Raw genomic sequence first — 109035 nt, 5'->3', positions numbered from 1 at the left:
GGCATATTAATAGATAATGGGTTGGTAGAGTTACTTGGGACCCAAGATGGCGTTTTTGTACAATTGACGTCATATTTGCATGACGTCATATGAAATTCCTGGCTTCACAGTTGTCGCAACTTTATCTATACACGGCTTTGATATAGCTTTACTTAACAAAACGTTTTATTTTTTTCTTGGTATAACGTTTTACGGGTCCTAAACAAATTGCAAAAGAAACCAATGCAGTTTGGTTCAATGATAAATATGTCAGACAAAATCATACTCAAAATCAGCCAATGCAAAGTGACACGATTAATAGAATTAAATTTGGCGTTCTTCAGGAATTATCGGAGAGCGATAACTTGTACTGAGTGTCTTTCAATGGTGGAAGGATAAATTATTCTTTTTAAATTCTTCAAACACAGAGTAGTTATGCAAGCGATGCAATATACTTGGTGGTGAAAATTCTCGGTACATTGAAATGTTGGCAATAAAGATTCAATTATAGTTTTTAGTTATACTTTAGTTATACCACCCATATATGTTTTAATGACAATAAATCATATACTTTATTCAGCTCGGCGCAAGGCTTAACATGAATAGATGCAGTTCGTTTAACTTGAATGTAGATATTATATATCTATGTTGCATATATAGGACCTTTCGGTTGAATCATATCATAATAGTATCTTATTTCATAGACTAAACAAAACATTTTGTAGGAATGTAGGCTTTTATAGATTGAACAAAAAGCTGATAAATGTTGAGATATATGGAACATGGTCGAGGCGATTTGTGACAAACCTCAGACACGATATATATTTGATACTAACTGAGCATCAGAACAACATGATTATTTCATTGGAAATGGGGCGCAAATACCCAAAGGAGTCGGACAAACTCTAAACCAACTGTCTCCGTCACTGGGCCCATTCAATGCCTGTCAACCTGTGGAATAACATGTACATAATTTGTATCTGTTAAATTTGTGCGGTTTATATATTAGATTAATATTATTATTTACACAAATTTCAAAAGAAACCAAAAAGTTTCGGAGAGCTCTATCTCGTATCACATGTCACTTATGAAACATATGTCTGAAACACATGTCACGCTGTTAGACACCTTTTCTTTAAATTACACTGATTTTACACTGGTTTTAAGCTACACTGATTTTAAATGTTTTATCCATTAGACAATTTAAAGAAATTTCTATTTTCGAAAAATTGATGATACAATTAATGATCGATGACCGAAAACTGACACACAATCCGGAATGGCTCCAGACCAAAAAATTATGGAATTTCAGGCATTTATTTTGTCGGCTAGAAGGTAAAAAGTTTTTATCTCCCAAATTACTATTTAAATTTTCATTTTTCACTTTACCGGTCTGCACAAAAAATCAGGCCTCAAGTTCACAAAGCATTCTCAGACTGAAGTTAAGAATTTACTCAAAATTGTTGGCCTTATTTTAACTACAATTATAACCCTTTATAAAACTTTTGTTGTTTTAATGTATCAAATACATCAATAAGACACAATGTGCAAAGTTTTGTGTTTCTGGATCAATAAAATTTCCCATAAACGGTGGTTGAAAGTTGAGTAAATTCTGAACGTAAATCTGAGAATTCTTTGTGAACTCGGGGCCTGATTTTTAAAAGCGTATGCAAGTTAAATATATTTAATAGCGCTTTTATCTGGTGTATCTTTCATTTCATTTTATTATGAATTAGACTATATTATTATAACAATAATGTGCGCTTTTTGTTGTATAATAATAATAATAATAATAGTTTGTTCAGCTATACTTTTCGTTGATAAAATGTATGTTTTATCTCTTTTTCGCGGAATTCTATGAAGTAGTCATCTACACCCCTATCGGGGGCAGCCAACTTCGACACAACAGTATGATAGGACATAAAATAGATAGTGAGTAACAAATACTTGGGACCCAAGATGGCGTCTTTGTACACTTGACGTCATATTTTCATGACGTCACATGAAATTTCTGGCTTCACAGTTGTCGCAACTTTATCTATATATAGTCGGGGAAGGATATTTTTTTACCCCCAACAAATTGCAAAAGAAACCAATGCAAATGGGTTCGATCATACATATATCAGACAACATCATACCCAAATTCGGCCAAAATCGGCCCCGGCGAAATATCGAAATTTTCGCAGAGCGATATCCCGCAACTAGTGCGTTTTAGACCCCGTAAATGTATTAAACGCCTATTATGAAACTGACGTATAAGTTTGTATATGACGTTATTTTGACGCCATATTGCAATTATGACGTCAGTTCATTGCTTTTCCACCATGTTTTCCGCCACGTAAAGATGAACACTTATCCTATTTGTAACGAATCTCTTGGGAATGGTATAAAAGCTGTTACATTGCAGGCTGTTGGTGCACACACTGTGAACGACGCCAGTCTGAATCGCGGGCTAAACATCAATGTGACATCTGGGACAGTAGTGCATGAACCATGTAGACGTGATTTTACGAACAAGAAGGAGATAGAAAGAACTAAACGGAAAAGAGAATCAGAAGGTGAATGTGCTGCAGCAGACAGTCCCGTCAAAAGACGATCCCAGTGCTCGTCATTCAGGTTTGATTGCAATTGTTTCTTCTGTGGGCTGGTAATATCAGATAGGTCAGTTTTTCCTGTTCGGACTTTTGACTTTCAAGCAACTATCCTCACAAGTTGTGACGAGCGCAAGGACCGTTGGGCGGCGGTCGTTCTGGGAAGAATCGCTGCTGCAGGTAATGATTTAAATGCGGCTGATGCTGTTTACCATCAAGTATGTAACGTCAATTTCCGCACAGGTAAACAGCCACCAGCCAAATTCGACGTCAAGCAGATCAAACCCGAGATCAGGGTCGGCAGGCCTAAGGATGTTGAGACAGAAAGCGCTTTCTTAGCTGTCGTTAATAACTTTATTAATGAGGAAGAGGAACAAAAAACCATCACAGATTTATGCAAAGAGATGGAGGAGTTGTTTCAAACACCGTACAGTACCGTGTACATGAAAAAACGTCTGCTCGAATTGCTGGGCGATAGAGTAACTATATCAAACGTTCAGGGAAAGGCAAATGTGGTAACTTTCAATGAAACGGCAGCCTCAATTTTACAGACCTATCACGAAAACTCGAAGACTTCGTGTGACCTAGAGGGAGAAAGGGATCGAATAATACGGACAGCAGTCGCACTCATCAAAAGTGAAATGATTGATAAGTACAAATCGTTTTCCAAAGAGTTTTATCCGGATCCAAATGACCTGAAGTCTGTGGACGTTATGTTGGATTTCCTGCCAGATTCTCTGAAGCTTTTCTTAGACGAGCTGCTTGTTGGGAAGTCAAAAGGATTGAAAATGGCTACGATAGGGCAATGTTTAGTGCAGGTTGCAAGACCAAGGGCTCTAGTGGCTCCTTTGCAGTTGGGGTTAGCGGTTCAGCTACACCACAAATTCGGTTCAAAATTCCTCATCAATACGGATTGTGTTCGTCGTATGCTGAAGTACTGAACTTCGAATCATGCGCAGCGGCGCAAACACCGATAACAGCTGATATTGACACTGACAGTGACTCCCCGGTACAAGTGATGTTAGGCAATGGTCATTTTCGGCAATACGTGTGTGATAATGCCGACAGGAATCCATGGACCTTAGATGGTAAAACCTCTCTATATGCTATGGGCATGATAGAGGCGATTACTCCTTCAATTCGTTCCAAAGTGGTGATTCGTAGAGATGGACCAAAGGCTGTCAGATCTGCAGTCGATATATTGCACTACGACATTCCAAGCAAAAATAAGCCCATACTGTACTGCGAACTGGCGCCTATCAACGTGGAGAACCCAGTAACAAAACTCGATTTGCTGTGGAAGATAGCAAGATCCTTGAGGCCGAATGCACCGGGATGGTCAGGTGTAATGCAAGCCGTCAGTGATGGAACTCATGCGGAAAAAGCAACTGTAAGGTTTCTACCAATGATAGACTTGAACCCCACGAATATGACCTGCATATACTCGACCCTATCCTTCATCACTCGCGAGTGCAAACGTCACAACTGCACACCTGTTATAACATTTGACCAACCTTTGTGGCTGAAAGCGAGGACAATAGTGTGTAATGAACCGGACAGCAGCGAAATAAAACAAGTCATTTTGGACTTAGGTGGCTTTCATACCTTGATGAGCTACTTGGGTTGCATCGGACATTTCATGAAAAATACCGGTCTTCGCGAAGTCCTTGAAGTGATATATGGTGAAAATGCCGTTACCTATATTCTGAATGGAAAATCATATGCTCGTGCTTCTCGAGGACACTTTCTGGTAGAGTCAGTTCTTACTCGTCTACTCATTCATGAAACTTACGATTCACTCCCGTCAATCGACGACGAACAAACTCCTCTCGACCCTGATCTACAAGTGGCGTTGAAATTGTTTGATGAAATGGTGGACAAGGATATTTCGTCCTGTGAAGTACTTGACAATCCGGTCCTGTCTAGAATAGCAGAGGGACTCGAGAAAACCAAGAGCGTGTTGGCCACCTTCGCCACTCCAGAACTTTGGCTACAGTATATGACAATGGTTGACATACTACGCGATTTTATTCGTTCACAGAGGACAGGGTCCTGGTTGCTGCACAAATATTGTCTTCGAGAAATGCTGCCTTATTTCGCTGCCGCTGGTCACAATCACTACGCGAAGAGTGTCCAGATATATCTGCATGACCTTGACGAACTCGAAGCTACGAATCCCCGAATCTACGAAATGTTCAGTGCTGGACTTTTCGTAATTCGCAGGAGTGACCGGTATTGGGCTGGTTTATCGAAAGATCTTGTAATTGAACAGACGCTCATGAGAGCAATGAAAGTCACTGGCGGACTGGTTCATGGTCGAGGGGTAATGAGCGAAAAACAACGAACCAAATGGCTGTTGTCGTTGCCAGTGTGCGCGACATACAATGAATCGATGCAAGAACTGTGCAACCGCAGTTTCTCTACCACTGACCAACATAAGGAGTTCGCTTCCGCGAGAGTGAAACGTGATAACAAAGACACAATGAACATTTTCAAGTTTTTGTGTGAGAACAATCCCTTTGAGCGAACAAAGGACCTGCGTAGCATTACTAGTGGTCTCACAGCAGATCACACCGTTAACGTGCACAGAGCGAAGCAGGTGGGAAAGAATATTTTAGAGAAGATGTACGGTAAAGATGCGTTCCAGTTTTCGTTTTCCAGAAAGGATACTGTTGTGCAACTCGGCCAAGATAAACAGGTCCGCATTGGCGGTGAAGAAGTTAGCATCGACCCGCAGCTATTATTCCAACGACTTCTTGCTGTCGGGAATGCTCACACAGATGAACACGATATAGATCACCTTCTGCAATATGAATTATCACCTCACCCGACGGCATTATTCAACGACTGCGGAATGATGAGGGAAGCAATAAAATCACAGCTGGCGGATACCATTGGACAAATGTGCTCAAGCTTTGAAGAAACAAACAAAGAAGTGACATTTACCGTCTTTGATGGTGGGTCCCTTCTCCATCGAATCCAATGGAAAAAGGAGGCGTCGTTCGATACTATATGTAAGCGATATGTCGACTTGGTGAAACAAAGTGTCGGTCCAGTTGTTGTCTTCGATGGATACGGGAATGGACCCTCGACCAAAGACAGTGCTCATCGAAGGAGAGCTAGGGGTATAGTTGGATACAAAATCAGTGGTTTCTTGGGAACCAAAGTACTGACGACGACGAAGGAGAGGTTCCTTAGCAATGAGACGAACAAAAACAATTTCATAATATTACTGAGAAAACATTTCGAATCACAAGGAATAAGAACAAGGGGGGCGAGTGGAGATGCAGATTGTCTGATTTCGCAGACAGGTGTTGATTTCAGCGCTACCGGTCCTACTGTTGTCATTGGAGAAGACACGGATTTGCTTGTTATACTGTGTTATCGCGCAAATCGCTTAGGCACACCAACGGGACGCTTGTTCTTGCGAACAGAAAAGAGAAACGCGAAACATAAACTGTGGGACATTGGTCATGTATGCCAGACCCTTGGTGAAAAGATTTGTTCAAGGCTACCCTTCCTCCACGCAGTTGCTGGATGTGATACCACATCTCGTTTGTTCGGCATCGGGAAGGGGTCACCACTGAAAAAGATGGATAGTGCAATGTTTAGGGAACAAGCGAGTGTTTTTTGTGCTGAAACATGTTCAAGCCAGAGTCAAATTGTTGAAGCCGGCGAAAAAGCTTTGGTCTGCCTCTACGGCGGCAAACCCAATGAGAGCCTGAACACATTGAGACTGCGAAAGTTCAAGGAGAAAGCGGTTACAGGCACTTCCGTTGTTGAAGTGAGGGCCTTACCCCCGACGTCTGACTCCGCGAAATATCATTCTTTACGCGTATTTTTGCAAGTACGGTGCTAGATGGGGGACGTTAATAGATTGAATCCAGCGGACTGGGGTTGGGAATTACGCGGTGAAACTCTATTGCCACGCCGCATGGACATACCGTTAGCACCGCCGCATCTACTAAAAGTAGTTCGCTGTACATGTAAGGGAGAGTGCGCTACAAAGAAATGTTCCTGTCGTCGATATGGACTAGAATGTACGAATGTGTGTACAAGTTGCAACGGAGAGACATGTGCGAATTCTACAAGCCCCGTCGTACTGGATGAAGATGAACTGGAAGAGACTGTTGGGTGTCGATTGACTGTAATAAACTAATTTCTGAAATTTATCGTAGATAAATTCTCTTTAATTTCGCCTCTTTTATTGTCGACATGAGCAAGCTGATGACGTCACAGTGGCATTGTCGTGTCAAGATAAGACCGTATTGAATTATGTTAATTACGGCATTTCGCCTCAGCCGATTTCGGCCGAATTTGGGTATGATGCTGTCTGATATATGTATGATCGAACCCAACTTCATTAGTTTCTTTTGCAATTTGTTTTGGGTCACTCCACATTTAGGTTTTATTTGCCCCGACTAATACGGCTTTGATCATGGCTATTCACTGTGTCAGAGTCACTTCTCTGCAGGTAGGGTGAGTCTGTCGTTCAGATTGTGTGTACACTGGACTAGAAAATGTCTTCTAAAGTAATTTGATATATCACAGATTAACGAACATGAACATCTTAACTCTTGTCCTTTTTTTCAAAAAAATAAAAATAAACCTTGCCCGGGCTTAAATTCTAACCTGTTGAATTTTAAATTTTATTCTGTGGCGTATACCACTATTTCTTAGAAGAGTAACCAGTGGTTGCCAGACAAGATACGCCCTATTTTGCAAGAGATGGATAGAGAACAAGCTAAAACAATAGCGATTTTTCGTACAATCAGGGGTCATAATCCAGAAAGTTTTGATCTGAAATGCATCATTATCGAAAGGGACTAAGATCTTTGGGATATAAAGATATATTTTAAGTTTCATCAGAATCGGATAAAAATTGTGACCTCTAGAGGGTCCACAACCTTCGTATTACATACTTTACACAATTTGCGTACAAAGAGCGGGAATTTTGTCGGGCAGTTTCCTTTTGATTTTCTTGAAATTCGAAACCAACTGACATTATGGTGTAACTTATAAAATAAACATACTACACTGTATGTAAATTGAATAATTGAGGTAAAATGTAAAATTTGCCGTTTTCGCCGTTTTAGAATATTAATTTGTGAACTCAATTCCCCTGAAAACCCTTAAAAAGACATACTGCATTCGTAAGTTGTATGAAAATAGCGAAAAAAAAAAGGGATTTTTACCAATATTTTTGGCGGCCATTTTCAAAATGACCGCTGCTCCAACCCAACAAAATTCACGAAATTTGGATTGATTCGCCTCATAAAACTCAACGCGTTTGGATGATGTCATTGTGTTAATAAAGTAAGTTTCGCCCCAACCCTATTGCAATGAACAAAGAAAAACACACCCTCCTGAACAATGCGGAAGTAATTATAAATTGCTGATTCACAAACGACGAACTAATAATAATTAACGTGTAGAATGGACTGGCGTTCAATTTGGACTGTTCGCGTATTTCACCGAACATAATTGACTAGAAATTACAACAAATTTTTGAAACATTGAATATAAATCACTTTACATACTTTCATATTGCATTAATATGTGGTTTTAGACCCATTATCGTCTAATGCAAGGTTCCAAGATTAGGACCATACGCCCTTTAATCCTTCATGTTCGGGTTCTGCCTTGCCTCGCAACAATTACCGGAAACCATGTTCAGCCATCTCGATAGATTAATGAGGATCGCGCCCTCATCTAATACCTTTGGCAAGAACAGAAACATCTATTTTACATAAATGAACAAATCTGACGAGTGGCTTAAAACTCGTTCTAATATACGTAATTTGGACATAATGGATGCTCAAACTATAACGAAAATCAAACTTTCTAAATTTAGACAAAGTCGTGAAGAGATTGAGAGAAAACAGTTAGGGATTCTGAAATAAATTAACAGAAAGGAGGCAACTTGAGATTAGGAACAAAGAGCACCTAAAATCAGAAACAGTCGAGATGGGACTTTGTCACTCATCACTCGGGGGAATCAAAAGAGGCATTGGAAGCACAGCCTGGATTTTGCAGATACGTTATGAATCACTTTTTGATAAATCATTATGAATAACTTTCTGATAAATCATTATGAATAACTTTCTGATAAATCATTTTTTTTTAATTTTTCTTCGGCGGATAAGAAACGTTCTGTTCCAAGTCACCAAGATAAAGTTTTAATATGGTTGGCCGTATAATTTACAATTGCGGCGCTATGGAAAATGATATTAAACCGGTTACCATGAAATGACAGCGGTAATTTTGAAATCCCGAAGGAATTTGAATATAACTTGAAAATAACTTGTTCGAACCAATCGGACACACCCCGATTCGTTTATCGAAAATGATGTGGCGGTTTTTAAACGTTTGGGCTGAATACGTTTTAAAATACAATTCTTCATTTTTTTTTACTTCCAGAACGTTTTTATCCGCTAAACTAGTTAGTAAATGCAGACCGAAAAAGAACTGATTGTTATTTAGCGCAAATATTGTGTAAATAAAGAGTTAAAAACTTTTCGGTGCTGGCTCTGTCTGACATGATATTTTTAATTTTGAAATTAACAGATTTACTAAAGGGTCAAGCAATTTCGCCGAAATCGGCCAGAATTTCGGTTATTGTCGTTAATTTATTTTGCGCAGATTTATCATCCATTTCACGAAGATCAAGAATAAGTGGCGTATGTGTCGTGTCAGTGGTTGTTGTGCCGAATTTAGAACCAAATTTTAAACTGTATTTTTCGCTGACGTTAAAGGAGCTAAATCACTATTCTTTGGCACCTAGAAATGGACACAAATTGGCCGCAACGCATATAATAATGTAATATGAATGTAATATAAACTGATTTACATTCAATCGTTTCTGTTTGTACTGTAATTTCTAATCAGTTATGTTCGGCGAAATACGCGAAGAGTGCAAATAGACCGGGGGCTCAGTGTCGGCGGGAGGGGGGGGGGTGTCCGTCAAATGGACACAAAACCAGATCTAACTTTTCTATAGTAAATTTGGCGTAGAATACGGTTTCCGAGTGGTAATCAGTCTGCCGTTTGGGCATTTTCGAGAATTCGGGGTCAAAGGTCAAATGTGGTCATTTACATTGAAAGTGAATGGGTAGCCATTCTTGTATCATGAAAACATGCTGAAATGGGCACAAAACCAGACCCAACTTTTCTATAGTAAAATTTGGCGTAGAATACGTTGCCGTGCCGTAATCAGTCCGCCACTGGGGCGTTTTCGAGATATTCGGGGTCAAAGGTCAAATGTGGTCAATTACACTGTAAGTGAATGCGCAGCCATTCTTGCATCACGAAAACATGCTGAAAATGATCGAAAGTAACCACTCTTTCAATAAAAATGTAATCTTGCTAAATTCACCTTTGTTCTATGAAGGAAATTTTGCCCGGGCAGCGGCACTATGGCCGACTCTAATATCGAATTCCAACTGCAAAGGGATCTTTTACGTGCATGCCAATGTTTACACGGGATCTCGGTTTTTCGTCTCATCCGAATAAATAGACAGCTGTCCTTGTCAGACCCTCCGTCCTGAACCACTGACAACGGGAAACCACGTCGGATAATCCCGATGAACTTTCGGCAAATGCAGGAATCGAACACCCGACCTCCAGGCTAGCGAGCCACCTAGCCACCGTGGATCTCCCGTTTCGTTTTTGCACTGTAAAAATATAATGTAAAGTAGGGGATATTGAAATGCAAATACCTATGCAGGTTGTGATATGATAAATAGTCATGGACATTTGACATGCTTTGAGAGTATGTTCACAGATGAAGAACTTATCGCCCCAACAGAACCACTGAGCTGCGCACGCGACACCCAATAGCGCCATACACGTGGGAAGGGTTGGTTCATTGTCAAATCTGACACTTCATGGAAGGGTTGATGAAAACTGCCGCGTGCTGGTTTATCTATCCATGTTTGCTTTCCTATCGGTTCTTGCATAAGATTTACTGTTTAGCGTATCTTTGATTTAGTGTGTTACGTTTAATTTGACCGGGAGACGCGTTCGTCGACGTCAACGTCAACTGACAACACTGCAAGAATTGGCCGTGGCACTGCAAGTGCAAGAGGAGTGAGTCAGATTGCCCCAAATCGTGATTGGACGGTTGATTAGGAGCATACCACGACGAATTGCTGAATATCTGAGGATTGGTGGAGCAATTACTCATTATTAAGACAAAAATCAAAAACGTCAATTTTCACTTTTGACGGTGTATCTCTTTGCGAGTGAAATGGGGCCGTCAGATAAGCCGCCCATATGAACTGTTTATGTTCATGTGTAGGTAATTGGCCTGTTATTAACATACACTGGCTACCGCTAATAAAAACAGTAGCGCATTACCGCAGTTTTGCATTGTTTCTGAATATCCCCTACTTTTTTTGAAGAGTATATAAAAACTAAAGCGAAACGTAGGACGATTTAAAGCAATAAATGTCAATTACATGTAAAATATAAAAACTAAAGCGAAACCTGTTCTAATTAATAATAGGAACATTTAAACTTTATCTTTTGGTGGTCTTAGCACCGTACGTTTGCTTTGGAACGTCGAAAAAGATCTTGCATAATAGGACCAAAATACGTAAAAACTCTAAAGCCGGTCATTGTAAGTTCTTCTCTAGAAATAAGAGATAATATAAGCAGTGCCGGACTGGGCCCAACTGTCCACCTGTCCGTGACAGGTGGGCCTAAGCTCATTAAAAAGTGGGCCTAAGCCTATAAAGAAAAAAGAGAAAGAAAGGAGAGGGGAAGGAAAGAAAAGAGAGAAGGAAGGAGAGGACAGGAGAAAAAAGATAGGAAAAAAATGACTGACAAACAACACAGAAAAAGAAGTGTATTACAAGGAAATAACTTCATGAGTTTGACCTCGTTATACCGAGAACCGTGTAATTCATCTTTTAACCTCTACTTAGTTCTTCATAAGTCATTATCGCCGAAATGATCGCCAAAAACATTCCAGTTTTGAGTTTTTCGCGAAATAGTAATCACTTCCGGGTTTGGATTTCACTTTCAGTTTCACTTTCGATTTCTGCCTGGAGACCAGGCAAAAAAGTGTCATGGTGGACGTTTTATGAATTTTTTACTTTTTGGGTAAGAAAAACTGGTTTATTTGGTCTAACGCTGATCAAAAATGCGTCAAAACATTATGATGAAATGAAGAATTCCATTGATGTTAGTTTTCAGTTTAGAGCAGTTGCGGAATTTGGCGGGATATGCCTAAAATCGATCAGGAAATAAAAAAATTGCCTTCTTCTGCTTTGGTTTGAAATGCTTGGAAAATGGGTTTGCGGTTGTCAATTTTCAAAATTTTCATGGGTGGAGAACGCCCCCGGGCCCCCAGACCCCTCGGACAAAGGCGCGCGAGTGACGCGCCTTCGACACGCACGTACTTGTGTGGGCCTTGGTAGTAGTAGTAGTAGTAGTTCTTGGTGTTTAACGTCTGCTTCCACATAAGTGATATCGCAGACAAGACATAGGAGAGCCGAAGCTGATTCCTGTTTTTAGAATATGATTTTGCAATCTTTCCATTTGGCATTAGGCCATGGATTTGGTTTAGTGGGAAGTTCTTCCCTTTATTTAATATAAAACATATCGTTTGGTAGATGATTTCGCCTGCTTCTGGATTGGTAGATGTCATCGTTTGGGGTTAGTGTTTAGGTGCCAGGCCCGTCTTGTCGTGGCCTCCCCTTACTCCACTATCCCACTCTTTGGGCTTGGTATCAGTTTTATTTGCAGAATAGTGTTTAGGTGCCGAGTTCGTCTGATCGTAACTCCCCCTTACTCCACTATCCTGCTAGTTTGGTAGATGTCATCTTTGAGGGGTTTGTGTTTAGGTGCCAGGCCCGTCTTATCGTGGGCCTTGGTCAATGACCTGACAGTAATATAAGAAACTAGCAGGATACCCGGCTTCGCTCGGGGGTCATAACTCCGAAACCGGAAGTGGAAGACTAACGCCACCTGGCCTATGTTACTCCCACTGATCTATATAATAACTGGATAGCTCATGACGCAATCAACAAATGACGTAGCTTGAAGCCACCGTCCGCCATCTTGCTACACCCAGAAGCACTTATAGTCTCTTATTTCCACTATCAGTATGCGCTTTGTTTGCAAGCAAATTCGACGAAAACATTAACAACAGAACATTATATTGTGTCTAAAACATTGTTGGCGTTTTTATATAAAATAAATTCACAAGGCTACAACATTGATTTTATTCTTAAAATAGTTAAAAGTGCACATTCTCATTATAATATATCGGCTTAAGGCCATAAAATGTTTTGAGGCGAACCATACAGTTTGCCGTAAATCAGATTATAACGTTGAATTTATCAATTTCTATATACAATTGAAAATAATAAATACTAAATTATAGAGTAAGGCATGGGCTTTTGTACCATTACCATTACTATTAATAATTCATACTAAATCAGTCATTGTTTGGAAAATATAAAATCATCTGACGAAAAAGAAAATGTAACTGCAAGATGCCACCCCTTGTTTTTTTAATTATAGTTTTGATTTTGGATTTTAAAAATGTTTGGAAATCAGCCAGTTGTATTCGTCCAGAATTTTCTACTATATTTCAAATATTTAAGAATACCAAAATTGCATAGGGTCAATGATAAAATAATAAAAGTATAAGCAGTATTTACACTACCAATTTGTCTTTGCAATGGCATATTACAATATTCAAATTTAAATACTGTTCAGCTAATTTTTTTGTGTGCTCTTCTTTATCCTAATATGTAATTTTATAGCTTTTTTTTTTATACATACATACATACATTTAAACCTATATTCTACTTTCTTGTTTACATTACATGATCTTTATATAAATAACCCATTTTCTTTTCTTACTATTCAGTATTTTACAGAAAAAAAGGGTCAAGATATATAGAAAAGTTCATTTTATGTGGTATTATATAATATTATTATCTTCATAGTCTGTAATTCTAGAGTCTATGTATATATAAAAAGATTTACATTAAATGCCCAAGTTGTATTTTTTTCTAGTAATTTTAGAAAAGTTTAAAGATATAGAAGTTAATTTTTTCAGGGGGGGGGGGGGTCGTATATTTTCTTCATAGTCTACTGTAATTATGGAAACTGTATATTGTTTAATAAAAACATTTCACTGCATGGTCCTTTATCATATTTTCCTCTTTAAAAAACCCTACTAATGTTATAGCCCTACACTGTTAAAATTATATGTATATTTACAGTTATAAGTATAGTAAAAATACAGTACATGATTTGTCAAATCACATGGTTTGTTAACTTACATTTAAAACAATGTCGATGCATATGAATACAAGGCTTATGTAAGATTACATCAAATTTAATGTAATAATACAACCATATGTCAGTTTACATCACGTGGGCTGTATATTAACAGTAATGCCGCTGGAAATATTATTTTTACAGAAAATTGTAAATTTACCTTCAAAAAGTGGTCACATAGGTTATCCCCCGTTTGATCACATATCGAATATTATACAAAATATTTACTGTTCTGTCAGTCAGTTTAGTCCATTTTAGAGAAATAGGTTATTCAAAATCTGAATGCATGTGCCATACATTGAGTTGGGTGCGGCATTTTGCTTGGACTGTTCATGCCACCTACTCTTTCCATTATAAGGAGCAGAACAGTAGCACATTAAACCCCATTTCACTTATTTTCTTTACATTATCGAATGTTGTTTTACATGCTCGGCTGGAAGTTCCGCAAAACTTTCTGTGTTCGCCAGGATCTAACCTAGGACTAATTAGCCAAGCGGAGACAAACACATTCCTTTGAATAATGTTATCTTGGCAAATTACATAATATGTAATTCTACATCATTTATGAGATATTATTACATAAACTCTATCAAAATACCCATTATTTTTTTGTTTTAAATGTTATTGTACAAATTTATGTAAATTAACATCATGGTAATTTTACATATACTCCATTTACAGATATGTAATTTTACCTTGGATGTATAATCGCTAGAGGTAAATTTACATTACAGACTGTGAAATAACATGCAATGTTAAAATACAGTTATAACGATGGCAATATTTCTGCCAGTTAAAACGAGGTAAAAATACATAAAAATTTTAACAGTGTATATCATATTATTTAAAAACACTACTTACATTATCTCCTTTACAATTGACAATTCTGTGTTTTCAGTGTTAATTTCAAAGAAAATAGCACAAATTCATCTTTTTTTAAAAATATACATAACTATATTTTACAAGCCTGTATCCCATATTCTTCTTTACAATTTAAAATTCTGTATTTCAATGTTAATTAAATACAAAACAGCCCAAATTTATTCTTTAGGAATATATAGGCCTTACACCATTTTCTTCTTTTACTTTTCTTTTACTTTCACAGTTAATTTTAGAGGAAAAAAAACTCTTGATGTATTGTCCAGTTAGTTTTTTTTCTTTCGTCTTGTGGTCAGTATAATCTGTAATTTTAGAGTTTCTATTTATTTATTTTTTAAAAAATGCTATTCACATATAGGCCTATATTTGCGTCCGATTTCTAGTAATTTTTAGAAAAGTTCAAAGATATATAGGCTTATATATATAAGTTATTTGTATTGTGGGGTCTTTATATTAATAAACACCTGTCATTGCATAGGCCTATAACCATTTTTATTTTAAAAAAATTACTTATATTATAGGCCTATATCATATTTTTTTTTTTTTTTTAAAAAATACTTATAGTATTGGCCTATATCCTATTTTTTAAAACAAATAACTACTTATATTATAGGCCTATATCACATTTTCTTCTTTACTATTTACAATGCTGTTTTTCAATGGTAATTTCAGGGAGAATAAAAGCACAAATTGATTTGTAATAAAATATAGGATTACATTATATAACTATATTTTATGAGCCTATATCCCATAAAAATTGTCAAAATTTATTTTTTCACAAATATATAGGCCTACATTATATACCATTTTCGTCTTTACTTTTTTGTAATTTCACAGTCAATTTTAGAGGGGGAAAAACTAAGATTTGATGTCCAGTTAGTTATTTCTTTGGTATTTTGGACAGAATAATCTGTAATTAAAAAGTCTTTATTTAAAAAAATATAGGCTATTCACATAATAAAAGAATTATAGGTCTATATGATATGTGTCTAGCTTCTTTTATTACTTCTTTTTCACTGATGTTTAAACAAACAAAAGGGAAATAAATTAAAATGAACGAAATATAATCAACATATACATGTACATGCATGTAACAAGAAAGATTATTTTTCTTTTTGTTTTTTTTTATATTTTTGCTGCTATTTTGTATTCTCTTATATTTTTTGAAAAGTTTAAAGACACATTAGGTAATTGTATGATAAAAAAAAAACCTTCCATAGCTTAGGCCTATATCCTATTTTCTTCTTAAAAGACCCTTACTCATTGCATAGTCCTGCTTATATCCCATTTTCTTCTCATACTTTACAATTATGTATATTCACTCTTTATTCACTGTCCAAATTTATTCTTTAAAAATACATACAAGACTATATTATTATAGGCTAAGCCTTAACTCATTGTCTTCTTTACTATTCTGTAATTTTACAGTTAATTCTAGAGGAAAAAAGACCAGGATGTAGTGATTATTTTTTTAAAAAGGCTATTATATAGGCCTAAATATGTGTCCAATTTCTTTTTTCTTTAAATCAAAGTCAATAGCAAATAAATAAATATATATATAAAAAAAAAGAAAAGAAAACTTGAAGAACTATATTAAAATACATAAATAGGACTGTTGTAGTTAGCCTCATGGTAGGCCTATAAATAGCTGCATGTTTGGCCTTAATGCTTAATCTATAAAGTCGATCTGTTTTTATTTGCTTTTCTTTTCACCCATGAATTCATTTCTCCTTCCTTCCTCTATGATGTGAAAAGTTTCATTAAAATAATAGGACTGATTTACGTCTATTTACCATCCATGCGATCATATTTATGATTATGATTATGAATGAAAAGAAAGACCAAGGCATGCCCACGTAAACGGTGATTTTCACGTTTTAGTTTATTTTATTTTCATAAACTGTCGCACATTTCATTCAGGATAACTTGTAATTAATTTTGAAAAATTATGATTATTTTAAGAACAACTAACGGTATTAATTATCGAATTTTACCTTGAGGTAAATACAACTACGTCAGCGGTTGAAACCAATGTTTTGAGAGTGGTAACGTGGCGGAATTGGTACTTCCGGTGACTTCACACATCTCAGCCAATGAGCTATCCAGTTATTATATAGATCAGTGGTTACTCCCCGGTCCGAGCTACCCCTATAGCCCAAATTTCAGACTCGGGGCAGACCTAGTGTAGCCGCCAACCCCGAAAAGACAGACAGACAGACAGACGACAGTCACAAATATATATATAGATGAAAGACAGTCGGGCGGAACGAACTTAACTGAAATAAAGTGAAATGGGGTTTAACCTTGTGATTTTTGTGTAGTTTGGCTAGTGCTCAAATCATAGGAGTAGTTGTCTAATCCTATGCTAGATAGCAAATCATAGGGGTAGTTGTCTAATCCTATGCTAGATAGCAAATCATAGGGGTAGTTGTCTAATCCTATGCTAGGTAGCAAATCATAGGGGTAGTTGTCTAATCCTATGCTAGATAGCAAATCATAGGGGTAGTTGTCTAATCCTATGCTGGATAGCAAATCATAGGGGTAGTTGTCTAATCCTATGCTAGATAGCAAATCATAGGGGTAGTTGTCTAATCCTATGCTAGATAGCAAATCATAGGGGTAGTTGTCTAATCCTATGCTGGATAGCAAATCATAGGTGGACGCAATTTTGCTCCGTATTTAGGGCTAGCAAAAGTATATTTCCTAAACTCACCAGATTGTTGTAATGAGATTATCTTGCCGCACTCATGAATTTGAAGGGTAGAAAATGAACGAAACTATTAGAGCTAGCTCAAAAATTAAATAAAAGAGTACAATCAAAATTTACCAATATATGTTTGTATAATATCTCGCGAAAAGCTATTATTTGCTGCGACCTACGAATAGACGTGTGAGGAATTAAACTTTACTCACTCGAAATGTTGTCATTTGAGCAGGGCCCTCACATAGGGGGGCGGGTGGGTGGGAAAGAGAGAGAGAGAAATGGGATTTAACGTCCATTCGACACAAACTAGGTCATTTCGGGACTAATGTATGGTTTTAATTTTATTTCAATAATTGGTAATCCTCGGTGTCGACACTACATGGGGGCGGCAAATTATCTAAGTGCGTACCAGAAATATTCAAAGGCTGACATAGCAAGTCACCAGCATTCACTTCCCCTAAACCTGTGTAAACCAGTTCATATTTTAGCAAATAGAGAGGGTAGAATTATAATTTTTCCAAGATATATTGTAGGGTTATTGGATCAAATGGAGGGTTGAAGGGCAAATAAACATAAAAATATAACAGTTATTTAGTTTAAAAGTTAAAAATATAAAGAATTATATTTTAAAATTCTTTAATCCTAAAAAGTCAACCGGGCGCGGGCACTGAACAAAGCAGTCCCAGTATGCAGGGGTGGGGTGGGGTGGGGGCGTCACATACGCTTGCGAGGGCCCTTATTATGAGATGCAACAGGCAGAGACAAGTAGGTGCAAGTGCTAAAACAACCCATTACAGATTGATCAGTAACTTGAACATCCGAGTCAGTCCAAAGTGTCCTGTGTGTAACTCTATCTTGTCTGTGGTTTTATAAATTTTACCCAATACAAGTTGGCCATTGTAAGCTGTAGTTCTTCTCTGTTGGTTGGTATTACGCCACTTGTCAATATTTCAATTATACCTAAGAGATAAGAAATGAAAGACAGCCGAGCAGACTGAACTGAACTGAACTGAAATATAATCGGGGTTAACCATTCACATTATAATAAAGACGGGGCTTAACGACCTAGAAAATATGCTTACTCATTTAAGCTTGGTAACTACAGATATAGGATTACCCTGGATGAACTTTCTCGGCCAATCTCGGTTCGATCCCTGCATTGGCCGAGGAAGTTCATCCAGATTTTCCGGCGTGGTTCTCCCTTGTACACATTGGCATGCACGTAAAATATCCCTTTGCAGTTGGCATTCGATATAAGAGTCGGCCATAGTGCCGCTGCCCGGGCAAAATTTCCCTCATAGCACACTGTATGGCGTATGCCCGTCTTCATTAGCCCAGGTTAGGAGCAGAACCGTAGGACGTTAAACCCCATTTTATTTCATTTTCATTTACTTTTCACGTTTTTATAAATACAGGATGTTATTCTTAATTTACTTTATGACTCAGTTGTACAAAAATTTGCACATTTACATTGTGATGGAAAAAGGTAGAGCCAAGATAAGATATAGAAGGAAATTTATAAATAATACTGACACCCTTTATGTTTATATTTATAAATGATCAGCCGAACGAAGTGATGTGAAAATAATTTTTAAAGTACATGTAGTAATTTCATGTTAGTCATCAAAGCAGTGTCGGATTTACCTATAGGCTTGGCAGACTGAAACCCAGGACCTTAAGATCTAGGGACATCTGGCCTAGATGTATAAATGACACTGTCATAAGCTTTTCTTACACACACAATTGTCTTGAAAATCTGTCATTGCTCAATTTTGTCGAAAACTCACTTTAATTTGTTTCTATTCGTGAGGGAGATGCATGTCCCAGTTTGCAAAACTGGGCAGGAAATTGACCAAAGGCGCGCAGGGTGGTAGAACGAAGTGTGTGCGTGTGGTTGAGAGGGGGGGGGGGTTCTTCTTGATTCTCCCAAAACTCACGATGGATTGCAGCTAAGCTCAGTACCTATTGACTTCTCTACAATGTTTATGGTCTCCCAATCTAGCTGTCTCTATTATCATGTTTTCTTTGTACATAGTTCATTGTTACCCAACCCTTATGGCTCCCACCCCCTTTGATGGTTTCTAAATGTCCATCTCTGATTGTATATTAATGTTTGTATTTGCTCCATATTTTATCTTCATTGTACTATGGTTGTCATTCTTTGCTTGATAAAGACGGGAGAACCCTCGTCGAAACGTCGCTGAAATAAATCCTTCAAGTAACATGTATTCCATATAATTGTGCAGTATGTTATTCTCATACAGTTACTAAATCCCGCTTAAATCATTTAGTATAATAAAGCTGTGGTTGCTTAGCGTCTAGGCAGTCTAACAAGGGTCCATAGATTTATCTCAAACAATCCAAAACACCTTTAATTACACAAAACACCCTGTATTTTGAATAAAACAATACATTTTTATTGTTTTTTTCTTTCTTTTTATATGTATAGATGACTAATATTCCTTAAACTTTCCAACTTCGATAATAGTTCTGAAAAAAAGCAAATAAATGAAAGATCAAATTAAGGAAGACACCCAACCCCTATTGTTATCGTCATAGAAATATTTCTATGGTTATTGTATCGGTTTGAGATTTTCATTATTTATTTCTGATGAAATGTAAATGTAATTATTCGATTTCTAAAAGAAATTTTATCATTATATGAAACAACCTCGTATGAAACGGTTGATAATTTTGGTCTCCAGAGCATTGACAAGATTTTTCAAAGTGATCAAAGGCCATAACTCTGGTAGTAATTATTGGATATCGTTGCAATAATGTAAACGCCAGCAGAGCCCGAGACAGGTCCCAGGGACAAGCAACTCGACAAGGTGTTTGGTGGTGTTGTTGTGGGGGGGGGGGGGGGGTATCCGTCCGCCTGGACTCGAACATTTCTGAATGACACATGGTCTCTAGTGTCTATTTGACTTGTATCTGGGGTAAGTGGAGGTAACTTGGCTTAAACACAGAAACTGAGATTTAACATATATGACATACGAAATACATGTTCTGCGCTTTAGTTTTACTGATGTAATATACTCTTAAAAAAGTAAGGGATATTGAAATGCAAATACCTATGCAGGTTGCGATATGATAAATAATCATGGACATTTGACATGCTTTGAGAGTATGTTCACAGATGAAGAACTTATCGCCCCAACAGAACCACTGAGCTGCACATGCGACACGCAATAGCGTCATACACGTGGGAAGGGTTCATTGTCAAATTTGACACTTCAAGGAAGGGTTGGTGAAAACTATCGCGTGCTGGTTTATATATCCATTTTTGCTTGCCTATCGGTTCTTACATAAGATTTACTGTTTAGCGTATCTTTGCTTTAGTGTTTTACGTGTAATTTGATCGGGAGACGCGTTCGTCCACGTCAACTGACAACACTGCAAGAATCGGCCGTGGCACTGCAAGAGTCAGATTGCCCCAACTCGTGATTGGACGGTTGATTAGGAGCATGCCACGGCGAATTGCTGAATGTCTGAGGATTAGTGGAGCAATTATAAAGGCATTATTAAGGCAAAAATCAAAAACGTCCAATTTCACTTTTGACGATGTATCTCTTTGCAAGTGAAATGGGGCCGTCAGATAAGCCGCCCGTATGAACTGTTTATGTTCATGTGTAGGCAACTGGTTCACCTGATTAGATTTTATTACATACTTCGAGAAGGTATTTGTTGAGTAATAAAACCTTCTAGTAGTTTATCGAGGGATGGCCGTCCTTACCGCACGGTACAAATATTATCACCACTAGAAGCAACAAATTCCAGAACAAGCCAGAACTCATACCAAAATGGCCGCTTTATACAAATGAGTATTTAGGGGAATACTAACTCCGGAAACACCCGAACCTCGATAAACTACTAGAAGGTTTTATTTGTACCGTGCGGTAAGGACGGCCAGCCCTCGATAAACTACTAGAAGGTTTTATTACTCAACAAATACCTTCTCGAAGTATGTAATAAAATCTAATCGGGTGACTGGTTACCTCTAATAACAACAGCAGTGCATTTCCGCAGTTTTGTATTGTTTCTGAATACCCCCTATTTTTTTTTTTTGAGGAGTATACTAATCAGATGTGCACGATCTTGACAGGGCATTTTAATCAAGCAAATAAATTGAAAAACCAAAACCCTGACCATCAGACGCCTAAAGATCAAAAAGAAAATGTTTTCATCACATAAACTATCGGTTGTTTTTTTCAATAACCAAAACCATGTTGCTGGATTCAAACTGACGGGGCGGGGGTGGATACACTGGCGACGTCGAGAGTCTCAAGTGGAACGAGGGCGGGTCGGGCCCCACTGCACGAAGGCCCGGGCGGGTGGTTTATAGTTGTTAATTCACCAGTTTTACGAAAAGTGGACTGACAGAATCCGATTCTAATCCAACCCATGCCACTTGGTACCCACATTCAGAAAAGTCACTTGTTTTCTTATACTTTACAATCTTCAACAATGCATTTTTTTTGTTTTAATTTATACCATCAAATCTTTCAAAAAAACATTCCTCGGCATCGGGCCCCTCTAGGCTCCGGGCCCTGGACAAGTGTCCCAGTAAGCCCCCCCCCCACCACCTCACGGGCCCCGAACGCCAGTCACATTTAATTATAAACTAAAAGCCTATTATATATAATGGAAGTTTTGAGAGCAAATCTACCTAGATTAATATCAAGGTGACCCATTTAACACCCCTGTAAAAAACAAACAAAAGTTGTGTTGATCTCCTAAACTTTGCACCACCATTTTCCTTTTCTTTTTTTTTTTGAATATTAAATATGTAAGTGGAATATAATAACAACTTGTATTATAAATAAACGGGATCCCCCTTTCTTCATATTACATTGTGATATTTTACCATTGATAACAATCTTTTGTTATAATGCATATAAATTCAAGGTGACATTGCTATACATTTCATGCAGGGATTGGCTGACTGAGCCGAACCTTCAGGATGTTTTCACACCGGAGAAAACCCAATGACTAAAATAATTGTGACATAGCGGCTGAACATTTATAATACACTAAAATCTGAAATACAACCATAAAAACATTACCAACAGAATACATCAACACAAAATTTCTATTGTATGGCTCTACGGATATATCACTTGAACAAAATAAATTAACATTTTCTGAGGTGGAAAACTTTTTAGAAATGAGTAATAGATACTGAAATTGTCATTTATCATTACCATCACTAGATTATGTTAACATATTTGTACACTTTCAGACCTTAAACCAAAATTAGTCATTATGTATTTGAAATAACCTTTTTATTTGAAAAAATATTATTGTATACTTTCAGAATTTTATTAATTAATAACACAATATGAATAGTTTCGACTATATACATGTATTTAAGTAAACTAATTGTAATTATATCGTTTTGTTGAAGGGAGAGGGGTGATATAGGCCTAGCCTGTTCCCCAATCCTATTCTTATTGAATAAAATATAGTTTATATTAAAAAAAAAAAAAAAAAAACCCCACCCAAACTAAAATCTGATTACGAGTAACAACCCCATTTGGCTTCTATTTCTGCCAAAAATTGCCATAATCATTGGAAATCGTTCAAAATTGATAGGCTTCACAGAAGGACCAAGGGCCATAACGCTAGCAGTAATTATCAGAAATCTTTAAAAACCAATAGGCTCTTTCGTCTCATGATTATAGCCCCTGATTCTACGAAAAATCGCTTTTGTTTTTAGTTTGTTCTCTATCCATCTCTTGCAAAAAGTGGGCGTATCTTGCCTGGCAACCGCTGGTTTAGAGTGATCAAGGGCCATAACACTATAAATCAGTAATTATCGGAAATCGTTGAAAAATCAATAGCCACAGGCTTCTACGTCTGATGACCATAAACATTGTGTATAAATTTAAAGTCAATCGAATATTAACCAACTTATTTACTGTCAGTGGAGTTATATAAAGAAAATCATAATATTGGATAATGATAAAAACATAAAAAAAACATGAGATGTGATAAAAACATTATAAAATTATCATAAAATGGGATAAAACATCATAAAAATCATAAAATTACTCTAGAAGCTTTCATAAAACTATAAATTTTTGACAAAAATCTGTGTACGGTCCCTGGGAGCAGTAATTTTGATTTCCACAGCTATTCATTTAAAAAAAATGGAAATAATTCTGTTTATATTTATGCAAGATACTGACCCGTTTATATGCATGTAGTTTTAATGACCCGGAATACTGTTTCTCTTAAATAATGTGGTTATATACCAAAATCAGGGGGAACTGTAAGATTTCATTTTTGTCTCCGGTGATTATTATGCGAACATACATGAAATAAATAATGGATTAAGATGGGATGAAATGGCGTTTAACATTCTACTTTTCTCACCAACTGGGTTAACGACGACGGGCTAGCGCCTTAGTGTGCTACCAGGGAAATTGTGTCCGGACAGCGGCACTATGGTAATGGATTAATCATGCATATAATTAATGATGGAATAATATTTAGTCTATCGTGATTTCTAAGACATGGATACGGTTTCAAGGCTTCTATTAATTTAGCCGATCATGAAGTTATGTGTTTATGACTGAACCAATCAGTTAATTAATTAGTACTCACACCCTTCCTGTGAAGAACAGCATGTATTTCTCGGGGTTCGAATTCAGCTTTTTAATTCATTGTTTTGATTAGTTGAAACCACATTCAAAATGATTATGAGTCAATTGTTATTTTATCAAATAATGGAACAGCTCAGTTGAAATTTTTATTAAATAAAAACTAAACATGTGTGAACTATATATTGTTTTGCAATTACTAATATTTTGGCAGTTTTGGATCAAAGTGATTTTTTGCCGTTTTGGTGTGTGTCCCTTTACATAATTTTTATGGAACCCGATTTTAGAAAAAGAAAATAATAATGTGACGGTACACATTACTTGTGTTAATTGTATGATAAAAACCCCAACAAACTTTTATAAATCTCCACAAGATATGTTGTGTTAATGCACAGCAACACAAGCTTGAGCAGAATAGTTTTAACACAAGTCCTAGTACTTGCGACAAGTCCTAATTAATCTAAATGCGTATTTTTTAACAACAAATTATATAATATTATGTTAATGAAGACCGGGCGCTTATGCATGTTTAAGAGTTTTATTGAGAATCGATCGTTCGTTCGCGGAGTTTTATGTCCAAGTAATATCGTAGACAAGTTATTGTGAATCAAATTGCCAAGTATAAGTTCAATAATAATAAAAGAAAAACAGAATGAAACATTTCAGACAAAGACCGAATAGTAATAAAAATAAAAAAAGTCAAACATATACATGTTATACAGATTTGAAATGAGCGAAACATACTACAGATTTTGATAATACAATTAAATATAAATAAATTATAAATATATACATTACTTACATAAATCATTCAATATCTGGACATGAATATGATTATCTACAGCTACAATCAAGGCCAGGGCAGATAATTTGAAATTGTTGAAACCGTTTGGATTAACCCAGGGTATAGTGCAGTAGAACGGAATATGCACACTGGGGATACCGAGGATGAAGAGATATATACTTTTTACGTACACGTCTTTAGATATACCCTATAGGACTACATTTTACGCAGTTCTACGCCAGCAACCCTTTATTTTATAAACCAACGTAGAATCAAATAAATAAATTCGCACTAAAACTGGGCGATGAAAATTAATTGGAATTAAATAATATATTTGTCTAAATTGCTTATCCATGTTTAAACAACTGACTTATTTAGGAGGAAAATTCGTTATTTTTCTTCTATCAAAGTTCATTTTCGTGGGTGTCTCAACGTTTTAGATAAAGCACTCGTCTTCGGTTATGCTGTGTCAGAAAGACCCCAGAAAGAAACCCTCCGGTTTTTTTTTCATCGAGTCTTTTTTCCCCCAGTATAACCCCATACTCATGCTTTATCCATACAGTACTTACTGTCTTTCTATTTTTAATTTGTGAACATTGCTGATGAAGATAATTGTATGGTGATATATACGGGGAGTAACCATACTTACTGTGTTTTTTTGGTGATTTTCGGTTGTGCTAAAATTATATTATCAAAATCATGCAACAAAGCAAACAGAGGGTTGTATATTGGTATTGTTTGCCCTATAACAGGTTTCTCTTAAGCAAGTCACTTTTTGATATTCTTATATAACATATACTTTGACCATTTTACAGATGCTGCTAGAAGACGGGATTTCTAACAATTACTTATGCTCAATCCAATGTTGTATTGTAGATCAAAACTCCATAAATGTCACCGTGAATAACCTAGTATTGCTTATAGTGTTTCTATACAACATGAATTACAAATTGCTTTTTGCTAGTATGGTATTAAATCTTACGATCTGTATGTGTAATGTGTTTAAATTGTATTGAGTTTCACTTCATATAAAACGTTCGTTTTTGATGTCTATTTTAAGGTATAATATTACTGTAAGTCCTTCAATTGTGAGTATAGTATAAGATAAAAAAGATGTACGATGTAATTATTTGAACGTGTTGCCCGTTTGTATTTATTTATCATACTTATTATTATTACAAAGTTTATATTGCCCCCCCCCCCCCAACCCCATTAACATACATGTTCAGGGGGACTTTTCAATGTTACAATTCAAAATACAAATAAAATAGAAATATATACATAATAAGATGGGATAACTCTTAAAAATAAATCAATTTTCAAATGTTTCTTAAACCTATAAACAGATTTACAAGATCTTAAAATAATACTGTAGGTAGTTTATTCCACAAAAGAGGTGCTCGAACAGTAAACGAGCGTTGACCAAAAGTTAAAAGTTTTGTAGAGCTTGGTTTTAAAGGGACAATAACACTCTTGCTGGCTTGACAGCTCCAGAAAATAAAAAAAATAGCCTTATTCTAAGTACTAGATGTGTTAGTGTCCTACCTGTTGTGTAAATTTTCCATTAAATCCTATTTTACTGGTCCAGAGGGTTCAAAAATATTTTTAAATCCAAGTCACATTTGAAAACCTTTACGTCAGGCTTTTCAAATCATTTATTTGAATTTTTCCAATTTTTTTAAATTAGGTGTGTTAAGATGAAATTTGTATCATCAATTAATTGGAATATTGTAAAATAGTGTAATTTGTTGACCAGAATAAAGATTGGGACATATTATTCAGTTACAACAAGAGTGGTATTGACCCTTTAAAAGAAATTTATCATCAGAATATCTTAAACTTCTTCTTGGTATATAAATTTCTCAAAGTATGTTGGCGCGAGATTGTATATACATTTAAAAGTTAAACATACATTATGCAAGAGCTAAATCTGCCAATTGCAGACCTTTCTTTAGGCCTGGAATGTTATCTAAATTATTAATTGGACATTAATTAACTTATCCAGACCATAATCAACTCTCGATGGCATCGCTAGCCTGCGCTGGATTAGAACCCGGTCTGCTGCTTCTGATTTAAACAGTGGATAATCGAGACTTTTTTTTAATCGTACCGACTTTAGTAATGATGATCGAGGCAAGGCCCAAAATTGCATCGCTAAATACTCGCTTCACAGTGGATCAATTTGACTGAAATTTTCAGCATATTCCCTTTACATTATCTAGTTTTTAGAGAACCACCAACTCTTTATCTAATCTCCCATAACGTATCTTTAACAAAATTTTTTAAAAATTAATTCTAAAAGAAAATTGTAACCAATGTAATGTAAAGGGTGTGATATGATCATATTTTCTGATGTGATTTATAAAACGTGCTGCGGTGTTTTGTACTTTCTGCAATTTATCAATCAGTTTTAAAGTTAAGCCGGCTAAACGAGAGGTGATCAAGGCATTAACAAGTATCTTCTTAGTTGCATTTTATCTTATAAATTTTCTAATTTTTATCGAAGATGGCGCCAATATTACGAGCAGATGATGTTGAAACAAAATCACTATTACCATGAGTGAAAGGTGGATCACGGTTTGATTTTGACAAATGCTTGTTTGACCTAATTAGAATATATTCAGTTTTATCGTCAACAAGTTTTAGGAAATGTTTCGACATACATTAACAAATTTCAGAAATACATTGCTCCATTTTAAATTTAGAATTAACAAAGGAATCAGGATTTTTAGATGAAAATGAAATATACAGCCATACGTCATATAAATGAAAACAAAGTGTACTGTAAGACTTGATGTATATACAAGGTAAATAAGTTTACTAAATGTCATTGTGCTTGATAACGATAAGAGGATACTTGTCGAAACGTTGTGCTTTTAGAATAAACCTGTGATTGTTTCCCATAAAAACTGTGTTCTGTTAAACCAAAGAAACTTTTTTATTTTGATTTTAAATGAATGGTATGAAGTGTCTTTTTAATGGCTGCCTAATATACTTGGTTAAACTTATAAAATTGTGTGAGTAGATGTCAAGTTGACATAAACTATATCTTTATAACCAAATCACAAAAAAAACCACCAACTGCAATATTTGTATAATACTGTATGAGTAATCCGATATGAATAGTTTTTTTAATTATACTGAACAGACATTATATGATGATTTATAAATAGATTTTAATCTAAAGGACAATAGAAGATCTCGTGACTTTTATTATAGGCGTAGATCACATCCAATTTTTCCCTTTACTAAAATTTAATTTACATGCACACAAAGACGTATATAAATATGCCAATTGAACCGTGCCTTGACTCATTGCTAAATCATATCACTATGGTAAAATATAGAACAGTAACAAAACCTCGTTTGACGTCAATTTTTATTATGAATTAATACAATGACATTGTGATTCAATTTCATGAATGCAAAGCATTAATTGTGATATCACATAATGTCTATATCATTATCTCGTGCTTTGAGTGCCCATCCTGTCCCAAATCTGACGATAAAGGATAAAGCACACGGCCGAGAAACCTTTCTCATAAAAAGTGTTGATTTACAAAAAAAAATATGTAGCTGAGCAGGGGGGGGGGGGGGGTCGATTAATGCGTGTCTGATTAAGTCCATAGAATAAATTTTATTTCATTGCAATAAATCAGGACGTACATATCTGATTTTTAACGAAGCCTTCATCTCGAACCAAAAGATTTTGGCATTTGACTGATTTGACAATTGAGCAAAATAAACCCAACATTTTCAATGTCCAAGTCAGAGATTAAATGGGTTAGACAGCATTGACACGCGTTTGCTGGGTGTCGAATCCATTGTCCGTTGGTTTATTTGTTTTCGGTAGAATAAGTAATACATTGACCTCCATATTCCTGAAGCAATGGCCCGAGAAATCCCTCTCTGACCATTGCTGGATTAGCTTCTGATACTTGCGCTTTTGGGGGAGTGTGTCTATTCTTCTCGTTCAATCAAATCTATCTAAAAGCACAGCAACATGAGAGCCCTTCGTTTAATCAGGTGTCTTCCCTAAAACTTTGGACAGTGATTTAAGGTATTAAAACGGTGAAAGTGTTGTTCGTCTCAAAACAGTATATCCACAGAGTAAAAATCGTGTTGACAGTTGATAGGCTAGTTTGGCACACAATTAGTTTTTTTTTTTTGCAATATTCTGCTATGCACTGGTTAATTGAGGATAATAAAATCGTGAGTCATGACGTAACATTATGTAAACATATTTGATCCAATTTGGAGCTCTCTGTTTGGTATTGTTACGCAGTAAGCTATTGGTTGTTAATCGGACTATTAACCAGTCATAATTTAGAACAAGAATTTGCAGTGAGTAGTGGTATTAGCTCTAATCAAACGAAACACTGCGAGGAGTATGGTTGACCTCCTGACCTGCAGGGAGAATGGTTCTGTTGTTCAAACTGGGAACGAACCCGGGATATTCTGCTCAATTGCTAATTTCATAGATATATATATTCGTAACATACAGCACGTCTAGACAGAGGAATCTCAACGTTTTCAAGCTGATAATTTATCTCTATGCCCAGTTACTAAATGCCAATAAACGATTATTTACACATTCCTCATAGTGTGATCAGCCTGTTTACATGTCATCAAGTAATTAACATTCATATATGGTTAACTATTGCACCCCTCTATTGGCCTTCTTACTTCTGTGTACTGCCATTTGCTCATTCACGGTATTTAAGCTAAATTTATTGGTTATTTGGGTTATTTAGTCTGCATATAGCCTATCAAATTGGAGATAAAGAAAGCTATCGATACTGGCAAATCCGTGTCCGCAATGGAACTGTTACTAAATATACAATGATGAATTTAATTTACCAATTATTAATTACCATGTCATATTATGCAGTAATATTCGTCAAATTCCGGCTTATTGGCTAATGCATTTCTTAGTTGATCGTAGAAATGGTTCCACTACTGATGTCTTCCGCCTTACTCCAGCCACAGTAGTGGCTTGTCCTACAGAGTTCCTTTGCGCAAGTTTTTTAGTGAAATCACTACAAAAAGGTTACTGGCCTATAGCTCCCTTAATTTACACATAAACTGACCCAAAACAGTACTGCACCTAGCTTAACATATAATAAATCAATTCCTATTGAAATAAAGGTGAAGCCTTACCGCATAGGCCTAATTATATGATTTGATGAAACCCAACTGCTACGCGAAATTTCAACTGGCTGGTGTCATGGCGGCTTGTGTGTAATACGTCATTACAAGACACATCGCTATGCAAATGTAGAACGCATAACCACAAAGAAAAACTGTTCGGTAACTATTTTAGTGGTCCAGTCTTCACTATTTGTCATAGAATTACTTATTCCAATACAAACTGTAATGATATGTGTTGACAATTGTGCGTTTGAACCTATTTGAACTTGCGTAAGGATTCTTAGACTGTATCAATTGTAACGTTAAACACACAGTTTAACGTTACAAGTATAGTAATTAAGTTGATCCTAATACCCCATCCTCTAAACTATTGACACAAGGGCATGTACCATGCAGTTGGGCGTATATAGTCGGTACGTCCATCGGTCCCCCCATCCTCCAACAGTTGACTTGTGAACGCGGTAGAGGTTATGGTTTTTTTAACACTATCTTTTTCAAATTTGGTGTGGTGCATTGTTGTTAATGGAGGAACATCGCCATCACTACTCAGCGTTCCGCACCAGAATGATACCCCATTTCCCTTGCGATCTCGATAGAGGCAATATTGTTTAACGGATTCTTTTTACATTTGGTGGGAAGCATTGGGTTCATGAGGGACGTTCTGCGACTTTCTGTTCCAGTGTTACCATATGTTGTGAACGGGATAGACACTACTTAATTTTTATAGGTCACTAATTGTTTTATCAAAGATGTAGTACCATTGACAACACCAGCGGCTGCCAGGCAGGATACGCCCACATTTTCGAGAGATGGATAGAGAACAAGCTAAAAAGAAAGTGATTTTTCGTACAATCAGGGGCCATAATTCAGGAAGTTAAGTTACGGTCCGATACGCGCGAATATCGAAAGGAACCGGGGCTTTGGGTTATAAACTTACATTTCAAGTTTCATAAAAATAGGATTAAAATTGTGAAGTCTATAGGGTCCACAACTTTGATATACCATATTTTTAAGCTATTTGAGAACGAAGGGCGGCCATTTTGTCTGTCAGTTTTGGGCCGATTTCACGAGATTCGAACTCAGCCGTCCTTAGGGTGTAACGGTGATATAATAATACGTTTTTTTAAATCGGATAAAAATTGTGACCTCTACAGTGTTCACAAGCTAAAAACGTGATTTTTCGTACAATCAGGGGCCATAATCCATGAAGTTACAGTCCGATACATGCCAATATCGAAAGGAACTGAGATCTTAGGGTGATAAACCTATATTTCAAGTTTCATTGAAATCGGATAAAAATTGTGACCTGTAGACTGTTCACAAACAATTGTGGACGGACGGACAGGGGCGACGACAATATACGTCCACATGAAAATGTGGGCGTATAAAAATCCGACACACGCTTGAGGTCAGATTTTACAGAATATCTTTATATTTATGATACATAGGTTATTAATTGCACTTTTATGAATACTCTACCTGGGATTTTACTAAACATCCAACGCCGGTTGTCCGTTCCGAGAAAGGTTTCGATGTGACAATCATTCAGCACACAGAAATCCTCTACTCCATACTTCGAGAATATATCTCTGCCCTAAACGGCTGCCATATCCAAAAAAAAAAAGTATACTGTTTTGTAATGCTGTTCTACCCAGTTTCACATCTGTCATACACACAAAGACTAAATAAACTTTTTTCACTTTTATTAAATGGAAACAGAATAACTACTTTAACAAAATTTTCGAAGTATACTTATATTTTTCGACTAAAATCGTCGATTTAGGACTTAAAATGTCGGTCAACTAGCTTAGTGTCTGTTCCCAAGCGGAGCTAACTGTAGACAGACAGCCTAAGTTTAGTAGGTTTCACAATATCACTGTTTAGATTATGAGAACCCTTCAAAATATTAAATCAAAGGATTCTTCCCCTTACTGTGGTAGGGTTAGTGCACTCATCCCATTCAAATTTCAAAAAGATGTGGCCACAAGACTTTCAACACAGGTCGTGTGATATCATATATTGTTGAAACCTATTTCGGCGACAAATATAGAGAGGTAATATAGGCCTATACTGTTCCTCGGTTCTTTCCTGTGAATAAAGTATTGTTTGTAAAACCAAATTTAAATGTAGGCTAATACAAAATATTTATATAGCTAATAACAGCTAAATGATTATAGAGGTTATTAAACATGTATCAATCCGTCCTTGTATTTAATGTATATCATGAAATAATTTCAGTACTATCTGATATACATTAAATACAAGGACGGAGATTATCCGACACCTTATACTGTTTTGTGGGTTAATTAATTAGCCCAATAGATGAGAGTCCATGGTCATCGTTGCCAGCAATGTGCATACACATATATGACTTGTAGCCAATACTGGCTTTCGTATCTTTTCCGATTACAAAAACACACCCTCCACTGTTGCCATCCTTTACACTTGCATCATGTTTTAAAAATACCACCTTCTTGAGTGGTGCAATACCTTTGGGCGGACTTATGCCTTCACATGGTATTAAACAATCCTGGTGATCAGGATCAGGAAGTGGTTTACCAAAGCGTATTTCCTTGTCTTCTGCATAGGCAATCACAACTACCTGTTGCTCACCATTTGTTTCCCAAGGAAGTCCTTTGAAAAAATAGTCTTTTGCTTTAGTCGGAAGAATTGTTTGATCAAAGAAAAGCCAACTACAATAATTACAACATTTTTCAATTCCGGTGCAACGTGTTTCCTGTGTATTGTTGAAAACAATGCAACATTCAGTGCCCTCTGCAATCGGTTTCGCAGAACGAATGATAAATGTTGGATCACGGGATGCTGTTTTATGAACCTCGAGTAGACCTTTTATAGTGTTTGTCTGGTTTCCATTTATTTGAATGTCTACCACTAGCCAGCGTAAATCCTTCATATCGTTTTCTTGGATGAATTTTGGAACTTCATCCAAAGAAAAAATCGCCTTTTCACTGGACTCACACATCGCAACCAATTTTATTTTCTCTCTGTCGATATGACCTTCTTCGCCAAATCTGTCTTTGTACTCAACACCAACGTTTTTGACAACATAAGCTTCATAATCACAATGTTGACATGGCGTACCTTGTGGCACCTTATTTTGGTTATGTTCAGGGCAGAATGCAATGATCACATGTACACATGTTTGCAAATAAAATTTATTATTAGCCTTAAAGATAATGCCACTTCCATTCACTGACGGACCTTTAACTTGAACGACTCTGTCTGCCATTTTGTTTATAATACTTTCAACTTTTTCTGTACGGTAATCTGGTAATAGATCAGCGTTATTAAACATTTTCCTGCAATATAGTAATATACACAACTTGTTATGGAACTAATTAAAGATGTAAACAATTTTATCGATTGTTAGATTGTTCGTTAAAAATTGGTGGATGTGAATTTTGATACTATCATCTTTATCGTACAGTGAAACACGAAGAATGATGGCCTGGTAACGTCTCCTCAAAGGGATTGTCGGGTAAATAATCTCTTTTTGTTAAATGTGGGTTTCAACGGAATAACTCTACTTATAAAGTCCACAAATAATATGCTATTTGTATAGAAAATATCGGCGGGAACTTGGAAACGAATTCAATGTGGTGGGAAATTACAGACAAGAAGGCTGCCTAGTGGTTTGCACTGTGTCTTGTCTGCTGAAAACTAGTGATTTTTTAAAATTGTGATTATTTTATTGGACTTTTACTTGGCATATTACTTCTTAAATAGTGTATCTTTTAGTTTACAAAATATGATTTTAGAAAGTCTGTGTAGTTTTTGTGATATTGACAATATTAGTTTTTGAATTTGGTGAACTGGGTACTAATGAGCTGAACATTGCTCATGATCACTTATACAAACACCAACTTTTAGCCGTGAATTATACTACAAACTGTGAAAACAATAGAGTGTCTACTGAGTTATGTTACTTTCCTGAGTTGATCTCTGACTTTAAACTTGTGTATTTTAACACCTTTTAACCTACAATAAAAGTTTCAAACGAGCCAAGAAAGATCAAAACAGGTAGAGGAGTAAATGTGGCAAATTTGATTTATGTATCCAAGTTATCCTCCAATTCCTGGCCTATGGATTCCAATTTCAATTTCTGTCTTTTAAACTGGTAGTCCATTAGAAACAAAGCCAATGAAAGTCAAGAATGTATTTTGGATAATGACCTTGATATTCTTGTCTCAATCGAGACCTGGCTGAAAGATGATTGCAGCATTACTCTAAACCAATGTCTTCCAACTAACTACTCTGCATTGGCGACCAATCATACTAGTAAGAGGGGAGGGGGTATAGCAGTCTTTTTCAAGTCCACCATTAAAGCATATAAGATTAAAATAGGTCATTTTGTTAGCTGCCAAATACAACACACCGCCATCAAAAACCATAACGAATTATTTCATCTCTTCTCATTGTATCGGCCTCCTAATTCTGCCTCCGTTGAGACTTTTTCAACGACTTATTGGATATACTTCACGAAATTACGTCATGTGCTGGAAATCTTTTGATATGTGGTGATATAAATCTCCACCTGGATGTTGATTCCAAAACTACTACACATTTCTACGATAGTATAGAATCTTTTGGCCTTGTTCAACATGTAACTAAACCTACTCACAATAAAGGCCACCTACTAGATGTCGTTATTACCCGCAGATCCGACTCTTCAGTGTTCAACTTATCTGTAGACAACCATCTCATTTCTGATCATTTTTCAATCATGGCTAACCGCTCACTTCCAAAACCCAAATCATTACAGAAGACTGTATCATATCGTAAACTGAGAGCTATCAATTTAACCAATTTGAAATCTGATATCTTAAATGACAGTGACCTTAATAAAATTAGCAATTTCTATGATATTTCTGATAAACTTCAAATCTATAATACAGAGCTTCAAAATATATCAATAGCCATACACCTATTGTCAGTAAAACACTCACCATCAGACCAAATCGAAAATAGTACAACGATTCTGTACGTGAAAGCAACCAGACACGCCAGAAGGCAGAAAAAGTCTGGCGTAAGAGTAAGCTTGAAATTGACAGACAAATATATGCATAGGCTCGTAAACATCCTCATCAATCAGACCAAACAGAACTTTGTTTTAAATCGTATACAAGACAATAATAAAAAAACATAAAGAACTGAGCCAAATATTGAACAATATGATGACAACTAGCGACAGTACCGTTTTACCAGAACATTATGATCCCAAACTACTCGCTGAATCTATTAGTCAGTTCTTCAAAAATAAAATTGTAACCATACGTAGGGCATTTGATAATGGTTCTTTATCGGTATCTGATAACGACATTGAAGTTAACTTCACTGGTTCACAACCATCAATGTTTCCAATAGCTGCTGATGATGAAATCAAATCAATCATTTCTACATCCTCTTCTTGTGAGCTAGATGTATTCCCAACCCATCTTGTTTAAAAGTTGTTCTACAGAACGTTTTCCTATTCTTTGTAGCATAGTGAATACATCTCTATCTACTGGAAAACTTCCCGATCAGTTGAAAGAAGCTTCGGTCTTTCCACTACTCAACAGCCTTAACTCGCGTGAATAATGATATCCTTACCAGTCTTGTCAATAAAAATGTGGTATTACTGGTTAGTCTTCATCTGTAGACCTTAATTCGGCGTGCCCCAGGGGTCGGTGCTCGGACCATTGCTCTTTACCGCTTATACCACCTCTAGGGCGTATTGTGAAGTCATTCAATCTGAATTATCATATCTATGCTGATGATACTCAACTCTATATTTCAACTAAACCTTAAAATGAAACTCTTCGAGTGTCTAAATTTGAATCGTGCATTGATGTTATTAAGTGCTGGATGAAAAAGGACTCCTTAAAGCAACATGCGGAAAAAATAGAGTTCGTGCAAATCGGTTCTAATCATCTTTTTTCCAAAATATTTGTTAGTAATATTTCAATCGGTAATTGTGTTGTTAACCAGGTTAATAGTGTTTGTTCGAAATCTTGGTGGAATTTTGGATAAGAATATGAACATGAATGCTCACATCTCTTCAATCTGTTGGACGCTTCCGCAATTTCCTTAACGTTGAATCTAACAAAACTGTTAATTAACCCTTTGGTGACCTCACGCCTCGACTACTGCAACTCATTACTCTACAACTTACCAGCATATCAAATTAATAGACTACAGAAGTTAAAAAACAAAGCTGGAAGAATTGTTACAAGAACTAAATTGTACACCAATATTTCCCCCGTTTTGAAAGAACTCCACTGGCTACCGATTAAGCCCAGAATCGATTTTAAACTTCTCATGCTGACCTTTTGTGCTTTGTCATGTGATGACTCTCCTCTATAATTAATTCAACCCTACCACCCTACTAGAAAACTTCGCTCCGAAACTTAGTACCTTATCAAATCAGTAACTGCAAACTCTTCTTTCGGTAGACGCGCCTTTGCTTTTGCGGCAGCAGAACTGGAATTCTAATGATTTTCCTATAGAACTCAAGCATCAACTGACAGTTTTAAATGGAATCTTAAAACCCATCTTTTTAGAAATGTTTTCTTTTAATTGTTAATCGCGTACTCCTTCTATCTAGTTTTTTTCTTTTAATTGGCCAGAATGTTACCAAAGAGCAGCTTCGGTTGGATTTTAGGTCATTATTATTATTGAAATGGTTCCCCGCACAGGCGCCAAGTCGTGTTTTGATATTTAGTTTATTTATATATATATATATATATATATATATATATATATCCGAAAATATTAGCACTACCGCCAATTTCCACTACTTTGCTACACAGTAAACGATAAAAAGATAAAAGATCTGTCCACAAAACTAATTTCAACACTAGTTTAATAACATTTTACTATATATTTTTCATAATCTGAATACGTCCATTTTTGCAGGGCGGTGAAGCACATAATTTGGGTATCGATTCATTACTTAGCGAATGGGCTTGCTATAATAGTCCGAAATATATACTGAAAAATGGTAATATTAAAAATGTCAGCCAATTTACTTGATTCTGAGCGAAGTAATATGCATCTTCAGGCGATATGACTCGATAGTCTGGCAGTTTATAGTCAGTCTTCGTCAATAACATCACCCATTAACGGTCAAATTTGGATTGGCCAGTCATACAAGTGTTTAACTCAGATATACGGCATAGTCTAGTCCACTGAATATGCAAACTATTCGATAGTCTAGATGGGCTTGCCATGTGAATAAATGGCTAACCATGGTACGATATTTTCCGATCGAGACGCTCTGTTTCTCTCTTTGTCCAAGTAACCCTAAACTATGGAAGAATAACGTTGCCAGTATTATTTCATTGTTCATGGTGCAAACTGCACATGTCAGCAGTTCAAAATACGTATTTTAGTTTTACAATTTCCATTGCTCCACAATACCAATGTCACGGTGTTAAAATGCAGAATACACTTTTCAATAATACAAAATACAGTATAATAGTTATTTTGCACATAACACTTCTCCATTCTGCATTATAGACAAATGCATAATAAAACGTTGCATATCAGAACATATACCTACGGCTTGCCATGTGAATAAATGGCTAACCATGGTACGAGATTTTCCGATCGAGACGCTCTGTTTCTCTCTTTGTCCAAGTAACCCTAAACTATGGAAGAATAACGTTGCCAGTATTATTTCATTGTTCACGGTGCAAACTGCATATGTCAGCAGTTCAAAATACGTATTTTAGTTTTACAATTTCCATTGCTCCACAATACCAATGTCACGGTGTTAAAATGCAGAATACACTTTTCAATAATACAAAATACAGTATAATAGTTATTTTTCACATAACACTTCTCCATTCTGCATTCTAGACAAATGCATAATAAAACGTTGCATATCAGAACATATACCTACGACGTTCCTCATTTGCATACGGAAAAAAGTCCGGACTAGAACGGAAATTAATGAATTACGCGATCAATATACAACGTCAAAGTCAGTAGAAGGGGGCTGTACTTATATTTACAGACCTTGAAAAACAATCAATGAAATGAGGTTTAACGTCCTATAGTTCTACTCCGACTGGGCTAATGAAGACGAACATACGCCATACAGTGTGCTATGAGGGAAAATTTGCCCGGACAGGGTCTACTCTTTTATCGAATTCCAACTGCCAAAGGATCAATTACGTGCACGCCAATGTGTACACTGGGCCTAGTTTTTCGTCCCACTCGAACGACTATACAGCTGTCCTTGTCAGGCTTTCTGTCCTGCATCACTGACAAGGGGAAAGAAAAACGATTAGTCAGGTGTCACGAAACTCTATTAAATAACGGGGTAGGGGTATTTAAAGTAAAAATACCTTCCTTAATACGAAATTCCAGATATCATTTTACGTATCACTTAAACGTGTGTTCATAAAACGTATGTAAATAATTTTCTGGCACATTTACATATTTATACCTTGAAAAAACTATTTTAGTTGAAGTGAATTGAAGGGGGGGGGGGTATGAAATAAAATTGTGGGGATTATCGAAGGCTCGGATTAGCCATACCAAGCACATGGTTTCACATAAGTCATGATCATTCAGCGATTTCCTTATTGCATGCTACCTTGAATCGCCCTTATACAGTCGAAGTACGGTATGCCAGCCTGAATTAAGTCCCTTCTACCATAGATAATACCGTATGATTGCCGACTCGTCTTTAGCACTTTACGTGATGTTGCGTTCTGGTTTGTGCGCATATTTTTTTGCGCAGGGGGGTTGTTTACTTCCGGTCTAGCTTTCGACAGTACGTACGTACAGTGACATGCGAAATTTACGTTTTTGAAATTTACGTTTATGAAATTAATAAAATAAACACGTATATAAAAACTATATGAAAAAAAAGAACAAGATATCTCCTTCCAAAATATTTTTAGATTATTGCAAAAGATTAAATAGCTACTGTGTGACGTTAAGTTGAAAAAAGGTTACAAATGGGCAAAAAATGCCTTTCTTCATTCATGTATCGTACCAATTTACACTAAAATTAGGAAATATTTTTGATATAGATAATACTTCAAACACCTTTATTTTTATTTTTATAATACTTCAAAAAAATGTTCTACAATTTAATTTGCAGAAGGAAAAGGGTTATAATTTGTGAGCTAACTAACCCGCACCAGCTCTGTGCCACACACAGGCCTACGGCATAGGCCTATCAATAGTATGATTAATAAAATTAGATGTTGCATTTTATTATCAATTGCATGGTATATTAGAACAGTTTCAAAAATCTTGTTTATATTCAAATGTGCATTTTTAAATAAATTCAGCTTTGTTTGTATACTTTAGTTGATAAAGATGTAAATATCCCTACAAAATTCTTTTCCAATCTAGGCCTAATTAATAATTTTAGAAAATGGCCATTTATTTATTTTAAGCCCCTCTGTCATTTAATTTAGTTAATTTTATAAATGCAGCCCCCCCCCCCCACAAAAAAAAAAAAAAATACACACATTTTCAGCTTGCACAACTGGAAAAAGGTTTACTTATATGAATCCACCCCAATGTAAGCAATTATTTCATAGTCTTTTTGATCTAGACTTTGTTGAGAAATTAATTTAGCTTCAGTAAACACTATTAGCATTAAATAAAAAAGGAATTATTGCTTTAGTTATCAATGAAAAGGAATTTTTGTTCTGAAATAGATTCTTCCAGGAATCATGTACATTAAAAGATTTACAAGAGTTGATAAAGGCAACTTCATCCTTGATATCTGATATTTCAATGTTGGCCACACCAATTTTATTTCCTGTTCTTCAGGCTTCAATAAAAAAATAAATAGCTAATTAAATCATGTGAAAGATGTTTTGTTTAAAAATTTGGAACTATAAGCTTTTGAACAGAACAGCCAAGTACTTTTGGTGTTTAAATAGATGTATGTATTTTTCCAGAAGAACCAAATAAATAAATATAATGAACGACCATTTCTTTAGCGCCAAAACTCTTCAAAAATTGTGTTCATAGCGCTTGACAAAACATATCTACACAAAGTCTTTAGCTCTAAGTTATAACTTGTTTGAAACAGATGAGTTTTTAAAAATTGTAAGGGACTACATTAATCTCGTCATGTTGTTTATATGAATATATGATTACGGTATCCAATATCATTCATGTCATTAACAATTACCTTGCCTGCATACTTGACAAATTAGCCTATAGATCTGGACTCAGACTAGCAATTATTTGCCCATTGACTTCAATGTTAAATGACTGTAACATCACAGGCTGTAGCTTTTTGCTCAACATTCCGTTGGTTCCAATCTTTATAGGCACAATGGGGACAACATTTGGCAATCTCCTCATCATAATTTTGTAGGGGGTTGACCATTTAGATTTTTTGCTACACGGATTTGAAGTTGACAGGGGTGAAAATCTCACTTCCGACACAATGATTGCTCTGCAGAAAGACACTTTACACCCCCTATCCCTCCGCTGTAATATCATCAGTATTACCCAAAACTGCTATGAAATTGCAAATTTGATCCCTTTTCTCCAATTCTAGACCAAAAAGTCAACCCAAAAATGCAGGAAGAATTGTCTATTTATAACTCGCACTACATTCGTCCATCATGAAATAAGGGGAAATAATTACTAGTCTTAGTCCATCTAGTCAAATTTTTTTACAGAGTTACTTCGTGTATCCCGGGTAAAATATTTACATGCAGTAATTAACAAGACTGTTTTGTTAGGTTTTTTTTAAAAAAAAAATTAAAACACGTCATCCAGGCGAGAACCAAAATATATTTCTTTATGTCCTAAATTAAAATAATACAATAACAATAGACATAAATTTGAAGGGGAATTATGTAAGATTTAGATAAGAGCTGGTCGTTCTCGCTATTAACTATAATGAGTATAACATTTCAAAAATAGATAATGCAAATTGAACATATTGAAAATTTATGACCATACCGTTCTAATCTATTTAAAATCTGAGCAATCAGATGGCATCGAGAGTTGATTATGGTCTTTTCATGTTAATAAATGTCTAATTGATAATTTATATAACATTTAAGGCCCAAAGAAAGACCTGCAATAAGCAGATTTAGCTCTTACATAATGCCTGTTTAACATTTAAAAACGCATCTTTAATTAACAATACCTTTATGATAAATTAATAAATGTATTATTAAATAAAGCGATCAGACAATGTTAATGTATATAATTGGATGAATAATTATATAATTTATAGGCACCTTATTAGATTGAAATACCAACTCTTTCTTCCTCAACTGATAAGATTAAATTATTTAAATCAAAAAATGCAATAGCCTAATATTATTGTTAAGATTAACTTATTTAATTGAAACAAAAATTGTAGGTTATATTTTTAATGATTAATCTAATTACATGGAACAGTAAACCCATATCCTTAAATATCGACCGGCAGCTATTTTTAAACATTAATTTCTCTACAGAACATTGTTATTTCCTAAAAGCCATACATCTTAGCATTGTAACAAAACCAACCTCATCAATATCGGAGCAAAATTGACTGAATTCTGTAACACCAACTGGCAGACCCCTTTTTCGCGAAAATTGGTCATTTGGTCTCAATTCTCAACCTATTTAACCATCAACATAACCATACAAACATATTACACATAGCTTGAATGGTTTATTTTCTGATGTTTGAAATACATAAAATTAAATAATTATGCTTAATTCAACTATACAAAATTAAAATCAATAATGATATAATACAATCAAACAATTTAAACAAAATTCCTTGTTGAGTATTAAAATAAAACAAATAAAATAATGAAAATAATAATATCCCCCCCCCCCCCAAAAAAAAAAAAAAATAAAAAAAAAAAAATATAAATAAATAGATACATAAAATATAATACTTTATCAATATATTAGTGTCTAGTGTCTCAATATTTATACCCCCTCCCTCCCCCCACCCACCCACCCACACAATATGAAGAGAAGTAAATAACATAAATAAAACATACAATTATTTATCAGTATCACAATAAATCAACATGAAATATATTTGCTTCACAAGCTGGCACTCCCCTGGGCCCCTAGGTAGCAAACAAAAGGCAGGAACCACAGTTCTGCTGAAAATACAAAAGATTTTTAAAAAATTGTGTAATAAAAAGCTTATAGCCAACACAGCAATGTTATTATTCATAACAAATGAAATGAAATGAAAGAAATGTTGTTTAATGGCACGTCAGCTCCATAACAAACTGTATTTTATATATTTACGATTTATTAATGATCTGCAAGTATTATTTTACAAATTAATGAATTGAAAACTCTTTTTTGCCGATTTTTAAAAGTAGCCTAGGTCAAAGCTGTCAAGCTTTGCCTGAACTGGGCAACACACGTGTCGAGATTTTCATGAAATGTAATAGGCTACTTATTTATAATACAATATATCAAAATTATAAGATATTCATTTTTATTCTTACCTCGAACATTGCTTCTATTTCTCGTTTCCATTTAGCCAGATGATGCCACATTTAAAATTACAAGAAAGCGCTAAATAAAAATATCGCTAATGGGCCTATAGTAAACAAACAGCGAGAACAGAAGACCGGAAGAGATCAACCACCTTTCTCACCGTTTCACAACATAACGTCGAGAATTCATGAGTCGGCAATCATACGGTATTATCCATAGATATCCTATTATAGGATATCTATGGTATTATCTATGCTTCTACTGACCTTGACCTAGCTGGAGTAAATTGTTAATATCCGTCCTAGTCCGGACTTATTTTCCATATGCAAATAAGGTTTGTCGTAGCTTCGATAAAAGGTATCTTATGCTAAGTTCTTATGCATTTGTCGATAATGCAAGATGCAGAATGGAGAAGTGGAATGTGCAAAATAACTATTATACTGTATTTTGTATTCTTGAAAAGTGTATTCTTTATTTTAACACTGTGCCATTGGTATTGTGGAGCAATGGAAATTGCAAATTGTAAAACTAAAATACGTATTTTGAACTGCTGACATATGCAGTTTGCACCGTGAGCATTGAAATAATATGGTAAACGGTATTCTTCCATACTAAACACGTCGGGGATATGTGGAGTATATGATCTTCAACTATGATATTTTAGCGTTATCAAAATGTAGGTATCTGTGAAATAATCCGAATAACTGAATAAAATACCTCACCTTCTTAGTAACTGTAAATCTCTCAATAACAATAATGTTAAACCTGTCTGTATATCTATATCCCCCCGTAACTGCTCTGATAATACCCGTGTGGTGTTACGTCTGTTGCTACATGGACACAGCTCACCAAATATTTCTACGCCATCACCCACGAATGCAGGCAAAAGTTATTTTTAGTCTTTCTCTCCCTTTCCCATGGCGATTTTTGTTGACTTTTTGGTGTAGAATCGAAGAAAAGGGTTTGAAAATACATGTTCTACCAGGTTTTGGTGAATATTCATGATTTTGAGGCGGAAGGATGCAAGAGTTGAGAGGCTGGTTAGGTTGAAATGTAGGGTCCAAAATGTTTTCTTGTCTCTACTTCCAGCTTGTGTATCTCAAGTTTTCCATGGTGAACCTCATACGTGCTTTTGGGCAAGAGGTTGCCACATGTTGCTCCATCTATGGTAGAAAGCGTTCTACCCAACGAAAATTTGGGAAAGAGTAGAGCCGGTCTAAGAGACGAGAATTAACATTAAAGTCAATGGGCAAATATTTAGTGATCTGTGGCCATATACACACAACGTCACATCATACGCTTTTACAAATTACACACTGGACTTCCTCCGATAAATATGTTATATGGACACAGATCACCAAATATTCCTAGGAAAAGGGTTTGAAAATACATTTTCTGCCAGGTTTTGGTGAATATTCATAATTTTGATGCGGAAGGATACAAGAGATGGGAGGTTGGTTAGGTTCATGAAGAACCTCATACGTGCTTTTGGGCAAGTGGTTGCCACATGTTGCTCCATCTGTGGTAGAAAGCGTTCTACCTAACGAAAATTTGGGAAAAAGTTAGAGCCGGTCTAAGATACGAGAATTAACATTGGAGTCAATGGGGAAATCTTTAGTGATCTGTGTCCTGTCTGTGTGTGATAAGGCTGTCACTGATATGCCTTAGTTTTGAAAATATGAAGATTAAATTCTCAGAAAATATGAATAATATAGTTTGGCTACAGAAAAACTAAAAAAAGTTAATTAAAAAAAAAAAAATCAAAGTTTTGAAGAAAAATTGTGATTTTACTGCAAATTTCTCAATTTTCAATTTTTATTGAATTTTTAACAGTAAGTAAAATATTCTAATGCCCAATGTTGGCTTATTCAGTCTCAGAAAGCACAGATAAAGTGAACAGTATTGAAATTTCACCAAATTTTGTCTAAAGATCAGGAATATTCACAAAAAATCTTGAGATTCCCCCCATTTCGATGTAGAAATTAATATTTTCATGAGTACTAACAAAATGTCTAAAAATGCCCATATTTTCTTTGCTAATATAACTTAGATGGGATCTACATGTTTGTCAGGTTTAGAAATAGCTCCAGCTTTCCTACAGAAAATTGAAAATTGGTAACACTGAGTTAATAATGTACAGCAGATGGGTTTGTACAAAATGTTCAAAACAGGGGTTGGCTCAATTTTGCCACTATTTTGCCAACTCCTAGACCACAAGAATGCACTTCTCCAACTTCACCCGATATATTCGCACGGGTTGAGAGTACAGAAAAGCGTCTTATTAAAGTAGAATATAAAGTAGATACTATGGTCACTAAAATTGATGAATTATCTGAGTCTTTTCGTAAGATCACGTTAGCTTTAAACCGGTCACGATTGCCGTCTAGGTCCCCATCACGAGAATGAGAGCCACCTATTTGTTTTCATTGTGGTAAAAGTGGTCATTATAAACGGGATTGTCCCCTTCTTGATCCAAAACATAGTACGCCTATGTCGGGTAAAAAAGTAGGTTTCGTGAGTAGTGATAACGAGTCGTTAAACTTCACAGGATCGAGCGAGTAGGCGAACGGTCGATCCAAGAGCAACCAATGGTTTCGCCAATTAAAACTGAGTCAAACGACAAATTGACTTTCCGATGGAGTGACTGATACCGTTCCCGACGGTGTCCCGGTACTAAATACCGGTATCCACGGTTCCAAAAACTCGAGAAATACGTCGTCTATAATTAATTCAACCCTACCACCCTACTAGAAAACTTCGCTCCGAAACTTAGTACCTTATCAAATCAGTAACTGCAAACTCTTCTTTCGGTAGACGCGCCTTTGCTTTTGCGGCAGCAGAACTGGAATTCTAATGATTTTCCTATAGAACTCAAGCATCAACTGACAGTTTTAAACGGAATCTTAAAACCCATCTTTTTAGAAACGTTTTCTTTTAATTGTTAATCGCGTACTCCTTCTATCTAGTTTTTTTCTTTTAATTGGCCAGAATGTTACCAAAGAGCAGCTTCGGTTGGATTTTAGGTCATTATTATTATTGAAATGGTTCCCCGCACAGGCGCCAAGTCATGTTTTGATATTTAGTTTATTTATATATATATATATATATATATATCCGAAAATATTAGCACAACCGCCAATTTCCACTACTTTGCTACACAGTAAACGATAAAAAGATAAAAGATCTGTCCACAAAACTAATTTCAACACTAGTTTAATAACATTTTACTATATATTTTTCATAATCTGAATACGTCCATTTTTGCAGGGCACATAATTTGGGTATCGATTCATTACTTAGCGAATGGGCTTGCTATAATAGTCCGAAATATATACTGAAAAATGGATATATTAAAAATGTCAGCCAATCTACTTGATTCTGAGCGAAGTAATATGCATCTTCAGGCGATATGACTCGATAGTCTGGCAGTTTATAGTCAGTCTTCGTCAATAACATCACCCATTAACGGTCAAATTTGGATTGGCCAGTCATACAAGTGTTTAACTCAGATATACGGCATAGTCTAGTCCACTGAATATGCAAACTATTCGATAGTCTAGATGGGCTTGCCATGTGAATAAATGGCTAACCATGGTACGATATTTTCCGATCGAGACGCTCTGTTTCTCTCTTTGTCCAAGTAACCCTAAACTATGGAAGAATAACGTTGCCAGTATTATTTCATTGTTCATGGTGCAAACTGCATATGTCAGCAGTTCAAAATACGTATTTTAGTTTTACAATTTCCATTGCTCCACAATACCAATGTCACGGTGTTAAAATGCAGAATACACTTTTCAATAATACAAAATACAGTATAATAGTTATTTTGCACATAACACTTCTCCATTCTGCATTATAGACAAATGCATAATAAAACGTTGCATATCAGAACATATACCTACGGCTTGCCATGTGAATAAATGGCTAATCATGGTACGAGATTTTCCGATCGAGACGCTCTGTTTCTCTCTTTGTCAAGGATAACCCTAAACTATGGAAGAATAACTTTGCCAGTATTATTTCATTGTTCACGGTGCAAACTGCATATGTCAGCAGTTCAAAATACGTATTTTAGTTTTACAATTTCCATTGCTCCACAATACCAATGTCACGGTGTTAAAATGCAGAATACACTTTTCAATAATACAAAATACAGTATAATAGTTATTTTGCACATAACACTTCTCCATTCTGCATTCTAGACAAATGCATAATAAAACGTTGCATATCAGAACATATACCTACGACGTTCCTCATTTGCATACGGAAAAAAGTCCGGACTAGCACGGAAATTAATGAATTACGCGATCAATATACAACGTCAAAGTCAGTAGAAGGGGGCTGTACTTATATTTACAGACCTTGAAAAACAATCAATGAAATGAAGTTTAACGTCCTATAGTTCTACTCCGACTGGGCTAATGAAGACGAACATACGCCATACAGTGTGCTATGAGGGAAAATTTGCCCGGACAGGGTCTACTCTTTTATCGAATTCCAACTGCCAAAGGATCAATTACGTGCACGCCAATGTGTACACTGGGCCTCGTTTTTCGTCCCACTCGAACGACTATACAGCTGTCCTTGTCAGGCCCTCTGTCCTGCATCACTGACAAGGGGAAAGAAAAACGATTAGTCAGGTGTCACGAAACTCTATTAAATAACGGGGTAGGGGTATTTAAAGTAAAAATACCTTCCTTAATACGAAACGTATGTAAATAATTTTCTGGCACATTTACATATTTATACCTTGAAAAAACTATTTTAGTTGAAGTGAATTGAAGGGGGGGGGGGTATGAAATAAAATTGTGGGGATTATTGAAGGCTCGGATTAGCCATACAGAGCACATGGTTTCACATAAGTCATGATCATTCAGCGATTTCCTTATTGCATGCTACCTTGAATCGCCCTTATACAGTCGAAGTACGGTATGCCAGCCTGAATTAAGTCATGCATTTGTCGATAATGCAAGATGCAGAATGGAGAAGTGGAATGTGCAAAATAACTATTATACTGTATTTTGTATTCTTGAAAAGTGTATTCTTTATTTTAACACTGTGCCATTGGTATTGTGGAGCAATGGAAATTGCAAATTGTAAAACTAAAATACGTATTTTGAACTGCTGACATATGCAGTTTGCACCGTGAGCATTGAAATAATATGGTAAACGGTATTCTTCCATACTAAACACGTCGGGGATATGTGGAGAAAATGATCTTCAACTATGATATTTTAGCGTTATCAAAATGTAGGTATCTGTGAAATAATCCGAATAACTGAATAAAATACCTCACCTTCTTAGTAACTGTAAATCTCTCAATAACAATAATGTTAAACCTGTCTGTATATCTATATCCCACCGTAACTGCTCTGATAATACCCGTGTGGTGTTACGTCTGTTGCTACATGGACACAGCTCACCAAATATTTCTACGCCGTCACCCCACGAATGCAGGCAAAAGTTATTTTTAGTCTTTCTCTCCCTTTCCCTTTTTCCCCCTTTTGCATGGCGATTTTTGTTGACTTTTTGGTGTAGAATCGAAGAAAAGGGTTTGAAAATACATGTTCTACCAGGTTTTGGTGAATATTCATGATTTTGAGGCGGAAGGATGCAAGAGTTGAGAGGCTGGTTAGGTTGAAATGTAGGGTCCAAAATTGCATGTTTTTTTGTCTCTACTTCCAGCTTGTGTATCTCAAGTTTTCCATGGTGAACCTCATACGTGCTTTTGGGCAAGAGGTTGCCACATGTTGCTCCATCTATGGTAGAAAGCGTTCTACCCAACGAAAATTTGGGAAAAAGTAGAGCCGGTCTAAGAGACGAGAATTAACATTAAAGTCAATGGGCAAATATTTAGTGATCTGTGGCCATATACACACAACGTCACATCATACGCTTTTACAAATTACACACTGGACTTCCTCCGATAAATATGTTATATGGACACAGATCACCAAATATTCCTAGGAAAAGGGTTTGAAAATACATTTTCTGCCAGGTTTTGGTGAATATTCATAATTTTGATGCGGAAGGATACAAGAGTTGAGAGGTTGGTTAGGTTCATGAAGAACCTCATACGTGCTTTTGGGCAAGTGGTTGCCACATGTTGCTCCATCTGTGGTAGAAAGCGTTCTACCTAACGAAAATTTGGGAAAAAGTTAGAGTCGGTCTAAGATACGAGAATTAACATTGCAGGGGCGGATCCAGGGCTCTAGCTGGAGGGGGTTCCCAAAAAATAAGGGCACCCCATTTTCAAATAAGGGCACCCCATGCGCTAGGGGGGGGGGGGGTCTGGGGAAATTTTTTAAAATTTCAGACCATTCTAAGCCACTCTGGTGGGTTTTAGAGGCATAAAACTAGATTTATAATACAGCATTGCAACAACATTCCACATATCATGAGAAAGAAATATTGTAAGGGGAATTTCAATTTTTATTTTACTTAAAATGCAAAATACTGAACCATGAATTATTGGACTGAAAACAAAACATTAAGACCTATTATCTGACCTCAAATCGATGGGATCGACATAAAAAGGCCCTCTTTAAATAAATTCGCCATAAAGTGTGCCCTCCAAATCCAAGAGTTTGATGTGAAAATGCCCTTTGAATCCTTTTGACGTAAAAAGAATTATTGGACTGAAAACAAAACATTGAGACCTATTATCTGACCTCAAATCGATGGGATCGACATAAAAAGGCCCTCTTTAAATAAATTCGCCATAAAGTGTGCCCTCCAAATCCAAGAGTTTGATGTGAAAATGCCCTTTGAATCCTTTTGACGTAAAAATTGCACCTGCAATCCATGGTTTTGACGTTAAAATGCCCTCTGTATATCGACTTGGCTTTGAAAGTGCCCTCCTCATTCAAGCGTATCACGTTAAAATGCGCTTTTTAATTGTTTTAGTACATAAAGTGCCCCTTTTGATGTAAAAATGCCCCAGTTTATATCGATTCGGTATAAAATGTGCCCCTCAGATCCATGATTTTCACGTAACAGTGCCCTATTTTAGGCCTCAATTGCCCCTGCAATCCATGGTTTTGACTTTAAAATGCCCTCTGTATATCGACTTGGCGTTGAATGTGCCCTCCTCATTCAAGGGTATCACATTAAAATGCCCTTTTTAATCATTTAGGTACAAAAAGTGCCCCTTTGATGTAAAGATGCCCCTATTTTATATCGATTCGGCAAAAAATGTGCCCCTTAGACCCATGATTTTCACGTAACAGTGCCCTATTTTAGGCCTTAATGTGCCCTCCAAATCACTAAGCTTGAAGTGTGTAAATGCTCTTTTAATTGTACATTGATGATAGTAAATATCTAGCGACTGCTGCACAGACTACTCTCTTCACCTTAAAAATCAACAAATGCAGTAAAATTTTACACTTACCGAAAGAAACAGCTGATTTTGGCACACTGAGCGGCTGCAGCAATTTTATCTTCCTCCCTTTTCCTTTTGATACGATCGTGTCGCGGCATTTTAGATGCAAATAGGAACAAAAACTACCGAAAAATTTTCATCTTGCCGTCTAGCAAGGGGGTCGCCATATTGTATGACGTTGACGTCTTCATTCACCGCGCGGCATCGCCACTTGCCGGCCCAAATATCTGCCGGTGTATGGAAGTCCGTTCGGGAAAAAAGGGCACCGAAAAATCTCGAGGGGGTTCCGGAAGCGTCAGAAACCCCCCTGGATCCTCCCCTGCATTGGAGTCAATGGGGAAATCTTTAGTGATCTGTGTCCTGTCTGTGTGTGATAAGGCTGTCACTGATATGCCTTAGTTTTGAAAATATGAAGATTAAATTCTCAGAAAATATGAATAATGTAGTTTGGCTACAGAAAAACTAAAAAAAGTTAATTAAAAAAAAAAAAATCAAAGTTTTGAAGAAAAATTGTGATTTTACTGCAAATTTCTCAATTTTCAATTTTTATTGAATTTTTAACAGTAAGTAAAATATTCTAATGCCCAATGTTGGCTTATTCAGTCTCAGAAAGCACAGATAAAGTGAACAGTATTGAAATTTCACCAAATTTTGTCTAAAGATCAGGAATATTCACAAAAAATCTTGAGATTCCCCCCATTTCGATGTAGAAATTAATATTTTCATGAGTACTAACAAAATGTCTAAAAATGCCCATATTTTCTTTGCTAATATAACTTAGATGGGATCTACATGTTTGTCAGGTTTAGAAATAGCTCCAGCTTTCCTACAGAAAATTGAAAATTGGTAACACTGAGTTAATAATGTACAGCAGATGGGTTTGTACAAAATGTTCAAAACAGGGGTTGGCTCAATTTTGCCACTATTTTGCCCACTCCTAGACCACAAGAATGCACTTCTCCAACTTCACCCGATATATTCGCACGGGTTGAGAGTACAGAAAAGCGTCTTATTAAAGTAGAATATAAAGTAGATACTATGGTCACTAAAATTGATGAATTATCTGAGTCTTTCCGTAAGATCACGTTAGCTTTAAACCGGTCACGATTGCCGTCTAGGTCCCCATCACGAGAACGAGAGCCACCTATTTGTTTTCATTGTGGTAAACGTGGTCATTATAAACGGGATTGTCCCCTTCTTGATCCAAAACATAGTACGCCTATGTCGGGTAAAAAAGTAGGTTTCGTGAGTAGTGATAACGAGTCGTTAAACTTCACAGGATCGAGCGAGTAGGCGAACGGTCGATCCAAGAGCAACCAATGGTTTCGCCAATTAAAACTGAGTCAAACGACGAATTGACTTTCCGATGGAGTGACTGATACCGTTCCCGACGGTGTCCCGGTACTAAATACCGGTATCCACGGTTCCAAAAACTCGAGAAATACGTCGTCTAATGGGAAGGGGGGTGATGTAGATTTAGTGCAGGGAGTTGAAGAAAGGGGTACGGATTTGAACATCCCGTTTATTCGACGGGTAGGCCTACACGCAGATGCTATGTATAAAATCAAGCTAAAAGTTCAAGGACAATCAACCTCTTCTGTAATTGACACAGGGTCACAGGTCACGATACTTTCCGATCACCAGTATGATAAACTAGAGAGAAAACCTCCCAAGCTCCGTAATGTAAAACTTAATGGCGCGGGTCGGGAATTAGTTTTTCCCGGATTTATTGTTGGACCCGCTAGCGGGCCCGTATCTAGACACCATTAAGCGGGGGTCCATTACCTTTCGGTAGGGGGGCGAACATTTTGAGGAAATTTTCGGAAAGGTCATTCTGACAGACTGTTGTAATCATCATGCTATGTAGTTACCTAGGCGTCTAATAAGCATTTTAAAATAAGTATTCAAAACAAAAAAAAATCGTGATTTTTTAAATTTATTTAAAACTATTTTAGATTAGTACCAAAAAAATGGTTTATAAAGTAATGAGATACCATGGGATTATGCGCATAGTCGCCTGAATTATACCTCTTCCTGCTTAGGGAAGCGTAGTTTTTTTTTTAGGTTAATATAAGGAACGGTGTATACTTTAATGATTGTTAGCAATTTCTGAGCGGGGGGGGGGGGATGCCCCCCCCCCCCCGCGCCCCCCTGTAGATACGGGCCCGCCCGCTAGTCTAGATTTTGGGTCATTCCAAGTTCAATTAGACCAATTATATGTAGCTCCGATAGAAGATGATATGTTATTACTATTAGGTTTAGATTCTATGAGAGCGAATAAGGTACATATCGATCTAAAAACTGATAAAATGTATATCGGATTCGGAGACGATAGGTTTGATTTGTTTTGTGGGAATGTATAGTCCAGGAGCTAATGACAAAATAATATGGTCATCAGTTACAAAAGGTTTGAACACCCAAATTCGTAGCAGGTGTCCGTACGAGTAAAAATCAGTTGGTCAGATCGGGCACTGCTGGGGCGTATAGCCGCAGCAGCACCTTAAAGTAGGTCCCAGGGGGCCTAAAATTAGGTCATAAGTTACATGGCTGAAACTTTGTAGGGACAATGGTATCCATAGTCGGAGTAAATATTTCACAAATCTAACCAAAATTTCCGGGGCTTTCCCCAAGTCAGACCACGCCCAATATCGCCTCACGGGGCTAATAATATGGTCATAAGTTACATGGCTGAAACTTACCAGAAACAAAGATCCACACTTGGTAAATACAATTTTCAAAATTCTAACCAAAAATTTGGGGGCTTTCCCCAAGTCAGATCGCTCTAAAGTATGTCCGACCACACCCTAAAAATGGGGCTTTTTATATGGTCATAAGTTACATAGCTGAAACCTACCAGAAACAAAGATCCACACTTGGTAAATACAATTTTCAAAAATCTAACCAAAAATTTGGGGGCTTTCCCCAAGTCAGATCGCTCTAAAGTATGTCCGACCACACCCTAAAAATGGGACTTTTTATATGGTCATCAGTTACATGGCTGAAACTTACCAGAAACAAAGATCCATTCTTGGAAAACATATTTTTCAAAAATCTAACCAAAAATGTTGGGGCTTTCCTCAAGTCAGATCGTCCTAAAGCCCACCTGGCCACGCCCTAAAAGTGGGACTTTTTATATGGTCATTAGTTACATGGCTGAAACTTACCAGAAATATTGTTCTATGCATGAAAAATTTATTTTTCGAAAATCTAACCATAAATATGGAGGCTTTCCCCAAGTCAGACAGGCCTTAAAATTGCATCCCCACCCACCCCCTCTATATAAAGCTTATAATAATGTAATATCAATAATACATTGTTGATCCGCATCAAGATTCAAAATTATAGCACAAAAATAGAACAAATGTTTATTAGCTATGTGAAATCCTAAAATGAGCAATGGTATCAAGTGTTGTAGGAAGAGAAAGCATGTCATACCTCATTCACGACACATGTCATGAATAGATAGTTAGGACTGATGCTAAATTTATGTCTTCAAACGTTCTGTATTCCATCACAGCAACCCATTCAACAATGATTCAGAATGTTATTCAATATCTTATATCAAAGTGGGAAATTCAAACAAATATTTCGAAAGTATTTATTGGATTAATAAGTTGCTTTGGTTTGAATTCGGTAGTTTTTGCCTTTCCCGATCTTCGATGATGAATAACAACCTAATGGATTTTAAAAAATGTTAGTCGGTGATGAATTTTTGAAATTATAAAATCTATTCATAGTTTTAATACATATAACTTTAGTTATCCTTCCTCTTCATTGGTAAATATTTGTTCCACATAACATTTTAATGATTTAAAATAAGTGAGTAAGCGTGGCTGGGTGACGCAAATAGTTAACCTGTCACACTTTTATCATCATACAAGAATTGTTTGATTCGTCATCGGAGTCCTTGCTTTCTTGGTCACTATCTTCATCTATGTGAATACTCTCAACTAACACGGGAGCAACATCACCATCAAACCACTTTAATTCATACACCCCATCATCATTTAAAACCCTCCTTCTATTCTCTGGATGGAAATTGGGGAGATTATTTTTGACGCATTTATCCAGATACTACAAATATAATTCACTCTCTTGATTTTCAAAGTTAATACCTGTGAGCATGGCGGCAAAGGGCTTGTTTCTATGCCTTTAATACCAGAAAGACATCCATTTTTAGGCATCCAATAGATACTACAAACAAATCCTTCAATAACTATTTACTCCAGAAAGAATGGATTCGCTTTTACTGAGAGAAAACAAGGCTTTCTGGCCATAAACAGCCTTTTCTAATAATTTTAAAGGTCGAACATCCCCTTTCCTATTAAACGATGCAGTATGATCAAAGCCAGTGAGTGCATGGATGCTTTTACGGCTTATTGGTTTATATGCAATTATTGGCGATTGGTTGAATGCCTACTGTATCAAGAAGACTGTCTTTACCAGAAAGAATTTCAACAAATCTATCGTAATTTTTAAAAACAACCCCAGTTGATAGGTGTGGTGACACCATCATGCCAATGGGTGTTTCTTGGCTGCGCTCAGTGGATGTAAATGTCAATTCTGTTTGAGTTCCTCAATGCTATTGTAACTTAATGTATGTCCCAAACGATTAAGAATCTCAATAACCTTTTTACTGCCTGTAAGGCTTTTCACTGCAAGACCCAGTTATAGGTGTTTTGATGGCTTAGTTCTACCCCTGGTTAGAGAATAAATGGCATGCTGACTAATGGAATTAATTCTCTTGACTTTGTTTTATCCACAATTAGATTATGGACCAACTAGTAGATGTGTAAAGAAAGCGGAGACCATGTCTGGTACTGCTATTTCACCATTTGTGATATGTTGTATGGTTAAATTTTCAGGCAGTTTAATTTTCTTTGTACTGAATATTTCTCATTGGAGTAAGAAAGTGACACCCTGAACTGTATGTTCAGTTTCTCTGGCGTTGTCAGATGACTTGCGAACAGCGTCATCAACATTTAAACCTTTACTGAAGACAATATTACCACATCTTTTATTTCCACTGTCAATTGAAATATTCTCACCAAAGAATTTATATAACCAACTTCTTTTGCAAATCGCTGGGCAAAATACCTAACTCTGTATAGTTTCCGCCACCAAATTCTAATAAACATGACTGATAGTATTGCAGTAAGCTATTTTTAACAGGTAGATCTCTTGTTTTTCCAGAATAATGTCAGTCACAAAACTACATAAAGCATCAAATGCTTTGGTATGTATATTCCTAGCATCATGTCATTCACTTTTATCATATGACCTGCTTACTTCTCGTTGATATTCTATTCTGCACATTACATGATAGAATGTCTTTGCCAATGAAATCTATATCTTGGATGTACTTAAGCATATTTTCATCCTGAAGAATTGTTGCATATTCTTGAATATTTTTTTCGATTGTCGTTGTGACACAGGTTATTACTTTCTGTTTCTGACCTTGATGTTTTCTGTTTGATTTTCTGCAAAACCGACAGACCTTCTCGAACGAATCGGAACTGGATGCAGAAGTCAATGTTAAACATGATCTCATCAATTTTGGATTGGAATTTGGATTGTCATTTTCTTGTACTTCATCATTTTGTTTCTTTTGAATTTTAGATAGCTCCGTATATCTTTTACATCATTCCATATGAAATTCTGTTAACTCATATACAACTTTGGGGGGCATAATTTCAGCATACTTCAAACGTGACTTTTTACGGATTTCTAAAATTTGTTGACAGTTTTGTAGAGTATCTTTCTTAAAAACAAGAATCCGACCGACATCGGCACCATTGCCATAATGAAGACAGCACCAGCCTTCGTACGATATGATGTATACCAGAATAAAGAAGTAAGAGTGGTTGATTTTTCCAACTTGACGTATTTGTATTTTTGTATGTATTTATCTACCGTAATCATGGACATATTTGTACTGGAACTACTCTAATCTATATACATGCTTATATATATTACTGCTTGACTTTATGCCTTAATTCAGAATATTTGGAAATTTCAGTTATATTACCAATTGGATTGATTTTACCATCGTCTTTTTCAATTTCCATGTTGTAATGAGTTCTTAGGCTTCAACTTGCAAAATGAATGAAATTTGTTCCGAGTGTAAAAATTGCATACGTGTTATGTGGAAGAAAACAAAATAATTGTACTCTATGAGACACTGTAACTGAAGACTAATATACAATACATGTACACCTATAGAATATTATATTGTACAAAATATTTATATTATGAGATAAAAAGGTTCATTGTTGGTGGCACAGAGATAAACTGTTCTAATGATTACCATGGGAACTGCCAGACCCAAGTTATAAACCATACTACAACACTGTTATTTCATTTTAAATGTAAATATGTTTAGATGATTTATATAGAGAGAGTGGGTGGGGCTGCAATTTTAAGGCCGTTCTGACTTGGGGAAAGCCCCCACATTAATGGTTAGATTTTCGAAAAATACATTTTCCATGCATGGGACAATATTTCTGGTAAGTTGCAGCCATTTAACTGATGACCATATAAAAAGTCCCATTTTTAGGGCGTGGCCAGGTGGGCTTTAGGACCATCTGACTTGAGGAAAGCCCCAACATTTTTGGTTAGATTTTTAAAAAATATGTTTTCCAAGTATGGATCTTTGTTTCCAGTAAGTTTCAGCCATGTAACTTATGACCATATAAAAACCCCATTTTTAGGGTGTGGTCGGACATACTTTAGAGCGATCTGACTTGGGGAAAGCCCCCAAATTTTTGGTTAGATTTTTGAAAATTGTATTTACCAAGTGTGGATCTTTGTTTCTGGTAAGTTTCAGCCATGTAACTTATGACCATATAAAAAGCCTCATTTTTAGGGTGTGGCCGGACATACTTTAGAGCGATCTGACTTGGGGAAAGCCCCTAAATTTTTGGTTAGATTTTTGAAAATTGTATTTACCAAGTGTGGATCTTTGTTTCTGGTAAATTTCAGCCATGTAACTTATGACCATATAAAAAGTCCCATTTTTAGGGTGTGGTCAGACATACTTTAGAGCGGTCTGACTTGGGGAAAGCCCCCAAATTTTTGGTTAGATTTTTGAAAATTGTATTTACCAAGAGTGGATCTTTGTTTCTGGTAAGTTTCAGCCATGTAACTGATGACCATATTATTAGCCCCACGAGGCGATATTGGGTGTGGTCTGACTTGGGGAAAGCCCCGGAAATTTTGGTTAGATTTGTGAAATATTTACTCCGACTATGGATACCATTGTCCCTACAAAGTTTCAGCCATGTAACTTATGACTTAATTTTAGGCCCCCTGGGGCCTACTTTAAGGTGCTGCTGCGGCTATACGCCCCAGCAGTGCCCGATCTGACCAACTGATTTTTACTCGTACGGACACCTGCTACGAATTTGGGGGGTCAAACCTTTTGTAACTGATGACCATATTAGTTTGTCATTAGCTCCTGGACTAGTAGATGATCAAGTAGATCACGCCAACTTATTTGTCGCCAAGCGAATAGCTGTTCCCCCGTTATCTGTAGCACGAGTACGGTGTAATATGGATAATATTACACCGAGCAACATGTGGCAACCTCTTGCCCAAAAGCACGTATACACAAGCTGGAAGTAGAGACAACAAAACATGCAATTTTGGACCCTACATTTCAACCTAACCAACCTCTCAACTCTCGTATCCATCCGCCTGAAAATCATGAATATTCATCAAAATCTGCCAGAAAATGTATTTTCAAACCCCTTTCTTCGATTCTACACCATAAAGTCCACAAAAATCTCCATGCAAAAGGGGGTAAAATGGAAAGGGAGAGAGACTAAAAATAACGTTCGCCCTTCATTCGTGGGTGACGGCGTATTTGATGACGGCGTAGGAATATTTGGTGAGCTGTGTCCAAATGGTCGTTACACATCTACCGTAGCAATGATCTCTGTGTTAAAAGTTATAGTTGGAATGTGTTTAACCAGTTCTGTCACATATGTAATAGTGGCTGACACCAATAAGAACTAATTGATGCGGGATGGTCTTTTCACAACGAATACATTGCTACGTTTGCTGTGATTGAGTTGAATACGATAGTGATATGTGTAGTGATATGAGAAATGATTACTAGACATGGCGACAGAAAATAAACCCAGTCACTTGATAGTAAGTTAAATTGATTTAATCATAAATTTTTTTCGTACAACATACACGCGAGTCTGATCAGCTTTTGTCGAGGGGAGGGGGTAGAAATGTAAGTGGCACGGCGTTGTGGGTATGGGCAGGCTTCCTCGGAAATTTTGAAAATTAGAAGGCCAAAAACGCGCGAGTAGCCTAGTGCAATGACAAAGCAGACTGTTTATAGCCTTATTTATGTGGCTTTGGAACTGAAATTCCCACCTAAATTCGAAATTTTTACGACGTCAGGGGATATGGGGGGGGGGGGGGTGCAAAAATGACATGACCGAAAAAAAAATCCTGTTTAGATTCCTGGAAATGAATGAAAATTAGACGACCGCATACGCGTTTTCCTGCTATTTCAGTCAGTGAATACAGCAACCGGAAAGTGGTCGAATATCGACTAGGCCTATGTAAACTTAAATCAATCAGTCTGACTTGCCATTATTGCTGTCATGCACGAAAAACTTGCAGTGCCTAGAGCACTAAACACTGTTTATTACGTTGATTTTAATTTTTAACATTTAAAACCTGGGTTTATACCCCATCGGATGTTCCTCCTCCTTTCAACTTCTGCTCCGCAACCATTTATTCGATTCCAGGCATTTCTTTACGTACACTCTTCATACCTATTCAATTTATTTTATTCGCCGCTGGTGTATGACCAATAAGAAAATTAAATTGTAAAGGTGGTGTTTTGGTTATTGTCTTAGATTATAAGAGATATCCTATATTGTAGTTTCTAATAATTCATGAAGTCTATATCATTCAATTATTCAAATATTAATAACATAAATGCAATGCATAGGGTGGCGTATCTTAAAATACTATATATAGAAATATAAAGGTTTAGAAAGAAAAAAAAATCATATTAGACAGCGCTTTAACCCACTAACGGGGATCATCAGGGCTAGCTAGGATAAAATTATTTATTTCTTTCTAAAACTTCATATTTCTATATACCGGTACTTTTACCCGAGAGTAGAATCTTTTATTAAAGACGGGATCGTAATATTATTGAAAATGGGGTCCCACAAATACAATTTCAAATTTTCCATTTTTATTAAATGAAAGTCTATGACATGAGGAAAAGAAAATTAATGGAAAACCATTTTATTAAAAATAAACAGGATGGGGACGAATTTAGCATTTAAATTTAAGTCTGGTAAGAACTGGTCAATAAAATGTTATTCCATATTACGTCTTTAGATTATATTGTCAATTTTTACTTTATAATAAGAAAAAATTCTAAATTTAATATTTAAAATTTTATTTAAAGTTTAGAAACTTTCAAAACAGGATTAGTTTGTATACCCGGTTGTTTGTGTACTCTGATGCGTGCGTTTAGTTTAGTACTGCATAAAATTTATTGCACTGGTTACACACAAGAACATAAATTAATTTTTTTAGTACTACAATTCATATTGTCATTGATTCTAAACGTATAATTAGTATTAGAAAATGTGAATTTAGTATTAGGGTCATTCCACGTCAATTCGACCAGCCCCACCGTCATCGATTTTGCTCATAATTTTTTCATGGAAGTGTTGCCTTATGGAACCTCTCGATCCAAAATATTTTCCAAATTCCAAATTTGGTATCAAATCAGAGACAGGAGTTTTCGTCAAGTGTCCATGCGCGGAAATATCATATTCTGAAGCTATTTTTTAAAAACTAAACAAAAATCGATGTGTGACTGACTGGATTCGGCTGAAATATTTATTGCTGTTTAATGAGTAGGTGTCATATCAAAAATTCAAAAGGGTGTTTTGTCTCGTTTTATCGGTTTCAGAGATATCAGGTTACCACACATTTCTTGTGGCACGGCTACAGACCACAATTATCAACCGATTTCAATGAAACTTGCTATTTATAATAACTTTAATAATATCTCAGAGTAGCCAAAATTTCGACCACTTCCGGTTAGCGGTTTCCGAGATATCAGATTACCACACATTTCATGTGGCACGGCTACAGACCACGATTATCAACCGATTTCAATGAAACTTGCAGATTATAATTACTTTAATAATATCTCAAAGTAGCCACAATTTCGTCCACTTCATATACTGTAAGTTTCATGGAAATCGGTTTATAATTGTGGTCTGTAGCCGTGCCACATGAAATGTGTGGTAATCTGATATCTCGGACACCGCTAACCCGAAGTGGTCGAAATTTTGGCAACTCTGAGATATTATTAAAGTAAATATAATCTGCAAGTTTCATTGAAATCGGTTGATAAATGTGGTCTGTAGCCGTGCCACATGAAATGTGTGGTAACCTGATATCTCGGAAACCGCTAACCGGAAGTGGTCGAAATTTTGCTAACTCTGAGATATTATTAATGTTATCATTATCTGTAAGTTTCATTGAAATCGGTTGGTAATTGCGGTACGGAGACTTGCCACATGTGGCAAATAGTCTCCGGATTGTCTTACCACATGTGGCAAATAGCCCCAGCCGTTATTTTTGGTTGTCCCGGTGAACTCAGTTTGATTTCGTTTTTAGTTTTAGAGTTAGACTGCCCACTCACACTGACATCAAGACTGTGCTTTCTTTTGAGATGGGTTGACAGGTTTGTTGTGTTTCCTGTTTTATGGGATATGTCAGTGTAGCATACTCTACAAGTTGCCACATCTTTAGAGTTTTTTCTTACACCAAAATGATCCCAAACTTTAGATTTCAAATGACCAGGTGGTCGAGAAAGTACGTCGTCTGACATAATTTTACCTTCCAGTGTTTGCTTGACTACGGGTAATAATCGCTAAACACGAAAATATCCGAAGATAATGACCGGAATTATCAGCTAATGAGATCGTTTAGAATTTATATAACAATTACCGAAGCTATTGACCTAAATTAACATCCAATGAACATTCGGTACGTCACCAATTTTAAATAAATTAACTTTCGTCAGCATACGGAAATTGTTTTAAAGGGAGGTCACTCTGTTTTAGTTATGTTTTTGAGTGACATTCGTGTTTTGTTAAATAACGTAAATTAAAAGTTACGTAAAAACAAAGTTTTTTTAAGTGGACTTAATTGCTACAGGTCTTTCATTTTTTTTCATATGGTAAGGTGTACGTTGTTTTTATTTGAAATTTAATTTGCAATTGAACCGAATCGAAATTTGAACGTTGTAGATCGTGGATCGAACCGAGACGGCTAGTGTCGGTTATCGGTGCACCAAACTGAATCGTTGCAGCTCTATTCTCCTCCCAGTCTTTGGAGTATGGAAATGTTTATTCCATATTTGGGAAGGAAATTAACGCCAAGGTCAGTCTATGACGTAAAGAAATTAAAGGGTTCTTGTTCTCTATTCATCTCTTGCAAAATGTGGGCGTATCCTGCCTGGCAGCCGCTGGTTTGTTAATATTTTGTCTGTAAATTTGGCAAAACAAACCCAACGCCTAGCCTTCTTTGCCTCTTGTCATATTACAGCCATTTAATATTTCATTCTCTTCATTTTAAAAAGTACTATATCAATCAAAGCTGGCTGGAATGTGGACGTATATATATATTGCAGTGTTAGCGATGCTATTTGTTTTGATTTAGGGTGTATGGAAATTGGTACAATGTTTCTTTGGTTAATGACGCAATAATATCTTCTGTTTTGCGAGTAGCATACGAAGTAATTTTAAAACCTCAAATGAGGTATGATGTCATTAATGCGATATTGAAGAAACATATGTGGACGTATAAAAATCTCGACCTAAAACCACGTTTCTATTCATATTGGAAACAACATGAAACGCATGTCTTAACTTTTTACCCTTAATTTGAAACTCCAAATTTGTACAGTTCAAGACCATTTAATGACTAATATAATTTTACTCTTGTTCAATTTTGGTTTATATTTTAAAGAAATATACACCTGACTAATTAAAGATACTTGCGCCCCGGTGTCAACTAATGTCAACTAAACATGAACTTGACAACCTGATATATTTATACAAGATAAGGGCTTCTGATATTTCGCGGTGAATTATGGTGTTTCGCGGTGAAACCCGGTGAATCGCTTGAGTGCCGATATCATCCCGATGTAAGCATGTTGACGAAAAATGTAATTTATTTAAGTTGAATACAAGATATGTTAACCGTTGGCGAGGCAGCTACGGTCGTATTTCTAACACACTGTACATGTATAACGTGGTGCCACAATGTACGTGTATGCAAACAATGAATAACTTACAATTTTTTAAACGTATCATTTCATCTTATTGGCTGCTATCAAATCCAAACTTTAAATTATATTCGATGAGATTTTACACATAACTTCATTACTCACAGCTTCAGTTAATCTAAATCAACCATTCATAAATCAGTGCCATACATGTAAATCACTCCGCAATGCGGTTAACCGTACGTCACGTGGTCAGAAACGCGCGAAAACATGAGATGTTGGGTTCGACACGGGGACTATATATTCTTACGCTGTGTTACTTGGCGAAAAGTATTTAGCAAATCTTGACTGTCACCGGTATATGATAATAATGTATTATGACGTATTAAAATAATATGATTGGGAGGGGGTACACTGCGAAAGTCACAAAAGTGACAAATAGAACTTGCAACCGGAGTCGAAAGCGCTTTCAAATCAGACATAAGAAGCTCGTACTTACCGCAAAAATGAAATGAACGCGACACAAGTCTCCGATGTCAGAGAGTATTAGTAAAGTATAACCGCTATCAAATCCACACAAAAATCCAAGGCACTCATTTTATTTTAGAAAAGAATAACTGTAGGCTCGATAGAAGAGCCTATTCTTCATGAACCCCAAACCAATGGTAACTGTCAACTTGTATGTTGTCATTCTCGTGCAGATTTGTTTGAATAACAGAAATGTCCCGTGTATCAAGATCAAAGAATAAAATCACACGTAGCCACTCTTTGTTGTTTTTATGCGAATTCAATTAATCTAAAAGGGGCTCCGGCGCAATTTAAGGAATTATTTTTGAGCCAATATTAACCATCGCCAATTTTTTAATCATGGGATAAAGTCAATTAACAAACAATACGGGTCTACTTTATTACAAAAACATTGGTGAACTTACCATTTTGTCTAAAATCATAACGCTAATCAACAAACAATACTATTGTTCTTTATTACAAAAACATCGGTGAACTATATTGTTTTTGTAGATATTGTATTTATTTGTTATACCTGATGAGTCTTGGCTTAAAGGAATAAAGAATTTGAACTCGAACTAATCGCTGCCGGGATGGCGAGCCAAGCTAGTTGATTATTAGGTAAATAAAACAATATAAACAACCAATGAGTAAAAGTGATCTATTCTAATCAATTAAATAATATACAAGTCAAGTACCGGTATTACCTTAACCGTGGACGGGTTTGCTTGTGGACGGGTTAACGGACACTCAACTTACAAATATTAAATCATCGACGTATTTTACGTCCGCTTCTTTCGGTGGAAGCGGACGTAAAATACAACTAACCTATCGTATTGGCACTTCGGCATCTAAACACTATTCCACCAAAAACAGACACCAAACCTACAGAAAGGGATAGTGGAGTAAGGGGAGGTCATGATAAGACGGGCCTGGCACCTAAACACAAACCCCACAAAGATGACATCTACCAAACTAGCAGGATAGTGGAGTAAGGGGGAGTTACGGTCAGACGAACTCGGCACCTAAACACTATTCCGCAAATAAAACTGATACCAAACCCAGAGAGTGGGATAGTGGAGTAAGGGGAGGCCACGATAAGACGGGCCTCCACCTAAACACTAAAACGATGACATCTACCAATCCAGAAGCAGACGTAATCATCTACCAAACGATATGTTTTATATTAAATAAAGGGAAGAACTTCCCACTAAACCAAATCCATGGCCTAAGGCCAAATGGAAAGATTGCAAAATCATATTCTAAAAAACAGGAATCAGCTTCGGCTCTCCTATGTCTTGTCTGCGATATCACTTATGTGGAAGCAGACGTTAAACACCAAGAACGAACGAACGTATTGGCACTGACTGACGGCACTTCGTGCACGGACTGTTGAATTCTCGTTTAATTTATTGTGTTAATTTCACTATTGTTTAAAATGTAAACAAAATCTTATCTCGAGTACGTAGTACCGTATATCGAGCTAGTCTAGTAAGTAGTAGGCTAGGTTAATCCAGACTAAAACGAAAGTCCTTTTATTGTATTAATAACATTGGCTTCTGGTAGACTCGATTGTCATCTAAGGGATTATATTTTCTTTACGCGGTCTATTTATAGAACAGTAAAACGATTGTAAATATTGGCGCGATAAAAATTTAATTATAAGTCCAAGCTATTGTTGATAGAAAATAATAATGATTTACGTGTATCATAGATAATATTAAGTAACAATAGAATGAAAATACTGTTTGTTGTTTTTCGAGTTTTAGGCCATTATTACTTATTTTATGCATATTTTTGGTATAAACTTTTTTGGACCAGTAAAATCTCATTCGGTCCAGCAATAGTTGGAATAATACCTGCCCAAATGTCCAGTAAAAAAAATATCATTTCGCATGGACTGCAGGGTACATGTATATGCAGTAGGAAATCAACAAGTTGGACGTACAAAAGAATGGAATCATTCAGAAAGTGTACTCAAAATAAGTAAATTATAACGGGGTGAAGACGAGAATTAACACACTCGTGGATATTGTATAAATAGAGTATATGAGGCGCATGTAATGTACACGTATGTGTGTGTGAAATGGCTTTATTCAATATCTGCTCCCACCGAAATGAATGGGGTGACATAAAGTAGATGTATATTGTCACAGCGGATATTATTCGCCGAGTAAAACAGCGTAAGAATATACATGTAGTCCCAATCTTTTGGCGCGTTTCTGACCACGTAACATACCGTTAAGCGACCCGTGGAGTGATTTACTGTACGTGCTGTATGGATGATTGATTTAGATTAACCGAAGCTGCGAGTAATGAAGTAATGTGTAAAAGCTCATCGTATATAATTTAAAGTTTGGATTTGATAGCAGCCCCAAATTGACGGATTACATCTAAGTTATAAACGAAGATGAATTGATATGTTTAAAAAATTGTAAGTTGTTCATAGTTTGCATACATTTTGGCCGGCGTTATGTATGTATAAAGTGCGCTGGGGAAAAAATCCTAACCGATACAGAATGCCGGTAAATGTCTTCCCGAGATTACCTAACTCATTTGTTATTCAAACCTGCCTGTACATTATACATATGTACACGTTTCCCGGGAGCATTACTATATTACAACTCCTTTAATTTATTATAGACAATATTAGTTCGACCCTAGCTTAAGGTAGGCTCGCTAATTCCTTGCGGGAAGCACGGCAAAACATGATGTATTCTTATCGAAACACGGTGAATTCCTAGAGAAACACGGCGAATTCCTAGAGAAACACGGTGAATTCCTAGCGAATCTTAGAGAAAAATCGCCGCGGAATCAAGCGAAATTTCACCGTGAAATCTAAAGAGAATTCTGAGAGTTTTTTTTTCACTGTATGGCCCCTGTGTGTACGAAAAATCACGCTTTGAGCTTGTGGACCCTATAGAGGTCACAATTTTTATCCGATTTTGTTGAAACTTGAAATGTAAGTTTATAACCCAAAGATCTTGGTTCCTTTCGATATTCGCGCACAACGGACCGTAACTCCCTGAAATATGGCCCCTGGTTGTACGAAAAATCGCCTTTTTAGCTTGTGGACCCTATAAAGGTCGTAATTTTTTATCCGATTTAAAAAAAAACGTATTATTATATCACCGTTACACCCTAAGGATGGCTGAGTTCGAATTTCGTGAAAATTGGCCCAAAATTGACAGACAAAAAGGCTGCCGTTCGTTCTCAAATAGCGTAAAAAATATGGTATATCAAGGTTGTGGACCCTATAGAGGTCACAATTTTTATCCGATTTTGTTGAAACTTGAAATGTAAGTTTATAACCCAAAGATCTCGGTTCCCTTCAATATTCGCGCATATCGGACCGTAACTTCCTGAATTATGGCCCCTGATTTTACGAAAAATCGCTTTTTTAGCTTGTGGACCCTATAGAGGTCATAATTTTTATCCGATTTAAAAAAACGTATTATCATATCACCGTTACACCCTAAGGATGGCTGAGTTCGAATTTCGTGAAAATTGGCCCAAAATTGACAGACAAAAAGGCTGCCGTTCGTTCTCAAATAGCGTAAAAAATATGGTATATCAAGGTTGTGGACCCTATAGAGGTCACAATTTTTATCCGATTTTGTTGAAACTTGAAATGTAAGTTTATAACCCAAAGATCTCGGTTCCCTTCAATATTCGCGCATATCGGACCGTAACTTCCTGAATTATGGCCCCTGATTTTACGAAAAATCGCTTTTTTAGCTTGTGGACCCTATAGAGGTCATAATTTTTATCCGATTTAAAAAAACGTATTATCATATCACCGTTACACCCTAAGGACGGCCGAGTTCGAATTTCGTGAAAATCGGCCAAAAACTGACAGACAAAATGGCCGCCCTTCGTTCTCAATTAGCGTAAAAAAAAATATGGTATATCAAGGTTGTGGACCCTATAGAGGTCTCAAAACCGCCCTTCGTTCTCAAATTTTTATCCGATTTAAAAAAAACAAAACGTATTATATCACCGTTACACCCTAAGGACGGCCGAATTCGAATTTTGTGAAAATCGGCCTAAAATTGACAGACAAAATGGCCACCCTTCGTTCTCAAATAGCGTAAAAATATGGTATATCAAGGTTGTTGACCCTATACAGGTCACAATTTTTATCCGATTTTGTTGAAACTTGAAATGTACGTTTATAACCCAACGATCTCGGTTCCTTTCGATATTTGCGCATATCGAATTGCATATCCATCTCTCGAAAATGTGGGCGTATCCTGCCTGGCAGCCGCTGGTTTTAAATTCACCCCTCGTCGTCCCCCAGGTCACTGCCTTGCCTACTAAGGGGAGGACTAGCACGGATAACCTGTGCGTGGCCTGAGGGCTCGACGAGGGGAATACTCAAACCAGAAAGTAAAAATAACTTGCCGACTTGATTGACCCAAGCCGCTGCTCCGCAGAATGTACCCAGGACACAAAGGTAAACTTGCTGAGTGTAAAAAGCAACAAAGCATTGAAATTGAAAAATGTACATTCTGCAAAGCTAAATCGGCCCGATTGATCAGAGTGGGCCACTCTGACCTCCAGTCTAGGTGAACCATGGGCCAAAGTAATGTGTTGCAGAGAAATGGCTCGCAAGCCAAATCCCCACTCAATTACCAGGATTCCACTCTCCACCGACACGGGTCGCAACGCACGGCAAACACGTTGCCCCATTACAGGGGTCCTTTTAGTCGCCTTTTACGACACGCAGGACATACGAAGGGTATATTCTTATCACCCCCTGCACCCCATAGGAGAACACCGTTTGAAAACTATTGTTTATAATAACCAGACATCATGTCAAATTACACATTCGTGAACAATTTCAAGCAAAATTTAATTAATGAACAAAATAGCATTTAGCAAATATATATGTAAGGTTTATATTACGTTTCTAAAGCAAAATTTAATGACATAAAATACTATAAGGAAATTATATCCAATCACAGATCTGTACTCACTTCATTTGGTACTCCATGTGGAGATACCTATACAGATCTGCCCTTGTTATATTGGATACCTAAACTACATAAAAATCCCTACAAGCAACGATTTATAGCAGGTTCATCACGTTGTTCCAAAAAACCACTTTCAAAAGTTTTGACATCCATACTAACGGCAGTGAAAGAGGGTATTCAAAAATACTGTGACAAAATATACTCTCGTAGTGGTTTTAATCAAATGTGGATATTAAAAAGAATTACTTGGTTTACAATCTAGATCACTTGCTTCAATCTCATCTATACAAACGTTTGACTTTTCTACTTTGTACACTAAAATTCCCCATAGTAAATTAAAAGCTTGGTTAAAAGACATTATTCACGGTGTCTTTTCATCTAAACCAGGAAATGTTAGATATCAATATTTATTTGTTAATTACAATTCCACATATTTTGTCAAGAACCATAGTGATTCCAAAAATAAATTCACCGCCAACAAGGTAATTCAGATGTTGGATTTTTTAATTGATAATATTTTTGTTGAATTTGGAGGGGAAATTTATCAGCAAGTGGTAGGTATCTCCATGGGCACCAACCTGTGCACCTTTGCTTGTTGATTTGTTTCTCTATTCCTACGAAGCCGATTACATACAAGCACTTGTAAAATCAAATAAATGATTTGTCAGACATTTTAATTGTCCCCCGCCTTTCGAAGAAAGCAGGGGACTATTAAAATGGGTTCGTCCGTCTGTCTGTCTGTCTGTCTGTCCGTCTGTCTGTCCGTCACACTTTTTGGGACACAATAACTCTCTTCCTAATTGAGCTAGAATGTTCAAACTTGGTGTATGTGTTTATTAGGTCAATGTCTGTCTGTCTGTCTGTCTGTCTGTCTGTCTGTCTGTCTGTCTGTCCGTCTGTCTGTCCGTCTGTCTGTCCGTCACACTTTTTGGGACACAATAACTCTCTTCCTAATTGAGCTAGAATGTTCAAACTTGGTGTATGTGTTTATTAGGTCAATGCCTTGATGGAGTTCGAAGATGAGCATTTTCCGCTTAGGGTAAGCAGAGATAAGCAATTTGATTGGTTGATGCTTTGGGACACGATAACTCTCTTCCTAATTGGGCTAGAATGTTAAAACTTGGTGTATGTGTTGATTAGGTCAATGCCTTGATGGAGTTCGAAGATGAGCATTTTCCGCTTAGGGTAAGCAGAGATAAGCAATTTGATTGGTTGATGCTTTGGGACACGATAACTTTTAATTGAGCTAGAATGTTCAAACTTGGTGTATGTGTTTATTAGGTCAATGCCTTGATGGAGTTCGAAGATGAGCATTTTCCGCTTAGGGTAAGCAGAGATAAGCAATTTGATTGGTTGATACTTTGGGGCACGATAACTCTCTGCCTAATTGAGCTAGAATGTTCAAACTTGGTGTATGTGTTGATTAGGTCAATGCCTTGATGGAGTTCGAAGATGAGCATTTTCCGCTTAGGGTAAGCAGAGATAAGCAATTTGATTGGTTGATGCTTTGGGACACGATAACTTTAGTTCTAATTAAGTGAGATTGATGAAACTTGGTGTATAGTTTCATTACATCAATACCTTGACTAAGTTCAATCATGAGCATTTTCTACTCAGGCTAAGCAGAGCGATAAGCAATTTGATTGGTCGAGACATTGGAACACAATAATTCACATTCTAATTGATGTAGAATGTTCAAACTTGGTGTAGGCTTTCATTAGGTGAATGCCTTGATGGAGTTCAATGATGAACATTGTATGCTTACGGTAAGCAGAGATAAGCAATCTGATTGGTTGATGCTTTGGGGCATGATAACTTTGAGAGAGATGAAACTCCGAATATAGATTCATTATATCATTACCTTGACTAAGTTCGATGGTGAAAATTTTCTGCTAAGGCTAAGGAGCAATAAGCAATTTAATTGATTGGTCAAGACTTTGGAACATAATAACTCTGCTTTTAATTGAGGTAGAATGTTTAAACTTGATGTAGATGTTCATTAGGTGAATGTCTTGACTAAGTTCAATGATTAACATTTCGAGCTGAAGCCAAGCAGAGCTTATCAGTTTCATAATCTTGATTCTATTTGATAGACAGTGATGAAACTTAGTCTATAGTTTAACTGTTCGATACTTTTGAAAAAAATAAATGTTCTATTAATTAATACGTGTCATCTAATTATTTTGCTATTTCGGCGGGGGACATCAGCCTCACTGTTGGCTTGTTTCACTTATCGATATATCGATGATGTTCTATCACTGAATAATCCTAAATTTAGTGATTATGTAGAATTCATATACATGTATCCTGATGAGCTCGAAATTAAAAACACTACTGACGGTGACAATTACGCTTCTTACTTGGATTTGCGTCTTGATTATGACAATTGCCATAAACTTAGTGTTAAATTGTACGATAAACGTGATGACTTTGACTTTATGATTGTTAACTTTCCATTTATTAGTAGTAACATTCCAATATCACCAGCTTATGGAGTGTTTGTGTCTCAACTAATTCGTTACGCGAGAGCTTGTTCATTTTATTCTGATTTAAGTAGATCGAGGCATTTGTCATCTAAGCTTCAACTACAGGGATACTTGCGAACTAAACTTAAAACCTTTAAAAAGTTTTATGGCCGTCATATTGACTCGATTGGTAAATATAACATATCTCTCTCGGCTATTATTCTAGATATATTTAATTAATACTGTTCATCACATGCATTTTGCATACCGATAGTCCATTGGCCAATCACGCTATTTTACCGAGATTTCGGCTAATATTTTGGATGCAGCTAAGGCAGGTGTGGCGCCAGGCAGGGTAAGCTTACTCTTCCGGACACCTGTTACCACTGTTTGTCGTATATTTTGTACACGGTGAACAGTTCATATGCTGATTACACTATTTTGCCTTATTACACTATTTTGCCTATACCGTTTTTTTTAGGACTTCGAATTTTATCTAATGGTTTGGATTGTTCGTACTTGGTTTTATTTTATTATTACCGTATATCCTACACACATTTCTAAAAATTAATGACATAAAATTATAAAAGGATAAAATTTACCATATACACATTTCTAAAAGGTGTCTTATTATCACCTTAACCTCCTACAAAACTCGTATTAATAACTTTGCGAAAATCTCACAATTGAACGAGCCGTTAATTTTAGTTTGTTTTTTTTCAGGAAAAACTATACCTACAACCCTAGATTTAAATACAAGTTAAATAACCATAATCTTGAAAACTGGATTAAGGGTCTCAAAATTATATTAGCTCTACTTAGCTAAACACATGTATGGACGACACAAAAACACAAATTGTAGCAACTTAAACTTTTATTCAAAAGCTAAATCACATAATTTAGTCTTTAATGCACTAAAACCATAATTTTGAAACTTGGACTAAGAGTCTCAAAATTATATTAGCTCTAATTATGTAACCACATATATCGAAACAACGGATTCAGTAGAAAATCAGCCAAAACAGATTATGAGTTAACCTACCCCCTAGACCCACTTTAATATAATTTTACTACAGGTCATGTTAACCTGATAATACGCATACCTAACTAATGATATTATAAATCTGTCTATCAAAACTTATGAATGACCATATTTTATTCTCTATACAGTTACATTTAAAACTCTTATTATATTTAATCTTATATTACTATTACGTGGTCTGTTAACCAAGTCATATTCAATCTTCCAGAAAAAATGTATTTACCCAATTTTGCGAATATTTCTACCAAAAATATTTCTTCCACCAGATCTCTGTAAGTTTTTCCACCAGATTACTTTTTCCACTAGAATTTTTTCTGTTGCTGATTTGTACGGGTTTTCTTCTTCCAGATTTTCTTTTAGAGTACTCGATCTTGTAGTCACGTACACCAAATCAAATATGTAGCACCATGGGCCTTTCTGTCAGACGTGGAGATCGGGGAACCAAATCCGGCCACCGCATCCTACGTACAACCCATGCATCTTCTCTTGCTATATATCTTAGTAGCCTTGTGATCATCTAGTATTTTCACTTATTGTCTTTGCACCCCCTTCACGTTGTGTATTTACTTCTTAGTTAAGACGTTTGTCTTTATATGAATAACAATGCAACTGTTCGTTTTTACATTTTATATACCATAGCCGGATACATAGATACAAACATAGTACAATAACAGTAATTCTCTCAAACCTCATCCAGCCAGAATCTATCTGCTGTCTGACAAATTCTCAGAAGTATGATAGTTTTGTAGCTTTGGGCTTTGGACCTTCAATTATCTAATTGGTCAAATATGATGTAAATAATTAGAGCGATTGGTTAATTGAGCCAAACGATGTCGAAACCCACACTTCTATGGTTAGTGGAAATTTACTGGAGAAATTTCCCACAAGATATCTGTTATCAACCTAGAATTGAATGTTTACCACATTATGACCTTTTTTTATGTAACAACATGCCACTCATTCGCTAACTTCATTTAACAACATGCCACTCATTCGCTAACTTCATTTAAGTACATATATGTGAATCTAATAACTTGCCAAAGATATTAATTAATACAATATAATGCCATCATTAATTTCAATAGCAAAATTTTTAGCAATATTGCTACACTAGCTTATATGTTTTAATTTCCGATTAGGCTGTGCTTTTAATTGAGGTAGAATGTTTAAACTTGATGTAGATGTTCATTAGCTGAATGTCTTTACTGGGTTCAATGATTAACATTTCCTACTAGAGCTAAGCAGAGTTAAGCATTTTCATTGGTCGATGCTTTGGGACAAGATAACTTGATTGTAACTGATGGTGGGTGATGAAACTTAGTGAATAGTTGATAATCAGTTTGATTGCTCGATACTTTCGAAAAATATAAATGTGCATTTAATTAATATGTGTCATCTATTTATTTTGGGATTTCGGCGGGGGACCTCAGCCTCACTGTTGACTTATTTGTATAAAATTACGTTTTCTAAATTCAAAAGTATTATTCCCGAGAATAATATCGATAGCTTTCAGCTTAAATTGTTTTGAAAAACGTTGATTTAGAAGTAGAGGTAATCTATCCATCCAATAAATCACTGTCCCTTTAGTAAGATAGTATTATAGAGACTATACAGACATCTAATGTTGCATACAAATATTTCCTCATCGTTTATTTCCTGAGGAAGTTTTTTGAGAAGGTCAAGTATAGTTGATAATCAGTTTGATTGCTCGATACTTTCGAAAAAGATAAATCTGCATTTAATTAATGTGTCATCTATTTATTTTGGGATTTCGGCGGGGGACCTCAGCCTCACTGTTGACTTGTTTGTATAAAATTACGTTTTCTAAATTTGAAAGTATTATTCCTGAGAATAATATCGATAGATTTCAGCTTAAATTGTTTTGAAAAACGTTGACTTAGAAGTAGAGGTAATCTATCCATCCAATAAATGACTGTCCCTATAGTAAGATATTATTATAGAGACTATAGACATCTAATGTTGCATACAAATATTTCCTCATCGTTTATTTCCTGAGGAAGTTTTTTGAGAAGGTCAATGTCACCCTTTATATATGATTTAACTCTAGGGACATCAATTAAATAAGATAATCTGTTTGTAGCACACGTCATACCGGCTATAACTGTACAAAAAAAAGTTCCTTTGAACCACTCCTAGAGAAATATATATAAAATTACGTTGAAAAAAGAATAAACACATGTTTCTGGCTAACGTTTTCAGTTCTCTTGAACCTCTTAAGGCCATATTAATATAATATAATGTAATATAAGACCATAACGTTACGTCAGAGCATAGTTGAAATGATATGAAATGGGTTTAACGTCCTACTGTTCTGCTCCTATACTGGGCTAATGAAGACGAGCATCCGCCATACAGTGTGCTATGAGGGAAATTTTGCCCGGGCAGCGGCACTATGGCCTACTCTTATATCGAATTCCAACTGCCAAGGGATCGTTTATGTGCACTCCAATGTATACACGGGACCCCGGTTCTTCGTCCCATCCGAACGACTTCGTTTTTAAATTTTGAAATATACATAAATATCGTGTAACTTCATTTAGTCTGCCTCGAAACATGTCTGGCGCAATATAGATCGGTCATACTTCGTTTTTAAATTTTGAGAGAGAGAGAAATGAGGTTTAACGTCCACTTGACACAAACTAGGTCATTTCGGGACTAACACATGGTTCAATTTTATTTCAATAATTCGGGAGAAAACCCACGAGGCTGGACAGGCGACCCTACTCCTTGTCACGTACAACCGGGGAATCGAAACCCCGCCAGTTGACTCAATGACAGACCGTATGATAGCGCGCATGTGCTAACCATTCAGCCATCTAACCCCCTTTTAAATTTTGAAATATACATATATATATCGTGTAATTTCATTTAGTCTGTCTGGAAACATTCACCATATGTTTGGCGCAATATGGCCCGGTTGGTGCTGACGTGCCATAAAACCACATTTCATTTGAAGATTCTTTGGTCCATTCAGAGAGGTCAGCCTTGTTGAACGTGTTTTATATTTCAACAAAGTGTATATAATCTCATTGGCTTCAAGCAAATATCACTTTTATGTACTCTTAAAAGTTTTGAAGTGGTCCTATGACAATTGTCACCCATGGAGTGTTAATACATTTTAGTATATCATGCGCAGCAGTAACTCCTGCTGGATTTTTCGAAAATCCTTCAAAATCACTGCATATCTGCTTTTTACGAAATCTGATTTACTTATATTAATGTTATTTTTGTACAGGGCGACGATAAAGATCAGCAATGTTACAAATACGTCATTAAATCTACCGGTGAAGCATTTGGGATTAACACTAGAAAAATCAAACACAGTTATCCCCGGAAAGCGTGCTCTGGTGAAAGTGTAGTGGTAGATGTCAAGAAACCCACCCCACATTGGAACGATACAGAAGGATATGGAATCGTATTCAAAAGTGGATCTGAGGGTTATGTTATATCCACAAGGAAAGATACATATGATACAGACAATTTAAGTTTTAAGTTTACTGATGATGATGGGCGTGAGCAATTGGTTACTGACTATGCCTTTGTCTTAAAATGCAAGTTAAACAATATGATTGTTTATCACATACCAAACTTGATAATGGGCAGTCTTCAAACTGGTCCAACAGTTGTTGATATAGACACTGGTAAAATATATGGATACCGCGCAGGAGTGGTTCAGGGTCAAGACAATGAACATTTCATCGTTTACTCTAATATGAAAAATTTACCTGATGCCAGCAAATGTAAGATAATATTTCAGGATAACTCAACCGTATCATGTTGTAGAATAACAAAACATACAATTGCAGAGTGTAGCAGTTTACTGATGAAGACTGCTGACATACCAGCCTCTATCAAACTGATTACTGTTGAACAGTGGATGAAACAGTTGAACAGAACACAGGTAGTTTGAATTGAATAATAATTTGTATTTCTTTTCATGTAAATATGGGGACTGGTAATCGTAACACGAGCGTAGTCGTTTGTGCCATACATACCTTTTTCACGCTTTTTGTCTTTTCGTTAACACAAGGTTTTGGGATTATAGACATGTACTGTTAATATAATATATCCCAATCACCCGCTTAAGAGATATTCATATCTTAGTTAAACCGATGTGGTGGAGCGCGTACATTTATGATGAATTTATACATAGGGTTATTATTGGCAACCGAACCACATAATTTTGTACTGAAAATACGCATATAAGCCAAACAACCCTAACAAATTGGTAATATACCTATCGGAAATCATTAGGGTTCTGTCTATGAATACGACAGACAACCAATTTGATTTTTTAAACAGATGGACTAAGACTATTAATTCTCTCCACATTTTGACATCGGTGGTCTATAAAATTTTTTGAACATTCTAATGATCTTAATTTTTATGATCACGTGTACATGTCACAATCATCCAAAAACGGTTTAATAAGCATGGGCAAAGAAATCTATAGGAAATAACGTCATTTTAGTGGGCAATTTCCCTGAGTCTGTTTACTTTCTCGTCATCTAAACCATAAATATCCACTGACACAAAATGTAAATTCAACCAGCCTTTCCGATTCTAGACCAAAAAGTCAACAAAAATGCCATGCAAACTATCCACTCAACATTTCAACGTAACCAACATCTTAACTCTGTTGACCTATCATGAATATTCAAATTCTTCGTCGATTCTACATCATCAAGTGAAAAGCAAAAAATCGAAATTCAATTTAAGGAATTTGATAATATTTGGTCTTTTATTAGATTTTTTTTATTTCGTACTGTTTTCTAGGTACAAACCGAAACTAAAGAAGAAGAAAACAGAACAGTCAAACCTTTTGAGAGCAAAATGCAGTCTGGTCGCGGAAGTTATCAAGGAATCCTTTCAAAAGACGAATATAACAAGATTCGAGATAATTTTGTATTTATTATCGATCACTTAAATTGTGATCCAATGTGTGTAGCAAATGCTCTATTTGAAAAATATAGCTTCGATGAGGCTGATATGGAGCAAATTGAAAAGGCAGAGAAAGGCTGTGGTGGTAATAAACGAGCCGCTGCTTTGAAAAAGCTGGATATAGCTTTAGGGTGTGGTTACACTGGTTATGGTAAACCACATGAACCAGGTTAGTTTACATTGTATAATACACTTTGAACAGATTGGATAAAATCGTGCACAGACAAACATCACAACGGTATGCCCTATTTGTGCTGATCCACAGAACTGTTGCCCTTGTTTGTGCCCTATTCATGCTTGATCAGTTGGATTCAGTGTTGGATGCATGACTTGCATCATAACAGTATGCCTCGGTTTTATTTTTTTTTATTATTATTATCTTAGTGTTGGGGAATCAATAAATTGTTTATTATGATTACTGATTTTGGGTATGGTTCGATTGACTGTTTAACCATTTGATATTTGTAAAGTATATACGAATACAAACCACCTATTTGACTGCCCAACAGTAATTTATTACAATATTTGTTGTTAGGTTATCAACGCTATCGAGATGACGAACCTGGTACTACTACACATGGAGGATTATTTACAGGGTTGCAGGTATGTATAGAATGGTATTTATATCACATTCTAAAAATGTTACCTCATCTGTTGGATACCAAACCTTGATTAAGGTGGTATTGCACCATAGTGATTTGTGGTGGCAAGCCTTGAAATAACTGATTTTTGGCCGGACATTTCAGATTTTCAGCCTGACAAATACTTTATAAAGTATATTAAACCAAAAAACTGTTGAAATTTACTATGTTTATATATATTATTATACATACATTTATTAATAAAATAAATTGATGACTCACATACAACCTGGAGTTTTAAGTTTTTATATGTATATGGAATACAACTTTATAGTTCATATAATAATGTCATTAATCTCTTTGGTGGGGCTGGGGACTAAATCCTAAAAACTCTGATTAAGATTCAAATTTAACTAAAGAATAGACATCTTGAGTTGTCGTAAATGGTTCAGAATCTGCCAAGTCATTTTTGATCCACTTTTCTACGGTTCGTGTTTGTAATTTTCGAACTGGTGATGGCGACGGCCCCCGTTTAGAAGTGTCTTTATGAGAGACATAAGATTAAGACACAGTACCAGTCTTTGAATTTTCTGGAACGGTCCCACTAGCCGGGATATCCGTTTCCGAGGGTTGGGAAAAGTAAGAAGTTATTTTATTCGACATGTTTTCACGGCTCTTCTATTTACATTCACATTGGAAGTGTCCAACAAAGAGAGATATTTTCGTATAAAAAGTCTGTCCCTAATTACATCCATAGTCAACTTGGACATTTTCTTGTAAACTAATTTTAAAATATTATTACTTTTATTACTAATAATTTATATAAATACATGTCATGTTAGGTGTGATTTAGAGCTAATCATATACGAAAGTAACGCAAAGCTAGCTACGAGACTCGAATAACCAGTGTAAAAGAGCCGATTCTCAATATTATTCATTATTTTATCTTCACGCGGCCGAGAGAGATACATGTATAAATAGTAATATTTTTACTATGACTCGGGTCGTTGATATAACCAGCGTAAAAGAGTCGATTCTAAAAATTATTGAAGATTTTATCTGCACGCGGCCGAGATATAAATAGTAACATTTTCACTATGACTCGGGTCATTGATATTTTTGGTTCTGGACTTTCGAGTCTAATAATAAATAGCGATCGACTCGAATATACGGTCGGACAATTATGTCCGGACGAAAGGCAATTTGGCCTGTCAAAAGGGGTCAATTCGCCCGGACATTGTCCGTGTCCGAACGCTTATTTCAGCGCTTGTGTGGTGGAGGGTTCTGCTACTAGATCACATTTTTGTTTTTTTGCAAGGTATTCTTGTAAAGTTCTTGCCACTGAACAAGTTACAAGGGTTAGATGTTGCTGTCACAAACTAGCAATTGAAACGGGTCGGTGATAAAATATTGATAGAGATAAAAGAATATGTCTGTATTGTAATTCCACTTTTAGAAATAGTACTGTAGCGAATGAAATTCACTTTATATTGGAATGTCCACTTTATTCTAGTCTTAGAAGAAATTTTGATATTAAACAGAAGTCTTATAATTGTATGACGTCATATATTCAAACCATTAATAACCCATCTATTTATTTAGCTGAATATATTGATAAGGGTACGAGACTAAGGAAACAGTATTTAGATAATTTAAACTAAATCCTAATTACAGTAAGTATACTGAATCAAACACAGTCCCTATGTAGGTTACGATTTTGTGAACTTTATTGTATGATTTCCTGTAACTATGTTATAATCAATATACTTATAATTATGTCTATTGAATATTGCCACATGCACTTAAATAATAAAAAAAGAATAAGTGATAAATAGTAGAACTGGTCTGGTTAGAATAAATGATAAATAATAGAAGTCATGTCTGGTTAAATATGTGGATTTCCGATTTCTCCAATAATAAACAGTTGATAGTAAACGTCCAGTATAGTCAGGAATTATGATTTCAAAATAAGCTTGACAATATAGAGAATTGTTCAAATGAATTCCGTCTGTCTACGTCAGTGGTTCCAAACCTTTTGTTGGTTTGGGACCACATTCCAGAAACCAGCATTTATTATTGTTTTACTTATTTGACAACTTACTTGAATCAAGTGGCGTGGCTTGGAGCCCAGACTTTACGGGACAATGAATTGAGTCGCCTGTCCAACCTTTTAGGTTTTCTCCGGGTTCTCCGGCGAGAGAGAGAGAAATAGAGTTTAACGTCGACTCGACACAAACTAGGTCATTTCGGGACTAACATGCTTCAATTTTATTTTATAATTTGCTTGCACGTATGGGTCTTTAGAAGTGGGAGAATGAATGAATGAAAGAAATGTGGTTTTATGGCACGTCAGCACAACCGGGATATATTGCGCCAAACATATGATGAGTTACACAAGACAAACTAAATAATAATCACAATAGTAATCTATATATACTATTCCAAAAAAGTAGGGGATATTTGATTTTGGGGGCATAATACTAAAATATGCAAATGACTACGAAAAAAGTCACTATAGAACCTAACAGAAGAAACATTTCCAGTTACATGTGACGCCCAAACGCACCAATAGCTACCACATGGAATGCAGGTGATGCTTGGGATCATCATGGGGGTCCAACCCAAGATTTGCACGACTCTGACTTTGAATGTTACAGTCATTGTGGCATTGAATTCCAGGGTGGAAACATCAGTTTAATTGTTTTAGTGACCAGAAAACAAATTTTGATATGCGTCGGCTTACCCAAAATGAAAGGTTACGTGCCCTTGGCATGCTACAGATCAGCACAACACAGGCGGTTGTGGCTCGGACGATGAATGTTTCTCAGTCTGTCATAAGCAGGCTATGGTCCAGATACCGTGATACACAATCTGTACAGGACAGACCACGCTCAGGTCGACCAAGGGCGACAACTCAAGCCCAGGATCGATTTATCCATACCTTGGCCTTGAGAAATCGTGTCATCACAGCAAATCAGATCAGCGCTCGTCTTCAAACAGACACTGGTGTGAGAGTGAGTGGCCAGACGATTCGTAATCGACTGCATAGGGGTCACCTTAGCGCCCGACGTCCTCGCGTGATCCCTTGTTTGAGAGATCATCACATTCAGGCAAGACGTCGTTGGTGTAGGGATCGTCAACACTGGGATAATCGACGCTGGAGCAATGTGATGTTTTCAGATGAGTCAAGGTTTACTGTTGATTTTTTGGACAGACGTAGGAGGGTGTGGCGTCGTCGAAACGAGCGCTTCCAAGACGTTAACGTCATCAGACATGATCGATTTGGGGGTGGTTCTGTTATGGTGTGGGGAGGCATCACTGTTGCTGGAAGAACGGCTTTACATGTTGTTGCAGGGCGTGTTACAGGCCAGTACTACCGGGACAACATCTTGGCAGTCCATGTTGTGTCGTTCGCACAACGTCATGGCCGCCGTTTCATCTTCCAGGATGACAACGCAAGATGTCACAGGGCCAGGATCGTTACAGGTTACCTCCAACAACAGAACATCACCACATTACCTTGGCCAGCACTGAGTCCCGACCTCTCCCCCATCGAGCATGTCTGGGACATTCTTGGACAGAGGTTACGTCAACGTCAACAACGTCCTGCCAATGTCCAAGAACTTGCTGCTGCGTTGCAACAGGAAAGGGATAATCTGGACCAAAATGACCGTAGACGTCTCATTAGGAGTATGCCACGTCGGATCAATGCTTGTTTGGCAAACAGAGGAGGATTTACCCGTTACTGACTTGGTTGTGATGCTGTGGTAACTTTGCTGTTTGACCCCGGGTATCATTTTACCCTTATAATGGTCAGTCTGTGCCTTACTTAGTCTAACGATCATTTGGAATAAATCGATGAATGTGAACTTCATTTCATTTTGTCATTTGTTTCTTCGTCAGTTTCATTAGGTGACTTTAATAACACTTAAAAATCAAATATCCCCTACTTTTTTTGAATAGTATATACTGTATACATAAATAAAAACAAATATCACAGAGATTATCAATTTAAAAACAATTATCACAACAATTAAAATACAACAAATGAAAATTACAAATATATAATTAAAATTGTGTAAAAATTTGTCTCTTTTAAAAAGTCTAGGAATCTACAATATAGACCCGGTTGGGCAAATAATTGATATAAGTAGGTGTCACAGCTCCATTGCCGGCGTTGGAAGAAAGTCATTTTTTCCCGATTTTTAACCCTATTTCAACTTAACGTCATACGGTGGCTATTTAATATTTTGTAATAATTTTAAAATATTTTGGAAGCCGATATCCTGTTCTTTTGCTTGGTCTAATTTTTATATATGTGTTCATTTTATTAATTTCATAAACGTAAGTTGAAAAACGTCAATTTTCCGTGTTTTGTCGTTACGCTGATTTTTTTTGTCACGTTTTGAAATGAGGGTACCCCACTTCAAGTGCTCGGCGGCGGTTCCTATTTTTAATATTATTTTTTCATTTTAATATCATTAGAAAGGTAATTGAACGAGCGCTTCCAAGACGTTAACGTCATCAGACATGATCGATTTGGGGGTGGTTCTGTTATGGTGTGGGGAGGCATCACTGTTGCTGGAAGAACGGCTTTACATGTTGTTGCAGGGCGTGTTACAGGCCAGTACTACCGGGACAACATCTTGGCAGTCCATGTTGTGTCGTTCGCACAACGTCATGGCCGCCGTTTCATCTTCCAGGATGACAACGCAAGATGTCACAGGGCCAGGATCGTTACAGGTTACCTCCAACAACAGAACATCACCACATTACCTTGGCCAGCACTGAGTCCCGACCTCTCCCCCATCGAGCATGTCTGGGACATTCTTGGACAGAGGTTACGTCAACGTCAACAACGTCCTGCCAATGTCCAAGAACTTGCTGCTGCGTTGCAACAGGAAAGGGATAATCTGGACCAAAATGACCTTAGACGTCTCATTAGGAGTATGCCACGTCGGATCAATGCTTGTTTGGCAAACAGAGGAGGATTTACCCGTTACTGACTTGGTTGTGATGCTGTGGTAACTTTGCTGTTTGACCCCGGGTATCATTTTACCCTTATAATGGTCAGTCTGTGCCTTACTTAGTCTAACGATCATTTGGAATAAATCGATGAATGTGAACTTCATTTCATTTTGTCATTTGTTTCTTCGTCAGTTTCATTAGGTGACTTTAATAACACTTAAAAATCAAATATCCCCTACTTTTTTTGAATAGTATATACTGTATACATAAATAAAAACAAATATCACAGAGATTATCAATTTAAAAACAATTATCACAACAATTAAAATACAACAAATGAAAATTACAAATATATAATTAAAATTGTGTAAAAATTTGTCTCTTTTAAAAAATCTAGGAATCTACAATATAGACCCGGTTGGGCAAATAATTGATAAAAGTAGGTGTCACAGCTCCATTGCCGGCGTTGGAAGAAAGTCATTTTTTCCCGATTTTTAACCCTATTTCAACTTAACGTCATACGGTGGCTATTTAATATTTTGTAATAATTTTAAAATATTTTGGAAGCCGATATCCTGTTCTTTTGCTTGGTCTAATTTTTATATATGTGTTCATTTTATTAATTTCATAAACGTAAGTTGAAAAACGTCAATTTTCCGTGTTTTGACGTTACGCTGAAATTTTTTGTCACGTTTTGAAATGAGGGTACCCCACTTCAAGTGCTCGGCGGCGGTTCCTATTTTTAATATTATTTTTTCATTTTAATATCATTAGAAAGGTAATTGAACGATCTTTCGATCGGTCGGGGGTGCTTTGTCGGCATTTCGAAATACCATGCCTTATTTGTAAGTTGAATGCTTCAATTCACGTAATCTTTTTGTGAGGCGATTTGCCAATATAGCACACCCGACCGATCGAAAGTTCGTTTTATTGTCGTTTCAACATCAATGCTATTAAAATCAACAAAATCTGAGCATTTTAAGAACCGCCGCCGAGCATTTGAAAATTGAATACAATGGGCAATTTTGTCAAAAATAAATCGCGTAGTTTTGCCTTGTTATGACGTCATTTCTACACGAGAAGAAAATATCCACACGGGTCTCGGTGCCGACCGCAGCCGTGAAGAAGATAGTATAGTACTACTGATATTTAGTACATCGATTTCTACCCACTTAAAAAGGAAACTATATCCAAATAAAGTTGGAATAACAAAAGAATTAACGCTAGCTGAAATAGTTTGAAAAATGGCTCAATTTCTGGATTTGCCGTTGGCGATTTACAACATTTCGTTTGAGATGATGGAACCGACATAGATTATGAATTTCAATTAGGTCAGTCATGTCGACAATATATCTAATAATTACTATCACTCAGTATCGATACGGATACCCAATTTTCGCAAAACGTTTTATTAAATAATTTAGCATTATATAACAGTTGTCATACTAATTATTATAATTTTAATTCTTTGTTTTTTTAGGAAACTATAATTAACACCTCGAGTACCACATATTATTTGTTGGCCAGTTAAACAAGTTGAAAGAACCGACAAACGTAAGGCCTTTAGGCCTTGATTTGATATTTATTTACAATACATTGATTAAAATATACAAAAAAGGAAGTTGCTCAATAGGCTACATACCGATTTGAAGGAATAATAGAAATATTCAAAAGTGAAGTAAAAACCACAATTCTTTGAGTTAAATTGTAGCTTTTAGGCCAAGGCCTTTATAAACATGACTAGGCCTACCATAGCCTATCAGTAACTGAGTAACCTACTTTTACTCTTTAGTCTTTAGAGAATAATTTTTTATTGGTCAATGTTATCTTCTGAGTAGAAAATAATATGTAAAAGCAGAATTCTAACAATAATGTAAGAAACGAATGCTAAAAACAATGATAATGAAACAACAGTTGTCCGTTTTTAAAATTATGTGGTTGCTATGACAACCATCCAAAATCCTTAATAATTCACTAAAATTATACAATTCTTAATATTTTATATTACATGGGGTATAAATATATGCTAAAATGCTTTCTGCTACTATACCTAAAATGTGGTGATAATAGAAATATTCAAAAGTGAAGTAAAAACCACAATTCTTTGAGTTAAATTGTAGCTTTTAGGCCTAGGCCTTTATAAACATGACTAGGCCTACCATAGCCTATCAGTAACTGAGTAACCTACTTTTACTCTTTAGTCTTTAGAGAATAATTTTTTATTGGTCAATGTTATCTTCTGAGTAGAAAATAATATGTAAAAGCAGAATTCTAACAATAATGTAAGAAACCAATGCTAAAAACAATGATAATGAAACAACAGTTGTCCGTTTTTAAAATTATGTGGTTGCTATGACAACCATCCAAAATCCTTAATAATTCACTAAAATTATACAATTCTTAATATTTTATATTACATGGGGTATAAATATATGCTAAAATGCTTTCTGCTACTATACCTAAAATGTGGTGATCAATTGGTTTGTCAGGGTAAACACCATTGAAAATGGAATAACATTGCCTTTTTTGGGTTGTTTGTTTTCGTTTTGATTGCTATAACAACCAAATATTAAGTAATATACAAGAGTAAAGATAAGTAATTTTAAAAATTCACAATTATAAATACATGTAAACAAAATTTCTTTTTAAGATCTTAATTCCTTCATATTTTTTTACCGGTATGTCTTAATAATGTCCAAAATAGACAATTAGCTGCTGCAGAATGTTCTTCAAAAGGGAACTCCTTTCCAGCTCTTAGGAGAAGACATATAAATATTCTGATTTTATTTATTTTTTAAAATCTTATCCAATAGCTTCTGTTTTTAAAATAATACAGTTATCAATATTGATGTCATGATTATTGGAAAATAATGGTTTTCGGAAAAAAAATAAATGTGGTTGCTATGGTAACAGCCCAAACTCCTTCATATTTTTCTCAAACTTACACAATCCATATCATTTGATATTACATGGGTTTCAAATATTTTAAACTGCTTAATTTAAAATGTGGTGATGACCTTTTGGGTTATGGTAAATAGCGTTGAAAATGGTCAAAAATTGCATTTTTTTCCATTTTGGTTGCTATGACAACCAAAATTGATAATATATGGCAGATTTGAAATAAGTAATTTTAAAAATTCACAAACTTTTTGACATATTCCCATAATTTCACTTGTGTATCTCCATTCCTTCTTATTTTATTAATGTCCCAAAAATGCCCCAAAAATAGGCAATTGTGTGCTGCGGAAAATTGTTCGAAAATGAACATATATCCAGCTCTTGAGAGAAGGCATATATATATTTTTACTCTTTTTTTTTTCTTTAATCATACTTGATAGCTACTGATTTTAAAATGCATAACAACCAGGTTCAATATTTCAGATATAACATGTACAAGACCATTTTTGATGAAAAAATTGAACAAAATCGCTCTGACAAAATGGAATTTTTGAGAAAACCTATGTATTTTGCAGTTGCTGTGGAAATCAGTGTAATTATTACAAAAATGTGAAAATTGAAACATTATTAGGCTTAAAGTTGTATTCATGAATTTACATCTTTATTTTTGATAGGTTTGATATGAAAAGAAATATGGCATCACAAAAAACACCAAAAATGGCTTTTTCAAATTGTTGAAAAACCTTTCTTCTGCGAAAAGTCAAAAATCGCAACTTTGAGCCTCGATAAAAAAAAAAGTTTTTATCCAATTTTGAATCTGTAAAAAGTTTTGTGAGAAGAAGGATGAGATCTACTTGAAAAGCTAATAAAATGAAATGTATAATCTTAATCTCAAAATCACCTTTTCCACCTAATATAAGGACTGGCAAAGGTAATGGTTAGATCTAATATCCTTAAGATGCTTGCACTCAATCAAAATGTGCTTAACTGTCAAAGGAACATGACAGTGTTCACATTCTGGTTGAGGCTCTCGCTTTAAAATGAATATATGAGTTAAATAATGAGCTATGCGAGAACGACACAAGGCAACTTCACCCCTCCTGTTGGTTCTATAGGGGCTTGGTCAGTCTCCTAGGGGAGGCTTAATGTGATGAAGTTTGTTTGTACCTGCAAGATCCCAAGACTGTTGCAAGCGGCCATAAATGGAATGATTTATACAAGTTTTAAAATCTTTATATGGTATTAAAATATTTGATAGGGGAAGATCTAAAGCAGCTAAATCTGCTTGATCATTACCCCTTATATCTACGTGACTGAGGAGCCAGCAAAAGACGACGTCTTTGCTGTTGAACTCGTAAGATAGTAGCAGACGATAAACATCTGCTACTAATGGGTGTTCAAGCTGTTTGTTGTTAATTGCTTGAAGCGAGGACAGAGAATCAGTAAAGATGATATACTTTAAAGATGAAGAGGATTGTATGAACTCCAAGGCCTGAAGAATGGCCTGGAGCTCAGCTGTAAATATTGAAGCAGCAGGTGGAAGACACACAGAAATGGTCTCAGATGGCGTCACGGTAGCCGAAGCTACCTGATCACCATCTTTAGAACCATCTGTGTAAATAGGAGCATAATCACCATATTTAGACCTTAACTCTCGAAAGAGAGATTGGAACACCGCAGAGCTAGTATCTCTCTTTTTGTGTTAAGTAAGATCGAAATCGATCTTTGGTGGAGATATAGCCCACGGTGGAGTCCTAAAGACAGGGTATTCGCAATACTTTCAAGGCTGATACCAGTCTCAGACAAAAGGAGTTGTATGCGAATACCGAATGATGGAATAAAATTAGTCTTCACCAGATACAAGCCAGCTTATCACGTCTGTTGTGTAGTGAGGGTTCATGCGCCTCGACGTATAAACTGTCCACAGAAGATGTACGAAATGCTCCTAAACTGATGCTCCTAAACTGATTCTAAGTCCCTGGTTGTGTATTGTTACAGGGTGAGACAGTTCAAGTCAGACAATTCTCTGACCTATCACTGACCGGTAATACATTTACTAGTGTTCAGCTGTCATTGATAGATCATTTCACCAATATCATATTGATGTTGGCGACACCTGAACACTAGTAAATGTATTACCGGTCAGTGATAGGTCAGAGAATTGTCTGACTTGAACTGTCTCACCTTGTAACAGTATGGTGTCAAGCTCTTTGAGATAAGACTCACCGGCAGACCCATACACAATACACCCATAATCGAGTTTTGATCTTATTAGTGCTCGATATAATCGGAGCAAGACCTTACGATCTTCTCCCCGGTCAGTATTTGATAACACTCTCAATATGTTGAGGGCTTTCAGACATTTCTTTTTTAGGTTTTTAATATGGGGGATAAATGATAATTTCTTATCAAATATCAGCCCCAGAAATTTGGTTTCATCCACGATTGGAAGGCGATTCCCATCCAAATAAAATTGTGGCTCTGGACGAAAGCGCCCCTGACGAACGTTTCAAATCGAACGAGATGATCATGGGTGCTCCTTTGGGAGGTTGTTGGACTCTAGGTACCAAACAAGCCTTCGATTGATCAATCTCTCCGTGGTTTTGCAAATACAGCTAGTTAGATTCGGACGATAGTTGGTACGATTCGTATGATCTTTACCTGGTTTAGGGATGGAAATTATTGTGGCTTCATGCCACGAAGGGGGAAATTTCCCATCAACCCAAATCCGGTTAAAAAGATCCAATAAAATTAAAAGAGTGGAAAAAGGTAAATGTTTAAGAATTTGGTAGTGTATTTCATCTGGACCAATTGCAGTATCCCGAGCTCGCTTTAGCGAATCCCAAAGCTCTGCAATAACAAAAAGTATCATTGTAGCATTCATCATTGCGGGACTTGAAATTAAGTCGCTTTTTCTCTCATTGTTGTTTAATACCTCGAAAGGCATCCGAGGAGAAATTGGATGATGAATTAAGTGAAATTGTACTGGCCAGAGAATTAGCAATATCAGGAAATGCTGTTAAAGTGGTATTATCAACATTTAGATGGTTAACTGATAATGCACTACTTTTACCTTTAATCCTACGAATCCTATCCCATACCGACTTGGATGTGGTACGGGAATTGATCCTCCAGACATAACCTTGCCATGAAGATTTCTTTGCTTGAAGTATGGTTCTACGGACTTTTACCTTTAATCCTACGAATCCTATCCCATACCGACTTGGATGTGGTACGGGAATTGATCCTCCAGACATAACCTTGCCATGAAGATTTCTTTGCTTGACGTATGGTTCTACGGGCCTTCGCCCAGGCCATCTTGTAAGCAGCAATATTCTCCATGGAAGGATTGTTCTTTAATCGTCTGAGGATACGATCACTCTCTTTAAGAGCGGATTTGCAATCTTCGTTATACCATGGTTAATTGAAACGTTTTGGTTCAGTCGTGGTTTTTGGAAGCGCCTGCTCAGCTACATCTTGAAGAGACACAAAGATTCAAAAATAATAATAATAATAATAATATCATCATTTATAAAGCGCGTTAATATAGGTGTCACAGCTCCATTGCCCTCGTTGGAAGAAAGTCATTTTTTCCCGATTTGTAACCCTTTTTCAACTTAACGTCATACGGTGGCTATTTAATATTTTGTAATAATTTTTAAATATTTTGGAAGCCGATATCCTGTTCTTTTGTTTGATATAATTTTTATATATGTGTTCATTTTATTAATTTCATAAACGTAAGTTGAAAAACGTTAATTTCCCGTGTTTTGACGTTACGCTGAAAAATTTTGTCACGTTTTTAAACGAGGGTACCCCACTTCAAGTGCTCGGCGGGCGCACTTATTATTAATATTATTTTTTCATTCTAATATCATTAGAAAGATAAATGAACGATCTTTCAATTGGTCGGGGGTGCTTTGTTGGCATTTCGAAATACCATGCATTTTTTGCAAGTTGAACGCTTCAATTCACGCAATCTTTTTTTTAGGCGATTTGTCAATATAGCACCCCCGACCGATTGAAAGTTCGTTTTATTGTCGTTTTGATGCTATTAAAATCAACAAAATCGGAGCATGGCAAGTGCGCCCGCCAAGCAATTGAAAATGGTATACAATGAGAAATTTTGTCAAAAATAAATCGCGTAGTTCAGCCTTGTTATGACGTCATTTCAACACCAAAACTAAAATGTATTCCATGTTCCTTAGACTCATATTCGCGGTAAATTACGTCGAAAGGCAACTCCGATGTTTATTTATGAAGTAAGCGTTATGTTATATGAATAAAGGACTTGCCTGAAAATAAATAAGGATAGTTAATTCCATTTTTTTCACGCCTTTTGACTTTGCTGGGTTGACTGTTTACATCACGTGACTCATATTCGCGCGCTTTTATAACCATGTGACAGAATACAAATATAAAATCGAATGGAAATTTCCTATCGGCAACCACACGTCTTTACTTTTAACACCAAACATTTTTCAAGAATTGAACAATTCCGTAAAATTGACGAATGTTTCAATGCTCTGAAATCATAAATTCGCTGTTGACTGAATTATTCAAGCCCAATTTTAAAGCATTTCTGTGCACACGAATGGAAATGAAACCGGAAAAGATCCACACGGGTCTTGGTACTGACAGCAGGCGTGAGGAAGATAGTATAGGTACTACTGATAATTAGTACATCGATTTCTATCCACTTAAACGGATATTATACCCAAATATATAAAGTTGGACCAACTAGCTGAAATAATTTGAAAAATGGCTCAATTTCTGGATTTGCCGTTGGCGATTTGCAACATTTCGTTTGAGATGATGGAACCGACATAGATTATGAATTAGGTCAGTCATGTCAATACTAATTACTATCATCACTCAGTATTGATACGGATACCCAATTTTCGCAAAACGTTTTAGTTTTTACTAAATAATTTAGCATTATATAACAGTTGTCATACTAATTATTATAATTTTAATTCTTTTTTTTAGGAAAATATATTTAACACCTCGAGTATCACATATTTGTTGGCCAGTTAAACAATTGAATGAACCGACAAACCTAAGGCCTTAATTGGGCCTTGATTCGATATTTGTTTACATTGATTAAAATATACAAAAAAGCAAGCTGCTCAATGGGCTACATACCAATTTGAAGGAATAATATAAATATTCAAAAGTGAAGTAAAAACATAACAATTCTTTGAGTTAAATTGTTGCTTTTAGGCCTAGGCCTTTATAAACATGACTAGGCCTACCATAGCCTATCAGTAACTGAGTAACCTACTTTTACTCTTTAGTCTTTAGAGAATAATTTTTTATTGGTCAGTGTTATCTTCTGAGTAGAAAATATGTAAAAGCAGAATTCTAACAATAATGTAAGCAAGGAATGCTGAGAACAATGATAATGCAACAAGAGTTGTCCGTTTTTTAAAATTATGTGGTTGCTATGACAACCATCCAAAATCCTTAATAATTCACTAAAATTATATAATTCTTAATATTTTGTATTACATGGGCTATAAATATATGCTAAAAAGCTTTCTGCTACTGTACTTAAAATGTGGCGATCAATTGGTTTGTCATGGTAAACATCATTGAAAATGGAATAACATTGCCTTTTTTGGGGTGTTTGTTTTCGTTTTGATTGCTATAAAAACCAAATATTAAGTAATATACAAGAGTAAAGATAAGTAATTTTAAAAATTCACAAACATATTTACTTGTAAACAAAATTTCTCTTCAAGATCTTAATTCCTTTTATATTTTATTTATGTCTTAATAATGGCCAAAATGGACAACTAGCTACTGCAGAATGTTCTTCAAAAGGGAACCCCTTTCCAGCTCTTGGGAGAAGACATAAATATTTTCATTTTATTTATTTTTTAAAATCTTGCCCAATAGCTTCTGTTTTTAAAATAATACAATTATCAATATTGATGTCATGATTATTGGAAAATAATGCTTTTCGGAAAAAAATAAATGTGGTTGCTATGGTAACAGCCCAAACTCCTTCATATTTTTCTCAAACTTACACAATCCATATCATTTAATATTACATGGGTTTCAAATATTTTAAACTGCTTACTTTAAAATGTGGTGATGACCTTTTGGGTTATGGTAAGTAGCGTTAAAAATGGTCAAAAATTGCATTTTCTCCATTTTGGTTGCTATGACAACCAAAATTGATAATATATGGCGGATTGGAAATAAGTGATTTTAAAAATTCACAAACTTTTTGACATATTCCCATAATTTCACATGTGTATCTCCATTCCTTCCTATTTTATTAATGTCCCAAAAACGCCCCAAAAATAGGCAATTGTGTGCCGCGGAAAATTGTTCAAAAATGAACATATATTCAGCTCTTGAGAGAAGGCATATATATATTTTTACTCTTTTTTTTTTCGTTAATCATACTTGATAGCTACTGATTTTAAAATGCATAACAACCAGGTTCAAAATTTCAGATATAACATGCACAAGACCATTTTTGATGAAAAAAGTGACCAAAATCGCTCTGACAAAATGGAATTTTTGAGAAAACCTATGTATTTTGCAGTTACTGTGGAAATCGGTGTAATTATTACAAAAATGTGAAAATTGAAGCATAATTAGCCTTAAAGTTGTATTTCATGAATTAACATCTTCATTTTTAATAGGTTTGATATGAAATGAAATATGGCATCACAAAAGACACCAAAAATGGCTTTTTCAAAGTGTTGAAAAACCTTTCTTCCGCGAAAAGTCAAAAATCGCAACTTTGAGCCTCAATAAAAAAAAAAGTTTTCATCCGATTTTGAATCTGTAAAAAGTTTTGTGAGAAGAATGATGAGATCTACTTGGAAAGCTAATAAAATCAAATGTATAATCATAATCTCAAAATCACCTTTTCCACCTAGTTAATACTGAAGAAAACAGTTTCTATAAGGCGCTGTTGGTTTTTATATTCACTGATTATTTACAGATCAGGATTTTGAAATAAGAATGTTTTGAGTTGAGATTTAAAATGGCCCACATGTGGTGATTGTTTTATTGATTGTGGTAGTCTATTCCATAGAAAAGGACCAGCATAAGAAAAGGCACATTTTCCAAGTTGTAAGTTAATGGCTGGAGATTTTAGAAGATGTTTTTTCTGAGAATGGAGATTTCTGCTGGTAGTATAGGGTTCTACAAGACTTTTTATATAAGATGGAGCTTGGCCGTTTAACGCTTTGAAGACGAAGGGGAGTAACTTGAACTTAATTCTTTACTGAATTGGGAGCCAATGTAAAGATAGCAATACAGGGGAGATGTGTTGATGTTTTCTAGTTTTAGTGAGGAGTCGAGCTGCTGAATTTTGAACATGTTGTAGTTTGTTAATCTGATAGTCTGGTAAGCCATATAGTAAACCATTGTGGTAATCTAGTTTAGTTGAGATGAATGCGTGAATGAGTTTTTCTTTATTTTCATAATTGAGATAGCGTTGGATCTTTCCAATTCGATGTATATGATAGAAGGCAGTGGAGCAAATACTTTGTATGTGATCTTTAAACGATAGGTTCGAGTCTAATATAGCACCAATATTTAATAGCTTTATGGGTTCCTGAAATTATTTCTTTATCAAAATTAACTAACGTTTGATCAATTTTTCGGAGTTGTTGCTTGGTTCCAATTACTAGCACTTCTGTTTTAATTGGATTTAATTTCAAGAAATGTTCTGTCATCCACGCAAGAATTTTTGTGAGACAAAGTTCTATATTTTGTATCGTAGAATGTTGAGAGTCTGTGTCAAATTTGTCTGCAAACAAATGAATATTTAACCCATAGCCTTCAGCAATCTTAGTGATAGGCTTTGTGAAGATAATAAAAAGTACAGGTCCGAGCACTGAACCCTGCTGTACACCACAGTCGGATGTTGAATCTCTAATTCTGACAGCTTGGGTGTGATTGGTTAGATATGACTTAAACCAGTTAAAGATAGAACCACGCAAGCCAATTTCACACCATAATGCATCAAGGAGATCCTCGGTATCGAGCGTATCAAATGCGGCTGATAGATCTAGGAGTACCAAGATAACGCATTTCTGTTGATCTACGGCTCGGTAGATATCGTTGGTGATTTTGAGTAAAGCAGTTTCTGTGCTGTGGTATTGTTTGTAGGCATATTGTAATGGCTTTTTAAGGTTATTGGAATAGATATTATCATTTAATTGATGTAGAACACACTTTTCTAGTAGTTTTGAAATATAAGATAGGTTACTGACTGGACGGTAATTCGACAGAATATCTGGATCCATGTTTGGTTTCTTCAATAATGGTTTAACAATGGCTTTTGCAAGTTCCGTGGGAAAGTGACAAGATGAAAGAGATCGGTTAATAATTTCGGATATGATGGGTACAAATAGGTCGATGTGTTTCTTCAAAAAGATGTGTAGGTATAGGGTCTAGATCACATGTTTAGAAGAGCTTTCTGATATGATAAGCTTAATTTGCTTACAAGTCAGATTGGTGAATGATGACCACACAGCTGTTGATTTACTTCTATATGACGGTACAGTTTGAGCATTTGATTTTCTTTGTAATATATCAGATCGTATTTTGACTATTTTATCATGGAAATAAGAAACAAATTTATTTGCAAGGTCCTGTGTAGAACTGTACTCCGGGAGTGAGTTCGAGAACTTGTTTCTGTCTAATAAATGATCTACGACTTGGAACATTTTCTTTTGATCAGTTCCAGATTGAGCCAATTTGTTGTTGTAAAATTCGTTTTTCTGAGAAACTACAAGTGATGCAACACGCTTACACTCCGCCTTAAATATATCTTTGTGGACTGTTAATTTGGTCCGCCGCCATGTTCTTTCCGCCTTGCGTCTTAATTTTCTGGCATCCCTGATTTTATCATTAAACCAAGGATTATGTGGCTTAATGGCCATGTTTCTTGTGGATGTTTCGCTATTATATATATGGAGCAGTTCATTTAGATCAGAAATTGAAAGTGAAGATGTAAACAGACATGATTCTTTTATATCGCCTGCGAACTTGGTGTGATCAATGCACTTGATCTTTCTGTATTTTATGATAGAATGAGCCGTTGTCTCAGCTGGATCACATGGAATCATAAAATGAATAGCATAGTGATCGCTGAGAAATGGGTCATTTAACCTCAAGTTTTGGACATCCAGTTCACCGCAGTGTGATAATACCAAGTCTAAAGTATGACCAAGATTATGCGTTGGGTTGACAACATGTTGTACTAAGACACAGGACTGGATAAGATCTTGAAATTGGTTTGCAAAAGAATTTGTAGGAACATCAAGATGAATGTTGAAGTCACCAGCAATGAGTAGTTTTCCTGGTTTGAGTATCAAATATTCATAATAAGAACTAAAGATACAAAGAAGCCTAATTGATTCATTGTTAGTTTTCAGTGTTAGTTCAACATTTTCAAAAGATTTAAATGATTGGCATTTTTTCAGTTCAGCAGGAATCCCAATTTTTGATACTATTCCAACCCCTCCCCCTCTGTGGCGGCGTGTGATGTGGTAAAGGTTGTAACCTAAAGTTTTTAGTTCACTGACAACTGGACCACACGTATTAGAGTTAAGCCACGTTTCAGTGATGAATGTAATATCACAATTATGTTCAGTTAGGTATTCGGTCAATGCAGCACATTTGTCGGTAAGGGAACGAACGTTTATTAGACAAAAGTTTATAAGTTTGTTGTTATTTTGACTGTCAAGATTTAATGTTTTGCGCTGATTTTGTTTAAGTTTTCGACCGGCTCTTTTACCTCCACAAGTGTTATTCTTACTATAAATGTTACATGATTGTAAAACACTAACCAAATCCTGAGTAATTGTTCTGCTTCTGTTGTTGATGAGTTTTAGGTCAGCTGAAGAGTATTAAATGTTCATTGAGATCAGGTTAAATCCTGACACTATATGACACCAATACAAATCCATAAAGCATCTCTGAAGTCTTTCGACCGGAGAGGGACCGGTATTATCAATTAAGATAGGAAAGCGGCCACTACCACATAGATCTACATTTACCATCCAAGTAAAATCCTGAAACAGGACCGGAAAGCAAATGGTGAGATCCAGGGAAGAAAAAGAAGCGGTGGCAGGATGTAGATAAGTAGGCGAGTCATCATTTAATAAACACAAATTATTAAGGTTAATGAAGTCCGCTATTTGTTTACCTCTGCTGTTATCATCTAGACTACCCCAGAGGGAATGATGACCATTGAAATCTCCCATAAATATAAACGGGAGAGAAAGTTGTGCAACAAGGTCATCAATATCTCTGGGATTAAGATATAAACTTGGTGGAAGATATACAGAGCAGTGTTATAGGAATATGTAATGTCACCCTAACTGCAACTGCCTGTAAAGGCGAGTTGAGGTGAGAGTGGCCCGACTCTGAGGAATGTCTCCATTAAGAATAATAGAAACACCCCCATGAGCTCTACCATCACCAATTGAATGATGATGGTAATCAACAAAATGTCTAAAAGACAACTTCTTCTCCCTCCCTCTTAACTTTGCCAATCTGTTTTTTTCTTCTTTTTTTTAGATATATGTTCGTTCTCTTTTGATGGTGAAGGACTTTAATTTTGTCTGTCCTTACCTCCATCAGATATCTGTGACGATGGCAAAGAGCTTGTCCTTCTACCGCTCTTCCCAGTCGGAATCACAGACTTCTCCTTTGCAGAAGAAGTCTCGGAAGATGTTGCGGATGAAGAGAGGGGAGTTGAATTGCTCATCTTCTTAATTATATTCATCGAGCTCCCAGATGTTTGAGAAGAGCTCGAGATCTCTTTACTGGTTTGCTGATCAATAATTTTGGGATGTTTCTCTTTTCTGGGCCAGCTTACTTCGGTCTGAACGAATATGGATCTTGTGGAGACTTCTTTTCTACACTAGAAAACGACCTCCCGGCGTGGGAAGTCGAAAACAGCGAAGTAAGATCTACTTGTTTTCTTGCATCAAAATAAGAAAGTTTCCGTTCGGACATTACCTGTTGAATTTGTTTCTCCTTTTGCCGTATTGGGCACTCGCGCGAATATGCAAAGTGCTTGCCTTTACAATTGACACAGGAAAATTCGGATGAACAGGTAGCGCTATCATGACCTGAAAGGCCACATCGAGCGCATTTTACTGTGTCCATATTTTTGGCAATTGAAGCATCTCAGTGGATTAGAGATATATGCATCAACAGGTATATTCAAATAACCGGCCTTGATAGATTTGGGTAAGTCGGGACGATCGAAAGTGAGAATGTAAGTATTTGTGTGTGACACGCCTTGTGACGATAGGTTATCTACCATTTCCTCCTCACTACTGCCTTCAAGTTCCCGGCAGCGAATAACACCTCTCGAAGAATTTAATGATTTATGCGGTGTCACTCTGATAGGAATGTTGACCAAGGATTCAGATTTTAAGAGTAAATCTGAATGTTTTTCCTTGACACATTCTACCATAAGTGTTCTATTGTTTTAATTTTTTAACCTATTAGCGATACGCAGGGCCGTAACTAGCTCAGAGCAACAAGGGGGGCGGGAAGTGTTCTCAGGGGTGCTGTAATATTGACGGACAATGTATATCTATTATTTTTATGGGCGAAACTTTTTTTTTGGGGGGGGGGGGGCTGTTACGGTCCTGGCGATACGCTTCTAATTCATCCATTCTTGGCATTTCATTTCTTTATCTTCCCCTACTTTGACAGGTTACGAAATGACCTGTTTCAATCAGTTAACATGTCAGTCCAAAGAATTAATTACACACGTGTTCGTTTCTCAAACCGTGAAGGAAGATCGTACCAATAACCCGTATGTTAATTGTCTTCAACTTTGACCCCATCGGCACATGGCATCGTGATAATATAAATATTTTTATAATTTTGTCTATCTTCAAAGTATTCATATTTGTTAGTATCTTTGTATCCTTTTGAGAATAAAGTTATTTTTCAATTGCTTTTAAATTTATGCGCAATATTTATATTCATGAGACGAAGAAGCCATTCAATTTTTGATAAATATTATTGTACACCGTTTTTATCAGACGAAGAACACTATTGAATTTAAACGATGTCTGATACTCAGACAGCTCAAGGTATCATCTGATTACTGGTGCATGTTTTATATAAATAAATGTTAGTGCTATGATGAAATAGAAGCCAATCATTTTTTAATTATTTCTGATAATTACTTCATGAGATGTTGATTAGTTTTAGTGTCTTGGAAACTACATACAAACGACTAAATATGCGACAACGTTTGTCGACTGCTCGAATGACTTAGCTGCTGTAAGAGTATTTTTCATGGCATGGCAACCAATCTTTGAAACACATGAGTTTATTTGATTTTGGAACGTCTCGCCGAGCTTTTCCTCCCAAAACAACATCTGTAATTAGTATATTTGTTTTATATTAACAGGTAACAATTGCTAGATCAGATTTTCTCTTTGATTTATTTGGTAAGTAACTCATAATTTCCCATTATTTAGTTTTATGACCAGACCATGGGTCCAGTTACTACAATTTAGAATATAAACAGTTGCTACTATGTAGTGCATCGATTCCTGCCTAGCACAACTTTGAAATTTGAAATGTCATTATTAAAGTTTAAGGTGTATTGGGTTATCTGGGACGTGGTTATTGTTCTGTATCTACATGTATTTCAGGTAAAAGGAGTGCAGATAGCCCCAGGGTTAGGACAATGAAAGGTAGGGTATAGCTTTCAATATATACTATTCAAAAAAAGTAGGGGATATTTGATTTTTAAGTGTTATTAAAGTCACCTAATGAAACTGACGAAGAAACAAATGACAAAATGAAATGAAGTTCACATTCATCGATTTATTCCAAATGATCGTTAGACTAAGTAAGGCACAGACTGACCATTATAAGGGTAAAATGATACCCGGGGTCAAACAGCAAAGTTACCACAGCATCACAACCAAGTCAGTAACGGGTAAATCCTCCTCTGTTTGCCAAACAAGCATTGATCGGACGTGGCATACTCCTAATGAGACGTCTAAGGTCATTTTGGTCCAGATTGTCCCATTCCTGTTGCAACGCAGCAGCAAGTTCTTGGACATTGGCAGGACGTTGTTGACGTTGACGTAACCTCTATCCAAGCATGTCCCAGACATGCTCGATGGGGGAGAGGTCGGGACTCAGTGCTGGCCAAGGTAATGTGGTGATGTTCTGTTGTTGGAGGTAACCTGTAACGATCCTGGCCCTGTGACATCTTGCGTTGTCATCCTGGAAGATGAAACGGCGGCCATGACGTCGTGCGAACGGCACAACATGGACTGCCAAGATGTTGTCCCGGTAGTACTGGCCTGTAACACGCCCTGCAACAACATGTAAAGCCGTTCTTCCAGCAACAGTGATGCCTCCCCACACCATAACAGAACCACCCCCAAATCGATCATGTCTGATGACGTTAACGTCTTGGAAGCGCTCGTTTCGACGACGCCACACCCTCCTACGTCTGTCCAAAAAATCAACAGTGAACCTTGACTCATCTGAAAACATCACATTGCTCCAGCGTCGATTATCCAAGTGTTGACGATCCCTACACCAACGACGTCTTGCCTGAATGTGATGATCTCTCAAACAAGGGATCACGCGAGGACGTCGGGCGCGAAGGTGACCCCTATGCAGTCGATTCCGAATCGTCTGGCCACTCACTCTCACACCAGTGTCTGTTTGAAGACGAGCGCTGATCTGATTTGCTGTGATGACACGATTTCTCAAGGCCAAGGTACAGATAAATCGATCCTGGGCTTGAGTTGTCGCCCTTGGTCGACCTGAGCGTGGTCTGTCCTGTACAGATTGTGTATCACGGTATCTGGACCATAGCCTGCTTATGACAGACTGAGAAACATTCATCGTCCGCGCCACAACCGCCTGTGTTGTGCCGATCTGTAGCATGCCAAGGGCACGTAACCTTTCATTTTGGGTAAGCCGACGCATATCAAAATTTGTTTTCTGGTCGCTAAAACAATTAAACTGATGTTTCCACCCTGGAATTCAATGCCACAATGACTGTAACATTCATGCAAATCTTGGGTTGGACCCCCATGATGATCCCAAGCATCACCTGCATTCCATGCGGTAGCTATTGGTGCGTTTGGGCGTCACATGTAACTGGAAATGTTTCTTCTGTTAGGTTCTATAGTGACTTTTTTCGTAGTCATTTGCATATTTTAGTATTATGCCCCCAAAATCAAATATCCCCTACTTTTTTTGAATAGTATATTATGATTAATGTGAAATTAGTTATATAATGATAACTATTGATCAGGTGCTTATCACAGGAGAATAATGAGATGGGCAAGTACAATCTACAAGTGAGGTGGTGGCATGATGACAGTTCTTATATCACGCGCGTATATTAGGATACGCAGCACAATTCTTGATTATATGACTGATTTATCAAATTAAAAAAAAAAGAGAATTACATCAGCCGCCGTATGAGATCAGATTTTGTGAATTCACAGCAAGTCCCCCTTTCTCCCTCCCTCAATCCATTTACGACAATTGTTATTGACGTTTTGGATATGAATCCTAGATGACCGTTTGTATTTGCATTTCCTGGTGAATATTTATGATATTGTGGAGGAAGGATCATCCGAATGTTGAAAACAATTGTTGTAAGAATAGGAATGGAACGACAAAAGAGGCGCACGTTTTATAACTAATGGTACGTGTGTAGTTTTGATTTCAATGTGATTATTTTGTACCCACATGGTCGGGTAAATGTAATATGTGAAATTCAGGTCCATTTTCTTTTTGTGGGGGGGGGGGGCCCACATAACTTCCGGAATGATGGATTACAAATGACTTTCTGTTGATTATCCATGTTATGCACTTCCGCTTGATTTGTCGTGAATGCTAAAAGTACGCGCAGATCTGGTTACCAATGGGTGTTAAACGGCTGTAAAAATATTCAATAAATCACTTCACGTAACGATGTTATAAATTAAATGAAATGGGGTTTACCGTCCTACTCCGAACTGGGCTAATGAAGACGAGCATACGCCCTACAGTGTACTATGAGGGAAATTTCGCCCTGAAAGCGGCACTACGGCCTACTTATACCGAATTCCAACTGTCAAGGGATCTTTTACGTGTACGCCAATGTGTACAAGGGACCTCGGTTTTTCGTACCAGAGCTGACATTACAACACCGTCGACGACCCCTGCAATTGGCTAGAAGATATCGCAAATGGCGGCAATGGCAAAGAGTTTTATTTACGGTTTTGTGTGTCCAGAGCAGGTGGCAGGGTGAGGATATGGCGCAGACGACGAGAGCGGTATGATAGAAATGTTTTGGAACATGATCCATGGGGATTACGAAGCATCATGGTATGGGCAGGTATTGGTTTTAATGAGACAGTAGGGCTGGTTCTCTTCCAAAATATTGTAAAGATGCATAATACTAATGTTGTAAATAAATTTGTACACTACGTCTTTCTTAATTACGATTCTGAAAAAAAAAGAATTGTCCCCCCTATCCCAACCCTCACACAGCCATTTATTGCAATAAGGTCACGAAAGATGAGAATATGAAATTAAATATGTAAGTTAAAAATGGTTGCTTCCAGTTATCATTAATGACTGTTGATAGCCGTTAATAATTAACACTAGATAGTGTCGATCTGGCCGGATTTGGCAAAAAACTGATATTTGCCATGAGATATGTTCCATATCTGGATACATAAGTATATGGTCGTTCTATCTCTGGGAAAAAATCAACTAGGTTTGTAGAATTGAGACCGTTTGTGTCATGTGTTCATAGAGTAAATGTAAATATCCGGTGTTTGATATCTTGATGAATTTTAGTTCATATTCAGAAGTTTCAAATTCGTCTATAGTAATAATTATGTTGAAATGTACAAGATTGAATAAAAGTTTGTTTCTTACACTTTGTGTTTCCAGGTTGCTGGGTTTTTTTCTGTTTTAGAAATTTATATATTAGTAGCCGACTCTTTGTATAGCTTATATCAATAAACTTACCTTTTGTTTGCAGGCCAAGCACAGATAAACCTTCAGTATGTTGAAGAAAGACAGTATGTAAAGACCCGTGCTCTTGATGAAGGTTTGAGGATACTGAAGAATCATCATATCCTGGGAATAATAGGAGCGGCCGGAGATGGAAAAACTACGTTATCAATGATGATAGCCAATCAATTCATTGCAGACTGTCCGCAATATAAACCGTTATTGATTAATGACTTGGAAGATTTAGGGTATGTGAACTTTGAAGATGATAAGTATCTTTTTATCATCGATGACATGTTTGGTAAATATAATACATTACATGCACGTATTGATAAATGGCCCACTCATTTTAATACTTTTCGAATCAATAAAGAAAAAGGAAAAGTGGTTATCATTTATGTAATGAGGGATTATATTTACAATACTTCTAAATATCAATTAGACAAATATTGTTTATTTGTTGATGATACTGAAAAGACAACTCAATTATTTCTTCATAAAAGCGAATTCTCTTTAAACAATGAAGAAAAAAAAAATATGTTATATTTTTATGGAATATCTTCTGATAAGATAATATCCAAAATTATTGACTGCTTCGGTTTTCCATCGATTGTCAGTTTGTGTAATAGATTTTCGGAAGATCCCCATGCATTTCTTCTTATGGAATTAGAAACGTTTTGGAAAACAAATAAATATGTATATGCTACACTACTGTTAGTATTTAGCTTGCATACAGTTTCAGATAAAGACCTTAAACAAACGTCTTCCGCAAGAGTCGCGTCTCTTATTTCGCAAATTACTAAAACAGTGTGGTCAGGGTTAAATCTGAAAATAGCAAAAAGCATCCTCATTGCCCTTTCAGATTCGTTCGTTAAATGTGTTAAAGAAAATAATATAATATTTTCATTGCGAAACTTTGTTGAGGTGGCATTTTTACGCCATCTTTCTTGCAAATGCACGGATATGGCTTTACAATACTGCTCTCTTGAACTTTTGATGAAATTTGTTAGAACAAAACACTCAGATAAATGGTGCATTGTAATCAATGACGACTATTATACAGACCTTTCAATGCGCTTTTTAAAAGAATTACATAATGGGAATGCTGATATCGTCTGCCATCCTGCTTTTATTGACGATAAATTTTTGTCACATTTTCTTGGTGTGGAAGGTGTTGTTGATGTCTTAAATGACGCCAAAAATATAGATTTGGGATATATTCGGGGAATCCAAGAAAGGGGCAATTTTATTCATTACATCACTCTTTACGGTGACAAATTATGCCTTGAGGCATCACTCTTGTTTTTTATGAAAAAGATACACGAATTAGTTGGTGAAAAAACACATAATGGATGCGATATCATGGGACTTGCTGCTGTTTCGATGCATGACCCTATCTACAAAATAGAACTTTTAAAAGGAAAAAAAGTCGGAATCAAAGACCTATCGGCATTGCCACACTTGGCAGTTTACTCAGATAACTTTAAAGTTGTTGAATATATTAATAACTTTATAAACTTCGACCAAAGCAAGCTTGATAGTCAGTCAAGAACAGTTCTTCATAATGCTTGTGATTCACACCACGATAATCATGAAATAATTAATTTTCTGATAGACAGGGGGTTTGATATAAATGCCAAAGATGCAAGTGGCAGTACGCCGCTTCATCTGGCAGTTGCGCGAGGCAAAAAACAGACTGTATCTATTTTAATAAGTCATGGAGCAAAGGTTGATATAAAAGATGATATGGACAGATTACCTATTCATATTGTTTGCAGCTCTTTTGGCAGTAGAACTGGTGTCGATGTAACCCATATTCTAAATCAGTTAATTGAAACCGGGTCAGTATTACACGAGGCTGATGACCTCAAGTTAATTCCTTTACTTGAAATAATAGCTAATGCTGACATAAAGTGTTTTGAATTCTTAATAAACATGATTACTATTGATACCCTGAACAAGTATATCCAGACAATGATTAATGAAGCAACAAAACTACAGGATAACGTCAAGTTAAAATATATCTTAGATTGTAAAATGACAAATAGTACAAACCGCAAGCTTTTTAATAAATATATTTTTTTAATGTGTTGTGACTCTGTTGATAAGATAGACAATTTACACAATAAAGGTATGGAATTTAATGAAGTGGTAGATGAAAATAATTGCAATATTCTACACTACAGCTGTAGTCGTGGTTCTATTGACACGGTCAATTATTTGGGGAATAAAAGAGGATTAAACTTAGATCAAAAAGACAAGAATGGTTGGACTCCTGCATTTTATTCTGTGATGTCGGATATTGATCCTATAAAAAAACTCAAATTCCTGTCTTCAAAAGGAGCAAGCTTAGATGTAGTAGATAACTATAATACGAATTTACTGCATGCTAGTTGTCTATTTGGCACTATTGAAACTGTTGAATATCTTGTAAATGAAATAATAGGGCTGGATATTAATCATGAAAACAATACAGGTATTACACCGGCTATAAACTGTTCTATATCAAAGGTAAATCCTGTTAAAAAACTCAAATTCCTGTCTTCAAAAGGGGCATGTTCAGATGTAGTAGATAACAATAAAATGAGTTTACTGCATGCTAGTTGTCAAATCGGTACTATTGAAACTATTGAATATCTTGTAAATGAAGTAAATCATCAAGATATTACAGGTTGGACACCGGCTGCGTACTGTTCTATTTCTATGATAAATCCTGTAAAAAAACTGAAATTCCTGTTTTTAAATGGGGCAAGTTTATATACAGTAGATAACGATAATATGAGTTTACTGCATCTTAGTTGTCTATATGGTACTATTGAATCTGTTGAATATCTTGTAAATGAAGTACGGCTAAATCAAAAGTCGCGGAACAATGATACTCCATTATTATGGTGTTTTTCATCAAACATTCAAATGATGGAAAAGATCAGTTTTCTGATTCAAAATGGTGCTATGATAATAATTTGTCGACCATATAAAGATTTCTTTGGGGACGAGGATAATTATGGTAAATGTAGTTATCCACTACATCATAGCTGTTATCTGGGTACATTAGATACAGTAAAATTGTTAGTCAATGATGCAGGATACGATGTAAATTATGCTAACTATGATAATGAGACTGCTTTATTCTGGTGTTTAAAAACAAACATTCAAATGATGGAAAAGATCAGTTTTCTGATTCAAAATGGTGCTATGATAATAATTTGTCGACCATATAAAGATTTCTTTGGGGACGAGGATAATTATGGTAAATGTAGTTATCCACTACATCATAGCTGTTATCTGGGTACATTAGATACAGTAAAATTGTTAGTCAATGATGCAGGATACGATGTAAATTATGCGAACTATGATAATGAGACTGCTTTATTCTGGTGTTTAAAAACAAATATTCAACAGAAGGAAAAGATTAATTTCCTTGAATCTAAAGGTGCACAACCTACAAAATAATTCGGAATGCGCATCGGGGCTACAGCTAAAACAAGTGAAATGTGTAGATTTTGGTCGAAATTGAGATTTTCACAAAAATGTGTCCATAAATATACTGTTTAGCGACCCCAAAGATAATTAGCAATAAAACATCTTAAGGTACTTTTATTTGGAAGGTTTATAAGAGCTGTGTATTCATACATCTTTATTTTATCTTAAATTTCTTTGTGTAATCAGTATTGTTCCTCGCGCGCTGCTGGACGACCGGCCAATCAATTCGCTTACGCAATAAGTGGCCTTGTATAACGGAGTACCCCTACTTTCCAAGCATGAGCATGGAATTCTGAATGACCCTAATAAATTCAAACCTATAGACCCTAATTTTTATAGTGCGATAAGTAAACAAATGCAATTTAGTATTTAGCGAGAATGGCAAAAGCTGGTTGTGAGACATGTTCCTGAAGCGAGTTTTACAACATCTAGACATTACTAGACAGGTCTGAAACTCGATTATCACAGGTAGACATTTTAGCAGAAAAGTGCGAGACTTGGTATTCGCGTTGATCGAGTAATCTGATAGGCCCTCCAGCTGGGTCAGAAGCCAATCGAAATTAGTGCCGAAGATGATCGTGGGAGTACTCAGTCAGTTACAAATGCGTTGAATGTATCGAAATCTGCGAATCTTGACGGATCTATTGAAAAGGTAAAGTAAGCTCGACAGATCGATCAATAGTTCGGAGATGAGGACTTTGCTCGAATTACCTTTTTATAAACCACCATTTTCATGTGGACGTATATTGTCGTCGCCCCTGTCCGCCCGTTTACATATTTTGTGGATAAGCTACAGGTCACAAGTTTTATCTTATTTTGATAAAACTTGAAACGTATGTTTGTATCCAAAAGATCTTGATTCCTTTCGATGTTGGCGCATATCGGACCATAACAATTATAATCCGATTTTTAAAAAAAAATGAGATATAGATTTATATCCCAAAGATCTCGGCTCCTTTCGATATTGGATTACAATCTGATTAAAACACATCCTATTTCGTTTCGTTTTTTATAGTTCAAAATTTCGTTTTACTTGTCTTTACTACCTTAGGACCCGGAAGAGTTATTATATAACTCGCGTTCTGTTTGATGTGAGGGATTGGCCAAAGAAACGGTCTGTTTCAGCGAGTTTTCGGCGTGCGATGCACGGAACTGTGGGTATCCTACTAGAAACATCAACACTGGTTGGATTATCAAATGTCTGACGTCATAGGGCCAAAAGCCGACCGCATGATCCCCGGCGCGACCTCCCACTACAACTGGTCAAATCGTCATGTATTAGATACCATCGAAATTATAAAAAACCGAAACAAAGCCCCTGATTGTAAGAAAACCTCGTTTTTAGCTTTTGGACCCTCCAGAAGTCACAATTTTTCTTCAATTTTGATGAAACTTAGAATTTTTATATGCCAAAGATCCCGACTCTTTTCAACATTGGCACATATAGGACTGTAACTTCCTAGATTATGGCGCCTAATTGAAGGACCTCGTTTTTAGCTTGTTCTCTGTCAATCGGTTGCAAAATTTGGCATATCCTGCATGGAAACCGCTTGTTTTGTTTTAACGAATTACTCATTTTTTTAGAATGTTTTGTGATACATTAGTATTCAATTTATTATATTTTATTAAACAATGTGTGAGAAATTTTGTTGCATAGGCTTCTTTCCTTACCATATGATTCTATAAAGCATGTCGGGACCGACATTTCTGACAGTGACGCCTATTGTGAGTTCTATAGTAAAGTCGGGAACCTAGCATTAGCACGATATCAGTAGTGACGGGTGACGTGGATATTGAAAGATGGTAGCATTCTAAGAGATTGTTTTCATATGTAATTTAAACTAAATAAAAAGCTAATAGATATACCTAATTAATTTGACACAAATGTCTTACATGGAAGTTATCAATGGCGGCTGAGTGAAATTCCACCGCGATAGTAGAGACTTTTGGTAAGCGTAAATTCCTGGTCGGTATCCCGTATCCTTATGGATTTCGCGTGTGACTTTATCAGTGTGTGTGTATTTCTCATACGCGATACGGCATACGGATACGACAGCACGTATCGAACAGCTTTCATACGGAAAACATTGTCGTCTTTTTACTACTTTTAGACGCTGAAATGTTGTGTCATAGCTTTTTATGAATCTATGTGTAGGCTATCTCAGAACATGAAAGTGTATATTTGATGTGATTTTAACCATGATAACGACTGGAATTTCATCATTATTTTTGATGGGTTTTTCTCGGAATTTTCATACTTTTCCTGTCTGTCTGCATGCTGCTAAATTTAGGGAGGTGGGATCTTGCAAATCTGTAAATGATTTTGTTCTATGTAAAGGGATACAAACTTTCAGAAATTGCTGTCGAATCGAAGTCGAAGATCTTTAATAAGATTTGACATTACATTTTCTTTTTTAATATTCCAGCGACTTGTAGGCTAGGCACTAGACTAGTACTGATGGTGATGCCGTAATAGAACTAAGCTCAGCTCTAGAGACGCATAAGTACGCGACGCGAAAATCTGCCAAAACACTAAAACTACATTGACGTAACGTATACGATACGGATACGTGATACGGATGGGAAAAATTCCGATTGCCAAAAGTCTCTATTATGACGATCTAGCCCGATCACTGTCATGGTAACAGAAACATAATTCAGTGGTCTGGTTGTAGACTTGTGAAAAAGAAGGGTGGCTAAGATCCAGTACCCGAGCATCAGTGAAAACAATATATTAGTCAATAAATATAATCTCTCATTTTGTGTCATAATCTAAGATTCTCTGTTAGACAAATTATATCATATTTTCATTGCAGTCATTCGATCTGCATATTTTATCTCCTAATTTTATTATTATGTATCTCTATCAAACATTCAGTAAATCATCTGTTTATTATCTCTTGTAGTATCATTTCATCTCTTAATATATTATGTATTATGTATTTCTTGTTTATTTCACAATATAGTTGTTTGTAATGGATTCATATTGCGATAACATGAAGCATGAGACAGTAATATATTATATTATGTCATATTACATCTACAAATAGTTACACTATTAATGTATTGTATTATATATCTCAAGAACGTTTTGTGTTATATTTCTAATTAAAATACAGATGTGACATCATCCTTTGATTTTGGCGTACCGTACGAGCAATGTGCAAGCTAGCGATGACACCGAGAGTTAATTATGGTCTGGATAATTTAATTAATGTCTAATTAATAATTTAGATATCATTTCAGGCCTAAAGAAAGACCTGCAATTGGCAGATTTAGCTCTTGCATAATTTATGTTTAATGTATTGTATCATAAAAAAAATATATTCGAAAATGGTCATAATTAAATATGTTGTATTGTACATTCCATGAACTGTCATTCATGAATTATACTGTTTTTCAAATCCATAGATTGTTTGACAATTAAATATATTTTATTAAACCACACCCATACATTGTTTATCCAATTTTATTAAACCACGCCCATAAATTGTTTACCCATACCACATCCATAGATAGTTTGTCCATTAAATTATTTCTCCATACATTGTCCAATCTTAAGGGTTTTCTCTGGGTCCCCCGGTTTCTTCCCACTGCAAAAGACCCCTACGTTCAACCGAATTATTGAAATAGAATTGAACCATGCCCTGAAATGAGTGGACGTTGAAACCCCCATTTCTCTCTTGAGCGGATATAGTAAACACAACATCCCACATTTGGTCTGCATTCATTGAATGCAACATCATTGTTAAAGAAAAATTAAATCCAACACAACACTGAATAAAATATAACTAGAGCAACGCTAACGTTGCATGATACGTCCACATTCCAGCATTAGTTGATATGGTACTTTTTAAATTGAAGAGGTTAGGCGGTGGGTTGGTTTTGATAAATTTAAAGACAAAATATTAATAAAATGTTGGTGTGCCAAGTTCCAAGATGATCCAACCCTAGGGGTTGGGGCATGCACCAAAATCAATAGTTGATGTCCTTGGGGTGTATGGAATAAATATGCCAAGTTCCAAGATTCATTGAGACTTGCGGCCTGCATGTAGATTAAAAACACAACCCCTGACGGTTCGACATGGACCAATATAAATAGGTACAATCCTGTTACTGGAATGATTGAACAACATATGTTAATACTTGCGACCTGTCACGAGTTTACAGACAAAAACGTGGGCGTGGCACCGCCCCTTGGGGATGGGCATGCACCAAAATCAATAACTGTCGTCCTTAGGGTTTAAGGAATAAATGTGCCAAGATCATCCACTAACAGACACTAAGAAAATGGGCATGGCTCTGTCCCCAAGAGTTGAGCATGCAAAAGCAATAGGGATCATCCCTAGGGTATAAGGCGTAAGTATGCAAAGTTTCACGACGATCAGTAAAGCATTGCGGTCTATAGGCGACACACAGACACACACAAAAATTGAGTATGGCTCTGCCTTGCGGTACAAGGAATAAGTATGCAAAGTTTCAAGAAGATCAATTGAAAATTAGGCGTGGCTCTGGGTTTGGGGGTTCGGCGTGGTGTTTATGGAAGAAATTTGCAAAGTTTTAAGACGATCCGTCAAGAGTTGTGGCCTGTAGGCGACAAACGGACACCCACCCACACACACACACTGTTATATGATACTGTGAGAGGAAACTGTTCGCAACCAACCATACATAAAAAGAATTGACTACCGCGAGAAAATAGAAAAAGTCCTTGCAATCTCCTGGGCGAGATAGGATCCGCTTATACTCTTTCCAAAACACTTCATACAAGTTCTTATGCCGAAAACGTTCTGAACGCGACAAAGGCTACAGTTTTAATGGATTCTAATTACACCTGTGTGGTTCTGTATTCCAAATTTGTATGCGGTTCGCTGTTTACGACTAAACAACACCTTTTGTTACTGGTCCCATCTCAAATTGCTAAAAAGTTTATAACTCTAGTGTGTCGATTTAAAAGAGCATGTCATTCACTGTGATATTTTCTTGCTCTCGCATTATTCGGTGACTATCTTTTGTTGAGGGGTGTTAGATGTGTAAAGG

General features: G+C 36.2%; 2 protein-coding genes across 6 annotated transcripts; one reads left to right on the top strand and one right to left on the bottom strand.

Moving 5' to 3' along the window:
* Positions 1 to 18016: 18016 nt before the first annotated feature.
* On the bottom strand, positions 18017 to 48106 carry LOC126825711 (uncharacterized). Of its 5 annotated transcripts, none has more exons than XR_007682141.2 (3): positions 47744 to 48106; positions 31471 to 31593; positions 18017 to 19941 (listed from the first exon to the last, which is right to left on the bottom strand). XR_007682141.2 is itself a non-coding variant. In XM_050555471.2 (2 exons), the coding sequence occupies exon 2, from the start codon at positions 33305 to 33307 to the stop codon at positions 32294 to 32296; it is 1014 nt and encodes a 337-aa protein (XP_050411428.1). In that variant the 5' UTR covers positions 33308 to 33311; positions 47744 to 48091; the 3' UTR covers positions 31639 to 32293. The 5 variants fall into 5 exon arrangements, 2 of the variants coding, with proteins under 2 accessions (XP_050411428.1, XP_050411429.1); XR_007682142.2 differs by lacking the exon at positions 47744 to 48106 and adding an exon at positions 43167 to 43511; XR_007682145.2 differs by lacking the exon at positions 47744 to 48106 and adding an exon at positions 43167 to 43511 and having other exon boundaries at positions 31471 to 31585.
* Positions 48107 to 48344: 238 nt separating this feature from the next.
* LOC126825710 (uncharacterized) lies at positions 48345 to 107442 on the top strand. The gene is made up of 8 exons (XM_050555469.2): positions 48345 to 48451; positions 57602 to 57982; positions 74364 to 75029; positions 75905 to 76238; positions 76605 to 76672; positions 96935 to 96974; positions 97182 to 97223; positions 100541 to 107442. Exons 2-8 carry the CDS (start codon positions 57950 to 57952, stop codon positions 103963 to 103965), a joined length of 4608 nt encoding a protein of 1535 aa, XP_050411426.1. The 5' UTR covers positions 48345 to 48451; positions 57602 to 57949; the 3' UTR covers positions 103966 to 107442.
* The last annotated feature ends 1593 nt before the right edge of the window (positions 107443 to 109035 follow it).

This window comes from Patella vulgata, chromosome 6, assembly GCF_932274485.2.
Source record: "Patella vulgata chromosome 6, xgPatVulg1.2, whole genome shotgun sequence".
NCBI classification, from domain to species: domain Eukaryota; kingdom Metazoa; phylum Mollusca; class Gastropoda; family Patellidae; genus Patella; species Patella vulgata.
The sequence above is the reverse complement of the archived record's forward strand: the minus strand, read 5'-3'. Positions and strand labels throughout refer to the sequence as shown.

What these genes read in the sequence shown, in the direction of transcription:
- LOC126825710 (XM_050555469.2), top strand. Translation starts at nt 57,950, where the DNA reads ATGGCGACAGAAAATAAACCCAGTCACTTGATA. An exon ending in AACAGTTGAACAGAACACAG is followed by an intron (nt 75,030 to 75,904) that starts GTAGTTTGAATT and finishes ACTGTTTTCTAG; the next exon opens with GTACAAACCGAAACTAAAGA. An exon ending in GATTATTTACAGGGTTGCAG is followed by an intron (nt 76,673 to 96,934) that starts GTATGTATAGAA and finishes TTATATTAACAG; the next exon opens with GTAACAATTGCTAGATCAGA.
- LOC126825711 (XM_050555471.2), bottom strand. Translation starts at nt 33,307, where the DNA reads ATGTTTAATAACGCTGATCTATTACCAGATTACCGTACAGAAAAAGTT.